This window comes from Nuphar pumila, chromosome 8 (genome assembly GCF_984573655.1).
Source record: "Nuphar pumila chromosome 8, dmNupPumi1.hap1.1, whole genome shotgun sequence".
Taxonomy (NCBI): domain Eukaryota; kingdom Viridiplantae; phylum Streptophyta; class Magnoliopsida; order Nymphaeales; family Nymphaeaceae; genus Nuphar; species Nuphar pumila.
The window spans coordinates 22,698,211-22,842,389 of NC_143256.1; the positions used below are offsets into that span (position 1 = coordinate 22,698,211).

Genomic DNA, 144,179 nt, shown 5'->3' on the forward strand with positions numbered 1-144,179 from the left:
TTGTCTACAGTTAACATTACTGAAAGAAAATATTGTAGAATAGTAGGAGCAGCCTAGACAGGAAGGGTCAAACCTGTGCCAAGAGAGCTGATGGTCATGTTGGAAGTGCTGCTTTGTGTTGCCATGGATGTTGAAGAGATGGAGCTCTATTCTGGCAAAGCAGGTTATATGTCCCCCCCCCGAACAGGGCCGGTACTGAGATCTCATATTCGGGGCTTCCAAATAGCGCCACGTATACGATCGAGACCGGCATGGTTCCCGATGACAGTCCGCATCATACTGCATCGTAATTAGTTGTCGCAACAAAGACTTAAGTACCCTTTATCTCCATTCGCTTCATCTTCCTCGAACGGACATAAATGCCCTCCTTCTAGAAAACTGAACCGTCGGTTCGTGAAAAGGACAAAACTGCCCTCCATTGTTATCGCGCCAAAACGTTCCACAGAGTTTGCGTATGTAGCAGGATTCAAATAGTTCGAAACAATCCATTCTCGCTCTAAGCACTCTACCGGAGATTCTTTTCTTTCATCTGGAGTCGTCGGAGCATCCTTTCCCTTTGTTCCAGAGCATCTGTTTTCGTCTTACCACTACTTACTCTACTGTTGGAATATCCAAATTCCCATCGTTTTGGTGAGTTTCGTGTAAGGTTTCTTTCTTCAATCTGAACTTTGCTTCTTATACAACGATTTGTTTCTTATGAACCCAAATATTCCGACGATTTCTAATCATGATGATCGTGTAATGTTTTGTGCAGGTTAGCAATGTCTGCGCCTCATCAGATTAGAGATACCCCGTCGTTCTATGGGTTGTCTATTAGAGAAGTGATCCGCCAGTCCCATCTGTCTAAGGTTTTTGAAAGATACCAAAATATACTTAAGATTGAGAACGATAAAGACAGGGAAAAAGCCTTGGAATCGTATTATGCGGAGGATTATCCATCAGATATCGAGGCTGCGGATCAAAGGAAGAACTCTGAAGAACGAAAGATGCAGAACAAGGATGACAAAGAGAAGGCAAAGGCAAAAAATATTGCTGAGAATTTGAAAAGAAGGCTGAGGATTGACGCACTGGCGAGGGAAAAGATGAAGAAGAATGAGGAGCAGTATCAAAGTTATGTTAGATATTTAGTGGATGAAACTGCGGCACAATGTAAGAGGAGAGACTTGGAGCGTAGTGCAATGAGAAACAAGGCAAGGCTACTGAAGGAGGAGGAGGAGAGGCGAAGGAAAATGAATAAGGAGGATAAAGAGAAGGAACAAAATATTTCTCAATATGAGAAAGAAAAGGAAAGGCGAATGAGGGAGAAGGAGTTTGAGGAAGCTAAGGAAATGAAAAGGCAGGAGAAGGAGAATGAGGAAAAGAAGAAAAGACAACGGAAGGAGAAGGAGGAGGAAGAAGAGAAGGAAAGAGAAAGGAAGAAGCAGGAGGAAGAATTGCAGGAAAGAAGGAAACAAGAACTGGAAGAGAAAGAAAGGTGGCGGAAGGAGAAGGAGGAGAAAGAAAAGGAAAGGGAAAGAAAGAAGCAGGAGGAGGAAGTGCAGGAAAGGTTAAGAAAAAAGAAAAAGGAAGAGGCGAAAAGGCAGAGAGAAAGGAAGTAGAAGGATGAGGAGAAAAAGCAGAGAGAAAGTAAGGAGAAGGAGGAGGAGGCGAAAAAGTGGAGAGAAAGGATGCAGGAGCAGAAAAGGGAGACAGAAAGGAAGCAGAGGAAGGAAGAGGAGAAAAGGGAGAGAGAAAAGAAGGAGAAGAAGGAGGAGGAGAATAGGGAGAGAGAAAGGAAACAGAAGAAGGAGGAGGAGAAAAGGGAGAGAGAAAGGAAGGAGAAGGAGGATGAGAAAAGGAAGGATAGAGAAAGGATGGAGAAGGAGGCCGAGAAAAGGAAGGCGAGAGAAAGGCATGCGATGGTGGAGCCGGTAGAGATGGAGATTGAAAGTCAATTGGTGGCAGTGGACCCATCAGAAAGTCCCAGGTTGGAGGGAGAATAGGAGAAAATAGCGACCAAGGTAAATATATTTGTTCTCTGTGAAGATTTAATAACATGTTTAGCGATTTTGGTATAGCGATTACTGTGTTAGGTATTAATATGTATAGCGATTACTGTGATAGTCTGTCTGCAACCAATATTATTTATAGCGGTTAGTAGAATAGTATTTATAAGTACAAATGGAACTAAATTACAATTGGTAGGAATAATATGTTATTTTGTGTTACAGGGAGTTCACAGGAGAACTAGAGCACCAGGTGAAAAGCTCGGAGGTCGGTGTCAATGGCCTGTAGTTCTGTCGTGGTATGGTCAGCTGAGTGCATATCAGAAGGACCGATTACGAAATATGCACTTCGGTGGCCTTTTGGACCAGCAATATTTTGAAACTTGCTGGAATACCATAACCCACCTGGTAAATAAATGAAATGATAAGACGAACACATTCCAGTTTGATTCTTTTGAGATCACCATGACTCTAGAAGATGTGGCGAGGATCACTGGCCTTAAGTGCGATGGCAGTGCTGTCCTGTTACGGCATTCAAACTATAACGCAAGGGAGAAATGCACGGCCCTGTTAGGAATGTCGATGGACGAATGGAGTCAATGTATTTCTGGTGGAATAAATTCCACATCAATGAAGGTCTCATTTTTTCGTAATAAATGGGAAGGCCACTCCGCTACTTGTGCATCTGAAATAGCTGACCAAGAGTTGTGCGGCTTCCTTCTATATTTTTTTGGTCTTACATTATTTCCCGATTGTTCTGGTTCGAGAATAAGTTCCATGTGGTTGCAGTACCTGGCAGACTTAGACGAAGTCGACAACTATGCCTGGGGTGCCGCTATGCTCGCACACTTGTACAATCAACTCCACCGTGCGAGTAACGGTACGAAAACAGTTGGTGGATTTCGGCCATTTGTTCAAGTATTTGTTGATTACATACTTAGTAATTCTAGAACAATCTCATTTCAGGATGTGGTGTTACTAATAATATTGTTTTTGTTAGGCCTGGGCGTTGGAACATATTATCCCATTGTGTCCTCGTTATGGCCCTCCGATTTGTGGTTTTCCAAAGATCGGTCGTTGGGCTAGAATAAACGTCGCAGTTTATAATGCTAAGTCCATTTTAGATGGGCTGCAACTAAACGAGGTAAACGTTCTAAAATTGTTTACAATCGCGTCAGCATTTACCATTGAGTATTATAAATCGTTGTAATGTTCAACATTTTTAAGTATCCATCGCTGCAGGATTGTCTTCCATAGTACATATCGTTGTTGCCATATCATGCGTAAATAAATGTTAATATATTTATCATTCGTTATTAAAAAGAATTACCAATGTACAGGTTTTGTGGAGACCTTATGGAGATGGGGAGGACGATGACAAAGACGTTGTTGCGGAGGCTGCTAGATTGTCTTATCGCGATTTGTGGCTATTCTGCAATTTTGAAGCCGAGTTGCAGCAAGGTAGTCGAGTTCTTCTACAATCTGGCTTGGGGCAGTCTATCACAAATAAGCCTTTGGAAGTGAGAAGGAAGATGAATAGTGATGGGGGCAGGAACGTGAATTGGTCCGATCGCTACAGGGACGAATTATTAAATTGTAACTCAGGTGGTTTGATCCCTTCTATTTCGAATCCACGTGAAGGACAACAATTTGATCCCTTCTATTTCGAAAGGTATTGGGAACCAATACGGCGAAATCTGAAGATTGAAAAAATTGTTAACCCATGCCTCTCAACTGCCCCTTCTCATGTTGCAGCCCAGCCTCTACAACCAAAACGTCGTCTCTCTCCAGTTACTACGACTGGTCCCTCAGTAACAAAGCGCGAGGAAGAGCGAACACTTGCACTAAAAGAGAACATTTTCTCTGCCGCAAGGTTCGAAGTTATGGAGAGGGAGAATAAGAAATTAAGGGCAGAAGTAAGCACTATGGGGATTCAATTGAACTCAGTGGTAGAGATGATGACCAGTTTTCTTAATAAAGGTCTCGCAACGAAGCTGCCACCCAGGATAGACAGTGCATAAATAAAAAGTGAGAGACAAGTCTATGATATTTCATCTGATTCGTCAAGTGCCTCGGAATAAATCGTAGTTTTTCATTTTTATCACGCTAGGTTATTATTGTAATTGTATAATGAGTTGTAGTAACGTGACATTGTTTTATTGTTTAATTCTTTATTATTACATCTTTTCGTCTGTGGATCTCGGTAATAAATAAACTTTAATAAAAAATAGATGTTTGTTCAAAAATCATGGCATTGTCTAACCTCTCTGGCATCGCTAAGATATATCATTTCTGTTTAGCAATCGCTGTATTTGTCTCCGCCTCGAAAGAATATCGCATTAAGAATTGGTGATGTAAGCCGTGAACAATAATTTAACAAGTTTTGACGGAGTAAATGATAACAGTCAATAGCGATAAGAAAAGGGTTTGTCGTTACATGAATATATCAATGTATCCATATACGATAATCAATAGAATAATCGTGAAAGATTATTCATACCTAAAAGCTTGTTATAATGCGACCGACAAACGATGGGTTTTTTATTATTTAAAATTGAATAATTAAATTTCCGGGGTGTTTCCGAAAAAGTCCGGCATGTGAGACGACGTATTTTTAATTATTTCTATCGAAAAAAGGGTGGTTTGTGGAAAGAACTATTTTTAAATTTTTCGAAAGCAATCATTTAATTTGGCTGCGGCTATCGAAAATAGGGCGGCATGCCAAAAGACATTTTTATTTATTAAAAACGCAATCATTTAATTAGCGGGCTGTTTTCCGAAAATGTCCGGCTTGTGAGACGGCGTATTTTTAATTATTTCTATCGAAAAAAGGGCGGTTTGTGGAAAGTCGTATTTTTAATTTTTTCGAAAACAATCATTTAATTTGGCGGCGGCTATCGAAAATAGGGCGGTATGCGAAAAGACGTATTTTTATTTATTTAAAATGCAATCATTTAATTAGCGGTCTGCTTTCCGAAAATGTCCGGCATGTGAGACGACGTATTTTTAATTATTTCTATCGAAAAAAGGGCGGTTTGTGGAAAGACGTATTTTTAATTTTTTTGAAAGCAAGCATTTAATTTAGCGGCGGCTATCGGAAAAAGGGCGGCATGCGAAACGACGTATTTTTATTTATTTAAAACGCAATCATTTAATTAGCGGGCTGTTTTCGAAAAATGGTTTTCGAAAAAGGGCGGGACGTTAAAGGACTTTACCTTTGTATTTGACTGAGGACGGCGTTTCCGTATCTGCGTTGCAAAGGTGCCATCGATATCTCCGTCCAGCCATGGCGCCAAAGAAGGGGACAATCGGAGCAGTACGACCAGCCATGGCGTCCAAGAAGACGACTACTGGGCCAATACGACCCGGCATGGCGCCAAAGACGATGGCAGCACTACCACCGGGCACGGGGGCAACCGAGAGGACGGTGGTAGCAAAACGACCACGCACGGCGCCAACAGAGAGGACGATGGGAGCAAAACGACCAGGCACGGCGACAACGGAGAGGACGATGGGAGCAAAACGGCTAGGCACGGCGCCAATGGAGAAGACAACCACATCCACTGTACCAGCATTAGCGTTTAAGACGTATATTTTTTGAAACGCTTGAGCGGTTTAGTCAACATTTGCCTTTTCATGTTGTATTTGGACTATTGTTGTTTACTGTAGACAATAATTTCAATGTCAAATCCTGAATATCACGCTCATGATGCACACAGTTCAACATCCACAGGCAAGGTTGGGCGGCAACGCCCTGACGAGTGCGTAGATAACATCGAGCAAATGCAAGATGAATTTGCAGTTGGGAACACTATCAGTAATTTTGTAAGTATTTAACTACTATCAATTTCTAGGTCGTTCCGGTTTGTATGTTTTGAAGTTCGTAAATTTGTGCAACCAGACAATATGTGATTTTGTCAATTACATCCAAAGCAACCCAAAGAGCAATACAGTTCGCATCATCAGCCCTTATTTCATGGTATGTCTGGTCCGTTGTTTTTTTGTTTGCTTTTATGACGTACTTACGTTTCTTGGTGGTTAAATCTTACTATTTCCTGCAACATATGTACGTCCGTCAAAAGCCATATAGCATTGGATTCAAAGATGCACTACCTTGTTGGAACAGTGATGATGAGTGCCTAGACATTTCAAAATTTGGAAAGGTAATTGAACAAACCTCTTCTCCAAGGTTTAGTCGTAACATCCCCATCACGATATGTCTGCGAAACATGAAAAATTATTTTATCGATTCGCAGATTTTACTTCCTACACTCTGGCAAAATCCCGCCCATTGGGTCCTATACGAGATGAATTTTCTGGAAAAACAACTATGGTGCTACAACTCATTGGACTGCCACATTGGCGTAGAACGCGACGCTATGCATTTGGTATGCTTGTGCCCATAGGTGAATCTTAGTTTTTCTAGGTGGACCGGACTGTAATATATTATCCCTTTATCACAGGCGGGATTCCTTAACGGGCTTGGTGTCGACATTGCCGAGTGGATGTTGCTCTGTGCTGATGATGCACCTTTACAAAGTAATGGGGTCGATTGTGGCATCTTCGTAATGAAGCATATTGAAGCAATATACAATGGAGAAGAACCTTGTTTCCACGCTGTATGAGCTTTGTATCCGATGTTATTGTTTATTCCTGTTATATATTGGTTTCACATTACATGTTTTGTTGCAGGATCATATGCCGAAAATACGCTACGAAATATGCCAACAATTGATTGAGTTTAAAAAGAACGACAGACAAAATATGTGAAGTGAAACATATCGATTGTTTTGTCTGTACAACCTAACGAGCTCCGCCATCACCATTCTCGCCCTCCTCCTCGACAGCAACCCAGTCGATGCAGTCGCGTTGGGGATTGCCAGCAGGAGCTCCACCATTGTTGTATACGCATAACCAATGCTGGTAAAAGTTGTTCTTCAGTAATGAAAAATATTGTACGACGAAATATCTTTCTGAAAATCGCATTCTGTGACCTTATCAATAAGAAAGGTTTGTTCTAAGAAATCGTTGTATTGCTGAACCTACGCAAATGTACACTTATGTACACCTAAGTCAATTTCTTATGCATAATCAAAAATAGTTTTGTGTCGTATGCGCATAACCAATGCTGGTAGGAGTTGTTCTTCAGTAATGAAAAAGACTGTACGGAGATAGATATTTCTAAAAATCGCATTCAGTGAACGTATCAATAAGAAAGGTTTGTTTTCAGAAATCGCTGTATTGCTGAACCTACGGTAAGGTACGCCTAAGACGATTTCTTGGGACGCGTGTGTACGTACTTTTAGATTTATTTGAGATTGAAAAATTTGGTCCAATCGCATTGATTAATATTTGGAATAGCCCCCACATTGTTCAATTTCATTAATGCGGAGTGCATTTTTAATGAAGATTTGCTTTTGGTTTAATGAAACTGACATATATACTTGAAAACTGATGGAGGGTGATGGGACATTTCATTAATATTTGAATGACACAACACACACTTCCACTTTGCTTCGCGAATAAGGAACCGACAAATCGATAATTTCTGCATATTTGATGCAGTTGTCGTATCCATTTATACTTTTTTCATGTCTGCAAGATCATAATTGAAGGAAACGTCATTTAAAATTCAAGAAATTTTCAAATTCTTTCACAAGTTTTCATGGTGGTAGCAGTGTAGTTGACGGTAGACCACTAAGCGTATGGCTTTGTACTATTCGTAAAATACGAAAGCTACATTATTGGCCCTTATTCACCACTTTTTTCATATGCCACCAATAAAGCGATGTTTAAGCATACAACATTTCATAGTGATGTTGAATATTATCATTTCGAACATTAGAAGTCTTCGTTCATTAAAATACATCGCAGTCTCACTCAACGACTGTCAACCACGCCGGTTGATCGCACATCTTTTATCAATTACAAGCCTTTTAGATGCTCGCGAGGCCTCTTTCACTTTCTCCTCCGCAATTAGAAAGGGCGTCAATTTTTTGCAGAGTTCTTCGCGGAATCCAGGTATATCAACCTGCAAAAACAGATTGTAAAGTAGAAGCAATAGACATGCACTTAATCCCCAATAACAGAGGCGAAGAAATGGCATACAACATCAAATGTATATTGCTTCAATGTACTTCATTACAAATACCCCGCAATCAACGCCATTATCTTGTAAAGGAGCATTGTATGTTGTGCGATAGATCCACTCGCTAGCATCGACTCCCAAAATGGCTTTGAGGAAACCGATCTGAGAATAATGCGACCGACAGTAAATTCATGACCCTAGTACACGACTTGTTCCTCACATAGATATTGAAACTTACGAGATGTGAAATGTCTAGCCGTAAACCACTGTCAACTTCCAACAAATTGTAACACCATAGTTGTTTTCCGCGTAAATCCATCACGTATAAGACCCAATGCTTTTCAGATTGCCATAGTGTAGGAATCAATATCTGCAAATAGATCGAAAAAATGATGTTAGCACTTGTTATGCTGTAATATTGCACTGTAGGTTTGTTTGCTTACCTTTTCACTTGACAAAAGGTCTCTGCAGTGATTACCGTTAACCCAATAAGGTATGTCGTCTTGAAATCCACTACAGTATGGCAAACGGTGTAAGATAGTCTGCAAACCCAAACATTGCTAACACTAACGATAACATACGAATCAATTGGACTAAATCAATAACGGAAAACAACATAAAATAAAACCGATATACCATGAAATACGGGCTTACGACGCTTACAGTCTGGCTTGGTGCGCTGCTTTTAATATAACTGACGAAATCGGATATAGTCTGTTTGCAGTTGTATTGTGCGAATTCACTCTGCATTCTGTTGATGTCCTCCAGGAGTGATTGACTAAGTATTTGCCCAACTTCGTCGGAGGATGTTCGACTGAAATGAATGCGGACATTGCAACGAACGATATTGAAATTATATTATACAGTACACAAAACACAAATCGCAAAAAATGGCATGAAACAGACGGATTTTGATGAAAATGTAGACGATGTGTAGACAATATACCCATGATTCGCCATTGTTGGTCGTGTAGCTGTCTTCGTTTGTGTAAGTTTGTATGTTGGAGGACGAATCACCTGGTTTATGAAGGAACCGTCAGTTTGATTGTTGCTGGTTCACGAAGTAGAAGACAAACACAGCTTCTAGTACTCGTGCGACTATTTATGGCCTAAAAGATGTACTGCTCAACCAACATGATCAATGAATATTGTACGACAAATCAAACATTTATTGTTATCCGTTGTAACTAAGTAATTCGACTTCATATTCGCTGCATGGCGATTTGTGGTTATCGTTGAATAGCGATTTGTGCAGCAATACTCGGCCCTTGTAATGGGTGTTAGTCAACGCCGATTTGCGGTGTTAAACGATACTAGCATAAATTGATAATGAACGTTTGTTGATAATAACCCCACAGATCTAAAAACACACATTGAGTAGCCTTTTATTTACAATATATGGATACAACATTTCACAGGATAACAATAATGATTTCAAAAGGCAATTGGAGGTGTCACAGGAATCTCGTGTGGGCTATTAATTTAGTTGTCATGCCTCTTTACATGCCCCGATCTCCACAATGCCGGATTTGTTTTTGCTTTTATAGTCGTTTGTCACAGACGACTTGCGGTCCGTGGTTGGATTTGCTTAAATCGATAGATAGCGATTTTTTGCTTTTGCAGGAAGTCGATTGATGACATCACTGTATGGCGATTTGTGGTTATCGTTGATTAGCGATATGTGGCATCGCAGCATAGCGATTTGAGGGTATTGTTCGACTGTCGATCTAAGCGCGATGACAAAGGTTGTTCAAGTAAGCTTTCTTGGGGCATTGACCAAGGTTGCGCTTCATTTTATGATCCAAGTAGGCTTTCAACTGCGCAGGTGATAGCATACTTAGATCATAAAATGAAACGCAACCTTGCTCATTGCCCGAAAAAAGCTTACTTGAACAACCTTTGTCATCCCGCTTTGATCGACATTCGAACAATACACTCAAATCACTACGCTGCGATGCCAAATATCGCTAATCAACGATAATCACAAATCGCCATACAGTGATGTCATCAATCGACTTCCTGCAAAAACAAAAAATCGCTATCTATCGACGGACCGCAAGTCGCCAGTGACAAATGACTATAAACTCAAAAACAAATCCGGCATTGTGGAGATCGGGGAATGCAAAGAGGCATAACAACTAAATTAATGGCCCACACGAGATTCATGTGTCCCATACCTATCTGTCGAATGCATCAGAGCCTGTCATGAAAGAGAAAATATTAGACACTGAATTAAGTTTCACAAGAAATGCATACCTCCTCGCAACATTGATTACATACCAAAAGACTTGTAAAACTTTAGCGATCGTTGCCGAAAATCTGGTCGTGAGGAATGTAGGTTTGAACGTTTGGTGGTACTTCGGCATGGTATTGTTGCATGATGGACATTACACGAGTTAGCTATTTGGCAAGCTTCTCGCAATGGGAAGCAATATAATGTTTTACATACCTGTTCATTGCAAGGGCCTTGTTGTTTTTTATTACAGGTAGGTTGTTTCTTAATCCTCTTCTTGCCAACCAATTCTACTGCACCCTTTACCCTCTGACGACTGCGATTAGAGGCAGGTTTTCGTTTGATACCCTTTGCTTCATGAATATGTCCATCATAATCAACAACGTTCACTACTGACTTGTTGAAGATAATGTTTACGCTTCGGTGCAACCTCTCAGGAGTGTCAAGCGAAACATGATTTTGACCTACGCTTTTCGATCCCATTATCTTCGTCTGGTATTCATTCGCTGCAACTGACTTAATGTGAATTAACTCCACATTTTCAAGTAACTCCGTTGCAGCTTTTCTCACACATGCATAGCCTTCTTTACTTCTCGATGCCAAATCAGCAACATGCATGAATGACCTACACAGTTGTTGGTAACGGGAGGCTATGTGGCACTTCTCGTCAACACCAAATTTACTCGCATTGTCCATAACAAGCATTTCAATCTTCGCGCGTCTGGTCCATCTTCGCATTACGTAAGACTCAGGTATTTCTTGTATCTTCTCTTGATTGAGTGCCTTTAATGCATGACAACATAGAATGCCTTTGAATTCATACATTTTGCACGAACATTCTACCCTTCCGTTGTCAACATTGTACGTGACATGTGCTTCTTGCCTTTCCTGATGCTTTTCGCCCTGACAAAAAATATGGTATTTGTGCATATTCTCGGTTTGCACGAGTCCTATTTTGCAATTCACGACATGCAACACCTCTTTCTTGATCCATTCAAATACAATTAGTGTATACAGAGCTGTAGGTCGCATCAATATTTTCATGCCAAAAGTTTGAGGTCGTGTATTAAAGCATTTCACGTCATGTTCAAGCTCATTTTGTCTTAGACCGTCTACAAATAATTCATATTGTTCCATGAAACGAAACATTGTTAAACATGAATACATAGTTTTCTTCAGGGTGGCATGCATAGATTCGGCTCTTTGTGTGCTTATCATACCTGCACAAAAGTATTGTCTTTCATATGCCAATGCCCACTTCTCTTTTTCTGCATATAAATTTTGTAACCACAGACAGTCAGTAAGGTCGTATGTCTTAATCATTTTGTCCCAATCTGACTTAAAAGTGACATCGTCTACGCTATGAAGTACACACCATGTAAACGATTTGTCAAACCCTGTATTCTGATTAAATATGTGTCCTATGTTCTTTGCAGCATTTTGAAAGATATCCCACAAACATAGTGATGATGTGCATCTGGCCACACATGAAACACTGCAGCCGCAATTGCGTGATCACCATCTGTAAGTACAGTTTCAGGATGCTTCCCGTTCATTGCCTGTGTAAATACTCTGAACAACCACTCAAAGCTTTGCTTGGTCTGGTCATACACAAAAGCACCGCCTAATATACAACTCTATGCGTGATGGTTCACTCCCACAAACTGCGCAAATGGCCATTGTTCAGTATTAATCTTTACTGCAGTATCAAACACACGCACATCATTGAAGCATTCATAATCTACTCTAGACTTTGAATCTGCCCAAAACATATTCACAGCATATCCATCTTCGTCCACTTGAATTGCACTAAAGAAAGCATGTTCATTGCTTGATTTATTCTGTAAGTAGCGAACCAAACAACATATTTCTCCGTTCTTCATGTTATCTGTCCTCTTCCTTCTCAAGTGGTTTCTTAGATCCAAAGGAGTGAATGACACATTTTCGCGACCACCATCTATGCGGGTAAACAAATTGTATGTCTTCCTTGGTGCAATGCCGGCGCTATCGGCTATTTCAGCCATTGCAGCATGCGCTACAGTTACTTTACGATGTGACCTTAGCATAGCAGTCATATATGATGCAGATAAATAATGATTATGATCACTGATTAAAGTACACACGACAAATTTCCCATTCAGATGTCTTCTCAAAACCAATCTCCCCTGACATCCACATCTTGATTCTGGCATGCTCCTTGTTGGATTTCCCATTGATTTCTTTCAACCTTGCTTGGAACAAACATATGTCTTTCTAACCAAGACACCCTGTGCATTTTTTGACCAAGAAAACCTTCTTACACTGAAGCTAACTTTTAAGGCATAATCATTGTAAAATTTATATGCATCTTCCTCGTTATTAAACTGCATTCCTTCTACAGGAACATAGTCACGTGTAATTCCATGTACATTCCCAGTTCCTACGGTATCAAAATCTACCTCATTATTGAATTGCATTTCTTCTCCAGGAACATTCAAGTCAAGTGTACTTCCGTGTGCATTCCCGCGGCCTACACTTTTATTATGTGCACTGTCATCAAAATCTACCTCATTATTGAATTGCATTTCTTCTCCTAGAACATTCAAGTCAAGTGTACTTCCGTGTACATTCCTGGGGCCTACACTTTTATTATGTGCACTGTCATGGTAGTCTAACTAATCATTGAATTACATTTCTTCCGCTAGAACATTCAAGTCAAGAGTGGGTCTAATGCCTGCACCCTTCTTTTCATGTGCATTGTTAGTGGAGATGTTCAATACTTCAGTTGCGTCATAAGTATAGATATTCAATTCTCTAGATCTTTCGATGGATTCAGCTACATCGTCTTTATTACAACCTGATGATAAGCTCAACAATGTTTTAAGCAATATATCAATTTGTGTTGTGCAGCAAAATAGCAAACAAATCGATATTAACTAACAAAACGGGAGTCTGTTACTAATACAGCGGTTTGAGATACAATGCATACGATGAATGAATGTAGGATACCTGATGGGGTAGAGGCCCTTCCTAGCATATGCAAACAAGCATTCTTGTCAATAGGTCCCAGCGTCTTACAAATATCAATAAGTTTCCAACCTTCGTAAGAACAAGATCTACCTGCAATAACCAAACAATGCCTTAATGGCACACAAGACGACATGCCTTCTTCATCGATCGCATGATGAGATGAAAAGCTACTCACGCTGCCTTAATGGCACTGGTTGGAATGTTTGTGCATAATTGCTTTCTTCGATAATGCCTAACAACAACGACAAATAAAATAAGACAGTGGAATGTTTTGTAAGCAATATATCAATTTCCGTTAGCAAGCGGCATAGCTTTACTACGATTTAATCAGGATGCATATAACAACGGATACCACTAGGGTTAAGCAAGTCAAAGCAACGATTTAATGCATGACAGTATCAAATCAAGTGTAGTTTGATGTTTGCTTATACTGAGCATCGACTTATCGCTTACCATGCCAATAAAATACTCATGTCGTACATGTGTGTTGACGATAACGCTCTCATAATATCCACGAGTCTCTAAAGAGAGTTCAATAGAAGTCGCTGAGAGAGCAGCGATATGCATGCGAAAATCGCCCCGCCATTCGTGTAACGATGTGTTTCTGCATCCACATGTTTTCAAAGTCTGTGTACAAATATCTTACAAATACATATTACATGAAATATAATATCTTACACAAACGATATGTATGTATAGCGATTTGTAAGATATTGAAAATCGATGCGGCAGTTCAGCATAATAAGTTACAACTCGACGATACAAAACCATACTATCTAAAAGGTCGATAAATATATCGCACAATAAATTACAAATCGATAAGGAAGAAGTTGAGCATAATAGCAAACAAATCGATATTAACTAACAAAAATGTATCTCACAAAAATGGGAGTTTGTTACTAATACAGCGGTTTGAGATACAATGCATACGATGAATGAATGTAGGATACCTGATGGGGTAGAGGCCCTTCCTAGCATCTACAAACAAGCATTCTTGTCAATAGGTCCCAGCGTCTTACAAATATCGATAAGTTTCCAACCTTCGTAAGAACAAGATCTACCTGCAATAACCAAACAATGCCTTAATGGCACATAAGACGACATGCCTTCTTCATCGATCACATGATGAGATGAAAAGCTACTCACGCTGCCTTAATGGCACTGGAAGGAATGTTTGTGAATCATTGCTTTCTACCATGATGCCTAACGACAACAAAAATGAAGAGAAGACACTGGAATGTTTTGTAACGCAAGGCAGGCACGAGAAGGCGACAATGTGTTGTACAACAGGATAAAAAACAAGGCGGAAAGCTAGACTGGAGACGAAGGCAAAGTTTTGGTTGATAATGGGAGCAACTGTTACAGCAGATGGCGCAGGAGTTTAATGAATAGGGAACGTCTCCACGTTAACATCAAACTTTCTGGATAGAGGACTTTTTTGTCTTTTTATCGACCCGTCGTTTCACAACTTTTGAATGGAGGATATTTTTGTCATTTCCTCGAACCGTCATTTCAGGGCAGGAAAAGCAAGTAAGGGTGATTAAGTCTTTGCAACAACACCAGAGTCCGATGCAAAGTTATGTCAACATAGACGGGAATACGAGCCCCATGTGCATGAATACGTGGCGCTCATTCGATCCCCCGAACACAGACGTGGGATTCAGTGAATCATCGGGGGCGAACATACACCACCCTCTCCTATTCTGGTGGCTTTGATACCATACAAAAAAAGAAAAGAAGGTACTGCAAAAACACAGAAAAGGAAGCAAAGTGCAATATAACGTGGTTCGACTGTTCTCAAAGTCTACATCCACGGAGGGAAGGTTTTTCTCTCTCTAACTCTCCTTTTCATATTGAGTTGAGATGTTCCTTTTATAATTGTTTTCTTGGTTACATTGCTTAACATAGATCTCTGATTTCTAGGAGTTACAGCTCTAACAGAATCGCCTTCCGTAAAACTTTCCTGAATGTTAGCTTGATGTTTATCTTTATCTTCAATTGCTGCACTTGGATGTTTGTCTCTTTCTTTGACTGTTGCACCTGAGGTGTCGAGGGCTTTGATATCCTTAATAATGAACAACAATCAAATGTTTCCTCTTCTCCGATGACTGAGAATATTATCAATTAGACCTCATATATTTAGTAAGAAATATGCTTTACACGAAGACTTTATGACATATCGACTTGTTTTAAGAAATGTGAAAAATCAACTACTCACAAGGCATTTAAAACTTTAGAATACAAAGTAGTGCAGGCTATTGATTTTCAGCGCTTTCGAAAATGCATCTAAACATTAAAATTTCATAATCCAAAAACTGTTGATTACTAAATGAATGATAAAAATACAACATGTAAAGTTTTATCTTTTAAGATTAGGGTTTTTTCTTTTACCCTGTAAATACCATTTATAGGGATTATTAGAAGTAGTTTATGAATGAAAACCCTTGTTTTTTTTATTGACTTTTAATTTACTATTTTTTATTATTTGGTGCATTCAATGCATTTAGGGGCACCAATTTTGTCGTGAACAATTTTCTTTTGTACCAGACCAACCAAGAATCAAACAGGGTGTCAGAACCCGGTTCCCTTTTATTTGAGCCCAAGCCCCACCCAATTCCGAGATCCATAAACCTGTTTCAGTGGGTCTGAAACTGAACCAACCCAATCATGTCCAATCTCGATCCTATTTGACCCCTTTAACTTTTGTAGGGACCATTTTTGTTCCAAAGCCCACATAAACATACTCATTTGATCCTAAATACCTTATTAACCCAACTAGGCCTATTCAAAACCCAAGTTTTTAGCCTCAAGCCCCAAATCCAAACTATAAACTCTATCCATTCTCATTTACATGGTTTGACTCGAACCCTAGACAATATTTCTTTAAACCCATCAAACCAGACCATGGACCCTTATGTGGATCTGTTTGTCCACTTAAATTCATCAACAAACTATAGAATCCACAATGAAACGCAACCTTGCTCATTGCCCGAAAAAGCTTACTTGAACAACCTTTGTCATCCCGCTTTGATAGACATTCGAACTATACACTCAAATCACTACGCTGCGGTGCCACATATCGCTAATCAACGATAATCACAAATCGCCATACAATGATGTCATCAATCTACTTCCTGCAAAAACAAAAAATCGCTATCTATCGAAGGACCGCAAGTCACCAGTGACAAATGACTATAAACTCAAAAACAAATCCGGCATTGTGGAGATCGGGGAATGCAAAGAGGCATAACAACTAAATTAATGGCCCACACGAGATTCCTGTGTCCCATACCTATCTGTCGAATGCATCAGAGCCTGTCATGAAAGAGAAAATATTAGACACTGAATTAAGTTTCACAAGAAATGCATACCTCCTCGCAACATTGATTACATACCAAAAGACTTGTAAAACTGTAGCGATCGTTGCCGAAAATCTGGTCGGGAGGAATGTAGGTTTGAACGTTTGGTGGTACTTCGGCATGGTATTGTTGCATGATGGACATTACACGAGTTAGCTATTTGGCAAGCTTCTCGCAATGGGAAGCAATATAATGTTTTACATACCTGTTCATTGCAAGGGTCTTGTTGTTTTTTATTACAGGTAGGTTGTTTCTTAATCTTCTTCTTGCCAACCAATTCTACTGCACCCTTTACCCTCTGACGACTGCGATTAGAGGCAGGTTTTCGTTTGATACCCTTTGCTTCATGAATATGTCCATCATAATCAACAACGTTCACTACTGACTTGTTGAAGATAATGTTTACGCTTTGGTGCAACTTCTCAGTAGTGTCAAGCGAAACATGATTTTGACCTATGCTTTTCGATCCCATTATCTTCGTCTGGTATTCATTCGCTGCAACTGACTTAATGTGAATTAATTCCACATTTTCAAGTAACTCCGTTGCAGCTTTTCTCACACATGCATAGCCTTCTTCACTTCTCGATGCCAAATCAGCAACATGCATGAATGACCTACACAGTTGTTGGTAACGGGAGGCTATGTGGCACTTCTCGTTAACACCAGATTTACTCGCATTGTCCATAACAAGCATTTCAATCTTCGCGCGTCTGGTCCATCTTCGCATTACGTAAGACTCAAGTATTTCTTGTATCTTCTCTTGATTGAGTGCCTTTAATGCATGACAGCATAGAATGCCTTTGAATTCATACATTTTGCACGAACATTCTACCCTTCCGTTGTCAACATTGTACGTGAGATGTGCTTCTTGCCTTTCCTGATGCTTTTCGCCCTGACAAAAAATATGGTATTTGTGCATATTCTCGGTTTGCACGAGTCCTATTTTGCAATTCATGACATGCAACACCTCTTTCTTGATCCATTCAAATACAATTAGTGTATACAGAGCTGCAGGTCGCATCAATATTTTCATGCCAAAAGTTTGAGGTCGTGTATTAAAGCATTTCACGTCATGTTCAAGCTCATTTTGTCTTAGACCGTCTACAAATAATTCATATTGTTCCATGAAACGAAACATTGTTAAACATGAATACATAGTTTTCTTCAGGGTGGCATGCATAGATTCGGCTCTTTGTGTGCTTATCATACCTGCACAAAAGTATTGTCTTCCATATGCCAATGCCCACTTCTCTTTTTCTGCATATAAATTTTGTAACCACAGACAGTCAGTAAGGTCGTATGTCTTAATCATTTTGTCCCAATCTGACTTAAAAGTGACATCGTCTACGCTATGAAGTACACACCTTGTAAAACGATTTGTCAAACCCTGTATTCTGATTAAATATGTGTCCTATGTTCTTTGCAGCATTTTGAAAGATATCCCACAAACATAGGCGATGATGTGCATCTGGCCACACATGAAGCACTGCAGCCGCAATTGCGTGATCACCATCTGTAAGTACAGTTTCAGGATGCTTCCCATTCATTGCCTGTGTAAATACTCTGAACAACCACTCAAAGCTTTGCTTGGTCTGGTCATACACAAAAGCACCGCCTAATATACAACTCTGTGCGTGATGGTTCACTCCCACAAACTGCGCAAATGGCCATTGTTCAGTATTAATCTTTACTGTAGTATCAAACACAAGCACATCATTGAAGCATTCATAATCTACTCTAGACTTTGAATCTGCCCAAAACATATTCACAGCATATCCATCTTCGTCCACTTGAATTGCACTAAAGAAATCATGTTCATTGCTTGATTTATTCTGTAAGTAGCGAACCAAACAACATATTTCTCCGTTCTTCATGTTATCTGTCCTCTTCCTTCTCAAGTGGTTTCTTAGATCCAAAGGAGTGAATGGCACATTTTCGCGACCACCATCTATGCGGGTAAACAAATTGTATGTCTTCCTTGGTGCAATGCCGGCGCTATCGGCTATTTCAGCCATTGCAGCATGCGCTACAGTTACTTTACGATGTGACCTTAGCATAGCAGTCATATATGATGCAGATAAATCATGATTATGATCACTGATTAAAGTACACACGACAAATTTCCCATTCAGATGTCTTCTCAAAACCAATCTCCCCTGACATCCACATCTTGATTCTGGCATGCTCCTTGTTGGATTTCCCATTGATTTCTTTCAACCTTGCTTGGAACAAACATATGTCTTTCTAACCAAGACACCCTGTGCATTTTTTGACCAAGAAAACCTTCTCACACTGAAGCCAACTTTTAAGGCATAATCATTGTAAAATTTATATGCATCTTCCTCGTTATTAAACTGCATTCCTTCTACAGGAACATAGTCACGTGTAATTCCATGTACATTCCCAGTTCCTACGGTATCAAAATCTACCTCATTATTGAATTGCATTTCTTCTCCAGGAACATTCAAGTCAAGTGTACTTCCGTGTGCATTCCCGCGGCCTACACTTTTATTATGTGCACTGTCATCAAAATCTACCTCATTATTGAATTGCATTTCTTCTCCTAGAACATTCAAGTCAAGTGTACTTCCGTGTACATTCCCGGGGCCTACACTTTTATTATGTGCACTGTCATGGTAGTCTAACTAATCATTGAATTACATTTCTTCCGCTGGAACATTCAAGTCAAGAGTGGGTCTAATGCCTGCACCCTTCTTTTCATGTGCATTGTTAGTGAAGATGTTCAATACTTCAGTTGCGTCATAAGTATAGATATTCAATTCTCTAGATCTTTCGATGGATTCAGCTACATCGTCTTTATTACAACCTGATGATAAGCTCAACAATGTTTTAAGCAATATATCAATTTGTGTTTTGCAGCAAAATAGCAAACAAATCGATATTAACTAACAAAACGGGAGTCTGTTACTAATACAGCGGTTTGAGATACAATGCATACGATGAATGAATGTAGGATACCTGATGGGGTAGAGGCCCTTCCTAGCATATGCAAACAAGCATTCTTGTCAATAGGTCCCAGCGTCTTACAAATATCAATAAGTTTCCAACCTTCGTAAGAACAAGATCTACCTGCAATAACCAAACAATGCCTTAATGGCACACAAGACGACATGCCTTCTTCATCGATTGCATGATGAGATGAAAAGCTACTCACGCTGCCTTAATGGCACTGGTTGGAATGTTTGTGCATAATTGCTTTCTTCGATAATGCCTAACAACAACGACAAATAAAATAAGACAGTGGAATGTTTTGTAAGCAATATATCAATTTGCGTTAGCAAGCGGCATAGCTTTACTACGATTTAATCAGGATGCATATAACAACGGATACCACTAGGGTTAAGCAAGTCAAAGCAACGATTTAATGCATGACAGTATCAAATCAAGTGTAGTTTGATGTTTGCTTATACTGAGCATCGACTTATCGCTTACCATGCCAATAAAATACTCATGTCGTACATGTGTGTTGACGATAACGCTCTCATAATATCCACGAGTCTCTAAAGCGAGTTCAATAGAAGTCGCTGAGAGAGCAGCGATATGCATGCGAAAATCGCCCCGCCATTCGTGTAACGATGTGTTTCTGCATTCACATGTTTTCAAAGTCTGTGTACAAATATCTTACAAATACATATTACATGAAATATAATATCTTACACAAACGATATGTATGTATAGCGATTTGTAAGATATTGAAAATCGATGCGGCAGTTCAGCATAATAAGTTACAACTCGACGATACAAAACCATACTATCTAAAAGGTCGATAAATATATCGCACAATAAATTACAAATCGATAAGGAAGAAGTTGAGCATAATAGCAAACAAATCGATATTAACTAACAAAAATGTATCTCACAAAAATGGGAGTTTGTTACTAATACAGCGGTTTGAGATACAATGCATACGATGAATGAATGTAGGATACTTGATGGGGTAGAGGCCCTTCCTAGCATCTGCAAACAAGCATTCTTGTCAATAGGTCCCAGCGTCTTACAAATATCGATAAGTTTCCAACATTCGTAAGAACAAGATCTACCTGCAATAACTAAACAATGCCTTAATGGCACATAAGACGACATGCCTTCTTCATCGATCACATGATGAGATGAAAAGCTACTCACGCTGCCTTAATGGCACTGGAAGGAATGTTTGTGAATCATTGCTTTCTACCATGATGCCTAACGACAACAAAAATGAAGAGAAGACACTGGAATGTTTTGTAACGCAAGGCAGGCACGAGAAGGCGACAATGTGTTGTACAACAGGATAAAAAACAAGGCGGAAAGCTAGACTGGAGACGAAGGCAAAGTTTTGGTTGATAATGGGAGCAACTGTTACAGCAGATGGCGCAGGAGTTTAATGAATAGGGAACGTCTCCACGTTAACATCAAACTTTCTGGATAGAGGACTTTTTTGTCTTTTTATCGACCCGTCGTTTCACAACTTTTGAATGGAGGATATTTTTGTCATTTCCTCGAACCGTCATTTCAGGGCAGGAAAAGCAAGTAAGGGTGATTAAGTCTTTGCAACAACACCAGAGTCCGATGCAAAGTTATGTCAACATAGACGGGAATACGAGCCCCATGTGCATGAATACGTGGCGCTCATTCGATCCCCCGAACACAGACGTGGGATTCAGTGAATCATCGGGGGCGAACATACACCACCCTCTCCTATTCTGGTGGCTTTGATACCATACAAAAAAAGAAAAGAAGGTATTGCAAAAACACAGAAAAGGAAGCAAAGTGCAATATAACGTGGTTCGACTGTTCTCAAAGTCTACATCCACGGAGGGAAGGTTTTTCTCTCTCTAACTCTCCTTTTTCATATTGAGTTGAGATGTTCCTTTTATAATTGTTTTCTTGGTTACATTGCTTAACATAGATCCCTGATTTCTAGGAGTTACAGCTCTAACATAATCGCCTTCCGTAAAACTTTCCTGAATGTTAGCTTGATGTTTATCTTTATCTTCAATTGCTGCACTTGGATGTTTGTCTCTTTCTTTGACTGTTGCACCTGAGGTGTCGAGGGCTTTGATATCCTTAATAATGAACAACAATCAAATGTTTCCTCTTCTCCGATGACTGAGAATATTATCAATTAGACCTCATATATTTAGTAAGAAATATGCTTTACACGAAGACTTTATGACATATCGACTTGTTTTAAGAAATGTGAAAAATCAACTACTCACAAGGCATTTAAAACTTTAGAATACAAAGTAGTGCAGGCCGTTGATTTTCAGCGCTTTCAAAAATGCATCTAAACATTAAAATTTCATAATCCAAAAACTGTTGATTACTAAATGAATGATAAAAATACAACATGTAAAGTTTTATCTTTTAAGATTAGGGTTTTTTCTTTTACCCTGTAAATACCATTTATAGGGATTATTAGAAGTAGTTTATGAATGAAAACCCTTGTTTTTTTTATTGACTTTTAATTTACTATTTTTTATTATTTGGTGCATTCAATGCATTTAGGGGCACCAATTTTGTCGTGAACAATTTTCTTTTGTACCAGACCAACCAAGAATCAAACAGGGTGTCAGAACCCGGTTCCCTTTTATTTGAGCCCAAGCCCCACCCAATTCCGAGATCCATAAACCTGTTTCAGTGGGTCTGAAACTGAACCAACCCAATCATGTCCAATCTCGATCCTATTTGACCCCTTTAACTTTTGTAGGGACCATTTTTGTTCCAAAGCCCACATAAACATACTCATTTGATCCTAAATACCTTATTAAACCGACTAGGCCTATTCAAAACCCAAGTTTTTAGCCTCAAGCCCCAAATCCAAACTATAAACTCTATCCATTCTCATTTACATGGTTTGACTCGAACCCTAGACAATATTTCTTTAAACCCATCAAACCAGACCATGGACCCTTATGTGGATCTGTTTGTCCACTTAAATTCATCAACAAACTATAGAATCCACAATCCTTCTACTTGAATCCCTGGATTATCCGATTTTTCCATTGCTAAAACCTCCTGATCCAGTCATATTGAGTCTCCATGTGCAAGAGGTTCATCAAGAAAAACTGGAAGAAACACAAGTGGATTCAAGCTCGAGGGTGAGCCTTCTCTAACTTGGGGAGAATTATGCAGAGCTGAAGTATCACAATGGAGCTATTAAGGGTCTATTTGGATCTTGTTTTAGTTTAAGGTTTTTTGTATTTGGGTTTTGTTTAGAATTTAATTTTTTTATATAATAGATCTATCTCATATCCAAATTAAGATTAGGATTTTCTCTTTTATGACAACCCTTGCTTGTTTCTTTGATTTTATTGAACTTTAATTTACTATTTCCCATTATTTGGTTGTCTTCCTAACATAGTTTCGTTGAAGCAACATAGAGATTTTAGGCATCTTAAGGATCGAGGGTGCTTCACTATGCCATCAATGCAAGCCTGTCTATACTACGAACCAGACCCAGGTAACGTATGCTTAAAGTGACAACTGAAAAAGATTGGATCCCAAACACCGGGTCCAGATCTGGATCTCTGTTCGGGTCTGGTTGATCCAAGTATCTCCAATGCTATGGATATCCGATCACCAAACAGATTCTTCAAATGATCCGGATCCAATCGATTCGTGATCCTTCCTTCCCGTGTTAGGAGTTACGACTACACAGTACCGAGGAAAACCGTGGAGGCTTGAGAGAACAGTCTCTGGAGAGCGGGGGCGAGGAGGGTGCCAGAGCAAGGGATCCAACCGACGCTTCTTTCTGTCTCTTCCTGTTCGACATAGAAGTCCAAAGTTGTTTGAGTTAGATGGGGAAGAAACAGAGGAAGCCTGGTAAGGGCAAGGAGAAAACAGAGAGGAAAACATCAAAAGCAGAGGAGAAGAAGGCGAGGAGGGAGAGCAAGAAGGTCTCCACAGAGGACGACATCGACGCTATCTTGGTAACACCTCTCTCTTTCTCTCTCTGTTTCTAAATTGATCTCTAAATTTGTCTCTTTGAATTCATAAACGGTGGTACAATGAGCGCGATATAAGAATTTTGAGGTTTCGTAGACACCCATCTGTAAATGAATGCGCTGTTGGTGCATGATGGTCACTGAGAGTTTGGTTTCATTGCAAGCATTCCTATTGTGAGTTTGGGGCTATTATTTTCTGTTTTTTTATTGAGGTTCAGATTCTTGGGACTCAAAGAGAAATGTTCCTTCATCACATACTTGTTTACGTTAGAAGTTTTTGGGATCGAGCGGCCATTTTATCGTTTATTTGTTAGGAATTTCAGCAGTATCACTGCCTCACTCGCTGGTTCTACAAGGTGAAATAGCTTCATATGGATGGTTTCACTAACACTAAGAATTCAATAGTGAAGCTTCGTGATTCGTAATCAGCTTATTGAGGGAGAATGTTTATAGTGCCCTTTTGATGCTTATCATTAGACTTATCTGTATCTTAACTTTGGAAGAAAGGACATTACCATTGTGATGAGTGATGTCAGGTTGAAGAAAATTAGGTGATCATTCAAACTTCAATTTGGAAGAATGAAGGGGTTGACAGAAATCTTGACCCAAGATTTCAGCTCAAAGGGTAGTTATGTGAAGAATCAAGGATATGTGCCAATTAGAAATTTTGAACTATGGGCAAATTGTTGATTGAATTAGATGGGTTTGAAACTATTAATCATCTTGAGCAGCTTAATACCAAAAGTCACTTTTTGGGGAAGTACTGTTACAGTTATTATAATGATTGTTTTAAAAACAGATTTATCAGTAAAAAGGAAAAAAAAGAATAAGAAGTTAAAAGTATACAAATATCTGGAAGAAGAGGAAACTGTAATAAAAAAAAATTGTCCATAAGTGGAAAAGAAAAAGTATAGGAAAAAAAAATTAGAGAAAACTAGATGAAAAATAATAGATTAACGATAGGAAGCATGAAAGCCACAAATTAGATATCATGGTCACCAGAAACTCGTCTCAAAGCAGCACAATTTTGAGGTGTGAAACTAAATGCTTTTGAAGCTTTAGGGTAACTGGACTTCAAATATTGGGAAGCCCATGTCTGCCAGTATAAGAATTGAGCTTCCATTATGTTGGAAGGGTGCTTCCCTTGATCGAGAAATTGTGTCCTCTTTATATAATGTGCTTCCCCTGTATAGCTTACATATATGAGGGGCATTTTTTGGTTTGAAAAGGCTGAATGCATTTAAATAAACACATGCTTTTGTTACTGCTTTCATGTCACTTCACACTAATAATTTATAAATGACAAGTCACACTAATAATTAATTCACAAGTCATATGATGGAGAAGCACAAAATATCAAGAATTCAGAACTTTCCAAGGATAATGATGTTGGTTTTCAGCAATCACAAATTGGTTGGTTGAGCTAGATTTGTTTTCTATTAAAAATTTATTCTGGCATATAGGATATGGTGGTTAAGTGAAGGAGATTTTTCAGTATTTCTATCAATAGAAAATCAAGTTACAGTTAAATTAAATGAGCAACTATTCTTGCTGCCCCCATTCATAGGCAGGTTCCTCGTCATCCAAATTTTTTTTTATTGCTGCCAAGTGTTAAATGAATGAATTTTGAGATCACAAGATTGTAATGTGTTGTGACTATCATGGCAATCACATGTGAGGATGAGTTGTCTCTTATGTCATAGGGACATAAAGATGCAAACACACAAATTGATACAGAATGCAAAATTACGATAATGTAAATTAGGAAATAAAGTCATTTATAATTTACCTATTAAATTGTTATATATATGTGTATACTTCCTATTAAATGACTCTTGATGCCCAATTGGGTGATCAAGATCATTATGAGCTATAAATATAGTGATGTAATTGATCTGTTCAAGCTTTCCTACATGATTATACATATCTTAACTTTCTGAATTGATACAACTGTCAAGCTTGTTCTTTGTTACTTGCATTCCTCATAAGCATGCAATCTTGAACTTGTAACAGGCCAGCATACAGAAGGAGGAGGCTAAAAAAAAAGAGGTTCATGTTGAAGAAAATGTACCTGCCCCTTCTCCTAGATCTAATTGTTCGGTATGATCTATTTTCTGTTTCTAAATACTATGAGAGAAATTACGCCTATACATATTGATTCATTTTAAGGTGGCCTTGTTTTTCAATCATCATGATTATGCATTTTTGTATTCTAAGCTTGAGAAAAACAAGCAACTTATTTAGTGAAAATTAAGGAAGTAAAGTATGTTAGACGATAAGAAGTATCCAAGACAGGGAAAGAAAAGGAAGAGCACAGAACCACCAATGGGTTATGAATACTACACAACTCATCTGGAATAGATCCACCTATGCTTTTACAAATTTATTTTCCCAAATGTGAGGGTTGTGTGAGGCACGAGACTTTCTGTATTACTTTTAAGAGTATGGACCACCAAGGTTTAATTGTCCAACATCTCTAGGAATTGATCCAAAAACTGAACCAATCTCTCCATTGTGGCCAAATTCAGTTGGATTCTAATTGTTTTCCACAAAGTTGCATTTGTTTTTCTAGTTCCATTCCCTGTTGTCCATGCAAAACTAGAGTGGGAAAGTTGGGAGTTGACCGAATTGGTTAAGTTACTCTTTTAAATGTCTCTCACACAAGACAGCGAGCTGCAACTATTTCTAATGCTGGTTTAAGGTTCATTCCCATTTTGTCTTTTGCTGAATGGTTCGTTTGTCTCAACAGGACGAGAGACATAATTTGATTGACTTTTTCTCCAATGCCTTTTTTTCCTATAGTGGGACCACTGTGTTGCTTTACTAAGTCACTCCTTTGAGTCATTGCCATGGATTCTTGCCAATCTTCTATAGTGGAGTCCATGTTCATTGGAGAAAATGGACTTGCACTAGTATTCTGGTTTAACACTCTTAACTATACAAGGTGAAGTGTTGATAATGGCAGGACTTATCTTAACCCTAGAATCAGTTTCACTTTCCACCTTGATGCCTCCTTTTGAAAGATAATCAGTTTCAGTTTCACTTCAGTAATGTTGGACATGTAATCACCTGTCTTTCAAAGATATAGATCCCATTTTATGCTGCTTGCGATTTGGTGCTTGGGGGCATCATCTCTCTCTCTCTCTCTGTCCCATAATAGAAGCCATTTCTCTTTTGTTGGTAAACCTTGCTAAACTAGTTGAGTGGTTTAATTTTGCCTACAAATGGTGTATAAAGTGGCTTATATTTTTCCTTACAAAAAGTGTATAGAGGGGGAAATGCTTCCTACTTCGTCAATTGGGTCTTGTATGTGCCTCCCTGGGATAAGTTTAGATTCAAATTGATTATAAAGAAGGCTCCTTCTAAATTAAGAACAAGTTGATAGAGGTTTGTGTTTGCTTACATGAGGTGGATAACTGTCTTCTGCAAAATATTTTATTTTCATGTTACAGTGTGATGTTTAAAAATATAAGATTCTAGCATTAGTTTTTTTTATATATATCCAGTTGTAATGCATATCATGTATCTTTATGCGCTCTTTTCCTCACTCTACTGTGTCAATGGTTGGTTATTCTCCTTGCATTTTACAGTGTCATATTGTGTGGAGAAGAGAGATGATATTTGTTAGTGTTTCCTAAGAACAGTTTCCATCAGATAGGATGAAAATGATCAAGGAAATTGTATGCCAGTTATGATGCACTGAATGCACCATAATCTGGCATGTGTAATAAAGTGGCCATGGTTATGCTAGGAACCATGACATTAGTTTTGGTTTTCTTGGGACTTCCATCCTATGGCACCATTGTCTAAGATCTGTTCCTGTTCTAACAAATATGTGATTGATGCAGTTGAACATCAATCCTTTAAAAGAATCGGAGTTGATATTATATGGAGGCGAATATTACAATGGGAATAAAGTGAGTATGCTTCGTTCAGCTCATCCTAGGCATTGGCGAATGATATAGACATCCATGTTCCCTTGTAGATGCATATTCATGCTGACACAGAATTCATGCTTTGCTATTGGGTCCATACATCAGACTCCATGATCAATTGCAATTTTTTTTTTCTGGCCTGGATGATGCAGACGTTTGTATATGGCGATCTTTATCAACACAATACAGAAAAATGTGAATGGAAATTGATTTCAAGTCCTAATAGTCCACCACCTCGTAGCGCTCACCAAGCAGTTGCATGGAAAGACCACCTTTACGTTTTTGGTGGGAAACCTGATCTATTCTGTTTCCACTTTTTAATATTTGTAGGCCTGTTTTAGTTTTGGGAGAAATTTGTTGCATGGGTGTTAAGTTTGCCAGGTTCTTAGTTATTTGTCTTTTTTTTTCTTCAGGCGGTGAGTTCACTTCACCAAATCAAGAACGGTTCCATCACTACAAGGTAAAGTTGCAAAACCAATACATTGTTTTCCATTTGATTTTACTCATCTTCTCTAATGCTAGTTGTCCATTTGATTTGGTGAACCTTTGCCATTATATGTTGTTAACTTTAATTCAATATTTATCTACAGTATTTTCATGTCATTTGGTATTGGAAATCAAATAAGAACCTTTTTTCTGTGTGCATGCCCTTTCCAGGGTAATGTTTGTTAAAATGTATCATTCAATCTTTGTAATCTTATATATATTTTATATATATAAAGGATGATACATATACATATATGGTATATATGCATATGTATCTTCCTAATTATATATATAAAATATATATTTCTCTATTATTAGGCATAGGGGTAGTTTAGTCATTTCCCCTTTTTACGCATATTCCATTTGGAATGTGTTTATAATTTTATTTTTATTTTTCTATTTTTTTTCTTTTTTCATTTTTGTGGTTTGCACCACCTAGGGAGGCTCCCAAAAGAGTCGTTGGGGAGCCCCCAACGGTCACAAATGTGACCGTTGGGGGCTCCCAACGACTCCTTTGGGAGCCCCCTATGTGGCTCCTCTCTTGTGTTATAAATAGGCGTCTCCTCCTTGTAATTTATTTACTCCTTTTGAGGAGCTTTTGCTCCATGTAATGGGTGTTACACCCTTCCTCTCTTCAATAATATTAACTTATGCCTTATAGGCATTTTTGCCCCTTTGTGGGTTTATGTGTTAGCACATTATGTGCTTGTGTTTTCTCCTTTAGTGGGTATATTCGCACTTCATGTGCATGTGTATTGGTTCATTATTGAACCTAATATATTCAAAGCCGTTTCCTTATATGGTATCAGAGTAAGGTTGGGATCGAGTTGCTCTTTGTTGCATTGGGAAGCGTGCTATTCAAGAAATTTTAAAGAAGAATGGTGAAGTTCTCGTTTCTCTCTTTTGCTTCTTAAAATTATTTGGTATGCATTATATTTCTTTAAGTATTATGCATTATGAAGAATTAGATATGTTTTTGCATATGTGTTTCTCTCTTTTGCTTCTTAAAATATTTGGTATGCATTATATTTCTTTAAATATTGAGCATTATAAAGAATTAGATATGTTTTTGCATATGTGTTCTCCATGTCATTATGAGTTTGGATTCTTAACAATTCCATTGAACTTTTTATATTATTCTCTTTCGTATGTCTTTTCTTGAAAAATAAGTTTTTTTAAGAAAGTTATGTTAGAAGTAAAATGTTTGTGAGAGATGTAGCATTGCTCACATACTCTCATCATAATTATTTCATATTAAAAGTATGCGTTTACCCTCTAAAATGTCCTATATGAGGTTTTTTCATAATAACATGTGTCTTTGAAAAATGATGTTTATTTTCCTACCTAATGAGTTCTTTTTCATACGAGCAATGTTTGATTAAGAAGACATTTTTATAATATCGGTTGAATTAAGTCTTAAAAATGATCTCATAAAATATGGTTATTCTCTTTTCATTCTTCAATTCAATTTCAAGAATATGTTTTATTATAAGATTTATGGTCTTCATTAATGTTGCATACTTATTACATATGTTTTAAATATTTCATGTTGTGTTTATTTAAAACATATTCATGCCATTGGTTATAATCTATTAAGTCATATAATATTATGAATTTTTGTTTATAGATTTATGCCATAACGCAATCCTAGTATTCTCTTTGAGATTTTCTCCACTTTAATAGTTTTCCCTCTTCCTTTCGTATGTACCCTCATTTGAGAATTTTGTTTGTTTGATCTCTCTTTGAGAGGCCTTTTGATCCTTGTGAATCTTCTTATGAGTATATACTCTTTGAGAATATTTCATGATTGTTATAAGCTTCTTTTTAATATTGGTTTTTTATGAGATTTTTTAAATATTACCATCTTTGTTAAAGCTTGAGAGTCTCAAGCATTTGCTCCTTTTATAAAATACATGCATTATTGCATGCTTGCTATTATTATGCTTTTTGCGTATTTTGTTCAAGTGTTGTGAGAGTGTCTTCGTACACTTCTTTTATAAAGTATTCATGCTTGTATGCGTATTGTCTATTCATAGACATTTTCACATGGTACTCTCTTTTCAATAAAGAGATGATATATATTGCCTTCCTTAGGGCTTGTTTTGTCCCTTAGTGGACTTGTGAGATTGTTTCTTTTATCATTATAAGTGCTTCCGCAATATCTTGTTACATGTTGTCTTAAATTTGCTCATTTAAGATTATTGCCATTCTACATCTTGGTATGCATATAATTGCAATTTATAAAAGCTTGATTTGATTCTTGGATTATTCCAAATCCGTCCTCACACATGACATTGCTTAAATATTTCATGTTGTGTTTATTAAGTCTTTTGATAATGATCATGATTGAACATAATTTCGTATTTATGCAAAATTATTATAAGGCATATTGTTGTGATTAATTATGTTGGACCTTTGAATTGACCCTCTTTGTAAAATCACATATTTGGAAAATGATTTCCCTAAGTGTTCATTGCCTTTTTATGACATTTATTTTTATCCATCACAAGTTATATGATGCATCAATCCTTTTTGTATGGCCTTATTGTTATATTAGAGATGATTGTTGAGATGAGTTAAGGGCACCTTGTGTTATGTCATTTTAGATTGTCCAATTACCATATTAAAGATGGTTGTTGAGGTGAGTTATGGGCACTTTGGGACTCTAGAATGATTTGTTATATGATCTCTAATTATGAGTGTGTCACTCGTTTTCTTTTGGCCATTGATCTTATGGATGCTCTTATTTATATATAAATGTGATGGATATATGGTGTCTTGGAACCTTAAATGTTTTAAGGTATATTTAATTCAAGGGTGTTGGAGATTATTGCCCAACCTTTTATTGCTTATGAATCTTATGAGTGCATTTGCACATTTGTGATTTCGTGTTTTGTGCTTTTGTGCACAAGTGTTCCAAGTGTTCTTGGTGTGTGTATGTTCTTACATTTATATCGTTCCATCGATTATAGTATCTTATTAAAGATATTTTTACATGCTTTTGTGCACAAGTGTTCCAAGTGTTCTTGTTGTGCGTATGTGCACATATTTATTTTCAAAATATTATCCAAGGTTTTATTTATATGTTTGTCATTACAAGTTTTATTGCCTCAAAAGTCTTCTCCTCTTATACCTCTTATCTAAGTGTCATCATATGTAGACAAGACATATTATTACACCATTGTGTGTTGGTAGCCCTTTGTTGGCTTTGTTCTCTTGGTCTAGTAACTGAACACACTTGTCTTGAGTGTTATTATATGTAGACAAGGCACATTGATTTACACCATGGTGTGTGATTTTAGTCCATGTTGGCATTTGTGTCCTTGTTCTAGTCGCTGAGATGTATGCCCATGGTTGACTTCTTTCACTCATTTCAAGTGCCATTTTATGTAGACAAGAGATGTATTGTGTTTTAGCCCATGGTTGGCTTGATACTCTTGTTCTAGTAGCTGAACATACTTGGTCTTGAGTGTATTTTTACGTAGACTAGAGATGCTTTTGGTCCATGTTGGCGTGTATTCTCTTGTTCTTATCGTTGATGCACTCATTTCAAGTATTATTACATATAGACAAGAGGTTCTTTTACACACCGTTGTGTGTGTCCTTGGCCTTTAATGACATTATATTTATGTTCTTGATCTAGTAGCTTATACACTTGATTTGTGGGTTTTGGAGGACTAATGAGGTAGTTGCTTGTAATAGATGAATTATTGTTGAAATTTGTGAAATTTCATTCATATTTTGTCTTTTAAAGATACATGTGAATCATATCATTAATATGCATATTTTAAAATCAAATTGATTTTTTGGTCACCTTTTATATTTGATATGCAAAATGAGTTTTTGTAATTGCAATCATTTGAGTGAGATGTTCCTAAATGTGTAAGGTTCTCTACTCAAATAACTCTCATTATTTTGCCTCTTAAGTCAACTTAAAACCTTTTGAACTCTTGTGATTTATACACTCTTTTGAGCATTTCCCTCTTGAAATCGCTTTCAAAGGACTTGCTAAAATCAATAACACTTTTCTTTCTATCTTATCGGCTCATATAATATTACTTGACTAAAGTATGATTGGAGCATGATCATTAATGACTCTTTTAGGTGTTGATTCATTTCATGATATTATATGCATATGCTCATTATGGCCTTTTGACCCTCATTCAATAAATTATGTGCAACTTATGCCTCTTCGTATGCTTCTTGTGGTGTCCCTTGTGGACCATTATGTTATTCCTCGTTATGAGGTTATGTTTGTTCAATGTTGGACTTTATGAATGCATTATGCATTCTTGTAATTTGTTTCCGCTCCCTCTTCAACATGGTATATGATTATGAAAAATTGGTTTTCTAAAATCACTTTGCATACATAAGTAATTATCTTGTTCCATCAAATCCTGTGATGAATTATGCATAGAATATCTTTTTGCACCATTACTTTTGGATGAATTATATGATATGATTTTTTGGTTAATTCATCGTATTTGGAATATTTCACTTGATTAAAGTGCAAAGATATCTTTTACTTAGACCTCTTCTTGATTTGTTCCACATGATCTTGAAGATGAGAGGAAAAGAAGTACCTTGGATAGATCATGAAAGATGCTCATCGTTAAAGACTTTGGAGGAAGACATTTGCAAATTTCAATGACATTCGAACTAAAGGCTCTTGAAGCCTTGAGAGTCTTCCTCTTGCATTCTTCAATCTTTTCGTTCCCCTACGCAAAGTTTGAGGGGGGTGTTAAAATGTATCATTCTATCTTTGTAATCTTATATATATTTTATATATATAAAGGATGATACATATACATATATGGTACATATGCATATGTATCTTCCTAATTATATATATAAAATATATATTTCTCTATTATTAGGCATAGGGGTAGTTTAGTCATTTCTCCTTTTTACGTATATTCCATTTGGAATGTGTTTGTAATTTTCTTTTTCTTTTTTTATTTTATTTTTTTTTTCTTTTTGTGGTTTGCGCCACCTAGGGAGGCTCCCCAAAGAGTCGTTGGGGAGCCCCCAACGACTCCTTTGGGAGCCCCCTATGTGGCTCCTCTCTTGTGTTATAAATAGGGGTCTCCCCCTTGTAATTTATTTACTCCTTTTGAGGAGCTTTTGCTCCATGTAATGGGTGTTACACCCTTCCTCTCTTCTATAATATTAACTTATGCCTTATAGGCATTTTTGCCCCTTTGTGGGTTTATGTGTTGGCACATTATGTGCTTGTGTTTTCTCCTTTAGTGGGTATATTCGCACTTCATGTGCATGTGTATTGGTTCATTATTGAACCTAATATATTCAAAGCCGTTTCCTTACAATGTTCTCATTTTGTATTTGTGCATGTTGTTAGAAAAGTAGATCAAAACTATGTAGACTGCGTTAAGATTGTTCTTCTAATATATATATATATATATATTCATATGTGTATATATATCTATATGTATGTATTAATATATATGTTTGTAAACCAAAATACCCATCAGGGGTATTTTGGTCATTTTACTTTATAATAGAGGTCAACCCATTAGGGGCTGACTGTACCTTTTTATTTATTTTTGATGTCATCGATTGGGACAGCTCCAACTAGTTGATAGAAATGTGACTGTTGGGAGCAACCCAACACTCCCTATCTCTTTATCTTGTTATAAATAAGGGTTCTCCCTTTGTATTTTTACTATACTTTTTCAAGCATTGTGTAATACAAAAGCTCTTATTTTTTACTGTCTTGGCCCTTGTGTGGGTGGTGTGGATGGATCCATATCCATAAGTGGTTCTTTTGTAGGTTGATTGTGTTCTTATAAGCCCATAAGAGGCTCTTGTTTGCTTTTGTTCTTATTTCATTACATGGTATCAAAGCCTTGGTGTTCTTGGGTTGTGATTCATTCGGAAAGGCCAAGAGGAGGATCATGAGATTGGTAAAACATCGGTTCTTAAAATCATTGCATTGGGAAGCGCACCATCAAAGTTTTCTTCAACAAAATTCTTGCTATATTCTTTTTTCTATATCCCTCTCTCTCTCATTATTGTAAAAAATGGAGGATGAAATAGAAGTGGTCGTCTCCATTCCCGTGAGACTCAATGATACTAACTATGTGATGTGGGTATCCATAGTAAACTATAAAATATGAGAGAAAGGTCTATGGGGTTTGCTTGATGGCATTGAAAGAGAGCCTAAACTTATTCTTACCAAGATGAAAAATGGAAAGGAAATGCCTTTTTAATGGAAAGAGATGTCTAAGGTCATCACCGAATGTGAGAAAAAATGGAAAGAATGGAGGATGGGTCTTTCCAAGATAATTGGATGGCTCATAATTAGTGTTGACATAAAAAAATGCTCTAGCTTAGCAAATTTTGATTTTGCTAGTGATGTATGAAAGTATCTTAAAGATATGTATAGTCTCAAGGATATAACTCACATATGAAATGTGCAAAATAAGGTAAGAACTATGACCTAAGGAGAGTTGAACATTATATAATATTACAATGCCCTCTCTCTTCTTTGGGATGAATTGACTCTTTTAGAGCCAAAGTAACATTGCCCTTAAAATGTTGAACTTCGTGAAAAACAAATTAGAATGGAGCATTCCTACCAATTTGTTAATGGGCTTAGACTCAAATTTGAAAGGACCAAATCAGACCTTCTTCATAGAGGAGGTGTACCTACCATAGTTGAAACTCTTGAAGAATTAACTATAGAAAAAAATAGGTTGAAAAAACCTTCATCTTTAAAAAAGGAAGAATCTGTGCTTGCTATGTCAAGGCCCGACAATCACACAAGGGCTTATAAGTCCCCCTCACTTTGGAAGAAGTAATGAGAACGAAAGAAATTTCAATGATTATAGAAGGAGCGAAAACGACAAAGGATGTGATCTTGAATACAAGAAGAGTGACAAACTAATATGCTATCATTGCTATGAGCCTAGTCATATCAAGCTTTTTTGCCCTAAAAGAAGGAAAGAAGATCAAAGAGATGATAAGGTGACTTCAATGAAACCATCTCTTGAAAGAAATGGTGTAGATGACTCTAAATTCATTGGCTCATTATCCTTGACACAACTCATGGAGACACTACAACCATTGTTCAAGAATTAAACTTCTTCCTTCTCGAACACAGCCGTATCCACATGCATTGACCCCGGTAAGACTTTTTTGTTTTTTGATTCCTTTGCTTCTTTTCATATGACCCCAAATGAGTCCACACTATCCGAATGTCATACTAACCCAAATGATTCTTATGTTTCAACCGTCGATGTAACTTCTTTAAAAATTAAAGGTTTTTGGTCTTTACAAAAACACCAAACCATTTTTGTACCAAATATTATGGTAGTATCAGCTCTGGTTATATCCAAAGAAACCATTTGAGTTGTTACATTCAGATGTATGGAGATCAACTTCGGTTATATCCAAAAGAGGAGTATCTTATTATGTTGTTTTTGTGGATGATTATAGTAGATGCTCTTGGCTATATTTTCTTAAACATAAATCCGAAGTATTTGATTGTTTTCAAAAATTTTATTATTATAAAAAAACTTAATTTAAAATCAATATTAAAATCTTTAGAACTGATTCTGGAGGAGAATTTGTATCAAAAGATTTTAAAAACTATCTTGACTTATATAGGATTATTCATAAAAAATGATGTCCTTATACTCCTCAACAAAATAGACTAGTCGAAAGGAAGCATATACATATTATTGAGACTACTAGAACACTTATATCAAGAAATGTTCCAAAATTGTTTTTTGCCGAAGTCGCTCTTACGACAGTTTATTTGATAAATAAGATCTTTTAAAAAACTATTGAAAACATTTCTCCTATTGAAAAATTATTTAAAACTCTTTCATTTACAAAAGGTTGAGAGTCTTTAGTTGTAAATGCTTTGTCCTTACTGACAAAAATGACAAACTTTTTCCAAAAGCTATTCATTGTGTTTTCCTAGGCTATGATGAAAAAAAAAGGTTATAGATGTTATGGAATTAAAAGGAACAAACTATATGTCTCAAGAAATGTCACTTTTCTTGAAAACGATGATGTGCATAAGAGTGAAAATGAGGACACTCATGATGCACATAAGAATGTGGATGAGTGTCTTGATAATATAAACCAACCTCATAGTGAAATTCAAATCTATACTCGATGTACTAAAGACCATCCTCCATGTGCTTTAGAAAGATATTCTCAAAATCAAGATATAGATTCCTTTAGTGTTAGAAGATCCATGTGAATTTCAATGGCTCGTAGTAGATTTGTATCTTATGATTCCTTTGAACCCAAATATAAAGCATGTCTAATGGCTATACACTCATATCTAGAACCATAAAAATCATCAAGAATGAATTAAGACAATGAATGATGAATTGAAAGCTTTAGAAAAAACAAAACCTTGGAAAATTCAAACTTACCTAAAGAGAAGAAAACTATAGGATGTAGATGGGTCTATAAGATTAAAACTAAAAATAATGGGACTTTAGAAATATATAAAGTTAGGCTAGTAGTCAAGGGATATAATTAAGAATATGAACTAGACTATGATGAGACATTTGCTCCAGTCATTTGAATAACTACGGTTAAGACTGTTATTTTTATAGAATCAATTAAAAAATGACCTATTTTTCAAATGGATGTGAAAAATACCAATTATAATTTCAATGAGAAAGTTTATATGGATTCCCCACCAGGATTAAGTTTAGCACATGAGAATTTTTTTTGGTTACAAAAAGCATTATATGGCCTAAAGCAAGCCCCTAAGGCTTGGTATGATTAATTCAGTAGTGTGATGATAAAATTTGGTTTTAAATCTTGTTATATTAAAACTGCATTGTTTGTTAAGTCTTCTAATGTAGGAATGATGATATTACTTCTCTACATTGAAGATATGATTATCACAAGAGGTGATAAGCAAAGTTGGTCATATCAAAGATGTGCTCAAAGCCAACTTTGATACGATAGACCTTGATTTTTTGTGGTACTTTCTTGAAATAAAAGTGGCTTACTCACCTCGTGGTTACTTGTTATCGCAGACTAAGTATGCCGCAGAAATCACAAATGTGATGTTGGGCTGCTCCATATCTCTTTATCTTGTTATAAATAGAGGTTCTCCCCTTGTATCTTTTCTATGCTTTCTCAAGCATTGTGTAATACAAAAGCTTTTACTTTTACTCTCTTGGCCTTTGTGTGGGTGGTGTGGATTGATCCATAAGTGGTTCTTTTGTGGCTTGATTGTGTTCTCGTAATCCCATAAGAGGCTCTTGTTTGCTTTTGTTCTTTTTTCATTACATAATGCTGTTTTTGATGCTTAGTGAAGTATTTCATTTTGCCTCTTCACTTCCACTACACTTCAATAAAGTTAAATTCTCATTGTCTTGTTCATCTAGTTACCTCTGACTTCATATCCTCCTATGGCCATGCAAAGCCACAAATTAAGCTTTAACCTTGTAGTTGGATGGTGGTCCCACTTACGGGGCCAAGTCTACATGTTCTGAGAATATCTTTTAAATAGTTTCTTCTGTAAGCTGTGGGTGTATTAATTTCCTAGCATAGGATATCTGGTGTGTAAACCAGTGAATAATGCAATTCCTCTATCATCAGTGTTCCATTTCTAATAATTGTTTTGGCCCGACTTAGGTGGGTTACTTCCATTAGCAGGAAAAGAAACCATTGATTGCTGTAAAGTACATTGAATGCTTTGATTAAAATGATGGCAGATATCTATTCAGGTGATGAACGAAGAAGTCTAGCTATTAAACGTTGGACTTTATCTTTCTGTTTTTGAGAGATATTGTCTTTGGTCATCTGGAATTATATGGCAACTAGTTGAAGATCAAGAGTACTACCGTATTTGAAAACATTGGTTTACATATGATTAGTTTTTTTTTTTCAGAGTTTAGTTTTTACATATCATTAGCTAGTGACTATTGATTCTTATGGATCATCAAAGGAACTGGTAATCATGAATGATGATTCGGTGAACAAGGTTTCTTAGTACTTGAACTTAAGAGTGGAAGCCAATTGAGATGTTTTCTTGGGATTCACATATTGCTGTTATCAAGTGCCAAAAGATGATTCTTTAGCACTCATACATTGATGGCGATTTGGTTGATTAATTCACTTCGTTCTTTTTTTGTCTTAGCATTCTGAAAAATATTGTTTTCCTATGAAAGCAAATTACACCCTCTTTCTGGGCATCTTAGTTGCTCCTTTTCTGAAGTTGCTGAGCTGGGCATTCTGGCTGCCACTTAAATCTATTAGCTTGTGATGCCTTTTGTACATAATCGTCTAAGTCTGTTTGCATTGCTGTGTTCTACTAAATAATTCACTACTGCATTTGACATTGGCAATGTACCATAGCATGTAAAAACTTCTTTTTTAATATATCTTGGCAGCATGCCAAAGCATTGATTGATTGGGCCATTTCACACGCTTTTATGATTCATATGCCATACTAGGTAATCTTCCTAGACACTGATTCTTTTAAAAAAATTCTTGGTTGAACTATTACTTTTTGCTGTAGGATTTCTGGATGCTAGATTTGAGGTCAAATCAATGGGAGCAACTTCTATTAAAAGGTTCTCCAAGTGCACGTTCTGGTCATCGTATGGTACAGTAAAACTGCTGTATGAAAGAATTCTTTTCAGATCCTAGACTTGGCATATTTAATTGGAATTAATGGTTTATTGTATTTTGTAACCTGTACATTGATCTTACCATATTTTCTGACCTTTTTCATTTACTGTAGTTTCAATACCTGAATTCCTTGTCAAGTTGTTTGAATTTGTTATTGCGACAAATGCATGTGCTGGTAGAATACATATAATGTCAGCATCAGAAGCCATTGCTTATAAATGCTGGAATTAAGGTTATGTACATCCTGTTTAGCTGCAGTACCAATAATTTATTGGTAATTGTGTTGTGAAGGAATTTCTATTCAACAGTCTGTTGCATTATTTATTGCCCATTAGGTGAATGGATCTTGTGCAACTTTCCATTTTTCATATTTGGTGCCTTACTAGCCATTATTGTGGTGGAAAGATTTCAGACTCTAGAATTTTTGTCATGATATTCAAGAACTTTTATAAAAGGAAAACATATTAATCTGTAGTGATCAATTTGATTCACTGATAGTGATAATGCAAACAATAATATATGCTTCAAAAAGATTTAGAATCAGCATGCTGGGACAGCAAGTTATGACACTTATACTTCTTGGCCAACTGGACTAGATTAGATTTGGAAATCTGAAAGTGGATGACTGGATCAGTCACATTTTGGAAGTTCTTCTCTCGACTGAAGATGAAAATGTGTCAATATTATTTAACGGTTTGGAGTTCAGTGGACAACCTAAGAGCATAGTCTACCATCAGCGTCCTTCTTTGTAGCTGCCCTTAAACATCTCTTTCCTCTTTTCCTCCAAAAATCAATGCTACATACCTGCTATAACTCTGGAGAGTGCCCATCTTAAGATGGAGGGTTGAAAAGTGTAAGTTGGACTTACGTGAGAGCATACCCTCCTTAAATGGAATTTAAATTGCTTAGGATCAAGCAAGAATAATGGCCTCCAGTAAAATTCCTTACATAAGATTTTTTTTCTTTCTGCCATTGAGCATATACTTGTGTTCCTTCACTCAACCTTGTTGAATACTTGGAAATCAAACTGATATGGCATAAAATGTATTTAAATAAATATGAATATGAACTTTGACTGCAGGAATTGAGCCTAGGCCCAACTTAATTGATGTTAAGGTTTGGATTCTGAGTTGTTATATTGTTGAATTCAACTGAACCCAACTTGGGCTGACAAACTAATGTACAAACCAAAAACATGCTTAGTTGGTCATGACCCATATAGACTTTAAGCAGATGAGCCATACGAATCCCATGACTGGGTATAAATATCAGTTGTTGAATCTTCTACTTTGTTGGTCGATCTGATAGAGGAACTATATATATATATATATATATATATATATAGAGAGAGAGAGAGAGAGAGAGAGAGAGAGAACAATGCTCTATCACACGACATTTATTACTTTCAAAGTATGTCACTTTAATACAAGACTAACAAATATACAAGGTACATGGGACTTCAATGAAAGGGGTTGTAGTATACATATTGTACATAAGTCTTAACACTCCCCTTCAAACTTGGGATGATGCAACAGAATCATTATGAGTTTGGGAAGAAAGGAGTTGAAATTTTGAGTTTGGGAAGAAAGGAGTTGAAATGAGAGGGAGTAAGACTTTTTGTAAACACATCTGCTAACTGATTCTTTGAGTTCATATAATCTAAAGCAATAATTCCATCTTCATAGGCCCTCCTTGTATAGTGACAATCAATTTCAATGTGTTTAGTTCGCTCATGAAATTCTAGATTCCTTGCAATATGGATAATAATTATATTGTCACAATATAGCTGAGTCTTGGCCTCACTGGAGACCCCCAATTCTTTCAGCAACCACCGTATCCAAATGATTTCAGCAGTGACTTCAGCCATAGCTTTGTACTCAGCTTCAACTGTGGAAAGGGCAACTCTCTGTTGCTTCTTGCTTTTCCATGAAATCAGAGAGCTTCCAAGAAAATTCAAAAGCCTGTAGTAGAAAGCCTATCACGAGTAAAGCCTTCAAAATCAGCATCACAAAAGGCTCTTAACACAATGTCTGATGAAGATAAAAAGAACATACCATAGAACACATATATGCAAGATTGAATCACAATGAATTTTTTGACAGCCTTAGAAAAGCTATATGCATGATTGAATCACTATGAATTTTTTTTGACTGTCTTAGAACACATATATACATGATTGAATCACTACAAAATTTTTTTGACAGCAATAGAACAAATATATGCACCATTGATCACTATAATTTTTTTTTAATAACCTTAGAACACATATCTAAAAGTTTGAATTACTATTAAATTTTTTTGACAGCCTTAGAACACATATATGCATGATTGAAAAAATATGAACTGCATAGGTGATATCTGGCCTAAATATAGTCAAGTAAATGAGGCTCCCAACCAATTGTCTCTACACAACAGGATCTTTTAACTCAACACCATCTGAGACCCTTATTTTCAAATTTGCTTCCATAGGAGAGTTAACTCTTTTGACTTCATCTACCAACCTTGCCCTCACCACCAAGTCTTGAGCATATTTATGTTGAGACAAGTACAATCCTTTTGGTGAGTATGCTATCTCAAGCCCAAGAAAATACATCAAACGCCCCAAGTCTTTCATTTCAAACATTGTAGCCAACTTCTCCTTGGTCTCCTTAACTTTTTCAATGTCATCACCTGTGAGTATCTTATAATTTACATAAATAAGTAATATGCATTTTCCATGTATGAAGGAAGATTCAAACAAAGCATGATCATAACGACTTTGCTCAAAATCAAGAGACTTCACGGCTGAACTAAACTTCTCAAACCAAGCTTGAGGTGCCTGTATGAGTTAATATAATGCTCTGCGAAGTCTGCAAACTCTTCCTTAATGTTCGAATAGTTGTTACATATGCTATAGGAGAAAATATCTCAGCAAAATTAATTCCAAATCGCTGACTGTAACCCTTAGCTACTAATCTTGCTTTGTATCTCTCAACTGATCCATCTGCCTTGTTTTTGTTTTAAAAACCCATTTGCTCCCAACAATATTCCTTCCTAGTGGAGGTTTTACCAATTCCCATGCCTACATCTTCTCAAATGCATTGATTTTCTCAGCCATAGCTCTTTGCCGCTCCTCTTTTCTCGTTGCCTCTACATAAGTCTCAAGCTTAACATAAGAATGAATTAATGCTAAGAATGCACAATGTTGAGGGGAGAATGACTCATAGGATACAAAACGATAAGGACGAATCAAGGTTCTAAAGCTTCTATGTAATTAAAGGAAAGGAGGTAGAGAAGACGATGATTCTAAAGACTGGTGGCTGGATTCAGCTGACACGAGAATAAGATCAGAATTGACCTCTTTTCTTCTTCCTGGATGTTCCTCCACTTGATCCATTAAAGGAATTTCACACATTTTCTTGTCTTCTTGAGTAAATTTGTCCATACTGACCCTCTCTAGACTGAACTTGCTCTCCTTGAATCTCCACCCTTTCATTTGCACTTTCTTTTTCATCAAATAAAAACAAGAATGCCAAGTCTAATTCATTTTTGGTCTTCCTTTCATGCTGACTGAAATATAACATGTCCTCATGAAAAATAACATGTCGAGATACCCACACCTTTTTTCCAACAGGATCATAACATTTGTATCCCTTTTGACCAGTAGCAAAACCAAGAAAGCAACACTTGACAATTTTAGGAGACAACTTATTTCTATATCTATCAAGCAACAAGATAAAACATATACACCCAAACACTTTCATCAAATCATAATTCAGAATTTTCCCATGCAACTTTTGAAATGGAGATATACCCTTTAGCACACTTGAGGGCATACGATTTATCTGATAAATACTTAGTTAAACTGCATCTGCCCAAAACACTTTGGGTACTTCACCTCCAAAAAGAAGTGCTCTTGTTGTTTCAAGGATATGCATATTCTTTCTTTCAACTACTCCATTTTGCTCAGGAGTGTAAGGACAAGATCTTTGATGCAAAACACCTTTCTCCTGCAAAAACTCTTCAAATGCACAACTTATATATTCACCACCAGAGTCTCTTCTCAATGTCTTAATCCTAGTAGCAAACTAATTTTCAATGATAGTACAAAAGTTCTTAAAGATACTAAAAAAATTACTTTTATTTTTCATAAAGTATAACCAAGTATATCTTGTATAATCATCTATGAAAGTAACAAAATATGATGATCCTCTTTTTGACAAAACAGGTGAAGGACCTCATACATCAGAATGTACTAGATCAAAAAAACTTTCTATTTCTTTAACACTGGACCCAAATGACAAAGCATGACCCTTTGCCAACCTACAACTTTCATGGTCATTGACTTGACTTGATACAACTGTGAAAGTATCTTCAACAAGATACTTTAGTCGATAACGCAATAACCTTAAGAATAAATGTGTGAACATACACACCCAAGAACACTTGTGCACAACAAGCACAACACACCGAATCACAAATGTGCACTTGCACCCATAAGTTTCATAAACACTAAAGAGGTTGGCCTATAATCCCAAATCCCTTGAGAAAATACAAGAGGAGCTGCCCATATATATAGGGCTTGAAGGAGGCCTTGGGAGGGGCTCCACATAGTCGTTGGAGCCCCTCCAACGGTCACAAATGTGACCGTTGGAGGGGTCCAATGACTAGTGGGTTGGGCCCCTCCCAATGCAAGTACAAGCATTAAATGCGAAAAATAAAAAAGAATAAAGAAAAAAAAAAGAAAAAAAATACAAAAACATATTCTCGAAAAAGAATGTGTAAAATTCCTAAACTACCCTTACTAGGAATATATATATTTTATATATATAATTGGTAAATACATATACATATATTATATATATTATATGTATTACCTTATATATATAAAATATATATGCGAAATTACAAGTTTGATTACATAATTTAACACCCCCCCTCAAACTTAGGGCAAGATGACCGAAAGTTTGCCAAGAAGGAAGTTGAACCGTGGGGCGCATAGGGCTTTAGTAAAGAAGTCTGCCAACTGATATTCGGACGTGACATAGGGAAGATCAATAACTCCTCGGAGATATGCTTCACGAACATAGTGACAGTCCATTTCAATGTGTTTAGTCCGCTCATGAAAGGTGTGATTCTTTGCAATGTAGATTTCACTCTTGTTGTCGCAGCATAGCTTGGTGGGTCTTTCAATTTTGATCCCCATGTCTTCTAGCAGTTGGTGAATCCAAACAATCTCCATGGTAGTAGTGGCCATGGCCCGGTATTCAGCTTCAGTTGAGGAGAGCGACACATTTTGTTGTTTCTTGCATCTCCACGAGATTAGTGAGTCTCCTAAGAACACACAAAAACCAGTGGTGGAGTGACGGTTATTTGGGTCACCTCCCCAATCTGAGTCAGTATAAGCAATCAATTTTAAGTCAGAAGAAGAGGACAGAAAAACTCCCTTATTTAGAGTACCCTTTATGTATCTTACGACCCGTAAGATGACACTCATGTGAACGGATGTAGGCGCATGCTGAAACTGACTTGCAGTATGGACTGCATGGGATATATCTGGTCTGGTAATACTCAGATACATCAAAGATCCTACAAGCTGTCTGTAGGGTGTCGGATCCAAAAGGGGAACCCCATCATCAATTTTCATCTTTGCTCCTACAACCGCAGGAGTTTCACAAAGCTTTTCATCTGTAATACCTGACCTGTCAATGATCTCAGAAGCAAGCTTAGTTTGAGATAAGAAATATCCTCTAAGAGAGTATGCTACTTTAATTCCCAAAAAATAAGTCAGAAAACCCAAGTCAGACATTTCAAATTTATCTTTTAAGATAGATTTTATACTCTTAACCCCGTTAGAATCACTCCCAGTGATGAGCATGTCATCAACATACAGAAGTAAAATTACAATCCCTGCATTGGATTTTCTAACAAATAGAGCAGTGTCAGTAAAGCAAAAGGAAAAACCATTTTCAATCATAACAGAGTTAAATCTATCATACCAAGCCTTGGGGGCTTGCTTTAGACCATAGAGTGCTTTCTGAAGACGAAGCACCTTTCCCTTAGGAGTCTCCATTCCAGGAGGAGCATCTATGTAAACTTCTTCGCTTAAGTCGCCATTTAAAAAGGCATTTTTCACATCCATTTGATAGATGTTCCATTTGTTGATAGAGGCAACGGTTATAAGACATCGAACGGTGACCATACGAGCTACAGGAGCAAAAGTTTCTTCATAGTCAATACCATATTCTTGACTATATCCTTTTGCAACCAAGCGAACTTTATACCTTTCAAGGGATCCATCACTTTTAGTTTTTACTTTAAAAACCCATCGGCACCCTATTGTTTTCTTGCTTTAGGAAGATTTTGAAATTCCCAGGTTTTGGCTCTTCTTAGGGCCTCAAGTTCATTGTCCATGGCATTAATCTATTCAGGGGACTTTCGTGCTTCTTCAAAATTTCTAGGTTCGGTATAAGAGTGGATGGCACTAAGGCAGACTCTATATCTTGGTGAAAAAGAGTCATAGGAAATGAACCTAGAAGGAGGCCTTCTACTTCTCTCAGTTCTACGAGGAATCACTTCATTCTGAGAGGTACTGGAACTGACATCATTATATCTTGAAATGAAATGGGGATCTTCGAAACACGAGCTTTGATTAACAAGAGCAAGTGTCAAGAATGACACTAAAGCATAACCCTTAAAAAGGGTATAACTGGAAAAAAAATAAAAATAAAAATGTATTCTTTATTGATATGAAAAACCAATTGCTTAAGAAGCATTGAAGTAAAATACAAGAGGGGCTGCACCCCTTTATATACACAGCTGAAAGAGGACTCAATAGAGCTGTTGGGCACAGTCCAACAGCTCTATTTAGAGCTGTTGGAATGTGTCAGTCCAACAGCTCTATTAAGAGCTGTTGGACTGTGTCAGTCCAACAGCTCTATTGCTAGTCAAGTCTGGACAGGACTTGACTAGCAACAGTCATTCTAGTTCAAACTGAACTAGATGACATAAAGACAAAAAATAAAAATAAAGGAAAAAAAATACAGAAAAGAAAGAAATTAAAAATGTATTTATATATATAATAATATAATATTATTATATATACATATATGTACAGTTTTACATTTTAACACTCCCCCTCAAACTTACGGTACAATGAGCGAAAGTTTGTCTAAGAGAAAGTGAAATCGGGGAGCAGCGAGAGGCTTTGTAAAAAAGTCTGCTAACTGATATTCTGAAGTGACATATGGCAGATCAATTATCCCGTGTAGATATTCCTCTCTGACGTAGTGACAATCCATTTCGATGTGTTTGGTACGTTCGTGGAATGTTCTGTTACTGGCAATGTAGATCGCACTTTTGTTGTCACAACACATTTGTGAAGCCTTTGTTGCTTCAACTCCCATGTCAGCAAGCAGTCGTCGGAGCCAAACTACTTCCATGGTCGTGGTTGCCATGGCTCTGTATTCAGCTTCGGTGGATGAGAGAGATACCTTCTGCTGCTTTTTACACCTCCACGAGATTAATGATTCCCCTAAAAAGACACAAAAGCCAGTGGTTGAGTGTCTGTTATTGGGATCACCTCCCCAATCAGCATCAGTATATGCAATTAAATCAAGAGAAGAGGAGGAATATAAGAAAAGTCCTCGTGAAAGAGAGGACTTGATGTATCTGATAATACGCATGACTGCTCCCATATGAACAGAAGTAGGAGCATGTTGAAATTGACTTGCTGTATGAACAGCATGTGCTATATCTGGTCTGGTAATGGATAGATAGGAAAGTGCCCCGACAAGCTGTCTGTAAGGAGTAGGGTCTGCAAGAAGTTCTCCATCATCAATCTTCATTTTAACATTAACAACTTCTGGAGTGTCAACTTTCTTATCATCAGTAATACCAGACCTGAAAACAATATCAAAAACAAATTTAGTCTGAGATAATAAATATCCTCTAGGAGAATAAGCAACTTCAATGCCTAAAAAATATCTCAACAAGCCCAAATCAGTCATTTCAAAATGAGATTTAAGAAGTGTTTTGATTGTTTCAACTCCCTGTTTATCGCTTCCGGTGATGATCATATCATCCACATAGAGAAGAAGCACAATGATCCCTGCATCAGAATTCTTAATAAACAAAGCAGTGTCAGTTAAACAGAATTGAAAACCAATATCAATCATAACACGACTAAACCTATCATACCAAGCTTTTGGTGCTTGTTTAAGTCCATAAAGAGCTTTTTCTAAGCGGACTTTACCCTTAGGAATACTTAGACCAGGAGGGGGTTCCATATATACTTCTTCAACTAGCTTTCCATTTAAAAAAACATTTTTGACATCCATTTAAAAAATAGACCATTTTTTGATAGAAGCTAAGGCAATTAAGGTTCGGACAGTAGTCATACGAGCCACCGGAGCAAAGGTTTCTTCATAATCAATCCCATATTCTTGGGCATAACCTTTGGCTACTAAACGGGCTTTATATCTTTCAAGAGTACCATCACTCTTGGTTTTAATTTTATAAACCCATCGACATCCTATAGTTTTCTTCCCTGGAGGAAGATCTTGAATATTCCATGTAGAAGCCTTTTCAAGTGCATCTAATTCAGCTTTCATGGCTTCTATCCATTTGATATCATTTTTTGCTTGAAAATATGTGGATGGTTCTTCATATGAGTGAATTAATGCAATAACTGCCCTATATGTGGGTGAGAAAGACTCGTATGATACAAACTTTCCTGGAGGCCTCGAGATTCGGGTTGATTGTCTAGTTGGAATGTTAGAATATTTCTCAAGTGCACATGGAGGATTAGACTCTTGTCGCCTGGAATATTGAATACTAGTATCTCTATGAACTTCTTCATTTTCAACATTAAGATCAATAATTCTTTGATCATCATCAAAGTTACAGTCAAGGTCATATTCATCAGATGTTGATGTTAGATCTAGCAAAAAAGAGTACTCAGTGACGTCTTTTAATTTTCTAAAATCAAAGAAGCTCTCCTTTTCAAGAAAGGAAACATTTCTAGACACATATAGTTTATTATTTTTGAAGTCAAAACATCTATAACCTTTCTGGTTTTCAGCATATCCTAAAAAGGCACAGGGAATCGCACGAGGGGAATGTTTATCATTTTTGTCAGTAAATGTGAAACATTTGCACCCAAATATTCTTAGTCTAGAGTAGTCTGGAGAAATGTTCATAAGTTTTTCAATGAGAGTGATATTTTGTAACGAAGAAGATGACATCCTATTAATGAGATAGGTGGCAGTTAAGGCAGCTTCTGCCCAAAAGTCTTTCGGGACTTGATTTGCTATTAATAAAGTCCTAGTGGTTTCTATAATATGGCGATGTTTTCGTTCTGCCAGTCCATTTTGTTGAGGTGTATAAGGACAAGATCTTTGATGTGTGATGCCATGCAATTTAAGATAATTTTGAAAATCTGTGGATAAAAACTCTCCCCCTGAATCTGTGCGAAAAATAGTAATATCATTTTGAAATTTGTTTTTAACCATATTATGAAAAGTTTGAAAGTATGAAAATACTTCAGACTTATGTTTGAGAAAGTACATCCACGTATGTCGGGAGAAATCATCGACAAAAATAACATAGTAAACAAATCCTCCTTTAGAAATTACTGGTGCAGGACCCCAAACATCCGAGTGTATTAATTCAAGTGGTCTTGAAGAGAAAAAGGTTCTATTCTGAAATGGTAATCTTTTCATTTTGCCGAGAATACAATCTTTACAATCAAATGATTCAGAGTTACAAAATTTCCCTAGATTTGGAAAATGTTGGATTTTGGCTATATGTGGGTGACCAAGTCTCTTATGCCACAGTTCCAACTCTATTTTTTGAATATTATAACAAAAAGCTTTCTTCGACATTTCCAAAAAATCCATGTAATAGAGTCCTCCTTCTCTATGGCCTTCCCCAATCAGCTTGCCTGACTGGCGATCCTGTACCCAACAACCATGAGAAGAAAAAGAAATATTACACCCATAATCAGAAATTTGAGATACAGATAAAAGATTTAAATTTAATTTGGGAACATGTCTAATTTCTGGAATAATTTTTTTTTTTGTTTTATAAATTTTTTCAAAATTTCCTATTCCTTCTATTTCAAGAGAAGTCCCATCAGCAGTAAAGACCTTTGACACACTTGTTTTATTTTTAACACATTTGGATAGACTTTGATTATTTGGGGTCATATGAAAAGATGCACCAGAGTCAAGAAGCCAAGAAATTTTACCTAAATCAGAAAAAGATGAGGCTGCTGCGCCGGTTGAAGCTTCAGATGAGGAAGAGGCACCTTTGATGAGAGGCTGAAGGATCTCCATTAGTTGGGCCAGGGAAACTGGTGCATCCTGATCTTTAGGCTCCGATCCAGCAATTGCAGCTCTTTTTTCTCTCAGCTCCTTAAGTTTGGGACATTGTGGCCTGTAGTGTCCCGGTTCATGACAGTGATGACAAATAACTTTCTTCTTATCATAGTCACCATTTTGTCGGTTAAAGTGAGGAGGACTATATGATCGAACATGATTCCCTGGTCTAGACACGGCTAAAACGGAATCATCTTCAATTTTTAAAGAACCTTTCCGGAGACGATTTTCTTCCATTGTTAACTCTTCAATAGTTTCAACAATAGAAGGAATTTTTCCCCGGTGAAGTAGGGCCGATTTAGTGGTTTCAAATTCCGGCCTTAATCCAGTGATAAACTGGTAAAAATGTTCAGCATCGAGTTGTTTCTGACGAAGCTCGATGTCTTCGGCACAATGCCACTTTGGTTCTAAAAGGGAAAGTTCTTCCCAAAGTTCGGACAACCCATTGTAATATTCACGAATAGTTTTGTCTCCTTGTGTCATCATTCGAACTTTTTCTTGGAGGTTGCACACGTGTGCAATATCTTTAAGGGAATACATATTCTTAAGGTATTCCCATGCCTTATCGGCATGATCAAATTTAGCAAGACTTGAGCATTTTTTAATGTCAACGCTATTGATAAGCCATGACATTATCTTCGCATGAGATATTCTCCATTCTTTCCATTTCTTCTCGTATGAGGCAATAGCCTTGATTTTCTCTTCTTCCGATAGAGGGACCTCTTTATCTCCCTCCTTTTTAGTAAGAGATAGCTTAGGTTCCGAATCGGAACCATCCACAATCCCCCATAAGCCTTTTCCCCATATATGGTGCTTCATGATTGAAGCCCATGTTACATAGTTCGTATCGCTTAGTTTCATAGGCATGATGGTGACTTTATCATTGTCATCCATCGATTACAAGGAGAGAAAGAATAGGGATAGAAGAGAAACAAGAAGGAAAATGAGAAAAAAAAGAAAAAAAAACAATACAACAAGATGTGAAATCTTCTCCAATGAAGTGATAAAACACTTCTTTTCAAGTGGCGAACACTTTTGCAAACGGGCACGGAAACCGAGGCAGCTTTTCCTCAAGATTTAGTACTTCCGCGGCTTTGATACCATGAAATGAAATGGGGATCTTCGAAACACGAGCTTTGATTAACAAGAGCAAGTGTCAAGAATGACACTAAAGCATAACCCTTAAAAAGGGTATAACTGGAAACAAAATAAAAATAAAAATGTATTCTTTATTGATATGAAAAACCAATTGCTTAAGAAGCATTGAAGTAAAATACAAGAGGGGCTGCACCCCTTTATATACACAGCTGAAAGAGGACTCAATAGAGCTGTTGGGCACAGTCCAACAGCTCTATTTAGAGCTGTTGGAATGTGTCAGTCCAACAGCTCTATTAAGAGCTGTTGGACTGTGTCAGTCCAACAGCTCTATTGCTAGTCAAGTCTGGACAGGACTTGACTAGCAACAGTCATTCTAGTTCAAACTGAACTAGATGACATAAAGACAAAAAATAAAAATAAAGGAAAAAAAATACAGAAAAGAAAGAAATTAAAAATGTATTTATATATATATATAATAATATAATATTATTATATATACATATATGTACAGTTTTACATTTTAACATATCTGTCAAGAGCACTCCTAAAGTTGTTTTGATCTTTATGAGAGTAGGTGACAGGGTCTCTAGGTAATTCAATAGGTTGATGTGACGAAGGTGGTAAGGAGATGTTTTCCTCGGTTTCAAATTCATTTGGGTTACTTTGATCTGACTCATTATCACTAGTGTCATCGTCCTTGTTTAGTAAATCAAATAAAAAAGAATAATCCATATTTTCATTATAGGGGTCACAACGTTCAAATCCACTAATATTTTCCAAGAAACTTACGTTTCTGGAAACATAAAATTTATCACTTTTGATATCATAACAACGAAACCCTTTTTGGGTTTCAGAATAGCCAAGAAAGGCACAAGGAATGGCTTTAGGAGAAAGTTTGTCATTCTTATCAGTGAGAACAAAACATTTACACCCAAAGACCCTTAACCTGCTATAATCAGGTTCCTTATCATATAATTTTTCAAAAGGGGAAATTTTGTTTAAATTTTTTTATGGGAGTCGGTTTATGAGATAGACAGAAGTAAGGGCTGCCTCAGCCCAAAGATTTTTTGGAATGTTTTGAGAAATGAGCAAAGTCCTAGTTGTTTCAATGATGTGCATGTGCTTTCGTTCGGCTAACCCATTTTGTTGAGGGGTTTTCGGACAAGATTTTTGGTGAAGAATACCAAAATTTTCAAGATAACTCTTAAATTCATTTGAGAGGTATTCTCCTCCAGAGTCAGACCTAAAGATTTTCAAACATCCATTGAATTGATTTGAAATCATCATGTGAAAATTTTTAAAGGTTGAAAAAACTTCATGTTTATGTTTAAGGAAATAGATCCAACAAAACCTAGTATAGTCATCCACAAAGATCACATAATATGAAAATCCTCCTTTTGACATTACCGGAGCCGGTCCCCATACATCGGAATGGACAATTTCAAATGGTTTTGTCGTAAACATGGATCTTTGAGGAAAAGGCAAACATTTCATTTTCCCAAGAATGCATTCATTACACAAAAAATCACTTTTACAAAGATGTTTAACAAAAGGCAAATAGGAGATTTTAACTATGTTGGGATGACCCAATCTCTTATGCCGTACATAAATATCTTTGTTTTGGACGACGTTGCAAAATTGACTCTTGGGAACTTGAAGAAAATCAACGTAGTAGAGGTCTCCTCTTCTAGAGCCTTCCCCAATCAATCTCCCGGACTGGCGATCCTGTATCCAACACTTATTAGAAGAAAATTTTATATCGCAACCATGGTCCGAGAGTTGGGAAACGAAAAGAAGATTTAGGTTAAGGTTTGGGATAAAACGAATTTTCGGAACAAAGAAGTCTTGTTTTTCAAAATTCCCTATTCCTTTAATCTCAAGAGATGTTCCGTCCGCGGTTGATACAAAGGATGGAAAAGAGTTTTTAGAAAAATTTGAAAGAGAGCAATAGCTAGGGGTCATGTGAAAGGATGCCCCGGAATCTAAAAGCCAAGATGTCTTACCAGGGGAAGGAGATGTCATAGCGGCTCCGGAAGTGCCTCCCTTGAGAAGAGGTTGTAGAGCTTCTACGATTTGTTGAAGAGAAAAAGACTCACTTGATGAGGAAGGGCGTTCTTCAACTTGAGATGCCATAGCCGTTGCAATCAATTTCTTCCATTTAGGACACAAAGGTTTGATATGTCCGGGTTCTTTACAATGATAGCAAGTCACTTTGCTATAGTCTCTTTTACCATACCGATCATTTCCTCCTTGACCTTGATTTTTGAAATGAGGAGGTCTATAGGTCCTCATGTTATTTCCCGGTCTTGACACGACATTAGCCATTTCACCATCTTCTTGAGTAGAGGAAGTAACAAGAATGCTAGGATTATTTTTGCTAATCCCCATACGGGTTTCTTCACCACTTAGCTTGGTGATAACATCTTCAAGAGAGGGGGATGTGAAGGCGGAGAGAAGAGAGGACCGAACTTGTTCAAATTCGGGTCTAAGGCCATTCAAAAAATTAAAGAACCGGTCTTCTTCAAGTTGTTTGTGCCTTAATTCGATTGCCTCACCACTCCATTTAGGTTCAAGGATTGCAAGCTCGTCCCAAATGGAGGATAATTCGGCAAAGTACTCCCGAATGGTCATGTCATTTTGTTGGAGAGTCAAAGCCCTCTTTTGGAGAAAGTACTTGTGGGATAGATCTCTTGAGGTGTACATTTTCTCAAGATATATTCAAGCTTCGGAGGCCCTTTTAACTTTGATGATATTGGCGTTTATCTTGGTCTCAACGGATGAAAACATCCAAGATAAGATCTTGAAGTTCTTCATTTCCCAATCATCATGTTTCTTAGAATACTCTTCAAGAGCCTTTTGTCTTTCATCCCCTTCAAGGATCTTAATATCCGCTCCTTCAATAATGGTAATTTTGGGTTCCGGTTCCGGTATGGATCCATGAACGTAACCCCAAAGCCCCTTTCCTTTAATATGGGCTTCCATATTACCGGCCCAAACATGATAGTTTGAGCCATTAAGCTTAAACCCAAGGGAGAAATGGGAGTCTTTTTCGCCCATTAGAGAGGAAAGAATGCAAGGGATAGTATGTACCTTGATTATTTTTCGCGTCTTTCTTGACAAGTGAGGAGCCTAAAATATTGCTCGAAGAAGGTGATCCCCTTTGATTTCAAAAAACTTGAAGGCACGCTTTTCGAGGAATGCAAGAGGAGGCGAATCGTAATTCTTCTTCTTCAACGAGGCTCTGATACCATGTGAAAGTATCTTCAACAAGATACTTTAGTCGATAATGCAATAACCTTAAGAATAAATGTGTGAACATACACACCCAAGAACACTTGTGCACAACAAGCACAACACACCGAATCACAAATGTGCACTTGCACCCAAAAGTTTCATAAACACTAAAGAGGTTGGGCTATAATCCCAAATCCCTTGAGAAAATACAAGAGGAGCTGCCCATATATATAGGGCTTGGAGGAGGCCTTGGGAGGGGCTCCACATAGTCGTTGGAGCCCCTCCAACGGTCACAAATGTGACCGTTGGAAGGGTCCAACGACTAGTGGGTTGGGCCCCTCCCAATGCAAGTACAAGCATTAAATGCGAAAAAAAAGAATAAAGAAAAAAAAAAATAAATACAAAAACATATTCTCGAAAAAGAATATGTGTAAAATTCCTAAACTACCCTTACTAGGAATATATATATTTTATATATATAATTGGTAAATACATATACATATATTATATATATGTATATGTATTACCTTATATATATAAAATATATATGCGAAATTACAAGTTTGATTACATAATTTAACAACAACTAATTCTGGCTTACAAAAATTTTCTAAGGACACCAACTTTTGCAACCTAGAGCTGAAAATATGACCTAGTCTCTAGTGCCATAAAATTGATTGATATGTAATAGTAGCTCCCACTCTGACACATGAATTACTTTGCTCAACCATATCGATCCAGTCCAGGTAGTATAAGTCTCTCTTTTTATGGCCAATCCAATCTTCTTTCCTGACAACTGATCCTACACCACACAATCAATGGGAGAGAAAGTAACATTACAATTAAGTTTAATAATTTGTCTAACAGAGATAAGATTCATGACAAGAGATGGAACATGGTAAACTTGAGAAGGATTTATCTTACTACCAAGGCAGGAATTAAAAGTAATGGAACCCAGTATGAAAAATACCATTGCAGGGCTTACAGTGGGTTAGAATAGTCTCATGGGATGTCATATGACATGAAGCCCCATAATTTATTAACCAACCAGAAGCATAACTAGAGATACCTGAAAAAACAGTATAAGAAGAAGAAGATGCAAGAGCAGAAGTGGAAGGAGTTATAGCTGACTGGGCAAGCAGTTGCAATGACTGAATCTGTTGTTGCACCTTCTCCAACAACTGAAGTTGACCACTGCCTAAGGATTTTGAGGATCTTGCAGTGAAAATCCCAACATACAAAGTACTACTGTCGATATGCTCATCCTTGGGCTTAAAGCCCTCACCATTAGAAGGTGCTGCATAGACTGCTCCTTTTTTTTTTAAGAATTGAGCATTAATTCTTCATATGACCAAAATTTTTGCAATAGTGACACTGAATAGCACTCATGTCACCTCTCCCCCCAACACTCAAATCACCTCTTCCTCCAACTCTGCCGCCACCTCTGCCACCTGATTGTCAAGAAACTGTCATAACACTGTCACCTGATGAATAAGTTCCAAGGGATTTCATCTTGGTCTCTTCTACTATCAGTTAAGCTATGATTCTGGTAAGTAAGGGAAAATGAGAACGATGCAAGATATCTCTCCTTGTTCCATCAAATTCTGGTCTGAGTGCCATAAGAAACTCAATGACCCTATCAGTTTCCTTATGCTGATCAAGGAGGCCCAAACAAGTTTGACATGAAGCACATGACTCACATTTTTCACACTTTTCACATTTTGTTTGACCCTTCATAAGAGTAAGATCATCCCATATTTTTTGCATATTAGAATAGAATTCTTTAACTGACTTGTGGCATACTCAATTCTTGAGTAAGTTGATAATGCCTTGCCCAATTTTCTTATTTGTATACTTGTTTGAGGTATGCTCAAGCTTCTTTGGCTTCTTGAAATTTAGAAAGATTATTAGTAATTCTTTGTTCCACTGAATGCAAAATCCATGCTTTGACCCTTGCATTATTTATGACCCATTCCTCTATAGCTTTATCGAAATTAGTACTGGTGGGCTTGGGTTTCATCTTTGAGCCATCCAAATATCCTCCAAGACCTTTCTCCACTATTACCATTGTCATAAAATCAGCCCAATATGCATAATTTGTCCCATCCAGTTTTACTGGAACAATCTAGATTCCTTCCTTTTTTATATTGCACACAACTCAACCACAAGTGCTAAATATGAAGGCCAAACACCACCAACACTGATCAGCTGCAACAACAACCTACTTACAACTGTCCAAGATTCAAAACAAAGTCAACAATAAAGAAAAACTGTTATAGCCACACTTAGGAATGCCAGAACTTAACAAACACTCCTCCAAATCACCACAACAGAGTATGATTCAAAGTTACAAGAATAAACTAACCAAACAGCTGCAGCTACAGTGAAAATACCAACAGTTGGTACCAAATACTTCAAGAAAACAAGGTACGCCTGTTTTAAACCTCCAAAAACACCAGAAAAGTCCTCCCACACTTCAAAACAAGAGCAATAGGCAGATCCTGAGGCTTCCAATATAAAAAACGACCCAAACCCAAACAAATAGGGTCATAAAAAACCACCAATGTTGGAGTTTTCATCAGATTTGATAAATCTGGGTACTGTTCACGCAAGAACTCAAAAATGCAAAGAAAATGACTAAAATTCTGAATCTCACCCGATCGATGCGATTTTGGTTCATAGGTCTTCTCAAATCGAGTTCTAGCTATTCCACACATCAAATGATCAAAGCCCCACAAATGGTCCTGACGTCAACCCAAGGTTGCTCCAAACACGCTATAACCGAACCCCGCAGGAATGAAGCCTTCTCCTTCAGCAGCACCCTTTAATCGACAACCTCTTACTCCCAAAAAGGTTCTGATACCATGTTGAGTCTTCTACTTTGTTGGTTGATCTGATAGAGGAACACGAGAGTGAGAGAGAGCAATACACGAGAGGGCGAGCAAAGCTCTATCGCATGACATTTATTACTTTCAAAGTATGTCACTTTAATACAAGAGTGTTGACCCCCTTTTATGAGAATGAAGTAGGGTAAAAAGAAAGTGACTAAACTACCCCTAACAAATATACATGGCGCATAGGACTTCAATGAAAGGGGTTGTAGTATACATATTGTACATAAGTCTTAACATCAGTCAGCAAAGTCAAACCTAGATCTGAGCTTGTATAATTAACTCTTACAGAATTCAACTTAATACGTCACCTTTTGGGTTCTGAGTGACTAATTGTATGAACCTAAGACATGCCTAGACATCATAACTCATTTAAATATAAAATAGATTTTGAATGAATGAACTATATGAATCCCTGGATATAAAGGAGTCAACAAATTCAAACCTGAATCCTATGGCTGGATATTAATGAGTCAATAAATTCAAACCTGGATCTGAGCTTGTGTAATTGGTGCACCATCCATATATCAGTTATATCATTTGAAATAACTGCATCCCTGTGTCAACATTTCTGATAAAGACATTGCTCTGAGGAGCTCCTTGAGTGGTTCTGTGGCAACATAGTGGAAGCACCTTTGGTGATCTCACATCCATCCAAATCTGTCAATTGATATTTCTGATGTAGCTACATGCTGAAAGTCAATTCGACTAGGCTAAAAACTATGGAGGGATGTTTGTTGTGAAGTCCTCTAGTTAGCTTCACAAAAGGGTTGTTGGCTAGAACAGCAACTCCTCTGGTGCTATTTGGTTGTTGGAGGGTTTGGTATCATGGTGGAAGGGTGTGAAAACAAAACTAACCTGCTTCCCCAATGGATGAAGATTTTTCCTGCACAAAAGGAGGTTCAGGACCGGGCTTTTGTACATAGAAATGGTTTCACACATTATCGATTTGTGGTTAGGTACACCTGATGCCAAATACTGAGAAAACCCTTTTCCTCTCTTTTTGATTGGCTTCCGAAGATATTTGCTTTCTAATTTGATACCGTGGACCTCAAAGATCACTTGACGCACCCAAGTATGATTATGGGTTTAGACGTGGAACTGGTCCCAAGCATGGATTGCTTAGGTTGCTTGCTATCTGGTCCTAGAGATCAGTATTCTGGGACTGATACTGCACATTGATGTCCCATTCTAGATAGGGGTGTAACTGGGTTGGGTCTTATCAGACCCGATTCTGAATCAGGTGTAAGGGTAAGACCCAAACCCGACCCAATCTAATTAGGGTTTGGGTACTGCTATAAACTGTGGACCCATATGCTTAACAGGTTCGGGTATGAATCAGGTCGAATATAACCGGGTTGGGTCTTTAGTAGATCTGTTTTGGTTCGGGTCAGGTTCAGGTCTGGGTATGCCTGAAAAAAGTAGACCCATATAGGTTAACGGGTTCCAGTATTAACGGTTCGGGTTTCATTTCGGATCTTGATATAATTGGTATTTTAGACCTAATTACCCGCCAATAAAAAATGTAAATTAATGGAATCAACTGTTTATTAAGAAGATTATGTTCTAACAAATTAGAGGCTTATTAACTATTCTAAATAATGTCAAATCTGAATATAAACAGAATATATCCATGCCAAGCAAACATTTTAAGTTGAAACAAAAAAACCAATGATACATCATATTCAAAATGTATCAAATTCAATGAATATGAAGCGGGTTCGGGTACAGGTTGATTCAGGTATATAGTTGGGTTAGGTATGGATAGGTTCAGGTTCGGGTACAAAGTGGATTCAGGTACATAATTGGGTCAGGTTCGTGTTGGTTTGGTTTTATAATATGGAGAACCATTTGGGTTTGGGCACATAATCCGGTCGGATCTGCTCAAGTTTGGGTCTTCGTTTACAATACCCAAGATCCAACCCGTTTAACTATGGGTCTATATTTTGGACCTGACCCAAACCCATGGGTCCACCAATAACGATTTGGATCGGGTAATTGGTTCAGGATATTGGGTTGGGTCGGGTATACCTAACACTGTTACACCCCTAATTCTAGAACCTTAAGCTATGAACTCATGGGGTTTTCTTACTAGAATGTATCATGCATGAACGAAAATGTGGTTTGGGGATTATGGGTTTTACCTACCACGACACATTTTCCGGATTTCTTTCCGATTACTATTAAGGTTCCCTATTACTGAACCTTTTCCCTATGGCATATGTTCGAGGGACTCCATTCTTTTCCCCATGTGTCAATTATAGCTGGTAGAACATAAAAGATGCAAGGCCCATGGCCTTCTTGCTTGAATATTGCTTGGACTCATGAAAGCCACTGAAGGAACCAGGTTAAAGGGCACAAATGATATTCAAGCAAAAACATGGCCCCTTGCATCTTCCATCTGAAGATATCCTTCTCCATTGATATTTGAATGTTTCCTTGAACACCTGAAGCTTGTGTGATATTATACTTTCCTTTACTATCCTGTTTTTTTTTACAGCTATGATTGTGACATGCATAATAGTTTTAACTGTTTAAGAATTGTTTAGAACTTGTGATTATGTCAGTTCTATGAAGTGCTTCATAGATTTTAGTCTCTGTGCACTCCTGAAGCATGTGCTTAGGCAATGGTGACATTAAAGGAACTGTGTCCTCTTTCCACAATCTTAAAGGTTCAAGTTTGTAATCATTAAAAACCTATCAAATTGGCAAGCATTTATCCACTAGATATTTGAATGTGATGCAAACATTTTAATGTGCACTAAATGAAAATGTCATTGGTATACATAATTCTCTTTTAATATCATGTCTCGTTTCTTTATGTTGTAGGTGTTATACAAGCACAAACTTATTGTTTTTGGTGGCTTCTATGACACTCTTCGTGAAGTTAGGTAGAACTTTTAGAAACTTGCAATATTTCAAAATCTTGTTATTTTATTTGATATTTACATAACCACTTGTCTTGTGCTACTTAGATGATAGATTTGTTATAAGTTTCGATAACAAATAAACATGCTCTGTCTTGTTTATAGACTTGTACTTTCATGTTTATGATGCTTTTGATATGTTTCTTGTTACATTGATCTCACACTTCACGCCATTATCTCTCATTCCACCTATGTCGATGTCTCTGTTACTTTTGGCAATCCAACTAATTTTTATATTTCTACTGAGTTCTTCCTTTTTTTCTCGTACTAAGTCTGTTTTCATGCCAGAACCAAGGGAAAGTACTTTCTGATCCTTTTTTACTTGATGTATTGATGCAAACACAGAAGAACTTACATTCTATCTTTGAACTTGTAGGACATTATATGCTTAAGGTTCATTTTTCAGGGTGCTGGTTAATAACATCTCGTCTGATGAATAGAAGCCAATAAAATGGTTGGTTCCTATTCAAATGGAGGACTTGTTAACATAACATTTAACTTGAGAAGTTATGTTGTGTTTATGATAGATCAAGTACAACACTCTGCTAGTACTTTTGAGTCCAATTTGATATTTTTTTCTCACAAGTACAAATCATTGGACTTATTTGATCTTGGCAGAGGAATTATTTGTAATATTTCTAAGAAACTAAAAATAAAACTTTTGGAAAAAAGTGAAGTTGTAGTTCACTCCAGCCATTGTTTTTTATTTTTTTAATGGGATAAGTTGGATTCTCCTTCATCCTTCTCTCCCCGCCCCAAACAGAAAAAAGAAAGATTCTCTATCATCTTTGGCCAAGCCAATAATCAATCTGTATTCTTTATTTTGTTTATTTCTTCTGCTCACGTCGCGTCTTTTCTTGTACCTCTTGTTACACTATCTTCCACATTCATTATTGAGGTTTGAGATTCATGGTAATATTAACCCAAACACCGCAGAAGTATGGAGTGCATTCCCTGGCCACAACTGCTTGCATAGGTTATGCTTGTGTAAAATGTTAAAATGTGCATATGTATAATGTATATATTATATATATATATATGTATTTGTATACGTATATACATATGTATATATATATTATATATATTGTAAAGTTTATTTTTATCTTTTATTATTATTATTTTTATTTAGCTTGGTCAACCCTTGTTGACTAGCTGTTGGAGTGCTCTATGGGCCTTCTATTGCTTGTATAAATATGGGTGAAATCCCCTCTTATTTGTTAATACGTCTTGCATTTTGGTTGAGCAATAAAAGATTATTTTTTATGTTTGAGAGTCTTCTTTGTGTGTGCCCATTGTGGGTTTTGTGAGTGTGCTCTTTGTAGCTCACTTTTGTGCTTGCCCATCTGGTACTTATTGGTGGACATTCTTGTTTGTATGAGAAGACTCTCATTTTGTTATATGGTATCAGAGTCGTAGTACTCTTGATTGTTGGTGATTGACTATTGCATGCTTGTATGCTTGTGTTCGTGTACCTCTCTTTAAAGATTGGCTTGACACATTGATTTGGGTGCTCATGGATAATTTCTCAAAGTGTTTGTGGTGTAGAGTTCGTTGTGCTTTGTGGTGTTCAAGTGGACGTGCTCCTCCTGTTTCTTCTATCTATCGGTCTCTCTTTCTCTCCTTCTCTCTCCTCTATTCTCATTTGTAACTATGGATGATAAGGAAAGTGTTACCGTCATGCCCATCAAACTTAACGATACCAACTATGTTATGTGGTCTTCTATTATGAAGCACCACATTTAGGGCAAGGGATTGTGGGAGTTAATAGATGGATCCAATCTAGAGCCAAAACTAACTCTCACTAAAGTAGAGAATGGAAAGGAAATGACTCTTTTAGATGGAGAAAGAACCAAAGCTATATCCAATTATAAGAAAAAGTGAAAAAACGCAGAATGAGATATGCTAAGATTATGTTTTGACTTATCAATAGCGTAGATATCAAAAAATGTTCTAGTCTCACTAAATTTAAATACGCTAATGATGCTTGGGATTATCTTAAGAAGATGTATTATCTCAAAGATATTTCACATGTATGCAATATCTTTAAGAGAGTACATCTTCTTAAGATAATCCTAAGCATCGTTAGTGTTCTCATGTGACCTACTTTGTATAATTGTGTCTAGAGTCTATTTTGCTTTGGTTGAGTCTTGATGTAAAGTGTCGAGTCACTTGTAACTTTCTGCGGGCCACCCTTGTACTTTGGTTCAGGTTGATCAATACCCTAAAGGGTTAACCCATAGATCTGAACTATAATGTGCCTGCGGGCAAAATTGTGAATGAATGCAAATGCATTGAGCTTTCTTTTGTTCACCCTCGTTGTAATTGCTTTCGAGTGATTACAATTTCTCTCCCTCTCTTCTCTCTCGCTCTCGTGCACTTTTAATGATCAAAGCTTCCGCAGCGGCAAGCAAGCGACCGGAAGGCTTGCGGCAGTAAGGAAGGACTGTCGCGCCGCACTGGCCTATAGAAAAAATAGGCTCGTGACAAGTGGTACCAGAGCCCATTCTCAAGCTGGGGGAAGGGTCTCAGGAGTCGGTGTCGAGAGACGCCTCGACAAGCTGCGATTTGTGAGCAAGACATCGTGGCACCCCGATACAACTTGCGTAGCACCAAAGGTAAGGCAGTTGCCAAAGCCGAGGAGATGGGTTCACCTCGGGGCCATGAGCAGATAGCCGAAACTGTCAACAGACTGGTGACTGATGTAACTTCGCATGAGGAAGCAATTTCATGCATAGTTAAGTAGTTCGGAGGACTGGACGACGATGTGACAAACCTGTAAAAGCAGGTAAACTTGTTGATGGGACAAGTTACTTCGCTGACTACGACAGTGACCTTCTTGTAGACTGAAGTTGGAGAGCTTTAGTTGAAGAACCGCACTCTGTAGCAGACAGTGATCCTCAATTGTAGAAATGACGATAGGCCATCAAAGATAGATGTGTCGAGGCTAGTGAAATTTAATGGTTCTAGGGATAGCAAGGCCATAAAGAACTTTCTGTTCTAGGTGGAAGACTACTTAGACATTCAGAATGTATTGGCCAAAGACTTCAGGGTGAAGGTAGCAACAACTCTACTTGACAGAGATGCTATAACCTGGTGGAGACGAAAATGTAGCGACATGGAAAGAGGACACTATATGATTGAAGCCTTCAAAATTGAGCTACGAAACTATTTTATGCCGAGGAATGTACAACACCAAGCTTATCGGATGGTGTCAGAACACAAGCATACTGGAGCCTTGATAGACTACATCAGGACGTTTCAGAAGCTCATGCTAGACATACTCAATATGCCGGATGAAGACCGACTCAACTGGTTTATTGTGGGACTACAACCTTAGGCACAGTTCGAAGTGGAAAGGAGCAATCTCGAGACTTTGGAAGATGCGTATGTGACGGCTGAGTGAATATTAGATACACAAAGCAAGTCCTTCACTACATTGACTAAGGCTAGGAAAAAGCTGGACCATAGAGGCAAAAAGGAGGATCAACGCGACAATAAAGGTGAGGCATCGACCCAACACCATTCTGACAAGAGGTAAAATTATAAAAAGCACAACAATAACGCCAACAAAGGGCCGATTGTGACTTCTTGGTTCTATGGCAATAGACATATCATTAGGTAATGTCTAAAGCACCTCGTGAAGGACTACAGACAGGACAATGCATTGCAGACAGAGAGTAGTGACACCGAGGTCGTGTAACCCAGGATAGGCGCCATGCAGACCATAAACGCAGTTAGAAGCTGTGCAAACGAAAGCATGCTGGTTAGCAAAGAACTCATGTATCTGGAAGTCATTGTGAATTGAAAGTCTACTACGATAATGATAGACTCCGGGGCCACGCATAACTTTGTTTCGCAGGAAGAGACAGAGCGGTTAGGCTTGAAGCTTGGGCCAAAACAGAGGACCATCAAGACAGTGAACTCTGAGGCCAAGCCAATCCTTGGTGAAGCAAGGGATGTGGCTATTCAAATTGGGAGTTGGGCTGACAAAGCCAACTTCTCAGTCGTGTCCCTAGACGACTTCAGGATGATTTTGGGCATGGAGTTTCTTCGCAGCCAGAATGTGCTGCTGCTGTTGAAGATCAACTCGCTAACAATCATGAGGCCAAACCTTTTACACATGGTGCACTGCCTTACTCTTGGGGGTAAGTCTTCAATGCTATCTGCCATGCAGTTGAAGAAGGGTGTAAGTGGGGAGAGAAAACATTCCTTGTCGTCGTGCGCACCAAAGGGAAGGTGAAAGCAGCAGTGCTGCCGACCCTTGCCCCACTATTGGTTGAGTTTCAAGGAGTGATGCCTCCAGAACTGCCGAAGTGTCTGCCACCGAGATGCAAGGTCGACCACAAGATAAAGTTGACCCTTGGAGCAAAGCCCTTTGCCATAGTCCCTTATCGCATGTGTCCGTCTGAATTGAAAGAGCTGCGCAGACAGTTGAACGAGATGGTTGAGGCAAGCATTATTCGTCATTCTAAAGCATCATTTGGCGGCCCAGTGCTCTTTCAAGTGAAGCATGATGGTTTCAAAAGGTTATGTGTGGATTACCGTGCGTTGAACAAGGTCATGGTGAAAAACAAGTATCCGTTGCCACTGATAGTAGACTTGTTCGATCAGCTAGGCAGTGCCCGTGTCTTTTTAAAGGTAGATCTGCGATCAGGTTACTGATAAGTGAGGATTGCTGACGGTGATGAGCACAAGACGACTTGTGTCACTTGCTATGGTGCCTATGAATTCTTAGTGATGCCATTCGGGTTGACTAATGCGTTGGCTACATTCACGACGTTGATGAACAAAATCTTCTTCCCTTAGAGAAGTTCGTGGTAGTCTTGGACAATGCACTTCCTTATACTGTCTTCGCGGGCTACCCGCTCTTAGACAATGCACTTCCTCACAGAGACTTACCGCTCTAGCCGGATTACCTGATCTGGTCATGCACACTCTCTTAGAGAATCCTTTGGAAATATTTCCTCAATGGGTACCATATCTAGTGAAAACTATTGTGATACATGCATCAATATAATTTACCACTCTCAGGGTCGATAGCCACCAACACGGGCGCAAACATGTATACAATCAATATGCATCACATGATACATCACTTCATATGACACTTAAATCATAAAATCACACATTTAACCAATAAGGTTCCATGAACCATAGTTCACTATTGAACTTAAACATTTGTCAAATGTATTCATAATTTCATATTACGTGGTATTTAAATTCTATCATATAAAAACATATTATTTTACGCATCATATCATCGCCACAAGGAATATTGCATTTCATAAATTGAACCTCGAAGCATGCGTAAAGAAAAAATGAGTTTTGTGCATGCATACGTGAACATATACATTTCATAATACGAAGCAACTAAACCTCAGCATACGTAACTCTTACGTAGTTCGAGTTATGCACACATGATTCAAGTTATATATGTATTGTTTCACCACATGAATCAATATGCAAAGCAAGCATTGCATGTATAATGTGTCTCACACACACACACACACATATATATATACATATATTAATAACATTCACACAAATCATGGTTCGTTCATGAGAGCACAAGACATATTAGTCCATGCATAACAGTATTTGCATAATTCTATCATAAACATTGATTCTATCGCTCATGCTTTCGTGCATGATTACACAATTATTATTTCACACTAGCATTCAATATGGTCATGTCAAATATATCAATTTATGCAACATTCATTCACACAAATGAATGCTCACACATGTACCTGCAACAAAAACACTCCATATTCCGCTATCTAAAATCATGTTGAGTGTAACGACCCCAACTCATACCCTTTGAAAATGCGAAATATTATTATTATTATTATTATTTTATAACAGTGTGAAAAACTTTCCAGAGACCCAAGGTCCTCACAGTTCCAATTCCAACTAGATAGCCCAGCACCACAAACGAGCTTACAACCATCACCCATACGAACCAAAACAATTTCTTTATTTATGAATAAGGGTAAATTTCAAAGACCATGTTTTATTCGATTGAAAATAAAGCAACTGAAAAAGCAAGAAGAATTGAAACAAAAGAAAGAGCCACTCTGTCCCCTGCTGAAGCTGTCAAGCCTAAGTATGACTCTCATCCATTCCCAGTAGCCAGTCCTACCTCACTGTACACCACTTCTTGTGAAAAACCAATAAAGTAGGGTGTCAGAACCGAAATTCTGAGTACAACTACCTATAAAGAAACCAGGTGAGACAAAGAACATGGATAAGATTTCATGTAATGAATTGAGTAAGTGTAGATATAAAAGTTGCAGAATTTAATTAGCCATACATGCAACCAGTTGCATATGCTAGGCAGGAAGAAGCAGTAACGCATGAGCATATACAAGAACTAAGTAACAAGATCTTTCAGCATGTTTTTTAGGAAGTAAATAACATACCACCGCCATATCATGTCATGATATAAAGAACAATTCAAATATGCATGATTTAATGCATAACAGGAAAATGCATGATACCCTTTTCAATGCATGAATTCCTTTATTATCTTACCTTTAAGTTCTATTTTCCTTTCAATATGCATGCCTTATTTAATGCATACATCTTTAAGTTCCTCTTTTTAATTTTCATCGCCCGTGGATACACCAAACGGGTAAAATCCCTGAGGTCAAGTAGGTTTTCAGGGTAACTTAGCACACAATTTGTATTTTATTACTGGGTTCTAACTTAGCCCTCGACCGAATCACCTTCGGAACATTAGACCTCCACATCTAATGTCGGGGACACAAGGGACACCCCACGCCCACAAGTGCCACTTCCTTAGTACCAAACAAACTCACAGCTGTGACCAACACACTACTCCTGGGTATAGTGACAGACTCTCCCTAAAACCGTGGTAAGGAGAAAGAACCTCAATATCGGGTTCAGGGGACAAAATTACAACACACAGAGTTTTTGTATCCTCACAGTCTTCCCAAGACCGGATCTCTAAGATCTCCATTCTCCAGATGGAAGACCCCAAAATATATGTTACACTGTTCTTTATTATATATATATAGATATATTTTTTTTAAAATTCAATTCTTTAAGTTTGCAACACCATATGCAAAAGTAAAGTAAAAAAGCTCGCATCCACCGCTGCGAGAACTATTACGGGGCTTCAGCCCGCAAAGACCACATGAACAGTGCAATAGTGTGTCATACCATCTTATATGGTATAAGTGATGCAGTCAAATCATAAGTGAAAGGAAAACAAACCTACGGCTCTCTAGGTCGATGATGGTCCATTTAGGCCATCGATGCATCACATAATAAAACCAAGTAGTGTTTACTCATTACATTATGCCAATGGTGCTAAAAGCATGTGCACTCATGCAATCCTAACCCAACTATATGCATGTCATTTATTAAACAGATGCATTTCCTCTATGTGTGTGTCACCTACATCACATACAGGTATTAAATCAAAACATGTCTTCTTTGAATGTGTGAGTGCACAGGTACCATTGCACATAATAGTTCACGGATTCTTGCCCAAGAAGAATTATCAATAACCGGATCATGCTCACATTCATGAGTACCATAACCATAACAATAACAATTGCATAACCTTCTTCTAAATAACATTCCATCCTGTTCTTTACACATATATAGGTGTATGTAGGTTCCCAGATTTTTCCTTTATTCATATCAGAATTTAAATCATACACAATATTTATAAAATCTGGAACATATTTTTATTAAACCTGATTCATATCAGTCAATTAAAATCATAAACTTCCATGGCAAACCAATACCCCAACCTTTAAATCACTCAGAATTCTAAACAAGAATATAATGTTCAGCTAGCGACAACAAGGCAAGTCAGAGTATGTATTAAATTCAGTTTTATGTATCCATTCTTCTTGAACAAGGTACGATGACCCCTTATTTTACATGACTGAAAAATTTCAAATGTGACTCAATAATCCACACTGCATATTATAAATATGTGTTTAAGCCACTCTCAAGAACCAACTTGAGATACATTAAAGCAACTCGTGTGTATAGGCATTATGTACTGAAATGACAATGGGTGCCTATGCAAGCAACAATAGTAAAGACAATTAGTAAAAATTTTCTGCTTCTTTCAGGACACACACTCAGCACACAAATTCCACACAAAATTCAAGATCATACAATCAATCCCAGAATACCCTATCCTTTCCCCAATGGAAGTAACAACTTGAACGAAAATCAGAAATCACGATTTCCACCGGAAAATACAATAATTTCCATGCAGTTACAGAACAAACTTTTGAAATCAAAATTTCAGATTGGTTGTATTCATCTTAAGCATATACCTCGATTCCCAATCAAGAAAACCCCAAATCGGGCTGATTTGGGAACTCGACAGATTAGGGTTATAAAAAAAATCAATCGAGAACCTCCAAATTTAGATTCCCCCTTTCTTTTTATCATCCTATGCATATTCATGGGTTTCACACACACGGAATCGAACCCCTGTTCGATCCCTCACCCCATTTCCAGGAAGACTCGTACCTTATCCGACGATTTTTCCGGCGATCGGAGGCTGGAGACGTGAGGACAGAGTTGCTGGTGTCACTCCTCACAGCAACCGTGGCAGGTAGACTCGTTGTGGCCGGTGATGGCTGCTGGTTACCGCAGTTTTCCGACGACTACCTCTTCTCCGGTGCACGCCCAATCGAGAGAGAGAGAGAGAGAGAGAGAGAGAGAGAGAGAGAGAGAGAGAGAGAGAGAGAGAGAGAGAGAGAGAGAGAGAGAGAGAACCAACTCGAGACCCCCCCGTTTTTGAAGGGGATAGCTCGACAAAAATCGGAGCCGATCTCACTCCGGCGGCTGCGCTTCAAGCCCCCTCCCTTTTTCCCCCATGCGATTCCGTTAGGGTTCTCTCTCAGAACCCTAACCCCTTTCTTCTTTTGCTTCAGATTTATCGGGTTGCCCCTTTTCTTTCTTTTTTCTTATGTGCTTTTGCTACACTGGGCGCGACCCGGGTCTGAACCTAGGACCCGATAATCGACCCCGAATTGGGGTGCGTCTTACATAAACGACATGGATCCACAAGTTAGATCCAAATGGATCCAACTATGGATCCTCAACTTAACTTTACAATTAAATTTATTTATTTATTATTAGTATTATTATTATTAAATCGTGGTTGATATCATTTATACATAATTACCCCTATATGGGTCCTAGATTCGAAATGTGGATCTAGGCCGAATTTGCATATTTCAAAATATTTCGTAATATAAACAAAAATTAATAGCGAAAACTTACGGTTTTTACATTGAGCATGATCTCCGAACTACGATAAGAAAATCACTTCTATTTTCCACACATTCAAATCATGCTCAGCATCATCTTCGAACTATAATTACAATAATCCTAGATATTCACAACTAAGTGGTGTGTGTGAGCAGAAAAGTGTTGCATACAATAAAACTAAATTTATTTGGTGATGCATTTGCACCGTGTATTTACCATGGGCATTTACCCGATTTGCATTTCGCATTGCATTGCATTCAATGCACATTGGCTTATAGCTGTTTTGATACTTAGCGTAAGTATCACATTTTTAGTATATCCTGCACTCAAATCAATTAAACATATATGCAACCATAGCACCCTTAGATATCCACAACTACGTGCGGTGTGTGCGCATAACTTGTATTTGCAATTCAGTGAAGTATTTAGCACAACAACATCATGCTTACACAATTAGTGCCTAAACATGCTCTCTACAAGTTTAGTTAAGGAAACATACATTAATAATGTGAAGATCAACAAATCGAAACCCAAAAGACCTAGGGGTTTCAAAATCCACGAAGACCACTCAAGCAACGATGCACCAAACACTTGGTGCACGGTCGAAAATGCCAAAAGCTCTAAAAATATAAAATTCCCAAAAATCCAGAAAGATAGGGTGAACCACCAATAAATATTAACTGTTGAGCAGAAAACGCTGCATACACTAACATCTCTATCTCACCAAATTGGTTACTGCAAAACATAGATTAAATATTTTAAATAGTACTTTTGATTAAAATGGCCAAAATGTTCCTTGATTAAAAATTAAGATTTTTAACTTGCTAAATTCATCTAGTAAATTCCAAAATTCAATGATATCACACCAATATTTTACAAAACTTTTAAAAACATGTTTTTGATCAAAAGTAATATAATTTATTGTTAAATATCTAAAATAGTTTTAAAAATACCAATTTTACCCTTGTCAGTCAGAAATGAGTAATTGAGCATTTAAACACCAATAAATGAGATTTAAACGATAGAAACGCATTTCTAACTCGAAGATAAAGATAAATTATTTATTTATTAATAATATCCAAAATTTATAGGTTTTACATATTCTGAAGCATCACAGGATCCCATTGGCAGCGACACAACTTTGAGGACCAGCCCAAGTGTGGTGGGGTGAGTTATAGAAAGTTCAAGAAAACCACTCTTTGAATCCGTAGGTGTTGGTCTGCTGGCATTTGATCCTGAGACCTGTTTTAGGTTGTTGGGAGGAGTTTGGGTTTGGCTTATGTTAAAATTTTGGGTTTGGTTTTGCGGTTGATCTTGTATTGGGTTAGGGTCTAGATATGTAGGACGAGGGATTTTGGTATGGTTTTTGTGATTTGGACAATGTTGCTTTATAGGATATCCTAAAGGTCAAAAAGATTATAAATGCTTTGATCTTGTGAACAAAAAGGTGTGGACATCAAGGCATGTGGAGTTATGGGAACATGAGCCATTTTACAGTCAGAATGATTTAAAAGAAAAGATGGAGTCCACCTTGTCTTTCTTGGTACCTTTTTCAGAGACTTCAAATAAAAGCACTAACAAGGAATGGATTGTATATAGCAGGAGACCATTGGAGGGTTCTACAAGGTCGTTTCTTGATCAATATGATCTAGAATAAGAGTCCTTGCCTGAACAAAGTCCCATTGTCCCCTAGGTCGATCCCAATGAATTAATACCTTCATCCTCCTCTGTTCCTCGGGTGCATAGAAGCTTTAGATCTTCTATTTATCCTTCTAAATTTCTCTTATGATTTCTTTTCAACTACTCATCAAGCCTTGTTAGCCATAATTGAATCTTATTATAAGCCAAAATCCTATGTTGAGGCTATTTCAGATCCTGAGTGGCAAAAGTCAACGACGGAGGAATTGGAGGCTTTGAAGAGGATGAAAGCATGGGAGTTAGTTGAACTACCAGATGAGAAATATGGTGGATGCAAGTGGGTAAATAAAATTAAAACAAGGGCAGATGGGTCTATTGAGAGATATAAGCTTGTATAATAGTAAAGGTTACAATCAGCAGTATCAGATCGATTTTGCTTAAACCTTTGCACTAGTCGCCCACATAACTACAATTAGAACCTTGTTGGCAATAGCTACAGTCAGGGGATGGGATTTATGATAGATAGATGTTAAAAATGCCTTTTAAAATGAGGATTTGGAGGAAGAAGTCGATATGGGGTTGTTGATACAAAAGGCTAGAGTATGCAGATTAAAGAGGCCTCAATATAGGTTGAAACCAAGGTTGCCAAACTAGGAAGCGGAAGCAGGAAACGATACAGAAAGTGGAAGCGAGAAGCGATGCATTTTAAAATATATAGGAAGCGGGAAGCGAGGAATAAACAAAAAAGCAATATAAGATTTGAATGGGAATCAAAATGGAACACAAATAAAAATTAAAATAAAAGTGACTATTCTTAAATTTCATGATTTTTTAGTGTAAGAATTAAATTTTTAACAAAATTTAAAAATGATGACTGCCAATTTAGAGAAAGCACATGGAAGTGAGTGAGAAGCGTGAGAGAAAACATAAAAAAATGAAAAGTAGAGTGAGAGAATACATAAGAAGAATAGATGAAGCATGTGGAACACATAGGAGAAGCGTAGGAGAATTGAGATTCTCATCAAGTTTCGGAAGCGAGGACTATCATGCTTCCAAAGCGAGTTTCCTGGAAGTGGGCTTCCTGCCTATCTAAGAAGCTTCCAATAACTTTGGTTTAAAAAAATTCAGCACAACAGTAGTGAGCTTGGGTTTTAAACAAAGTCATCATGAACTTGCTTTGTTTGTGGCATCTTTTGATAAAGGTCAATGTCTGCTGTTGTTGTATGTAGATGATATGTTTATCGTTAGATATGACAGGGCAATGATTGCCAAGGTAAAGACACAATCGGCCCAATTTGGAAAAATTGAAATATTTCCTAGGTGTTGAAGTTGTTTATTCCAAGCGTGGATATTTGTTGACACAACACAAGTATGCGACATAGCTGCATTGGTAAAGCAAGGTTGGCAGATGTCAAGAAACATGTGGACACTCCTATGGAATCCAACTACAAATTGAAGCATACTGATGGAGAATTATTCAGTGATCCCACAATTTATAGGCAATTGGTTGGGAGTTTGATTTATTTGACTATCTTAAGATCCGACGCTAACTTTGCAGTCCATGTGCTAAGTCAGTTTATAAGTACCCCCTCCCCCAGGACATCCCACTTGGCAGTTGTTATGAGGGTTGTCAGATATGTTAGGGGCACCATGCATTATGGGTTATTCTTCTTTGCCATTTTATCATTAGAGTTGAAAGCTTACTTTAATGTAGATTTTGGAGGACCTTCTCGAGATAGGCATTCCACCTCAGGATTCTCTATATTCCTAGGTGACTCTTTGATATCATGGAAAAGCAAGAAACAATAAAGGATTGCCCTATCAACTACTGGCGCAGAGTATTGTGCTATGGCTTAGGTGACTGCAGAGGTTATTTGGTTGAGATGGTTGTTGCAGGATATGGGAGTGAAAATAGCAACTGCAACAACATTGCATTGTGACAATCGAAGTGCTATCTATATTGCCAAGAATCTAGAATTTCATGAAAGGACTAAGTATATTGAGATAGATTGTCACTTTACTCGGCAAGCATATCTGGATGGAGTTATATCTTTGGCTTATATTGGGACTCAGCCAAATTGCAGTTTGTTTTACGAAAATTTTACCATTGAAGTCATTCCAATCATTTCTTTTCAAGCTTGGGTTGATTGTGTTTTCATCACCTCAAGCTTGACGGGGAGTGTTGAGGAAATGTCTTATTACTTGTTTGTGTGATACCTTCTTATTATTAGCTCTATGTACATACTTTATAGAGGGGTATCTTTGAAACATATCCATAGGTTCTAGTCAACTTTTTTTGTCCTTATGTGAAATCCTAAGGGGTTGCACCCCCCCGCCCCTCCCCCCCCCCCCCCCCCCCCCCCCCCATATGTTGTATCTCTACCTCATTTTGCAACTAATGAAGCTATTCTTATTGCTCCTCATTCTTCTCTCTTCTCCTTTTTAGCTGTTATATTTTCCTTTGTAATATTTACATTTGCAAGAAGCTAGGACATATCAAGGCCGATTGTTGGTTAAAAAATGACCCAACTATAATTCTAAAGTGAATGTTGCACAAAATAAGAATCAGAGTCAAAAGAAAGGACAACATACTTGATCTAGTTCTCAAAATTCAGGGGATAAAGAGGCTCTCATTGCTGCCCTTGCAGGATTGAATTTAAAAAAGAATGAAGAGGGCATTTGGTATAGCGATTCTTGAGCAGCTTAGTCATACTACGGGTGATGTAGGTAAGTTATTTGAAATTTGGTCCTTATTTCGGTAGTTACTGGAGACGATACTCATCACTCTATATCTCACATTGTTAATGCAATCTTTAGTTTGTCCAATTCTAATTCATTACCTTTATCTAATGTCTTGTATGTTTCTAATATAAAAAAGAATTTAATCTTTGTTTCTAAACTCGATGATACAAATTCCTTCATTGTTTTTACTCACTCTTCTATGTATGTGAAGGATCTTCTCACGAAAAAGACATATGTTGAAGATGAGAGACAAAAAAATATGTATGTCATCAAGGAAGACTCTTCATCCTTGGGCTGTTCGTTGGATCATGTTGCTGCCTTAAAGCCGATTCTTGGTGTTTCCGTTTATGATGAGTTGGAGCCAAATAAATTCAACATTTGGCATTTTCGTCTAGCTCATTGTAGTTCGGGTTTCATTAATAGACTCATGTATGATGGTCATATTCATAAATCTGGTTTTGTGTCCTCCATTAGTAGTAAGAATTTATCCCCCGTTGTTCCACGTGCAAGAGTCATGTGTTACCTTTTCATGCTTTGAATAACAGAGCTTAGGCTATTTAAACTTATTCATTATGATGTCTGGGTACCAGCTCTCGTTGACTATTTCTGGTAGCAGATATTATGTTATGATTTCTCTTGTTATTCGTGGATCTATTTCATGAAAAACAAATATGAAGTTTTTTCTTTGTTCTGTAAATTTCATGCATATGTCAAAGCCCAATTCTCCCTTCAGATGGTGTTGAGCTTGTTCCTTTGTTCCGTAAACAAATATGAACTTTTTCCTTTGTTCCGTAAATTAGTAGATGACTCAAAACATGTAAATCCCCCATGGAGGAAAATTTGAAGATGAGGATAACTAATGGTGTTGAGCTAGAGGATCTTGTAGTATACAAGTAGTTAGTTGGGAACCTACTGGTTTGACTATATCCAAACCAGATATAACTTATGCAGTTCATGTAGCCAATTAGTTTATGAGTGCACCTAGATCAGTTCACTTGGCATCTCTATGTACTATGACATGTTTTTCTCCTCATCCGGCAAAGAGTTGAGAGCTTTTTGTGATGCTGACTTTTGAGGCTCTACTAGAGATAAACTTTCCGCTACAGGGTTTTGTGTTTTCCTTGGAAGCTCCTTGATATCGTAGAAGAGCAAGAAGCAACAAAGGGTTGCTTTGTCTACTGCAAAAGCAAAATATAGAGCTATGACTCAAGTTATGGCTGAGATTATTTGGATACGATGGCTATTAGATGAATTAGGAATTTCACGTGAAAAGAGAACTCAACTATATTGTGACAATATGAGTGCTATTCACATTGCCAATAATCTATAATTTCATAAACACATCAAGCACATTGAAATAGACTGTCATTATACAAGAAGGGCTTATGAAGATGAAATTAGCTTTGGAGCATGTCAGTTTAAAGAATCAAATTGGATATGTGTTTACAAAAAGTCTTTCTTCTTTGCATTTCAGCTCTTTCCTTTCCAAACTTCGAATGATTCCTTTACATCCTTTCAAGTTTGAAGGGGAGTATTGAAAGTCTATGTAATATAATGTAGTATAGTTATGTGTAATATAACTTAATCAGGTCCTTATGTACATACCCTAGTAAGAGGGGGGTATATTAGTCATTTTAATTTCTTTTGCTGAACATTAAAGGGGGACGACCCTTTTTATGTAAGAGAGAGCCCTCTCTCTCACGATAGAGTGTATTAAATAGAACTTTCATTTTCTTCTCCACTTTAAACCTTTTGTAACCCACCCTTCTTTTCCCTCTCTTTTCTCTACTTCTAACAAATTACATATCACATACAAAAGGATATATACATTATATATACTTATATGTATATTATATTTAATACAGTCGATTGTAGGTACAATATAGTTGAAATCTCATGATGCAAGTCATTTTCACTCAATCTAACCTCGTAGATGTGTTCAACATGGTTGATTTAGTGAGAAACGACCCTTGGATCATGTTTTTTCAATGAAAAAACATGTTTTTCAGTGTCCGAAAAAGTTGATGCATTTACAACCGTTGATTTTTGCATCGCCAGAAAATCTGTACGCAGTTCGGGTTCTGGTAATTTTTATATCCATGGGGTTGTTTGAAACAAAAAAAACAAATAAAAAAAATGGAGTTTGCTAAGTATGTACAAATAGTTGTAGAAACTTTAACCCTATATATATATATACACACACATAACATTGATAAACCCTTACAGTATATCTTTAAGTCCCTATCAAAATCTTTTGTAGAGTCGCCATATCACATAGATGCCAGTGATGAAACTCCAAAACAGAGAACTAAAATGAAGAAGAGATGACTGCTTCAAGATAGGAGTTTTGCTGCTGATTGAGCCAGTGATCTTAATCATTTGTCAAAGAATCAAGTGAATGATGAACATATCTTATATAATTTGAACCAGTTATATTAATTTATCCTAGAACCTCTTGGTGTATCGAGAAATAGAAAACCACACCAAGGGTTGATTTGGAGCTTAATGCAAGGACACTGATGGTTTTTGCTGATATTTCATGGCTGGGGCAGCTTGTTTCATTCTTAAGATTAGAACATAGAGTATATGGGTCACTACAATTCCTATGCTTCATGAGTCTGCATGTTAAAATTAATTGTCATTTGTCGACAAGTATAACCCAAGGAGATTGAAACAACTCATGTTGGAAATCATCACAGAAAACAAACATTTTTAACTAAAATTTTCCGAGTAAATGATTACATTTCTTGTGGCCATCTTCTCATCTTTATGAGTTTGTAATCTGTATTGTCAAAACAAGCAAAAGCAACTTCACTTAATGAGGTTCATGAGAAGTTTTATGGTATTGCATCTATGTATTTTTTTAGAACTTTAAAATTATTCGACATTTTATATCAGTACAGGGTTCTAGAGTCTTTTTCCCATGTAACATAGATGTTTTTATGCATTTGTTAGTCAGCAGATATAAAAACTGTAGTGAGTGTAAATTTGTATTTAAGTGTGCACACTGATATTTACACTTGTTTCACAGCAAATGTAAATTATCATGTGTATTCATTGTGAATTTCTTACATATGTTATCATGGAAAACAAGCAATATTTTTTTAGGAATTCTTTCTATACGATGCTTTTACGGATAGTCATTTTGATATTCTAACGGGTAGACGAGGTTGTATGAATCAATTGGCGGTTGTATACAAGCTTTTACTTGAACTGTTGAAAATTCTTACTCTTAGTTGGTGAATGGTGTAACCTTTTTTAATGTATTTTTAAAGGTTGTTTTTATGAAAAGAGTTTACGAAAGTTAGTCACCAAATTTAAAAATCCAACTCTCATAAGTAGTGAGAACCGAGATCGAACACGAGGAACGGGTTGATACTGTTAGAAAGTGACTTGGAATACCTTGGGTTCAATAATGAACCCATACTTATGCACGTAAAGTGCAAATATACCCATTAAAGGGAAACAACACACGCACATAATGTGCCAATACATAAAACCCATAAAAAGGGAAAAATATGACTTAAAGTCATAAGTTACATATCATTGAAGAATAATGGAGAAGGGGTGAAAACCCCATTACAATGGAGCATAAGCTCCCACAAGAATGCAAAATACAAAGGGGAAATCCCCTATTTATAAGCATGAAAAGGGACCACCTTGGGGGCTCCCAAAGGGGACGTTGGAGAGCCCCCAACGGTCACATTTGTGACCGTTGGGGGCTCTCAACGTCACTTTTGGGAGGCCCCCAATGTGGTACGAAACCCAAAAATATAAAAAACAAAAAATAAAAATAAAACAAAAATTACAATGCATATTCCAATTGGAATATGCGTAAAATGCTTATTTACAAGAATACCCTTGAGGGTATTTTAGGAAGATAAAATATATATATTTATATATATATAAATAGAGATATGTATACATATATATATATATACGTATCTTTATATATATATATATAAATATATATATGTACATTTAAGGATCAACATATTTTAACACCCCCCCTCAATCTTTGCGGGGAAACAAAAAGATTGAACAAAGGGCAAGACTCCAAGAGGCTCCGGCAAGGATGCAATGAAACTTGAAAAGGCCTTCCTCCTATTGTCTTCAAATTTCCCGAACTATCCAGGGTACTTCTCTTTGTCCTATCTCCAAGATTCTGTGAAATAACAAAGAAACAAGTAAAACAAATCTTTGTACTTTTATTCAAATGGAACATTTCTAACTAGCACAGGTTAGAAGAGATGCAAATTATGCAAAAATGACCCTAAAGTTTCAAAATCATATATCATGTTTAAAACAGAATGAGCGGAAGCAAATTATGCAGAAATACATTGCAAGAATGCATAATGCATTCATAAGGTCCAACGTTGGACAAATATAACCCCATAATGGGGAATAACAAAATGGTCCACTAAGGGACACCACAATAAGCCTACAAAGAGGCATGATATACATAAACATTATTGAATGAGGGCCCAAAAAGGCCATAAAGAGCATATGCATATACTTATCATGAAATGAATTAATACTTAAAGAACTCATTAATGAACATGCTTCAAACATGTAATGAAGTGTCAAACAAGAGAAACAAAGTCTCCAAGCATACTTTAGGCAAAATAAACCCAAGAGTTCACAAGGTTTTAAAATCATTTATGAAAGACATACTTAATACACATTTTGCATATAAGGGTGGCAAAAACCATAAGCACTTAATATATAGATTAAATGCTAAGAAATCAACTTGATATGCATATCAAAAATATGATTTGCTTGAAAAACACAAGTCATGAATGAAATTTTGCAAATTTCAACAATAGTTTATCCATTACAAACATCTTCCTCATTAGTCCTCCAAAACCAATAAATCAAGTGTATAAGCTACTAGATCAAGAATATAAAGCCATTAAAGGCCAAAGACACACACAAAGGTGTGTAAAAGAACCTCTTGTCTACATATAATAATACTTGAAATAAGTGCATCTACGACAAGAACAAGAGAATACATGCCAACATGGACTAAAAAGTATCTCTTGTCTACGTAAAAAAATACACTTAAAACCAAGTATGTTCAGCTACTAGAACAAGAGTAATAAGCCAACCATGGGCTAAAACATAATATATCTCTTGTCTACATATGATAGCACTTGAAATGAGTGAAATAAGCCAACCATGGGCATACATCTTAAGCGACTAGAACAAGGACACAAACGCCAACATAGGCTAAAAATCACACACGATGGTGTGAATCAACGTGTCTTGTCTACATATAAAAACACTCAAGACAAGTGTGTTCAGCTACTAGACCAAGAGAGCAAAAGCCAACAAAGGGCTAAAAACACACGAAGGTGTAATAAAATTCTTGTCTACATATGATGACACTTAGATAATGAGCATAAAAGGAAAAGACTTTTGAGGCAATAAACTTGTAATGAAAATAAACCTCGAATGAAACAATATTCCTTTTAAAACATGAATACTCATAACAATAACATTTTGGAATAAATGCATGTAAAAGTATCTTCAACAAGATGATAAAATAATATTCTTTAAAACAAATGTGTGAACATACACACACCAAGAACACTTGTGAAAAAACACAAGAACACATGTGCACAATAAGCACAACATTCGGAATCACAAATGTGCAAATGCACTCATAAGATTCATAAATAAAAGGTTGGGCTATAATCCCAAAACACCTTGATTTTAAATATACCTTAAAGCATTTAAGGTTTCAAACACGATATGTCCATCACATTTACATAGAAGCATCCATAATATCAATGGCCACAAGAGAAAAAATGAGTGACACACTCATAATTAGAGATCAAATAACAACTCATTTTAGAGTCCCAAGGTGCCCATAACTCACCTCAACAACCATCTATAATATGGAAGGTGGACAATCTAAAATGATACAACACGAGGTGCCCATAACTCACCTCGACAAATATCTCTAATATGACAATAATAAGGCCAAATAAATGATGCATTAAATAACATGTGATGGGCAAATATAAATGCCACAAAAGGGCAATAAACACATAAGGAATCATTTTCCAAAAAGTTTTTACAAAGAGGACCGATTAACAAATTGAATCAAAGGTCCAATATAATCCATCAAAAACAATTTTGCATAAACACGAATTATGCCTAATCTTTAAAAGAAGTCTTGTATCAAAAAGACCACAACATAAAGAATTCATCAAGATAATCAAGCTTTTAATCAAAGAAATCATAAGAACCGTAATGGTTCACAAAGAAGGCTTTAACACAATACTCAAGGAAAAAGTACTTGAAAATTTATAGATTTGGGATTAAATCCCATACAACAAGTTTTAAATATTCTTTGATTGAGATGAGATATGCGGAAACGTACAAAGTGCTATAAGCACTTACAATGATTTAAAAAGGACTCAATATCTAAATTCATTATGTTTTTCACAATAAGAAATGTGCATAAAGGCTCCATAATGCAAAAATGTCTACGAAGAGACAATACACATGTAAGCACACAAGGCTTTATAAAAGATGTGCACGAAAGCATTCATACAATACTTGAACAAATACACACCAAGGTGTAAACAAACATGCACTAAGGCATGTATATCATAAAAAAAAGGGAATGCATACAAGCACAAATATTTTGAGAAGCAAATGTGCACAAAATACAAAAATACACAAAAGTGAGCAAGTATGCACTTTATAAGAAGAGCAATGCTTGAAATTCTCAAGTTTTAATTATGTAATTACATGCTTGACAAGTGCAATTGAGGACAACTAAAGCTATATTATGGCCAATGTAGGCATTTTTAAAGATATTATTAAGAGATTTCAAAACCTTATGAAAAATACAAACCAACAAGTTTATAAGGATGAAAAATGAAATCATTTATACCAAAAAAGGATGCAATAGATGAACTATGCATTCTATGTGGGAAATTCCTTTTTTTAAAAACAATCTTTCCTAATGGTTTATCATAAATAATTTTTCAAAAAAAAAAAAAATTTGAAAAACTTTTTAGGAGTTCTTATAAGTTATCATTAACAAGAACTACTTTAGGATTCAACAAAGATTTTAGATGTGGGAGATTCTCATATAATGATTATATCAAATTTTTCAAAAATGCACTAAAATCCATAATCAAGAGAGGAACTCAAATCAAATTAGGGTTCATATGAGAATTAAGAAATTTTAAGCAAAGATCATTATTTTAGTAAGAGATCATATATAATTTTAAAAGTTAACTTATAGGTCAATCATGAAATACTTATTTAAGAACTATAAATCTCATATAATTGAAGGTAATTTTTAAAAACATAAATTACTATTATATGCTATGACTAGTTCAATAAATAGACACGAATTTTATATTTGGACAACAAACAATTTCACCAAATTTAGAAGGAGATATTTTCAAAATATATAAGCAAACGAAATGTGAAAAGAAATAATTCAACTATCATGACCATCAAAACGAACAAACTATATGCAAGAAACATACTTTCAAATGCATAATACTTTTTGAGAAAAGGGATACATACCGAATAACTTCAAAAGCATAATACTTTAGGAAGAGCAATGAATACTTCACCATTTCTTGAATGACACGCTTTCCGTTGCACCAAGAGACAACCCCATCGTGACCTTGCTCTGATACCATGTTAGAAAGTGACTTGGAATACCTTGGGTTCAATAATGAACCCATACTTATGCACGTAAAGTGCAAATATACCCATTAAAGGGAAACAACACACGCACATAATGTGCCAATACATAAAACCCATAAAAAGGGAAAAATATAACTTAAAGTCATAAGTTACATATCATTGAAGAATAATGGAGAAGGGGTGAAAACCCCATTACAATGGAGCATAAGCTCCCACAAGAATGCAAAATACAAAGGGGAAATCCCCTATTTATAAGCATGAAAAGGGACCACTTGGGGGCTCCCAAAGGGGACGTTGGAGAGCCCCCAACGGTCACATTTGTGACCGTTGGGGGCTCCCAACGTCACTTTTGGGAGGCCCCCAATGTGGTACGAAACCCAAAAATATAAAAAACAAAAAATAAAAATAAAACAAAAATTACAATGCATATTCCAATTGGAATATGCGTAAAATGCTTATTTACAAGAATACCCTTGAGGGTATTTTAGGAAGATAAAATATATATATTTATATATATATATATAAATAGAGATATGTATACATATATATATATATATGTATACGTATCTTTATATATATATAAATATATATATGTACATTTAAGGATCAACATATTTTAACAGATACAACTTCGTATTCCACAAATGCTACTTTATTTATTGCCTTAAAAAAATTAACTAATTAAAAGTAATTACAAAATGAGAATTAAAGGATTATTACAGACCCCAAATCATGCTGAAATTGAAATTAATTACAAAGCTTAAATGTGGCCAAAAGGGCACTAATTAACTAGGAATTGAAAATGCTAAAAAAAACTAAAAATGAAGCTTCTTCGCCTTTGCTTCACTTCAAATCCACTTCATTTCAATCACGTGGAATTAACAAATGGTGCCACCTCCTCCAAAATCCATACAAAGACACACGAAATGCATGGATTTTGGGCTTCTACCTGAAATTACAATTCTGCCACTAGCTATTACAAACTTTTTTGTTAGAACAAGTTTTTTTAATTCGACAGAATCAGATAGCAATTGGATTCCAATCCTTCTCAAATTTTGAAGATATGTTCTCAAAACATGAATGAAGAGAATCAATTTACAGAATTGAAAAATTCAAAGTAGAACCCGATTTATTAACAAATGAACAACTTCAAAACTGTGAAAATTGCTGTCAAAACTTCTGACAGCTTCCGGAATTTAACGCATTTAGTCTAGCAAAACAGATTGAAAATGAATGAAAATTTTACAGTAGAAATTAGATTCATTCATGAATTCAATCTATTTTACGGATTCAGATTTGGATTCCGAAAACTCCAGATATAACAAAAACTAGAAATAATCTAGGAAATAAAAGTTGCAGAAAACAGAGATGCCATAATATACGGCTAAAAAAAAGCTCAGAATGACCCATCAATCGGACTCCGATCGTGCTAAATTTTTGCAGAGAGCAACTAGACTCAAGCACTAATCAGATCCAATTTACGGATCGTAATTTGAATTCCGAAATATCCAGATATACTAAAAAAAGTTACAGAAAATAAATAAAAAAAATGAAATTCCAGAATTTCGGAATTTCACGCTTTAATCTATTGCATTAGATTAAAGGATGAATGCTTAGAAATTCGTGGAAATGAGATCTAATCAATTAACTAATCTAATTATAAACTAGAAACAAAAATACAAGAATTAAAACGCGAGAATTAAGATCTAAACTACAATATGAGATGGATCTATCTAATGCTTTAATTGAATTGATATCAATTAAACATAGAATCCTATCTTGTTTTTGGATTTTCTTAAAAGCAAAAAGAAAATTACAGCAAAAGAGAAATTGCAGCAAACAAATTGTAATTAGAGAATGGGAAATTGCGGACCTAATACAATTTAACAAAGAAGAACAAAAAGAAAAAGAGAAGAGGAATTACAAGAGATCGAAGAGAAGAAAGAGATTGAAAAACTCATCAAATTTGTAGATTCAATGAGTTTGAGTGATCTTCAACCATGTAGATATGCAACTCCCATCTGGAATGAACTCCAACACTCCTCCCTTGCTTGATAATAATAAGAAGAAGAAGAAGAAGAAGAAGAAGAAGAAGAAGAAATGCGAGAGAAAGGTGAGAAAAAGGGAAAAACTAAGGAGAAACACTTGGAACCAAAGAAGAGGAAAAGAGAAGGATTGGGGCTGGCATGAATTTGGGCTGAGATCCCCTTCATGCCCCCCAATGCTATGCATTTATAGTAATTTTTAGGTTAAAAACTCTTTACTAAATAATTTCTTAAAGTTTTTCTTATTTACAAATTAATGTTAAAATATGATTGTACATATATATATATATTTATATATATAGATCATGACACATACACACACATATATATATATTATATATATATGTCTATGTGTCTATCTACATGTATAAATATATATATTTATATTTTTCCTTAAGGGTAAAATAGTCTTTTTACCATTTCACGCCATGTATATTTTTCCCTTTTTCCTTTTCTTTTCCTTTTCTTTTTCCTTTTTTCTTTTCCCTTTTTCCTTTTACCTTGGAAAAGCCCCCATTAAGGGACGTTGGAGCCTCCAACGGTCACATTTGTGACCGTTGAAAGAGCTCCAACGTCCCGTAGGAGCCCTTCCAAGGGTCTTCTTGTGCCTATAAATAAAGGGGTTCTCCCCCATTGTATGTAAGCTTCTTTGAAGCCCTCTTGAGTGGAATATATTTTTTCACTTTATTTTGTGTGTTTTTACCACTTTTGTGGTGTGTTGTATTTTTGCCCATTAGTGGCTACTTGTGTATGTGTGTGTTTTGCTCTTGAAGATTTCGCTTCACTCATTTGACACTTCATTACATGGTATCAGAGCAAGGTTAAGAAAGCTTCATCGGAATCTCACTTGACAAGTAATATCTATCCTCTCTCTTGCCTTTAAACTTCTTTTATAAATGGTCGACAAGGATGCAAAAATCGATCTCTCATTCAAATTGAATGGGACCAATTACCGAATGTGGGCGGCCGCTATGGAGAATAACCTCAAAGGTAAAAAACTTTGGGGGTATGTGTGTGGGACCATTCCGGAACCTCAATTGAAATTAACTAAGTTTGAAGGCATTGAGGAAAAAGCTTTGAATGAAAAAGAAAAAGAGAAGGTCATTCTTGACTTCTTTTAAAAAATGAAGGATTGGGAAAGTGAACATGCTAAAATTCTACCATGGTTGATGAATAATGTGGATTTAAAGATTTGCGCAAATCTTGCGAAGTTTAAGAAGGCCAATGAAGCTTGGTTCTTTATGAAAGGAATGTACACGCAAAGAGACCTTGCTAGACATTTCTTTTTACAAGAAAAGGTAAGAGAAACCAAAAAGGTGACATGAGTATTAGGGACTATTATAGTGCTCTATATTCTTTGTGGGATGAACTTGTTCTCCTTGAACCTCAATGGGAAGGAAGTGCTATTGCCATGAGGCAAGAGAAAATAGAGAAAGAAAGATTCTTTCAATTTATTCATGGGCTTCGTCCCGAATTTGAGCAACTTAGAGGATCCCTACTTCATAGGCCTTCTACTCCTCTAAGTGATATTTTGGCCGACTTATGTCAAGAAGAAACCCGTTTGGCCTTGAAAAGAGATGTTGATGAAGTTTATGCCGTATCTAGACCCGACAATAATGTTAGATCGTATAAACCACCCCATTTTTGTAAGAATAATGGTGGTGGAGGAATAAAGATTATTTGTCATAATTGTAATGAATCGGGTTATATTCGCCCGGATTGCCTTAAATTCAAAAGGAAGGTTGCTTCCGTTGGTGAAATTCCTCCCAATACAAATGAAGATTCAAAGAAGGATGGAGACATAAAGGAGTCCATTGCGCATCTTATCGAAACTCTTCAACAATTCATAAAGATGAACTCCTCTACATCATCTTCTTTGCCTTCCACTTCTGGTGCCGCCATTTCCTCTTTTCCGGGTATGACTTCTTGGATCCTTGACTCGGGTGCCTCCTTTAATATGACCCCAAATGCATCACTTTTATCAAAACCAAGTTTTAACAAATTTAAATCATATGTTTCAATCGCCGATGGAACATCCTTGGATGTTGAAGGCATTGGAAACCTTGAGAAAACTAATGACCAAAACAAAGAATTTTTTGTTCCCAAAATCCGAATTATTCCAAAACTCAATTTAAATCTTTTTTCCGTTTCTTAAATTACCGATTTTGAATGTAATGTCTCTTTTTCACCAACCCATTGCTATGTGCAAGATCTCCGGTCTGAGAAGTGGATTGGGCAAGACCATAGAATATGAGATCTTTACTATATGGATTTTTTGTTTTTGCCATCTAAATCATTTTGTAATCATGTTTAATCTAAAGATATTGAGACTTGGCATAAGAGGCTTGGACATCCTAGTATGTCCAAGTTGTATCTCTCTCCTTCTTTGAAAAAATTTTGTAATACAAATACATTTACATGTAATGATTGTATTTTTGGAAAGATTCAACGCTTTCGTATTCGCATAGTAATTTTGTGTCAAAAAGATCTTTTGAACTTGTGCATTCCGATGTATGGGGGCCGACACTCGTTATGTCCAAAGGGGGATATTCCTATTATGTTACCTTTATTGATGACTTTTCTAGATATACATGGGTATATATTATTAAAAACAAATCCGATGTCTTCAATATTTTTAAAGAATTTCATGTTCTTATTCAAAATCAATTTCAACACAATATAGTTATATTTAGATCCGATAATGGAGGGGAGTACATGTCTAGAGATTTTCAAAATTATTTTAAATCAAATAGAATTTTACATCAACGTTCTTTTCCTAAAACTCCGCAACAAAATGGCCTTGCGGAAAGAAAACATAGACACTTAATTGAAACCACAATAACACTTCTTGTCTTTAAAAATGTTCATAATTTTTTTTTGGCCGAAGCTCTTCTTACCGCAACATATCTTATCAATCGTATGCCCTCCTCTTTATTAAAGAATGTATCACCTTTTGAAAAATTGTTCAAAATTACTCCCGATTTTAATAGACTAAGGATTTTTGGATGTAAATGCTTTGTGCTTGTTCAAGGACATGACAAATTATCACCAAAGGCCCTTGAATATGCATTCATTGGCTATGGTGAAAATAAAAAAGGTTATAGATGCTATGATTTTCAAAACAATAAACTCTATGTGTCAAGAAATGTAAACTTTCTTGAGGATCAAAATGGTTTTGATATTCACACATCTAAAGAAGACATTGATTATTCATTCCTATTTGATTTAGATCCTAGAATTGAGTCCCTAGATACAACTATTTGTGATAATACTTGTGATGGGAGTTTACATCATAATGACATACCTCAACATGATGAGGTTTTTCAAAATGAAAACCCTAATTATTTAAATGTATATACCCGGCGGTTAGGAAATGAACATCAATCGACCCTTGAAAGATATTCTTAAAACTTAGAAGAATCTATTGATGACAACCAACCTAGAATGTCTTCTCGTAATAGTAGGCCACCACAAAAATTTGTATCTTATGAATTTTTTTCACCCAATTATAGAACCTGCCTCATGATGATACATTCGTATCATGAGTTTACCTCTTATAAAGAAGCTAAGGATCATCCTCATTGGATTGAAGCAATGAGAATTGAATTAGAAGCTCTTACCAAAGCCCAAACTTAGAGCATTATTCATCAACCATTAGGAAAAAAGGCTATTGGGTGTAGATGGGTATATAAAGTCAAAACCAAATGTGATGGATCCCTTTAAAGATACAAAGCTCGTTTGGTTGCAAAAGGTTACACCCAAGAATATGTGATAGATTATGAAGGGACCTTTGCTCCAGTTGCTAGAATGACTAGTGTATGAACATTAATTGACTTAGCTTCTATTAAACAATGACCAATTTATCAACTTGATGTTAAAAATGCCTTTTTAAATGGAACCTTATGTGAAGAAGTCCTTATGGATCCTCCGTCAGGTCTTGAAATTGGTAAAAGAAATATTCTAAAGTTAAACAAAACTCTCTATGGTCTCAAACAAGCATCAAAAGCTTGGTATGATCTTTTTAGCAAAGTAGTTCTTGATAGTGGTTTTTCTTCTTGTTATACCGATATTGCTTTGTTTGTTAAAACTTCTAATGAAAAGATAACAATCTTGTTGCTTTATGCTGATGACATAATTATCACAAGTAATGACAAAAAAGGTATTGATCTTATTAAGAATATTTTGAAAGAAAATTTTGATATGTCTGACCTTGGTTTTCTAAGGTATTTTTAGGTATTGAAGTTGCATATTCCCCTAAAGGGTATGTCCTCTCCCAAATGAAGCTTGCCTCCGATATCATTGCTCAGTCTGGGCTCACGGATGACAAAACAGTGGAGACTCCAGAAATGATCAACACCAAGATGAGAGTTAGTGATGACACTCCTTTAGAAGATCCCACGCCTTATCGATAGTTGATTGGGTCTCTAACATATTTATCTATCACCAGGCCGACCATTTCTCATGCGGTTCATAGTGCAAGCCAATTTCAGACTGCTCCTTCTAACATTCACATGGCTACAGTCATGAGAATTATCAGATATTTGAAGAACACCGTAACTAAAGGATTATTCTTACCCTCTTCTTCACTTCTTACTTTACTTGCTTATATTGACTCTGATTGGGGTGGTAACCCCGATGATCGTATTTCCGCCACAGGTTATTGTGTATTTCTTGGAGAGTCACTTATTTCATGGAGGTGTAAGAAGCAACAGAAAGTATCCCTCTCTTCTACAGAGGCAGAATATCGTGCGATGACCACTACCACTACTGGGATTGTATGGTTAAGAAGTCTGCTTAAAGATATGGGCGTTTCATTCTCAACTCCTTCGAAGCTGTGTTGCGGCAACAAGAGCTCTATCTACATTGCCTGCAATCACACCTTCCATGAACGAACCAAGCACATTGAGATGGACTGCCATTATGTTCGGGATGAGTTCCTCCGAGGCACTATTCACTTGCCATATGTTCCTATCGAATATCAGTTGGCAGACTTCTTCACCAAAGCTTTGCCATCGCTTCACTTTTACTTTCTTCTCAGCAAACTCTCGGTGATCTCTCCGTGTGTTTGAGGGGGGGGTGTTAAAATATGATTGTGTATATATATATATATATATATATATATATTTATATATAGATCACGACACATACACACACACACATATATATATATATATATATATATGTCTATGTGTCTATCTACATGTATAAATATATATATTTATATTTTTCTTTAAGGGTAAAATAATCTTTTTACCATTTCATGCCATGTATATTTTTCCTTCTTTTTTTCCTTTTCTTTTTCTTTTCTTTTTACTTTTACCTTGGAAAATCCCCCATTAAGAGACGTTGGAGCCTCCAACGGTCACATTTGTAACCGTTGGAAGGGCTCCAACGTCCCTTTGGAGCCCTTCCAAGGGTCCTCTTCTTGTGCCTATAAATAAAGGGGTTCTCCCCCATTGTATGTAAGCTTCTTTGAAGCCCTCTTGAGTGGAATATATTTTTTCACTTTATTTTGTGTGTTTTTACCACTTTTGTGGTGTGTTGTATTTTTGCCCATTAGTGGCTACTTGTGTATGTGCGTGTTTTGCTCTTGAAGATTTCACTTCACTCATTTGGCACTTCATTACAATTAATACCTAACTACTTGGATTTTGCAAAAAGAGGGTTTGACGCAAATTCAAGAGGAGTTTTTGAAAATTATGAAGTGGGTTTGGGCTTAAGGGGTTGCTAAACACATTAGTATCGGATCCAAGATCCAATTAATGTGTTTTGGACTGGATCAGGTCCGAAATGCTTTGGGATTCGGTCCAAAACCGTAAAACGATCCTAATTTCTTTGTTTTAACTCCGAATTCCGCAAGATTCGAACCGTGACCTCTTTAACCCTGAAACATTATAAGCATGAAATGTAAACCAATAAAATACACTTAAATGCATCATTTATGTAATAAAATGGATGCATATTCATTCATTATCAGTGAATTGTATACTTCTCTAAATTCAACATATTTGTTTTGATTGGTAATGGAGTAAGTGTCTCTTCGTAGATTTCAATTTAGTCTAGAATTAATAATTTGGTCTTTTTTTGCAGGTATTACAACGATTTACATGTTTTTGATCTTGATCAGTTCAAGGTGAAGTTCCTCTCTCTCAATTGTTATTATCTATTTTATGGTATCATTTTTCAAAATATAATAATTTGTCTTTTGTATTTGTATCTTATAGTGGCAAGAGATAAAACCAAAGCCTGGGAGCTTGTGGCCAAGTCCTCGGAGTGGCTTCCAATTTTTTGTTTACCAGGATGAGGTTAGTCAAATCTGCTGACTGCATTATATGGTCTTTTTATCACTTCAACAGTAGTTGAATTTAACTCCTTTTTCTGTAGTCATTGTTCTTTTAACTTCTACATGTTGGTCCAATTCTCTGTGTTATGATTGTCTCAAATTGCATATAGTACTAAAACATGCATTACATTGAAATACCCATGCAAGAAGTTTCCTTCATCTCTGTCATATTCGAAAAATTCTTACCTGCCGTCGATTGTGGTGGCTAAGAACGTATGCTGAATTAAATTCTGATTAATGTTATGCATTTGATTTAATTATTAGCTCCATTTTCAACAAAGAGTTAGGGATCTTTTCTATTGATGGTGCAGGTGGTACAAGAAAAACTTTTCTGGAATAGTGAAAAACAGAGCACAGATGCCTACCTTTTTTATTATGCCCAAATCCTTGTCTTGTTTATGACGATTTTGTTTTTAGGCAGGATGAGATTTTCCATGCCTTGTACTATGTGCCATACTGGCTCAATTGTTTTAAAGTTGCATTGTTTTTATTCTTCTATATATTAATTGCTTTAGTTCTTCAGATATTGCGAATTGTTTATTTTTGTTCCTATATTACATTACTTAGTATTGCTTCAAGAACTAAACTGCTTTTTTGTTTCCTCTATAAGCATCTTGATCTCCACAGTCAACATTTGAAATTTTTTAGTCTACACTGTTATTGTTGGTCAGAGTTATCTTGCATCTGAGAGCAATTGTTGCTGCTTTGATTGCTTTTACTTGGATTCACCTAATTAGATCTAAAGATAAGCTACAATCTTTTCATGAATTTATCTTTCTTGAAAGATGGAATATGAAAACAAGTATTTCTTAATCTCAAGACAGTTAATTGACTTTACATACAGATTTTTCTTTATGGTGGTTATTCAAAAGTTGTATCATCAGATAAAAATGCCTCTGAGAAGGGAGTTGTTCATTCAGACATGTGGTCGCTTGATCCAAAGACCTGGGAATGGAACAAGGTAGTGATGATTTGTATTTCTTTACCTTACATCATAGTTGACTATCATGCGGTCATGTTTTAGCAAATGCTACTTTGATACCTTCTTATCAGAACCTTTGAGGCATTCTTGCCTTTTCTACTAACATATCCGCCTCTGCTATTTGGGAGTCTTCCCTTATATGTGTGTCCACCACTGGCAGTGTCTGTCAGACCTTTATTCCTGAACCTTCTTCTCATCAACATCCCAAAACATGTTTGATAGTTCTTATTCAAAAAGCGGGCCAACACAAGGACTTCCCAGGCGGATCATTGGTCCCATTATTGCTCTCATCCACACACATTTCAATGTGATTAAAATACCAATTGAGAGTTTGGCCTCATACAAGGTTGACCAGAAGGTTAAAGGCCTTGTTCATGTTTTTTTTTTGAGGTTTTCTTTTAAGCTATCTTTGGCTATGTTATGTAGGTTATTATCATGCTCATTATTCTTAATGCTATGTTTGAGACATCTAATTTTTTTTTTGTGCTGGTTTTCATCCAAATACTTACAAAAACTGACAAATTAAGGGATGTGGAAATTGTGGTATTGATGTACGTGATCATGTTTTCTTTGATAATAGATTAAGAAGGTTGGGCTACCTCCTGGTCCCCGTGCTGGTTTTTCTATATGTGTGCATAAGAAACGAGCTGTACTTTTTGGCGGTGTAGTAGACATGGAAGTTGAAGGTGAGCAATTAGATGTCACAAAATGTGTGATTCCAGTCATTTTTATTGCCAGTTGCACTCACTTCTTGTGGTTCATTTCTTTTTGTCTTCCAGGCATGTTATTTACCTGACAAATATTGTAATTGCTAAACTTTTAAAGCTCATGTTCTGTTAGTCTTTTTCTTTGTGACATGTCACGAAATGGCACGGAATCCAAGACATAAGAAACTAAAAATAACATAGATGGATCCAAATGCATTATAAAAATGCATTTGGCTAGATACAATAGGCCATGCAAATACAAGAGAAGAAACAAGATATATATATATATATATTTATTGATGTGAAATAAACAAAAATATATAAGAAAAACCTCACTACAAACACACTCATACAAACACTTAATCTACTCATCACTCTCTCAGATTACAAGGCACACACCTACCATATATATAAGAGAGGAAGAGGGAGAAAAAGGAGGGACTAGCCCAATGGCTAGATTCAACAACAACAACAACAACAACTACGCCTTCATCCCAAAACAATTGGGGTCAGCGATATGAACCAAAAAAGAAATTCATTTTGGGTCTTCCACATGAATCCTTTTCCTCCAATCATTTCTATCCAACGCCATGTCCTCGGTGAGGTTCAAAGCATTCATATCCTTTCCTATCATCTCCATCCAAGTCTTCCTAGGCCTACCCCGACCTCTTTTAACTAATATATTTTCCCATTTCTCCAACCTTCTAACTGGAGCATCATTAGGCCTTCGCCGAATATGTCCAAACCACCGTAAACGATTCTCTCGCATCTTATTTTCAATGGGTGCAACACCTACCTTCTTACGTATCTCTTCGTTCCGAATCTTATCTTTTATTGTATTTCCACACATCCATCTAAGCATCCGCATCTCAGCTACACTCATTTTTTGAATATGATGTCTCTTGGCAGCCCAACATTCTGTACCATATAGTAAAGCGGGTCTAATAGTCGTCCTATAAAACTTTCCCTTCAACCGCAATGGCATTCTACGATCGCACAGCACTCCAGTAGCACTTTTCCATTTCATCCACCCAACCTTTATCCTATGATTTACATCTCCATCAATTTCTCCATACATTTGAATGATGGATCCCAAATATTTGAAATAATCATTCACCGGTATATCTTGCTCACCAAGCTTCACTACACTCCCATCACTACTTCGTTGCTTACTAAACCGACATTCCATATATTCAGTCTTACTCTTACTCAACTTAAAACCTCTAGCTTCCAATGTCTGTCTCCATAATTCTAACTTAGCATTAACCCCAGCTCTAGACTCATCAATCAAAACAATATCATCAGCAAACAACATACACCACGGTACACAATGGCTAGATTGGTCAACATAATTTGACCAAAAACAATAAAAAATGAGAAATACAAATAAAGAACAAAAAAGTCATTTAAGTAATGACTAGGAAATAAATAAAGTAAAATTCCTATTATACTGCTAATGGCATACCTTAAGTATACTCAACCTATATAATACCTAGGCTACACTTTATAAGTATACCAAAGATATACCTAGAATACAAAAGGAAATTTAATAAAATATACAAAGAGAAAGGATATACCAAGTGCACCTAGGTATACTTTGGTATGTAAATACATATCCAGCAATACATATATCTTAACACCCCCTCAAACTTATGGTGAGTAACTGAAAGTTTGCAAAAAAATACAAGGATAAGTATTCAAATGCCTCCATAAATAATCTTCAAGATGAGATCTTCAAGTTTGAAGGCCTCTTTAACCTTAAATCATCATGGGAATTAATCTTCAAATCTCCATGGAACTTTGGCTTAATTCACGGCTTCCCTTATCCTGTAATGAGGAAGCAACCCAAAGCAACAACTGCAACAAAGAGACTATAACACAATATATATATATATATATATATATATATATATATATATATAGAGAGAGAGAGAGAGAGAGAGAGAGAGATGTAATTTTGTAAAGACATAATAGATACTGATGATATTAGATATATATACATATGGAGAGAGAATGATCAAGCACATAAAGAAATACAATATATAGAAGATACAATAAGTAATATAAAACACAATCATGAGAAAATCTATTTAGAAAACATTTTAAAAATAATTATTGAAACCAAAATAATAGCAATAATTTAAATCATGAAAAGATAATAGAAAACTTAATCCAAAATATTTAAAAAAATAATACGATGGTGGTCGACAATCATTCAGACTTGGTAAAGGTTGTCGCAGCACCTGTAGTAGGACAGTTAATCCATCTAGAAAGAACCACAAAATATTAGGGTAATTTTGAAATCGATTTTCAAAAACAAGACAAGTATCCATATTCCCAAAATCATTTTTTCAAAAACACAATAAGTCAAATTTCCATATTCACTAGATCAATGTATCTCCAAAGGTGAAAAATAATATCAAATGACTAGAGATAAAAAACAATCACATATCAGTAGACTACCAAGAGGCAAGCATGCTCAAACAATATTTAGATGAACATTTTATACGAAGATATAAAACAATTTTAAACAACTATATCAGATTGACAATGAGTAATAATTATATAAGAGCAAGACTACAATGTCTCAAGAAGATGCAAGAGTTGAAAGGATCACAACACTATAATTTTCAATAGCAATATCAATATAAATTCATTCAATATCAATTTATGCAAATGAGGCATGTATAATGCATTTTAATGGAGTATTAAAAAATAGCCATTTCCCATGAAAAGGGTAAAAGGGCAGCGAAAAAGTTTAAAAAGTATATGAAAAGCTTGTAGAAAACCCCAATACAATACAATAGACATTATAAGAGAAGGCAATTTTTTTTTGCAAATCCCAATAATAGTTTGGTCACCATAAGCAATCACATCATAGACCTCCAACTCCACAATCTCAAAATATGAGTGCATAGGACAAGCGATACAAAACAAATGTTAGCAATAACATACCAGTGACCATGCACCAACAATACCGGTTATCTAAACTGGCGATAAACACCAGCTACAACCACAAGAGGTGCACACACCTCACCTCACAAATGATTGTAAAACTGTAAAAAACACAATCAACTACGAGTGCACATAACTCATCACACATATGGTTGTAAAACTAATAAACAAGATTCCTTGTCCAAAGAAAAAGGTCACTCAAATAAGAGGGAAGGGTGGAAAACAAGAGGAGCTAAAGATGCTGTAATAAACATAAACTATTATCAACAAAGAAAAAAAACAAGAAGATTTAAAAAATAATATTCAAATTAAGGCAAAAGCAATATTATGAGATTTAATTCATAGGAATCAATATGGTCATAAGCAGATAAAGATCAATGCAAGCATCTAACATAATAACAAGGGCCAAATAAGCAAATGAGTGATACAACACACTCACAAAACCAAAGATCGAATAACTATTAGTTAGAACCAAACTGAGTGCCAACATTACACTCATAAACCGACAATCTAAACTGACAATTTCAAGGTGCACACAACTCATCCTCAACAATCGACTATCTCTGGCTCCACAAAAAAAATGAGGTGTACACAACATACCTCAAAAGGCCAAAGGGAAAATAATGGATGCATCAAATAAAAAGTGATGGACTAAGCCAAAACCAAGAGGCAATAGGAAAACCTTAGACATCTCTTTCCAAAGGATGAAACTAGCAAAAACTGATTTGCAAATAAAAGTTTCAAATCAAATCAAATAACAAGAGTTTGGAACCTCAAAGAAGTTTAGCAAATCCATGCAATAAATTGAGTTGCAATCATATGACAAGTTACAAGCATCGCGCTTAAATGCCCATGTGAGGCAATACACAATGTAAAAACATGTAAGATGATGTTCACTAAAGGGACACAAGTCCAAGAAACAGCACAACCACAAGGCACAAAAGCCACTAAGATCTCCAAAGAGAGCCCTCACAATGCATGTTAAAAAATAATATTTTACTAATGATCATGATATACTAATCATGTAATCCCTCTAGTGCAATAAGTACACTTACAAAACTATTAAGGCCATAAACACAAGTTAATAAGTCAAAAGAGTACAAGCCACCAAGGGCAAGAGAGATCACACACAAAGTAAAAATATTAATTTTATTATTCTCACAAAATGCATAAAATATTCATTCATAAATCTCATAGAAGAGTTCAACATAAACTTCATAAAGATGAGTGCATAATTTTCATAAAAAACAAGTCATGAATGAATAAAACATGCTTAAAACCTCATGCATGAATAAACAGAATCATTCATTCATTAATGTGTATGTAAAATATAAGAGAATAACACATGCACAAAGATCATAAATCAATAAGGAAAAATCATGTATACAAACTCAAAATTCCAAGAAATAACAAAATACTCATGATCACAAAGAAACAACCACGTACAACCTTAATACTTCTCAAGTACTCAAAAAAGTATCTGGGTTTCACATAAGAGCATATCAAATAAAAGAAAATTCAAACACAAGTTAAGCAAGATATGATAAGATCACACATGTGAATAACACACAAAACCATTATACAAAATTAAAATAAACATTTTAAATCATATTTAAATATTTAACAAGATTGAAAAACAATACTAATATGAGTTTAATTAAGTCCAAGTTTAGAACAAAAACAAAATACATTTTTGAAATCTTAAAAGGAGACAAAACAAGAAACCATATGATTCCAACGAGCTAAAATATGCACTTATAATCAATCAAGAATCAAAGAATAATTCAAAATAGTTATAAAGGAACAACAAACAATTTCCAATAAATTTCTTAAAAATCCATAAAAAAGTGCTTTCATGTACATAATGCGTGAGATTGGCAACATAAGCAAAATTAAACACATATAAAGTTTTAAAAATACATGCCGGATCAAGATTCCCTTTGATCCAAGCCATGCCTCGATCAAGATTCCTCACGAAAAACATACTCCAGCAAAGGATCTCAAATCTACCCCAAAAGCCAAATACCAAGATGATTATATCTTGGCTCTGATACAATGTCACAAAATGGTACGGAACTCGAGACACAAGAAACTAAAAGTAACAACATAGATGAAAAATCCAAATGCATTATAAAAATGCATTTGGTTAGATACAATAGGCCATGCAAATACAAGAGAAGAAACACGATAAAAAAAATTAAATATTTTATTGATGTGAAGTAAACAAAAATATACAAGAAAAACCTCAACTACAAACATACTCATACACACACCTAAACTACCCATTACTCTCTCACATTACAAGTCACACACCTACCCATATATATAAGAGAGGAAGATGAAGAAATAGGAGGGACTAGCCCAACGGCTAGTTGGGAGAGGTCCAACAACTAGATTGGTCAGCATAATTTGACCAAAAACAATAAAATAAGAGAAATAAAAATAAAGAACAAAAAATAGTCATTTAAGTAACGGCTAGGAAATATATAAAGTAAAATTCCTATTCTACCCCTAATGGCATACCTTAAGTATACTCAACCTATACAATACCTAGGCTACACTTGATAGGTATACCAATGATATACTTAAAATAAAAAACGAAATTAAAAAAAATATACAAAAGGATATACCAAGTACATCTAGGTATACTTGGTGTGTAAATACATACCCAACAAGACATACATCTTAACAACATAGACATGGCCATGAATGAACTTTTACAAGATCAGTTAGATTGGACATTAATTGGATCACTAGGGCTCCTATACATACATACATACATATATATGGATAAATATTTTTTACTGTCTACAGTATATCCAATCTAGTTGGAAAACAATAGTTGTATCCACTCAGCCTGACCTTATAGATGTGTTCAACATGTTTTGTTTGCTAAGAGACACACCTTGGATCATATTTTTTTGACATCTAAATATGATTTTTTAGTTCATGAAATTTTGGCACATTATGTGCTGTTAATCTTTGATGCCCTTAAAAAACTTGCTTACATGTTGCAAACACATGGTCCAAAACCTATTCTTTTTACTAAATAAACTATGCAGATCACATCTGTAGGGTTAGATCTACAAAAAAAATTTCAAAAAGTTGAAAAATATCTTGTTTTTACTAGATTGTATGTAGAAACAACTGTAGAAAATATTTATCCTGAGTGTGCGTGTGTGTGTGTTGTATGGCCATCTCAGTCTCTTAGTTTTACAATACTCTCATGTCATACAAAGCTTGTCTGCATCATATACTATATTCATGTTCATGTCTTTGTGACATGGGAGTGTAAAAGATAAGAGTGTTGTCTATCTAGTGGTATCCTTGTAGTGTATGTTCCATGTTTGTGCACTGGTTTATGTGTGTATCTGATGGTTTGATAGGCTGATAAGTGCATGAACATTTTTAGTGATGCTAAAGAAACTTGCTTTCACAATGGCCTAACTTAAAGCGGGCATTAATATTGGGCAGGCTTGCTTAACATTTGTTGTATACAATCAACTAAATTGTACAAATGAAGAGATTGAGAAACTCAGATAGCTGCTGAAAAGATCGTTGTTTACTTGCATACTGAAGATCCCTACTAAAAAAGCAACTTATCAGGAATATGTACATGTATTGGCTAGTTCATTAAAAATTTAGTATTGCTCTTTAAATGCACAAAGAAATATTATCTTTTTCTGTTATATGCCAGTGTTATAACTTTCATGTCATTTCTGTTCAAATTTGAGTATGTTGCTTTAGCAAAAAGATGATCCTTGTGCACATTATCCTTCACACAATTAACTGGAACTTGGTTGACTGTTGCTTTTTCAGATGATGCACTTATGAGTGTCTTCCTGAATGAGCTGTACGGGTTCCAGATGGATAACCATCGATGGTCTGTTGAATTCTTATTAAATTGATGTTATGAATAGTGATTAGTATTTCATGCTAAACCTTTACTTTATTTCTGCTAGTGAAGCTAAGCTTGTATAGTGAACTGGTCTTTTGGATGTTTAAGCAAAATTCTGAAGTCTTTTATGAATGAAAAACCGTGTTCCATTATCTATGCTACAATTCTTACTATTGGATTCCTTTTATTGCAATTCCATTATTCTTTTTTTTTTCCCTTTACCCATATATTTTTTAGTACAAATATCCAACCTGGATATATAATAATGGTTACCATTCTTTTCTGCTTAATTAATTCTTTGTATTCCAAACTGGGTTAAGTTTCATATTTTCACTTCCAAAGAAGTAAATTGCTATGTCAGATAGCTCTTTATTTCTCAAGCTTCAATAAGCTACTGAAGAATGTTGTGTATGATCCAGGTTCACTAATGTTTTGCTCTAATGGTCTGCGAATTTTTACAAAAACCTGCAACTGATGAAATGGAATCCTTGAACATCTGTGCTTCATGTTTCATCTCAAGGCATTTCTTCTCAAAATATCTATTTGCAGGTACCCTTTGGAGCTTCGGAAGGACAAATCAACCAAAGATAAGGTAGTACTACTATATTATAATGTCATCAAAGACCCTTTATATATCTTTCCTACAATACCATATTCTATGGCTCATGTCGCCATTACCTACAATTGAGTTTTCTTTTTCATTTTTTTATTTTTATTTTTTGTTTTTCATGAAACTAACCTTAGAGATATGATCTACATGTTTAGGTTAGTGGAAATCGTTTCTTAGATCGTCCCATTACGATATGTAGGCACGATTTTATGAGCCGTGAAAAATCAATGGCCTACAATGGGCAATATTTTCTCAGCTGATAAAATCATGTTTTTTGCCAAAAACACATGATCCAAAAGCCGGTTCCTAGCATTTGGACCATACTGAATCCATCCATGAGGTCTGGTTGGGTCAACACGACCCGCACATTTGATTTCCAGATCATTTGGACGTTCAGGTCAACATTAGCAAATGTTACCCTATATGTGTGTGTGTGTGTGTGTGTGTGTGTGTGTGTGTGACCGCATACCCCATCTTTTTAGAAATTTTCACATCATACCTTTGTATCCGTGTCATATCCAATACCTGCACCCCATGCCTATGACTGAGATGGCAGCCAAAGAAGTCTATCTGATACAGTATTACCATAGCTACACATGGTGGTGTTTTTTGTGTTTTCTTTCTAGTTTTTGGACATGAAAAATAAGTAGCTCATTTTAGAGTAATTTTCTGTTGCTGATACAATATGACCATTTTTTTAGATGAAGGGTGGTAGGAGGATTGAACAGCAATCCAATTGTGACTCTCATGGCAATAAAAGTGGCTATGATGACATTGGACGCTCTGAACCCAATGAAAGCACCTCAGATTTCAATGAATATAACAATGGGCATGAAACTGAAGAGCATATTCAGGAAATATCTCATCTTCTGTCTCATAATAGTTTGGTTGAAAAGGATTCCTGCTTCAGTATGAGTGAAGAGTGTGATGAGAAGCAGAACATGGTTTCTGATCTGGAGACCCCAATCGCAACAGAGGTTGTTAGTTTTCCTTAACAAAGCCTTTCTGCATTATGTGATTTAATTTTCAACTTATCTAATAGAACCCATCTGGATTACAGAAACTAAAGCCATGCGGACGTATCAATGCTTGCATGGCTGTTGGAAGAGATACACTGTATGTCTATGGTGGCATGATGGAGGTCAGAGATCAAGAGATTACTTTGAATGATCTTTATGCACTTGACCTCACCAAACTTGATGAGTGGAAATGCATAATACCAGTATGTGAAAGTACTTCCTAATTTGCTCTTGTTTGTAAATTTTGTTTGATTTTTTTCTTTGTAGGAACAGAAATTGGAAACCACTTAATTATGTTTGTCTGAAAGTCTGTGAGCTGTTTTAGAAGGGGGTGATTATTTCATTCATCACTTTTCCCATTTTATTTGAAACCTCTGTGTGTTCTTTGTACAGTCACCAATATCACCGAGCATTTGAAAATCTTGCGCTATATTCATAAGCCTTTATAATCTCGATAATATCATGAGATTTTAAAAATCACTTGTTTTATATATATTTTAATATTAGCGGGAATTTATCCTGACTTTCATATCCTAATGACAGTGATAAAGTACTTTTAGGGAAATTTTGTCCCTTTATCCTTCTTTTAAAACTAAAAAAATGACCTTAACATTCAAAGGGTACCGTTCACATGTCAACCCCACGTGAGAAATATCACAAGAATATGAAAATAGAGATGGGAGGGGACCTTCCCTCCCATCCTCATTAGCTTTTGCTTATATCTTTTATAACATAACCATTACTCTCTCTCTCTCACTATATATATATATATATAATCATAGTCACAAATATCGGTATCGGCAATATCTTGGTGAGGTATAATATTGGGATATTATCGGTTTTCTAATAAATCTTAGCAAAATCTTGGAATTTAAAAAATAAAATGAAAAAAATAAATAAAAAAAAATGAAAAATAAATGTAAAGCCCCCTTTCCCTCTTCCTTCCTCCTTTTTTTCCTTCTTTCCCTTTTCTTTCTTTCTTTTTTTCCTTCCTTCCTTCCCTTCCTCTTTCTCTTTCTCTTCTTTCTTTCTTTCTTTCTTTCTCTGTTTACGTTGACTGGATCTCGAGGAGGCTGGAACTGGAGGAGACAAAGCAGGCTCTAGGAGGCTGGAACTCGAGGAGACGAAGCAACTTCTTTTTCTTTCTTTCTCTTTCTTTCTTAAAAGGTGACACGAAACCCTAAAAAAAGTAAAAAAGGTATAAACTTTATACCCAAACTAACCTATTAAAAAATTAGTAAAGACATACGTATCTCCTTTTTTAAAAAAAATCCTAAAATACCCTTACACCAAGTGTTTTGAAAAAACACCATTGCTGTGCTGCATTCACAATAATATCGTGATAATATTGCAATATATATATATATATATATATATATATATATATATAAATTTCCAATATTTTGAAAATATCATGATATTTTACCTTTAATATCGTTTTTCCAATTTTCAGCATTAATGTCGTGATATTTTCAAAATATCGGTGGTATCTGTGACTGATTATATATATATATATATTCTTATTTTTTTCGTTTCATACAATTGAGGTTTTCCCATTTTTCTGAGAAAATCACTTTTTTTTCAAAGTATTACCAGAAAACATAGTTTTTTGGCAGTATCGGTACCATAAAATACACCCTTGTTGTGGTGTTCATACAATGTGTGTCATATGATACATATATAATGATACACCTTTATCATGCCAGTTCTTGCCTTGAAAAGTGTTGTGTCATAGCGTATCATATGATATCATATGATATGTTACAACCTCTATGGCACTGTTTTTTCACTCTTATTATAGAACCCTGTCTCTTCAAAGAATTATAGATTCATATAAATGTTTTAGTCAATTAGGCATGTCATGTTTATAATTCTGTTTTGCTTACTATTTGAACTATGCATGTTATTCGATGGTTTCCTTTTAATTAGAAGTGCCATCAGCCATAACAGGTTCACTAGTTCAGTTAATGTACTTTCTACCTATGTATGTGTGCTTTGACATGTTCTCCACCATCGCCGTTGCATTTGTTCAAATTGTGACTTGTTTGTGCTATCAGAGTCCACCCAAACTACTTGGATACTTTACCTCATTTTTATTCTATCAGGCATCGGAGTCTGAGTGGCTTGATATCAGTGAGGATGAAGATATAGAGGATACAGACAGCGAAGAAAGTGAAAGTGGGAGTGATTCTGATGAGTCTGAAAGTAACGAGCAGGTAAATTTGTTCAGCTTTAACTCTGCACTTATATCTGGTAATGTGTTTGTTACATACATGGTTTAGTACAATAGCTTGTCCCGGTAAGGAAATCTTACATACAAACATGTTGCGTACTTGTGTTGCATATGAATTTTGATGGTCATTGAAAGACCATCACCTTACAAAATGTGATTGGTGCCCTTACTCAAGGGATAAGCCACTTGTAGGCCCAAACTGCAAAGTAATCATTCAAGGTAAACCACAGGTAGGGGTCAAATGAAATAGCTGTGGCTAGGTTATACTATCATAAATGAGGTCTTTCAGATTCGAATCTGGCAGCTTGCCATAAAAAAAAAGGTAAACTATAGGCGGTTTTGCAATGTGTGGGCCTGTCCAGTGTTCAGGTTGAATTATATTAAACTTCCAACCTTTTCTGTCAATGCCTTACTCTCCCTTGCTGTTAAAACGGCTAATACATCATGACAAATGTTACAGAACATTGTGGGGACTAGGACTGAAAACTTTAACCAAACATTTCATTGTTGTCTCTTGCTGAAGCGCACAAATAATAGTGCATAGAAGGAAACAAATGAAGCATTTCACTAAATCAATAAGGGCATGTTTGATAGCACCGAACGGAAAAACTTCATGGAGAAAAACTCCCTGCTTGATAGCGCCCTTGGAGCCCACACCAAAATGGGGTAAATTAACCCCATGGAGTTTCTTAACGTGCTATCAATTGCGTCCTAAATATTATGATGTAAACATGAAATAACAAAAATGTAGAATAGCATGCAAAAGGTGCCCATGCTTACCTTGCCACCACCTAGTAGCTCCCCGCCCAAAAAGCAAATGAAGACACATCTTAATCTGTTTTCCTTTCTGGTTGCTTTGTGGGTCCGTCTCTTTTGTTTAGGGTTTTGTATGGAAGCTGTATCTTAGATGTGGAAATGCTGCCAAATCAATGACGCCGTCGATCAATGTCTAGAGGCCTCATTCGTGTGATACACATCATTTATATCCATATTGATGCATCATATTTATTCTTTCTTATAATTGTGATAATTTGTTTCATATGCAAAGCTGGAGGATGGTGCAAATTTAGGAGTGGATGCTGCTGTTGCCATTCTGACTGGAAAGGCTGTCAATCTTCGTCGGAAGGAAAGGCGTGCAAGAATAGATCAAATAAGGGCCAACCTTGGCCTTTCAGAGTCACAGAGAACACCAATAGTGAGTTTTTTTTTTAAAACTGTGTTAATGTTCCTTTTTCCCGTGTCAGTTTTACTTCTTTTTCTCTTAAATGTTGTAATTTTCACTCCAAATTGTTGTATATTTTTACATTCTAATGGATGAATATGTGCTTAACATCATAGCATATGGCCTATGGTGGAATCTTTATTTGAATCTTCTGTAAATAAACTAAATCATGCTACAAAACCAATTATTTGCAAATTCCTTCTAATTTTTGTAAACTAGCAACAATTAAGTTATATTAATTGCATTAATGCTACTTGAAAATTAATCGTGGTTGGACCAGAGTTACTGGAAGCTTCATAGATAGGTGGGAAGCGCGCTTCCTCGAAATTCGCTTCAGTAGCGTGAAACTCCTCACTTTTGAAACTTGATAGGAATCTCATTCTTCCACACTTCTCTTATGCTTCCCATATGTTTCTTCCATGATTTCTATATGCTTCCCTTACGCTTCTTTTTATGTTTTCCATGTGCTTCCTTTCATGCTTCCCACTCACTTCTCATGTACTTTCTTTAAATTGGCAACCATCATTTTTAGATTTTGAGAAGAACTTAATTATTACACTATGAAATCACAAAATTTAAGAACAATCATTTTTATTTTTATTTTTATTTATTTCTCCTTTCATTTGTATTTTGCTTGCCATTTGATCCCATATCACTTTCTCTTTTATTTCTATTTTGCTTTTAAATTGATTTATCACTTCCCGCTTCTTATAAATTTTAAAATATCTTGCTTCTCACTCTGCTTCTCATTCGTTTCCCACTTCCGATTCTTAGTCTGGTAACCTTGGATTAGACTCAATTGTAATAATTTTTTTCTTAACCTCATGAAAATCTACCATTATTTTTCTGATTGGATGAAGTAGAACCTTGTAGATCATCCATAGTTTGGAACAAAGTTCCTTATGTTGTGCATGTTTGATGAAATGCATGTATACTAAAAAATATTGGGCTTGGTGAATGTTATATATATATATATATATATAAAATCTTTTTCTGTTTCATCCAAAATACCCGATAGGGGTATTTTGGTCTTTTCACATGTAATATAAGTTGTTATTTATAAACAACTTATTTCTTAAGTTTTCTACTTTTTTATTTTTTTGTTTTCTTTTTTTCATTTTTTTGGGACCCTTGGGGACCCCACAATAATAGACGTTGGGGGTCACCAACGGTTATAAATATGACCCCAACGTCTATTTGTGGAGAGCCCCAATGTCAGAAATATCCTGCAGATGTTAGAGATATCAGCCTGCAGATGTTAGAGAAATATCAGAAATAAAGAACGAGAAGAGAGAGAGAGGAATAGTCGGCGCAATAGGGTTTTCCCTTTTTACTTGATATTTATAAGTGGTACAATACACTTTACACAGGTAATAAGATCTAATTACAAACATGCCACCGCTGGATCTCGAGGTGGATCGTGGGTCGGGTCGGATCCACGATACAAACTAACAGCCTCCCTCAAGTTGAGTATGGTCTTTGATCATGTTCAACTTGTCTTTGAGTGCCCAAAACTGATGAGTGGATAATCTGTTGGTAAACATGTCAGCAACTTGCATATCTGACCTAACATATGCGGGTTCAATTTCTTTTTCTTCCACCTTTTGTCTAACAAAGTGTTGATCGATTTCGATATACTTCGTGCGACAATGAAGAATGGGATTGAAGGCAATATTAATAGCACTCTGATTATCACAAAGAAGCATAGAGGACGAGATTGGTTCTTGTAATTCTTGCAGTAGGTGTCTCACCCACGTAACATCAGCTGTTCCTGCTGCCATTGCCCGATACTCGGCTTCAGTACTAGATCGCGCCACTGCCTTTTGCTTCTTGCTACTCCATGTTACAACATTATTGCCGATAAGGATGCAATACCCTGAAACTGATCTGCGCTCATCAGGATCACCAGCCCAGTCCGCATCTGTGTAGGTGAATAGTCGATGTCCTGACGTATAATCTGTGTCTTTGTTATACATCAAACCATCTCCAATCGTACCCTTTAAATACCGAAGGATTCTTTTTACCGCTTCCATATGTGCATCTGTAGGAGCATGCATAAACTGAGAAGCCTGATTGACAGAGTATGCTATGTCAGGCCTAGTGAATGTTAAGTATTGTAACATCCCTACAACTCGACGATACAAAGTAGGATCATGATAAGTGGTGCCTTCTTTAGCACTTAACTTATGATTTAGAAGACAAGGTGTGCTAATTGGTTTACAATTCTCCATCCCCGTAGCGAGGAGAATATCAATAGTGTACTTATGTTGGCTTAATAGTCTCATGTCGACTATCAACTTCCACACCCAAAAAATATCGCAAGGAACCCAAGTCTTTCATCTTGAATTTAGCCATCAACATAGACTTAACCCAAGATATGTGATCCTCATCACTCCCGGTAATAATGATATCATCAACATATATAAGCACCCAAACAATAGCTGAACCACTTTTGAAGATGAACAATGAATGGTCTAGAACACTTTTATTAAAACCATGACGCTGGATCTTTGTGGAAAAACTCTCAAACCAAGATCGAGAAGCTTGTTTTAATCCGTAAAGAGAGCGTCGAAGTTTACATACCCAATTTGATGAATCATGCATGCTATATCCAGGTGGCTGCTCCATGTAAACTTCTTCCTTTAGTTCACCATGCAGAAAAGCATTTTTAACATCAAGTTGACTGAGTGACCATCCATGTTGTAATGCCAACGCAATGACAATCCTGACTGTGCCCAGTTTTACTACTGGGCTGAATGTTTCATCGTAATCCTGCCCATATTGCTGTGTGAAGCCTCGTGCAACCAGGCGAGCCTTATAGCGCTCAACACTGCCATCCGATTTGTACTTGATCTTGTACACCCATTTGGATCCTACAACATTCTTGTTGTATGGCCTTGGCACAATTTCCCATGTGTTGCATTCATGCAATGCCTCCATTTCCTCATTCATCGCCTCTACCCAGGCACGAGAATTTACAGCATCATGAAAGGAGGAAGGTTCTGTTTCTTTGGACACTCTGGTTAGAAATGTTTGAAAATCCAAAGAGAAATTGTTATAACTTACCCAGCGATCTATAGGATGTCTAACCCGAGTGTAATGTCGTAGGGGAGTCTCAGCATTGACTGGGTGAGTTCTACGAGAATAAACAAGACCAGAAAAACGTGAGGATGTTGTTGTAGGAGGAATGTCTTCCATATGTGGTTCCACATCAAAAGTATAGGGTTCATTGTCTGTCAATAAAGATGAATCCTCATGAGGCAACGAGTCATATAAAAGTGAGTCACTGAGCCAAGGATCATAACTGTCCTGTGTATCTGTGGAAGATGAACCCAGAGTGTCAAAATTTTCATCATGAAAAACAACATTTCTGGATATCCGAATTTTGCCTGTATGAGGATCATAACACCTGTATCCCTTATAGTCATCTGCATACCCAAGGAACTTGCACTGTATAGCTTTGTCTTGAAACTTATTTCTCAATGAATGATCAATATGAACATAACATACGCAACCAAAAGGATGTAGTTCTTCATATGATGGATGACAATTATAAAGAACAAAATACGGAGAATTATCTTTAAGGATGGTCATGGGCAACCTGTTGATAACGTAAACAGCTGTGTGGAAAGCCTCGGTCCAAAGGGAAAAAGGGATGCCCACAGTATGCATCATGCTCAAGGCTGTTTCAACAATATGCCTGTGCTTTCTCTCAGCAACTCCATTTTGTTGAGGGGTATGAGGGCAAGAAATGTTACGTGTAATGCCATGCTCCTTCAAATATTCACTAAAATCATGGGATATGTATTCTCCCCCCCCATCACACTGGAAATATACAACATTGGTATTGAATTGGTTTTGGACTAGTGCATGAAACTGTTTGAACAACTTGAAAACTTCATGTTTGTTTTTCATGAAGTAAATCCAACTAAAACGAGTGTAAGAATCAAGAAAGAGTACATAGTATCGAGATCCAGAAAGAGAAGCAGTGGGTGCAGGACCCCAAACATCTGAGCATATAATTTCAAAAGGCTTTGATGCTCTTTTATTGATACTATGAAAAGGAAGTACATGACTTTTGCATGAATGACAACTTGGACATTTTGACTCTAAACTGACTGTGGGTATTAGACCTTTAGCAGACAACTTGTCAAGAAAGACTTGACTACAATGACCCAAACGAAGATGCCATAAGTTTGGCTTATTAAGTTTCAAGACTCTAGATGAAGAACTATGATCTGTGGATCGACTCAAAAATGTTGGAAAAGAAGGAGCTGAAGAAGCCACGGTTACGGAAGACGACGTCTTCAAAGGCACATGAGATTCTTCAAAGACGTACATGTTCCCGCGCCGTTCACCTTTAGCGAGCGTCTTCTTGGTGTGAAGATCCTTAAGATAAACAGAAGAAGGAGTAAATTCAATGGAAGAATTTGTTTCATCAACTAATTTAGACACAGATAGAATATTCTTTTGAATAGCAGGTGTGAGTAAGACATTTGACAAGGGTAATTGAGATTCAGGCAAAGAAATGGAGACATTTCCAGTGTAAGAGATGGGGTGGTGAGATCCATCTCCTATGACTATAGTGCCATTTCCAGTGTAAGGAGTCAAGTGGGTAAATTTACCTGCATCAGAAGTAACGTGTGCTGCTGCCCCTGAATCAATATACCATATACCTTCCTCATTTTGGCGTAAGTTCATCTGATTGAAAGTAGTCATAAGGATATTCTGTATGTCCTGTGGAAGAACCTGTCCCTGAGGAGTATGGGCAAACTGATGAGTGACCTTCTGCCCTGGCCTACTATCTGGCCTCCCTGATTTGTTCCGGTTCTGAGGATTATACCAGCAGTTTGCTTTAACATGTCCCCGTTTGTTACATAGAAAACAAGTAGGAACACGTCCTCCTCGTGGTACACTGCTTGAACCAATACCTCCTCCTCCTGGTGTAGGCAGTAATCCTCCTCTGTTCATAGATGTTCCATTGGGGCGAGGGGGAGTAAATGAAACTCCTGTTTGAATAGGCGTATGTGTCATCATCACAGGATGAGCATCCTCTGACGCGTGTTCCTGATTTAAACTGACCTCATATTGCAAAAGCTTAGATTGAAGATCATCAAAACATGGAAGGACTGAGACAACCTGGAGTGTTGTGCAGAACATGCGATATTCAGGTCCAAGACTACCTAATACTTGTTGTACCATATCCTTATCTGATACAGGACTTCCAATGGCAGCTAATTGATCTGTAATCACTCTGACATCCCCCATAAACTCTGTAATGGATTTGTTTTCTTTTCGCATGGATTGGAACTTCCACTTGAGTTGCAAAACCCGAGATTCGGAAACCTGAGAAAAAGAATGAGCTAGTCCATTCCACAACTCGGCAGCGGATTGGTCATCAGAGATAGTTTGTAAAACACGATCAGAAAGTGTGGAGGTTATGTAAGCGACTAATGTCTGATCCCGTTGTACCCATATGTCATAAGCTGGATTGGTGCTTCGAAGTTGACTCACCTTCCCGTCTTCACCTGTTATTTCCTGCATGATATGTGTAGGTGGGGCGGGCGATCGTCCATCTAGATGCCCATAAAGACCATGACTGCGAATAAAAGGCACAATTTGGCGTTTCCAAAGCAAATAGTTATCATGTGATAACTTGTGGGTCATGAGATAAGTAAGAAAACTAGGGTTCAATTTGGAATCCATAGATTTTATGAAGAATGAGAGAACAAACTGTATTTAACAATGTATTAATAGAAGTAGAACAACAATACTGTGTGTGCTGAAAATGATATCAGCAACACATTGCACAGAAATATAATGACGTGTAATCCAGAAATTAATCTTCACACACACACGTTAAAAAAAAAATTTTTAATGCTGCATAACGTGTGAACCAGGCCAGGAATAGCAATGCTGTGTACACAGAGAAACAACAATGCTGTGTGCACAGAAAAACAACAATGCTTTGTAACGTGTGAGCCAGAAAAAGGATTTGAAAAGAGAAGAAATCGAAATAGAAATAAGGATGCGCAAATTGAAGAAAGAGAAGAAATAACGTGTGAAATCAGATTAGGGAAAAAAGGAGAAACTGAAGAAATCTGATTAGGGAAAAAGGAGAAAAGAAATAACGTGTGAAATCAGACTAGGGAAAAAGGAGAAACTGAAGAAATAGGGATACATGATTTTGAGAAACAGAGAAAAGAACTTAAGAAATAGGGATACATGATTTTGAGAAATAGAGAAAAGATCAGAAAAGGGATAGAGAAAGCCTATGTCCTTTCACGCACTGGTCCTTATAGGCCTTCCAGATGATCGATTTCCGTGCCTGTGCTCTGATACCATGTCAGAAATATCCTGCAGATGTTAGAGATATCAGCCTGTAGATGTTAGAGAAATATCAGAAATAAAGAACGAGAAGAGAGAGAGAGGAATAGTCGGCGCAATAGGGTTTTCCCTTTTTACTTGATATTTATAAGTGGTACAATACACTTTACACAGGTAATAAGATCTAATTACAAACATGCCACCGCTGGATCTCGAGGTGGATCGTGGGTCGGGTCGGATCCATGATCCAAACTAACACCCAAGGCCCCCTTCTCATTGTGTATAAATAGGGGGTGTTCCCCCCTTTCCTATGTATCTTTTCTCTCATTCTCTCTCAATAATATTCATTTTATGTATGCCTTTTGGCATTCCCCCTTTGTGGGTTTACGTGTGTGCACATTAATTGCTTGTGAAATCTTTTGGTTCTTGTTCATTATTATGATCTACAAGTGTTCTCCACTTATTGTATTTTCGCTCATTTCATTACATGGTATGAAAGCCATTTGGGTTTCTTTGATCTTGGAAGGTTTTTTATTTTTTCTTGTGAAGAGTGTGTTCTAGGTTCTTTCTCTCTACCTTCTACTTTAATATGGAGCACGAGTCAAGGGTGGAGATCTTCAAACTCAATAGTTCAAATTACTTAATGTGAGCTTCTGCAATGGAGAATCAACTTCGCGGGAAGAAGCTTTGGGGCTTCGTGATGGTGACTTCTCTTGAACTAACATTGAAGCTCACAAAAATCCTAGGTATTGAAAAAGCTCTTGATGGGGAAGATCGTCTTAAAGCTATACATGATCATAAATTAAAGGTATAAGATTGAAAAAGTAACCAATTGGCTTGGTTCATGAACAATGTTGACATTAAAATTTGTGCCAACATTGCTAAGTTTAGAAGTGCCAATAAAGCTTGGTTCTTCCTTAAGGGTATGTATACCCAAAAGGATCTAGCTAGACAATTTTTTTGTCAAAAAAAAAATTAGATCCACTAAACAAGGGGACACGGGTGTCCGCGATTATTTTAGTGTCTTATCTCCTCTTTGGGACAAACTTGCCCTTCTTGAGCCTAAATGGGTGGCTCTAGAAGACATTGAAATGAGAAGAAAACAAATTGAAAAAGAACACTTTTTTCAATTTCTTCATGGTCTTAGACCGGAATTCGAACAAGGGCATCTCTTCTTCATAGGAGCAAGGCATTGCCTATCGAAGATACCCTTGCTGAAGTATGTCAAGAGGAAGCTCGTCTTGGCATGACTCATAAAAGTGATGATGTTTTGGCCGTTACTAGGCCAAGATCAAATGTAAAAACCTATAGACCTCTTCACTTTGCCAAAAATAATGGGAATGAATCCAATTATAATAGTGGATATAAAAAGGGAGTTACTTGTCACTATTGCAATGAACCGGGATATATTACCTGTTTGCCCAAAGCTTAAAGGTAAAGTGACTTCCGTTGGTGAAAAAGTACCAAAGAAAGAAGAAGTAAACAAAAACGGAGGAGATATTAAAGAAACTCTTAACCAAATTTCGGAGGCACTCCAACATTTTCCCAAGACTTCCTCTACTTTGGGTGCCGCCATTGCTTCATCATCATCTCCTCCAGGTATGTGGATTCTTGACTCCGGTGCTTCTTTTTATATGACACCACATGAGAATGTTCTTTCTAAAGTATATTCCAACCCCTCCTCATCTTATATTGCAACGACCGATGGGACTTCTTTAAAAATCGAAAGCATTGGAACACTTGATTCAAAATATTCCCAAGATTTTCTTGTTCCTAAATAAGGGTGGTTCCAAAAATAAATTTAAATATTTTTTCTATCTCTCAAATTTCTGATCATGGTTGCAAAGTCTCTTTGTCATCCAAAAATTACACCGTGCAGGATATCCGGCCAGGGAAGCTGATTGGGCAAGGCCATAGGAGAGGCGATGTATACTTTATGGATTTTTTGACTCTTTCACCAAGTCTTTTTGTAATTTTGCAAATATAAAAAACATTGATATTTGGCATAAGAGACTTGGTTACCTTAGCTTTTCAAAGATATCTTTTTTCTCCCTTTTAGGAAATACATGTAATGAGAAAGACATTACTTGTAAAGATTGTATTTTTGGAAAAATGAAAGCAATTTCATTTTCTTAAAGAAACTTTGTCTTCTAGGTCGTTTGAACTAGTCCATTTCGATGTATGGGGTCCATCTCCTATCATATCTAAAGAAGGTTTCTCGTATTATGTGATTTTTGTTGATGACTTCACTAGATTCACATAGGTCTATTTTCTAAACCGCAAATCGGATGTATTCTTTTTCTTTAAAGAATTTCATACAATGGTTAAGAATCAATTCTTAAGTAATCTCTCTATTCTAAGATCGGATTCGGGACGAGAATATATGTCAAATGATTTTCAAAATTATTTAAGACTAAATGGAATTTGTCACCAAAGGTCTTGTCCTAAAACTCCACAACAAAAATGGCCTTGCGGAAACAAAACATAGACACATAATAGAAACTATTAGGACTCTTTTAATCTCCAAAAATATTCCAAAGATCTTTTGGGCCGAAGCCGTTCTAACCTCAACTTGATTAATAGAACTCCTTCAACATCATTGAACAATGTTTCTCCTTTTGAAAAAAATTATAAAATGATCCCAGATTTTAAAAGATTGAGAATCTTCGGTTGTAAGTGTTGTCCTTACCCATAAAAATGATAAGCTTTCTCCAAAAGTTATTGAGTGTGTCTTCTTAGGATATGGAGAAAATAAAAAAGGATACCGATGTTTTGATCCCATAGATGGCAAGCTTTATATTTCAAAGGATGTTACTTTTCTTGAAAATGAAGATGGTTTTGAAAATAAAGAATCAAAAGAAAATATTGATTGCTCCTTTTTATTTGATTTATTACCCTAAAATGATGAATCTAAACCTAGTGAGATTCTTGATTCCCTTAACAATGATGTTAATCATAATGAACAATTTGTTAATAATAATAATGGTCAACATGAAGAATTAAATGAACATATATCAAGTAATATACAAGTTTATGCTAGAAGGGAAGAAGGTACTCATCCCTGTGCTCTCGACAAATACTCTCAAAACTCATCTTTAGATGACTCTTCACATAGAAGATTAAATCGTGTTTCTAAAGCACCAAATAGATTTGTATCTTATGACCTTTTCTCCGAATTTTAGAGCATGCTTAATAGCCCTTCATTCCTTTTATGAACCATCTCATTATAATGACGCCAAACAATCTCCCTATTGGAATGAAGCCATGGAATTTGAACTTAATACACTTAAGAAAGCTCAAACATGGGAAGTAGTCTATCTTTCCCAAGGAAAGAAACCTATAGGATGTAGATGGGTTTTTAAATTAAAAACTAAAAGTGATGGGTCATTAGACAGATAAAAGGCTAGATTAGTGGTCAAAGGATATGCTCAAGAGTATGGGGTAGACTATGATGAGACATTTGCCTCGGTTGCTTGAATGACAAGTATTCGAGTTCTCATTGCCATTGCATCTATTAAAAAGTGACCTATTTATCAATTAAACGTTAAAATGCATTTTTAAATGAAGATCTTGGTGAAGAGGTTTATATGGATTCTCCTCCTGACATGAATTTAAATGGCAAAGTTTTAAAATTAAAAAAGGCATTGTATGGTCTTAAACAAGCTCCTAAAGCTTGATATGATAAATTCAGTAATGTTCTAATTAATTTGGGTTTTGTTTCTTGCTATACTGGCACTGCTCTTTTTGTCAAGAAAACAGGTGACTCTATTGTGATCCTTCTCTTATATGTTGATGATATGATCGTTACGGGAAATGACAAAGAAAGAGTGAATGAAACTAAAACCATTTTAAACAAAACTTTTGTCATGTCTGACCTGGGTTTCTTGAGATATTTTTTAGGTATTGAAGTGGCCTATTCACATAGATATATACTCGCTCAAATAAAATTAGTTGTTGATATTTGTACTAAGTCTGAGATTTCTGCTGAAAAAAAAGTGGATTCCAGAAGTTATAAATGCAAAATTAAGACTGGAAGATGGTGTTTCTCTCAATGATCATACTCCCTATAGGCAATTAATCAGATCTCTTACTTATCTTTTCATCACCCGACTAGATATTTCTCATGCGGTTCATGCGGCAAGCCAGTTTCAGCATGCACCTACGACAGTTCACATGGCAACCGTGATGAGAATTGTACGATATATCGAGAACACTATTTCAAAAGGGCCTTTGTTATCTTCTTCCTCTTCTCTTGACTTAACTGCTTATACTGATGTTGATTGGAACAAAGTTTGGAACAATTTTTCTGACTGGATGGAGTAGATGTAATGAAACTAGCGGAAGCACCAACAATGCAAAACACTCTTTAGACAAGGAGCCAAGAACACAAGCACTTAAAGTGCATACGTAACCCACTAAAGGGTAAAGTGCCTAAACGACAAAAGCAAATATTATTGAAGAAGAAGAGAAGTGGGTTGAAAAACCCATAACATTAAAAGAGGGAAAGCCCTCTATTTATAGAGGATCAAATGCAAGAGAGAAGGACCACAAGGGGGCTCCCTTCTAGTCGTTGGGGCCCCAACGACTAGATGGGTGGGGCCCCTTGTGGTCCTACATTAATGAAAAATAAAAAGAAAAAAAGAAAAAAGGAAAAGATAAAAGAAAGAAAAATGAAAATCCTAAAAAGTAAAAAGTACATGAATTTTACCAAAATACCCCTATCGGGTTTTTGGGTGTACAGAAAAAAGAAAAAAGAAAATACGTATATATATACATATACTTATATATATATACATATGTATATATATAAGTATATGTATAGATATATATTTATATGTACATATTTTAACAGTAGAACCTTGTAGATCATCCATAGTTTGGAACAAAGTTCCTTATGTTGTGCATGTTTGATGAAATGCATGTATACTAAAAAATATTGGGTTTGGTGAATCCCTTCCCTTACGGCTTCCCCTTAAAGATTCTACTGCAGGAATTTTTTTTCAAAATGCAAAATCCTGTAACAAATGTAAGGTATCACCTAATTTTGTGTGATAAATGTCTGGTTTTTGATAGATTTGTAATATAATATAAGACCATCTTATAGGGACTTAATTTTTTAGATCAAATTTTATATGAGAAATACATATCTCGCAGTTTCTGTTTCTTGTTGAACTTGTCTGAAATCAAATTTTTGGATCTTGCGAAACATGTCAACAAGCACTGAGTGTACTCTGTTCTTTCATTCTTCCTTCTTCCATGTTTCTTTTCAATAATATTCTTCAAATAACTGTAAGAGTGTTTTTATCTGTTGCAGTAATCTGATTCTGAGTCTAGGTGTTTGTCAGTCTCTTTTTAACAAAATACCTTTTATTTCCTGTATACATGGTTTTGAAAGGCATGATATAAAATGGGTGTATCAAATGTTTAGGTAATTTAGTAGTTTTGCGTTCATTTTGTGTGAATTTGCTTTCTATTCTTCGGTTTATATCTGATTTTGTAATATGTTGTCTTTTCTCTTTTTTCTCCCATCATCTTTGTAAAATTCTGTAGTGACTCATCTATTATCATGTCCTTTTGTTATGAAGCCGGGAGAATCTCTCAGGGATTTTTACAGGAGAACAAGCTTGTACTGGCAAATGGCTGCACATGAACACACCCAACATACCGGAAAGGTTAGTCTTCACTCCATAACATAATCACACATTTTCCTCTAACCTGGAGTAACATATTCTACGTTCCTCTAGTAATTTAATAAGCATGATATCACTTTTGATAGGAACTACTTTTCTACACCATATAAGGCCAGTGAATTTTGTTTGCGATCACTTAGTCATGGCATGCTGATGTTTGCAGACACTACTACAAGTATCAGAAGATGGTTTTTAATGGCCATGGAATGAATTAGATGCTTTTTATGTCTTCACTCATTTTGTGAAATAGTTGGTGTTCTCCATTGTATGCATTGAGTTGAGTCTTTATAGTGCAAAAGATAAGGCGATCTCCATCCATATGCATATCGAGGTATATCAAAGACAAGCTTCAGTATCTTTTGATTCACTTTGTTCATGTGTACATGAAGTTTCCTGACAAAGTAAACCCCTTTTATTATGATTGTCCACTTGAAGATTTTTATATCAACTTCATGTAATCTAGTTTTTTGCTTCTGTCACATAGCCTACCATAATTAAGTGCGTGCTAACCTATATCAACTTCATCTAATCTAATTTTTTGCTTGTCACATAGTCTACCATAATTAACTGCATGCTAAACTAGTTCCCACAAAGTGTGTTGATCAATTACGTACATATGTACATACCTATAGTTTGTGTATGTGTAGGCTTAATCACAAATATAATTAAGTGAATGCTATGCCAGAAAAATGGGTTTCCAGCATGCATGCATGTAGGCTGTCACAGAACATAATTAATTAAATGCTTATATGCCAGAAAAATGGGTTTCCATATCATAGGTACACCCATAATCATGTGTATTGTACAATATACATCCTATTGTACAATATACAAGGTGCATCCTACATTTCAAATGATACACCTACCGTCGTTTCATGTGTTTATCATATGGGATTTGTAAAAATAGGTTGAGCTATACATTATGACTTCTATAAAGTAGTTCCCTGTGAAGTTTGTTTATCTTAATGTATCTACAGAAGGCAGTATCTTCATATGATATCAATCTAACAAAATTTCCTTAGTTCCTAATAATTTCAATTTTAGCATATGGCCTTATTTATTACAGGAAAATGTGTCAGTGCAAGCCTTATCATTTTGACAGGCATGTGTACTGACACAAATTATTAGATCCAGTGAAGAAACCCTTTAACATGGCCATGCGAAATCCATTTTTTCAGACAGGTATGGACAGATGATGCATGTTTGACTCACATGGCTGGGATTTGTACAGGACCAATAGCCCACAACAACAACAACAACAACAACTACGCCTTCATCCCAAAACAATTGGGGTCGGCGATATGAACCAAAAAGGAAAATCATTCTGGGTCTTCCACATGAATCCTTCTTCTCCAATCATTTCTATCCAATGCCATGTTCTCGATGAGGTTCAAAGCATTCATATCATTTCCTATCATCTCCATCCATGTCTTCCTAGGCCTACCCCAACCTCTTTTAACTAATATATTTTCCCATTTCTCCATCTTTCTAACTGGAGCATCATTAGGCCTTCGCCGAATATGTCCAAATCACCGTAAACGATTCTCTCATCTTATTTTCAATGGGTGCAACGCCTACCTTCTTACGTATCTCCTCGTTCCGAATCTTATCTTTTATTGTATTTCCACACATCCATCTAAGCATACACATCTCAGCTACACATTTTTTGAATATGATGTCTCTTGGCAGCCCAACATTCCGTACCATATAGTAAAGCGGGCTTAATAGTCGTCCTATAAAACTTTCCCTTCAACCGCAATGGCATTCTACGATCGCACAACACTCCAATTGCACTTTTCCATTTCATCCACCAACCTTTATCCTATGATTTACATCTGCATCAATTTCTCCATACTTTTGAATGATAGATCCCAAATATTTGAAACAATCATCCACCGGTATTTCTTGCTCACTAAGCTTCACTATACTCCCATCACTACTTCGTTACTTACTAAACTGACATTCCATATATTCTGTCTTACTCTTACTCAACTTAAAACCTTTTGCTTCCAATGTCTGTCTCCATAATTCTAACTTAGCATTAACCCCAGCTCTAGACTCATCAATCAAAACAATATCATCGGCAAACAACATACACCACGACACATTTTCTTGAATTGATCTCGTAAGCTCATCCATCACTATAGCAAATAGGAAAGGGCTTAAAGCAGATCCTTGATGTAACCCAACCGTTATAGGAAAATTGGCTGTCACCTCTCCACAAGTGTGGACATTGGTTACTACTCCTTCATACATATCTTTAATTATACTAATGTACTTGAGAGAAACACCTTTCTTCATCATTGTCCACCAGAGAACGTCCCTAGGTACTCTATCGTATGCCTTCTCCAAATCAATAAAAACCCTATGCAAATCTTTGTTCCTCTCTCTATTTCTCTCAATAAGTTGTCTAAGAAGATGTATAGCTTCCATAGCTGATCTTCCAGGCATAAAACCAAATTGATTCTCCGATATCATGACAACCTTCCTCAACCTAGACTCAATCACCCTCTCCCAAAGTTTCATAGTATGACTCATGAGTTTTATACGACGATAGTTTGTGCAATCTTGTATATCACCCTTATTCTTATATAGAGGCACCAAAGTACTCTTCCTCCACTCATTAGGCATCTTATTTGTCCGTCAAATCTTGTTAAAAAGATTTGTCAACCATTCTAAACCTTTTTCTCCCAAGCATTTTCAAGCCTCGATAGGTATACCATCTGGGCCAACTGCCCTTCTTGATTTCATTTTCTTCAAAGCCTCTGCAATTTCTTTCTTTTGAATCTTGCGCATGAAGTCACGATTCATCTCATGAAAAGGAATGGAGAGGTCTCCAAGATCCTGAGCATGACTTCCATTAAATAGCTTATCAAAATAATATTTTCATCTCTCCTTAATCTCCTCGTCTTTGACTAAAACCCTTTGCGTTTCATCTTTGATACATGTAACCATACCCAGATCCCTCGATTTCCTATCTCTCATCTTTGCAAGCCTATAAATATCCTTCTCGCCCTCTTTGGTATTCAACTTGTCATAAACCTCCTTATATACCTTATCCTTCGCGTTTTGAACTACTTTTTTAGCTTCCTTCTTTGCTATCATATACTTCTCTAAATTCTCATTATCATGACTCTTACTTAGATTTTTATAACACTCTCTTTTAACCTTAATAGCTAATTTGACATCCTCGTTCCACCATGATGTATCCTTACCTAGCGTTGCACCGCCTTTAGACTCACCCAATACCTCCTTAGCCACCTTTCTCATGCCACCCACTATCTTATTCCACATTGATTCTGAATCCTCCTCGAGACACCAATCAGCTTCCTTAACTACCTGCTCTACAAACATACCTTGTTTAGCTCCTTTCAGTGCCCTCCACTTAATTCTAGGATCTATCCTATGTCTATCCCTTTTGCGGCATTGTCTAATTCTAAGATCTAAAATTAAGACTCTATGTTGTGTATCTACACTTTCTCCCGGTATAACCTTACAATCGATGCTACAACCCCTATCTCTCTTTCTAAGTAGGAAAAAATCTATCTGACTCGTATTAACCTCACTTTTAAATGTTACTAGGTGAGACTCTCTCTTCCTAAACCAAATGTTACAAGACCAATAGCCCATTTATTACATATATCCTGATCATGTCGCATATGGATAATGTATATATCCCTGTTGTAGTCATTGATGGTGTGGTTCCTTTGCAACAAAGATTCTAATCTGATTTCTATATTACGTACACATCCTGACTCTTTGAAACATACTCACAAATATCACTGATAGATTGAAAAATATTGGCTTTATAAATCTTTTTTTGGAAAAAAATTTAGAAGACAAACTATGTAATATTTTCAAAAACAATTTTATAGCAATATTATCGCGATAATATCATGATATTTTCAGTTATATTTACTTTTTTACTTCTTTTTGCCATCTTAAATATATTTTTTCTTATTTTATATTTTCTACTTATTTCTTTTACTATATTTTATAAGTGTATTCTATTATCTAAACATATTATTTTGTTACTTATTTCTGCTATTCTTTTAAATTTTCTAAGTTCCGTGATTTTCCTGAGATTTATCAAATAAATGTTTATTATCACAAGATTTGCCTTGCTGAGATATAGCCGACTGATAATTGTGACTGTTGTGAACATTATGTGAAGATCCTGAATCATTCTTTGTTTACTGATTTCTTTTTTCATTTTTCATTTTTTATTAACTTGTGCCGGAACTGAGCAGGAGTTGCGCAAGGATGGATTTGATCTTGCAGAGGTTCGTTATAGAGAACTCCAACCAATACTTGTTGAGGCAAGTCCTACATACAAATATGCAACACTTCATACTTGGAAAATCTCACTGCAAAGCTTATCTTTGGTAGCAGTCACTGAAAATTAATTTTTGGTGTGATGCTATGTGATACAGTTAGCCAAACTGGAGGCTGAGCAGAAGGCAGAAGAAGAGGAGGATGCAGGAGCTTCATTGAGAAAGAAAGGCAAAGCAAAATCCAAGAGCCAAGCCTCACAAAAGTGACTACAACTAATTTTGCATATGACAATATGCTTACACCTGGAAGAGCAGGTTTTTAGTTATTTAATGTAAAATACGAGTGTTTATGCCTGCGCCTGTCCTGTCTTTCCCACTTATCTTTATGGAAGGCTATCTCTTGCTCTGTGCAATAAAACAGCATATTTTGAAGCGTTCTGTAGCAATGATATAATTTGATTCTGCTCGCAAATCCTGTTCGGTATGTTCATGGAAGGCCGCCTTTTTGTATGCAACAAACTACATTATTTCTGTTTTGTAGCCTTGGTATTATGTAATTTCGGTTTTTGTATGGATAATAATTGATTATTCAAGTGGTATGTATTTTCAATTAATTTTCACACACACACACAGGATGAACGTTTTCTGCCATGTCTTGACTGTAGGCTGGGCTAGTTCATCTACTCTGAGATAGGGATGTAAATGGGTAGGAGTCGGTTCAGACACGACTATTACCGAATCCAGCTAATTAGATGTGCACTAATCAGTGCCGGATTTGGATTCGGACTCTAAGATGAAAAATGGAAATTGAATGAATCCAATTGAGAATGAAATAACTGAATCTGACACAAGGTCTGATTAAATCGATTTGGTTCGGACCTGCTGTTAGAGTTTACCAGTAATATCTTTCCACCGGTTAACACAAGGTTTGGTAGCGGTCAGGTGGTTGGTTGCCAATATTTATTGACATTGACTGCCTGTTATGTCTTGTAGTCGAGTCTTGAAATTGTATGAGAATTTGTGAGAATCCGATTGGATCCTGGTAGGAAACTGAGTTTGAACTTGAATCCAATCAGATTTTGCCATGCAAAACCAAATCCAGCTCGATTTGTTGGGATTGGGTCTGGCCAGTCAGATATCCAATCAAAAGCCGAACAATTGCCATCCCCACTCAGAGACATGGTTTGACTAAACCAAGATTGAGCCCGCTAGGTTACAAGGTTGGGCTCAAGCCCACTGGAATTGAGCTTTGTGATGTCGTTTCGGACCTTAGCAATTGAGTTATCCTATGCAGTGTTGTTAGAGGCGAACACTTTAGTACCTGAAGCGTATGCCTCAGAGGCGAAGCGCAAGCTCAAGGAACTGAGGCGTTGTAGGGAGGCGTTTGCAGGCTTGAAGCGCACACTTCACATGGGTGAAGCGCATGCCTTGCATCGAGGCGCGCTTTGCTTTTAAGGCGTACGCATAATGTAAATCATCCTGATTCGTTAGAAGTTTCGGTTGGCAGTGCTCGGCTAGGCGACCATCGGTTGGAGGTATGCCCAAGCGGCCTGCTTCACCAACCGTTTGCGGATGGAGATCTCTGGGCTGTCGTCGTTGGCGGCTTCGTTGTGGGGGCACCGGTCTCTGGCCTTCGAGGATTGGGTCCCTGCCGGCGTCGGATGGAGGAGGTCCTTGAGGCTTGTGTAGGACAATAGGTGGATGGAGATGAGGCTCCAATCGACAAGTTCCGTGGGCAAGGCTTTGCGGCCATTGCCGACAGAGAAGCTCGAGCTCTGCGGCCGGATCAATATGTTGATGTCACCAAAATCCATTGCAAAGATGGTGTTTCGACGCTGGAGGGGTGCTAGAGGCCTGAGTTTCATCTCCATCATCGTCGAAATTGAGAGGTTGAGAAAGGGTGGGGTTTTCTGTGTTTGGTAGGGAATTTTTTTTTGGTATTATCAATGGGTCGGAGATGGCCAAAATCCGGTGACGGGTGGATTCTTTTGAAGAAGCTTAGGTGTGAATTGGGGGAATTTGTTGGATTCTTCTTCTTCTCTTTATCCCCTCCCCCCCCGTGTTCTCTCTGCTAGCGTCGACACCCTCCTGTCAGGCACCCTAACCCCCCTTGTTGGGTATTCCTACTGTCACCAACCACCCTCGATCTCCCTTTCCCCTTCTCTACTTCCGTTGGTGATCGATGATAGAAGCTGCCTTCGACAGCATCACCAGCTTTCTTCTTCTTCTCTGTGCTCTCCGACCATCCAGAGTTGCTCTCTTTGTCTTTAGATGGCACTACCTCACCAGAATCCTTCTCGGCACTCCTCGTTCGATGCAACACCTCACCTGAACCCTGACCCCGGTGGTTCCCAGGTATATCTCTTCCCTGTGCTCTCACTTCTCTTCTTGTTTTTCTCGCTGGAGACGCCGACAGGAGATCGCCAACCTCCTGCCTCCCTTTCCTTCTTTTTTGTTTGTTGGCAGTGGACCAGAGCCACCATCGTGGGTGGCTCTGGATTTTCCAGAAGGGAGGTGTTGAGCACCCCTCCTCACTGTCTTCTTCTCTCTTCTTCGTCTGCCTCGACCCTCCTGTTCTCGGGTCGGTGCACCAGAGCCACCATCATGGTGGCTCTCGGTCTGCCAGGGAGGGAGGTGCTGAGCACCTCCCCTCGTTCTTTCCCCCTCTCCTTTTCGGCCAACCCCTGCTGCCTACATGCATTCTGGTTGGCGGGGAGTGGTCGAGCTCTCCCTATTCCCCTCTTCCCTCTCTCTGTTTTTGTCGGGCAGATAAGGGCTTGACCTCTGTCTCTCTGCTCCCTTCCCCCAAGGGAGGCAGAACTCCTGCCTCTGTTTCATTATTTTATTAATATTATATATTTTATTATTTTGATCATGAAGCTTACAATTCAACGCCTCGAGGCTTACACCTTGCTTCATAACAGGCTCAATGCCTTGCTTCGCCTTATCACATTTAACAACCTTGACCCTATGTTCCTGAATAGCTGTGAGAGGGCTTTGTACTTGCAGTACAGTTGCTCTCTCTCTCTCTCTATATATATATATATATAAATAAAATCAATGGCTATGAAAGTACCATATTTTCCTGGTTCATAAAATCATGTTTTTTCATAAAAAAACATGATCCAAGAATCGATCTCCACTAAATCAATCATGCAAAACACATCTAACGGTTCAGATCTATCATAAAACACTTAAAACCTATAGAGCAGAATGGGTCATATGTGTGTGTGAAGGGAGTATCAGTCTCTCTCTCTCTCTCTCTCACTGGATCACCTCACTACCGGTGAACAAGGGAGAAGGGCAATGCCACCAGCATGGCTGCCAAGCCGTTCCCCTTCCGTACGCCGACCCACCCCGGCGGTAGGGCCACCACCAGCTCCTCTGTCTCCTCTGATGCCCCACTGGGAGCAGTGATAGTTCTGACGGCAATGGTGGTGGAGGCAGAGGTTGGACTCGCTTGCCTGCCACCCGTCCCCCATTTTGTACCTATGATTGCTCCGATTTTAAAATCGGATGGTTGAGAGGGGTTCAACAGCGATCAATGATATATATATATATATATATATATATATATATATATATATATATATATATATATATATATATATATATATATATATATATATATATATATATATATATATATATTAATGGGTTTGTGCTATACCATATTCGTGCTAAATCCGTGTCCATCGTGCACCACTAAAAGGTCTTGGACCTTTATTGGTGCTTTTAGTGCGTCACTAAAAGCCGAGCACATTTTTTAAAAAGGTCTTTATTAGCGCACTAAAAGCACCAATAAAGGGTTTTTGACACGATTTGTTTTGCGTGCTAACACGATGAACTGTCAGCGTGCTTCAGCTCTGATTTAACACCAAATGGGTTTAGCACAAACCCATATATATATATATATATATATATATATATATATATATATATATATATATATATATATATATATATATATATATATATATATATATATATATACATGATGACAAGGAATCCTTACGAAAGTAAGCAAAACCTCACGTGGATGACAACATTGGATCATGTTACTACAAGTGCAGTCTTAATTTCACATTTTACGAAACTTGGATTAATTTTTAAACCTAAATTCATCTATCTGTGGCCTGATCATCTTTCCCTACCCAACTTAGGCTGTTTGGGCCAGAAATATTTGGATATGTTATAGTGATGCGCCTTTTCCCCCCTCTTTTTGATGATGAGGAATCCTTGCCGAGGACCAGGTTGCATAATGGGCCTGGGCCTGCTCCCTGCCAGGTAAATCCTGGGTAGGATCACCAACACCTAAGCCATTGCAGAGCCAACTAATTAAAGGCACCTGCACATCAGGTGGGAGTTAAACTTGAGATGAAGGGGGAAAAAACCTTCTCCCCATGCCTGCTACCATTTGGGTAACCCAGGCAGGTGTGTGTCATTTAAGAGTGAAAAATGATGGTATGACTAAATTTGATGCATTTTCTTAAAAACCTTAAAAAAAATTATATTCTCTTCATGCCTAAAATCACAAATATCTAGATTTAAAAAGACCTTTCTATTCACACATACGAACTTCCTCCAAAAAATATAACTTTTTCAAAGAGAAGTCTCTATTTTCAGAAACTTGTGTTTTTATAGTCGAAAAACTGGGACACATGCCCCTCTAGGGTTTCTGTTTTTGAGTTCCAAAACCAGAATAAAAACATGCTATGCAGACTAGAACAATTGAATAATTTATATTTCAGAGGATGTTTCGACCTAGAAAATGAATAATTCTGAAAAACCATTAAAAAGAACAAAGAAACAAAACAAAAATACCTTTTCGATTCACTAAAAAATAACGAAGAGACACTGAGATACAATCCCGACTACATTCCTAAATAAGAGATAAATAAGAGTAGTTGTACCTTTTCTATCAGTTTTATGCTATTTTCTAGCCATATGCATCAAAAATCCAAAAAAATAGAAAAAAAGAAAGAGACAAATCGAGAGGATAAATTTTCATTTCTACCAAGATCACCTTGAACGGTTAGAGAGAAATGTTCTCTAAAAGATAGATTGTTTCTCCTAAATATACGAATAATGAACATAGGCGAGAATGAGGAAGTCCACATAAAATATATAAACACTTAAAGTTCACATAAAATATATGAAAAATGACCGTACTGTATGGGTAATCTGACGTTTGTTTCCTAAAAACCTTATAAAGTTCGTGCGATATATCATTCTGCTCCTCGAGTGCCACATATGCCCACTTAAAATGGGGTTCACACATTTTTTTTTAGACTTCACAAAGTTTCCATAAAATTCTATGCGAACTTCTTGTTAAACTTGAATGAAATGTGGAAGTATGCATATATTTTGTGTGATCTTCCTCAACTCCACATATATTATGTGAACTTCATGAAATCCGCATAAAATATGTGTAGACTTCCTCAAGTCCACACAAAATGTATGCGGACTTCCTCATTTTGTTCAAGTTTAATAGGAAGTTCGCATATAATTTTATGCAAACTTCGTGAAGTCCGCATAAAATATGTGCGAACTTCCTCATTTTTTTCATGTTTAACAGGAAGTTCACATATAATTTTATGCAAACTTTGTGAAGTCTGCAAAAAAAAATGTGTGGAACTCATTTTAAATGGGCGTATGTGGCACCCGATAAGCGAAGCGATATATGGCACGAACTTCATCAGTTCCACGCATGCGAAGGGTAGAAAGGACATTTCAATGCTGGCTATTTAAGATTTTCGATATGAGAAAAATATAAAAAATTATAGGGTTTTTAGGGAAACATCAAATTATCTGTATAGTACAGTAATTTTTCGTAAAATATAAGCAAACTTGAGAAAGTCCATGTAAAATATGTGTAGACTTCCTCAAGTCTGCATAAAATATGTGTGGACTTCTTAAAGTCTGCATAAAATATTTGTGGACTTGAGGAAGTTTACATAAAATATGTGCAGACTTTCTTAAGTTCGCATAAAATATATGTGGACTTGAGAAAGTCCTCATAAATTATATGCAAACTTTCTCATTTTGTTCGAGTTTGACAGGATGTTCTCAAATATTATTATGTGAACTTCGTGAAGTTCACAAAAAAGTGTGCGAACCTTATTTTAAGTCGGAGTATGGGGCACACGATAAACGAAGTGACATTTCACGCAAAATTTGTGAGTTTCACACATGCAAAGGGTAAAAGGACATTCCAAAGCAGACTATTTGCGATTTTGAACATGGGGAGAATATAAAAATTTGTAGGGTATTTTGAGAAATGTGTCAAATTACTTATACATTACGATCATTCTTCGATTTAAGAGTGTGTCATTGGTGATACGGGTCATACATGATATGATGTGACTTTAACATATATGGATATTAAGTTTGAAACCTACAGGTGTGCATTTTCCTAAAAGAAAACATATATGGATATTATTTTGATATTTTAGTAGTTTTGAATACTTTTTAATAATACATCACTAAAAAATAAATTTTTATATATTGAAATATCAAAAACCAATTTTTTTTATTAAGAAAAAGATCCTGTCTCATGTCTCAAGTTAAGAAGCAAGCTAAGCCGCTCATGGCTCCACTCATGTGGAGCTAGTTTGAACTTGTAAAATAGGCTAGGCAAGCCGAACTTGAACAATAGGTGTTCAACTTAGGTGGTCAAGTAATAAAAAATATGTTTTGGTCCTGAGTAGGGTTGGTAAACAAGCTGAAAGAACTGAGCTTCAAGTGTTCATGCTTGGGTCATTCTATTGTGAGTCAAGCTGAGTTCGAGTTCATAATGAGTCTAAGTTAAACAAGCTGAGATCAAGCCGGCTTGTTAATAGAAAAAAAATACATTGTTTTATAGATGGCATAAATAAGATTACAAAAAATACATGTAAAAAATATCTAAAATATATCTCTTGCTACCTAAGAAGCTTATAGCCAAGCCGTATTTTCATATTTAGCTTGTATGTTAAGAATTCGAATGTGGTCTTTACAAGCCGAACATGGGTTGAGCCACGAGTGACTCAACTTGCTTCACAACCCCAGTGGCGAGAATACCTATGCTGCAAACTTTACAAACTAGATATTTCTGGGATATTTTTTATACTTTTTTTGCAAATCCAACCCATAGATGTGTTCGGCAAAGTCCATTTGCTAGATTCGGCACTTGCATTACAATTTTTTGATATGAAAGTACGATATTTTGAGGAATGAATACTTATGAAAAAATTGAGTTGTTGATTTTTAAACTTATAAAAACCTGCCCATGTGTTAGAATCAAACGATCCAAGAAATCAGGCATGTAGAGTACATTTGTAGTCATCTTAGAAAAGAAAAAAAGTCCTTGAAAACCTCGATTCATACAAAAAAATTTAGTATTTTTAAAAATACATGTTTTTTTAGGAGGTATATTGTTGGCTTTAATTTTTTCCATCCTTGAAAAATCCAGTATGGATCTTGCCAATGGTCAGTTTCTAGTAAAACACATAGATGACCGTTGAGCTTTAGTTAGTTTCATCACACAATGATATACTATATTTTGCAGTAATTCTGATTAGAGTATCTTTTGCTTTTGGCTGTGACCCTCAAACATTCATATAAAGGAAATTTTCTAATCAGCTCCACTAAGAGTCATATGCAATATTAAATCATCTCCCAAAAGTAGATGGCTAATTGGCAAACTTAGTCATTGGTTTGTCCAAACTCGCGACTATTCCTCTATGATAAATTTGCAAGCAGTTAAATCATCTACGTAATTGTTATAAATAAACTTTATTATCCGATTTAAACCAAAAAAGGAATTTTGGAAGGTGCGTACAAATTTTTGTTCATTTTATTTAAAATAAAAAAAGAAATTCATAAAGTACATGGGAATTTTAGTGACTTTTTTTTTTAAATCAACCACATAATTGATACAAACAAACTTTATCATCCTATTTAAACCAAAAGAGAAATTTTGCATGGTATATGCAAATATTTTTTTTTAAATCATAAAAGAATTTCGCAAGTGCAAATTTATGTTCATTCATTCCTTTTGATTTAAACAAGTATGAACGAAAATTCATACATACCTTGTTAATTTACCTTCTGATTTAAAAAAATGAACAAAAATTTGCGCATACTTTGCAAAATTCTTTTTTGGTGCAAAAATTCACTAATTATTTCGTGTTTTTGTACACATTATAAACAAATAATTCTTATAAACAAATCAATTACCTGTTACAAAAACAATACATCCAACAACTTTTAAGATTAAAACAACTCCATTCCCTATTATATACACAATTGATTCTCCTTAAACAATAAAAAACAAATAACTTCGTTTCCTGTTATATACATAATTTATTCATAAACAATTTTGATTACCTCAATTAATTAATTTACAAAATAAATTTTAAACAACTTTAATAATATACAAAGTTCAATTAATCAATTAATATACATAAAAAATTTAATATTATAAAAGTTTTAATTAATGTACACTACAAAATTCATTGCTTTAGTAGCGCCTTGATGTAATTTTGCAAATTAGCGATAAGCGCACCTTGAGACTTAAGCATCTCTCTCAAAAAAAAAAAATTTACATCCACCCTAGTAGCAATTGTTGTAACCCCAACTTCCTCCTTATTATGGACCTTATCTTCCTCTTCATCTCTATGTACATAAATCATGGATTCTCTGTTGATGTCTTTCCTACTTTATCAATCTTCTAGTTCGTATTCAAACATAGTGGGCTAATCCTTCTTCTTATCTTTTATTATGACATGGATTGTTTTGCTAACTACTCTAGGGCGACAGGATGTTTGCTGAACAAAGCCAAACAATCATACCACTCAGCTGGCTATTTGCCACTCAATTGCGTTCATGTTGTGCAACCAAATGTTACTCCTTGAGAGGTCTCACACGTGCACAACTACATTCTCATGGTCCTCATTTACCAAGTCTATGTAGTTGCATCATATTATCTAAAATGTAACAAACATCATGAATGACTCCAATAAAAGAATAAACACCTCTAACAATAGAATAAATACTTTCAAAAAATTATTTAAAGAAAACTTACATGTGTTTTGGTGATGTTTTATAATTGTGCTATGCAAGACACCCTATTGATATTAAAACTCAATCCTCTTCATTCATTTCTATCCTCATTGCCACGTGTCAATCTCCACATTGTAGTACATGAAAATTCAGGAAAAGGGTTATGTCTTAAGGACCTTCCAATGAATATGTGCTTTCATTTCCAAACTTGTAAGGATGGATTAATACAAGGATTAATACTACATCAATAATTTATAGATAATGAATGCAAAGAAATATCAAATAGGAAACATGAAAGAATGAATACCTCTAACAAAACCAAAATGCTTATAATATTTTTTATGCCAGTCTTGTACTCAGACAAACCTGCATACATGTGCAAGAACGGTAGCTCCCCAAGCATATTCATCGATCAAAGTCAATGATTGCAACGATTTCAAGTATGATATATGGGTCATCTTTTCACTTGGGTCGATGAATAATCATGCACCAAAAAAGTAAAGCAAAAATGCTCTGATATCATTCTGCGATTTTTTTTCTCCCTTCCATCCAAAAGTCGGCACCAACTTTCCACAAGAACTCTTTGTCAATGTGGAATCATAGTGATTTTTCAACCATGATAACTTGACCCTAGCATCGTCCCATGCCTCATCATCTGCATCTATGAGGACATGACCCAAATCCTTGAATGACCCCTAGCGACGTCCAGTCATTAGCTTCCCATGGCACTTTAATCAAGTAATTTGTGTCATGTCCTCTAATGTAGTTGTCATCTTAATGTCTCTAAAGATGTTTGTGTCTGAAGACGGACTCTAAAACTGTACAATAGAATCTACATGACTATGGTCGATGTTCCATGGAGTGATATCTAAGAATTTTCAGAAATGCATCTGATTCAACAAATCCTTATGGGACTTCATTAGTGTTAGAAATTACGAGTGTGCTTTGTTCCAAAAGAATCAGTGCACGCTGGTTGGTGGAGGTTGATGTGGCTGCAAGTACACATGCACATATTCAGGAGTTATAACATTTTTACTGATTAAAATGCATGTACACAAACATACAAATAAACATATGGATTCATATATATATATATATATATATATATATATATATATATATATATATATATATATATATATATATATATAAACACAAATAGTTTTTAGTTTTTTATTTTTGAAAGACGACTCAAAGATGTTGTTTTAAACCTTATATTTATAAATTAATCTTACACACACACAAACATCAAGTGACAATTATATACAAAATAAATGTCGAAAAGTATTTGTTCCTTGGCACCAGACTTGTTTGCTCCTACTCGAAGCATGGACTTTCGCCGAAGGAGGGGGAGGAGGAATCTCCTGTGCACCATGTGGCATTGCATTGCTCTCCTCTAGCTCAAAGCTCTCACACTAATCTACCTCTGGGCCCATAAACACATCGTCTGCCTGAGGACCTCCCATAATTGTCCCAACCCCAACCTCACTCTCCTCCACATCTAGGCAACTACTCTTTTAATTTAGAGACATCCCGAAGAATTGCCTCCATCTCCATCTCACCACTACCACTAAAAGTGGCCATGTCTCTATCTTGTTCAAGCTAGGTAACAGGATTGGCTTAAACCGCTTCACCAATGATTTTCTCTCCTCCTCCTTCGATGCTTCCAAGATAGGAGACAAATATTGCGCCGTAATAACTTTAACTTTTTTTTGTAGATTCTACAACATTTGTGGGCCAGTCTAAAAATTTTAGCAGCTCATTAGTTGAAATTGCATACAATTGCTTGGATGAGCACATATTTCTATGTTGTAAATCGTTGAGGCTGTAATTTTTTATGGAGAAGATCTGACAACCAAATTTTTAGTGTTGGAGAAGGATACCTCTCTATCAGAGTGACAAGCCTATTGTATGCATCAAGATATGTCTTATGAAACACCATGTAACTATCAGATGCTACAAGTCCTTCATGCTCATTATGCCAGTTAGGGTGATTCTGCTCAATGTTATTTATCTTCTTTGTGTTGGCAGGTGTGATTTGTGTATTTTTTCTCTTCTTTGGTTCCATCTCGTAATAAAAAACTTAATTCCTATGATAACAACAATAAACTGGATAATATACATGCAAAAACCAATAATACCTATACATGCAAAAACAAAAAAACTTGGTTGGCCTTACCGATAATAACTGAATAATATAAATGCAACAAACTTTGGTGTCATCTTGTAATAAAAAATGATAATAATAAGAAAATATATTTTTACTAAAAAAACAACAATAACTATTTCACCGAAAAACCTAGATGTCGGTAAAAAAATTCGGTTGAGGGACATCGATGAAGTCACTGTTGATGGTTTTACTGAAATATTCACAAGAGATTTGCCAGAGAAGTGCCAAAATTTGAGGTTTTCCACTGCCAATGAACCGCTACGAATGAGAGATTTTTGCAAAGTCGTCGCCCACCAATATTCGCATGAATGTGTTGGAATGCCACCAAAATGTCATCAAAAGATCACTAAAAGGATTGAGAACCACAAGAATGCTATGTGTTGCAAAAATAGGGCATTTGGATGAAGAGAAAGGGGTTGAGAAACGGACCATCATTTATATAAGATGAAATTTTGCAAGAAAAGGTAATTTGGCAATACATGTGCTATTCAAATAAGAAATTTTGCAATACTTCATGCGATACTCGCCTGCAATTTTGCAATTATTGAACTTTCGCAAATTTTATGATTTTTGTTGGTGAACCCATGAAACTCCTCATCATGAGTTTCGGAAATTGTTTGCAATTTCACAGTCTTTTTTGTAATATCACAATCTTTTTTGTAATTTTGTGATTTTATTGATGAGTTCCGTCGGTGTATTGTTTTAGCATCATGATGTGCGGAAATTGGAAATTCGTACTTATGAGGGGTAAAATTGGTGAAGAAAATTGAGAGCCTGCAATATTGTCCATTCGAGGAATTTGGTAAATTATAGGGCATTTTTAAAACATTTCATTTTTTCCATACAGTATGGTCATTTTCGGTGTTGGCTACTAATGAAGGTAAGAAACTAATGAGTAGAAATCACCTTTTTCTTTAAAAAAATCCAAATTTTTGTAGATCAAATGTTATGGATGTGATCTACATAGTTTTCTTAGTAGGAAACTTGTTTTGAATCATGTGATTATGATAAGTAATTAGGATTTTAAAGGGGTCCCAAAATCATTGGCCGATAATATCCAAAATTTTATAACTCAAAGGATCATATTTTTACATCAGAAAAGCACGATTCAAGGCTTGATCCTTAGTAAACAAACCATGTTGAACACATTTGTGTGGTTAGATTGAGTGGATACAACTTTCACCTCACTTCTAACTCGTTAGTTCCTTACCTTCATTAATAACAAATATTTTTCCTACATATAAAGCCCGTAATAATAGACAAGCAAATTGTCCATTATTATCGGACAAATGTCTGCCACTGATCGTGTAGATCAGCTCTTGACATTTTTTTTAAATGAAAAAAATGACTTAATGGAGGTTGTAACTACCACTAATTCTCATTTTTCTTCCCAGACAACTAGCGATAGCCATGACCGCCGCTAATTGTTGTAGATTAACGTTGTACACATGAGCACACATCCAACGTTAAAGTTGTCCACTCTTATGGGTTATATATATATATATATATATATATATATATATATATATATATATATATATATATATATATATTCATAACTGGAATATGTTTACCAGCAAATATGTTACTAGTATGAATCAAGATTTTCATATTTTTTTTTCTAAAATTTCACAATACAAATGTGATCTAGATGCTTGGTTTTATAGAAACAGACTCTTGGGTCATCCAGTTATGATGTATAAGATGAATCTTTTAAGGCTTCAAAATCAAAGGCTATATTTTTTTATAAATAATTAATCATAAAAAATCTTATTTTTTGATCCAACAATCGATTCCTAACAAATGGACCACGCCAAATTCATTTGGAGAGTTTGCAAAAAAATTGAAAAAATGCCTAGTTCATACAAGCAAACATGTTTTTCCGGTAACCATATTTTGGTTTCCCTATATATAAAGTATAAATGCCTCTTTTTTTTTTACCTTTTTGGTTGTTTTTCAAGAAACTAACCTTACATATGTGATTTATATGTTTTTCTTAAAGCAAATCGGTTGTTAGATTGTCATGATTATGACATGTAGGTAGATTTTTATAAGGCTTAAAAAATCAATAGCATATAATGTGTGATACTTTCTCAGGTCAAATTGTGTTCTTTTCATTGAAAAAACTTGATCCAAAAGCCAGATCCTACTATTAAGAACATGTTGAATTCATTCATGCAGTCAAAGTTTGACATTACGTCAGATGCACATGCATCGTTGATCGCGCACACGATCAACAACACACACACATTATTAAGAAAATTAGATTTAGCAATGTTCTTGATCGCAACTAATTTTTTTTCTTCTCCAGACCCTTTAGCGCCAATTAGAAATTGAATCGCTGCTAAAGGGTCATTTTTATACAAAAAATGACCATAATGTACATAAAAAATGATGCATTTATTGAAATGTCCTATAGTTTTTTAAATCCACCTGATGTCCAAATTTACAAATATCCAACTTTAAAAGACCAATTTAACCTTCACATGAGAATTTTTTCTTAAGTTTGTGCAATATATCAGTACACTCTTTGTGTATCGCAAACTCTCACTAAAATATAGATTCATATGATTTTTTTTTGCAGACCTCAAGAAGCTTGCATAACCATATCTGCAAACTTTCTATAACTGAAACTTGTCAAAACTTCACAAACAATTCACTAAATTTATATATATAGTATGAAGTTTGTATTAAAAATTTCTATGAATTTCCTGCAAATAAATCTATCAAAACTTTATAAATAATCCACTAAATTCACACATATGCAGATATTGTGCCTCATTTGCGGACTTTCCGAACATTCGCACATTGGACATGAGATTCATAAATTTTTTGAAGACTTAAATGCGAACCTCGCCATTTTTTTGTGAATGTCCGTTCTAGCATTAAATGTGATGCTTTGATATTTATTTAAAAAATGACGGTTCAAATTTTAGGGCTTTGTTTGTAGTCCCAAACCCCTTTTTCCCCACCGTGTTTCCTCTGACGATTTTTTTCGATGACTATTTTTCAGCGACTATTTTTCGATGAGTATTTTTTACAACACTTTATCTGCGACTTTTTGTCCATTCGAGACATCATCGACGACTAGATATTTCGGTAAGCACATTGTTAATGACTAAAATAATTATTTTTAAAATTTTTGGCATTATGTTGTTTTAACTAAACATTAGCATGAATTAGTTATTTTGGCATCCTCTTTTCCTATTAAATTAATAGATAAATGCACAACTCTAAGAATTTATTTATATTTTACATGTTTATGTTGTTGGCTGCACACGGTCTTGGTGTCACACATATCCTGTGTTCTTCTTATGCTCGCAAGGAAGGCTAATAATGTGGATTCTGATCTATGGATTCATGCAAGACGTTTGGGAAGTCAGAGTTCTATCAAATTCTCTGGGTGGGATAGGAAAACAATGAATGGTCAACTATCCCCTTTCTCTAGTGATACGATGACGAAGGTCAATAGAACAAGAGAACACAAAAACTGAAGGTCCAAATGGTGGATTCCCTATTCAACCTTATTGTAGATAGGAAAACACACATGCTAGTTATGACAGTGAGTCAATCATTTGTCACATTTATTTGGAGGAAATGATAGATTAATGATGAATACATAGCTTTGTCAAGAATTACACTGAAGTAAGTGAATTGTATTAACATAAGTTGTTTGTTAGCAATTGCAGTTGATCAACATTAAAAGTGACACTTAAATATTTATTTAAAAAGCAATAGTTCACATTTTAGGGTTTGTTTTCACATTTTAGGGCTTTGCTTATGGTCCTTAACCCCTGTTTCCCCACCGTGTTTCCCCTTTTTTTGACCTTTTTCATAAGACTATTTTTCGGTGATTATTTTTTTGGCGAAACTTCATCGACTATGAGATATTTTAGCAATCATATTGTTAACGGCTGAAATAGCTAATGAAGGATGCCATGACTGAGGTGAAGAAAATTTTGGAGAAGATAGAAGGTGGTGAACGATGTTGATGGTCTGCATTCGAAAGAGAAGGCTATGGTTATAGAGAGTGCCTAGGAGGATGATGAGGAGTCTGAAGAGGTGGAAGATAAGACCTTGAAGGAGCAAGTGCATGCTTTGAATCTGGTTGTAGGATTTATCGGCTCAAGAGTCGAATTGCAAAGGTGACGGTTTTTCCTTAATCACATGCTTCAGAGAAGAGAGGGTGAAAAAAAATTAGTAATTCGACTGGAATTAAGAAGCCAAAGATCGAACTCCCTGATGTTGAGCCTTTCCCTATTTTATCAATTAATGACCTTGTGCAACGTAGTCTTTCGAACCCAAGTAGAGCACTTCAGAATTCATGATGCACATCTTTCAATTGTATAAAGAGTCCATGCAAAAACAAATGTATCAAATTGAACAAAGAATACTTTATATGCAAATTTAGTAAATTTTTTGTGAAGTTGTAACAAATTTCAGTTACAGTAAGTTCACAAATATCTGTAAAAATGAACATGCTCATACATTACATTAAATCATTTATAAAAAATGAACTTGCTTTATACAATCATTCATTTATTCATTCACAAAAAAATGAATATGCTCATAACTTTTTATTTAATCATTCATAAAATACAAACTTACTTATACATTGCATTCATTAAAAAGTGAACCTGCATATACATTGCATTCATTAAAAAATAAACCTGCTCATACATTGCATTCAACTTATTCATCAAAAAATAAACATGCTCATACAATATATCTATTCCATTCATTCAAAAATAAAACTACTCATACATTCACAATATATACATTTTTGTTACAAAAAATCATGGTATATACATTCCTATTACAAACAATATATATAAAAAAAGCAAATATGTATGCAAATTATATATGTATAACCAAAAAAAATAGAGGCACCACGTTATGGAGGCTGCAACTACTGCCCTTGTGCTCCTAGCTTCCCATGCCCCCTATCCTTGCACGAGATAATGAGGTCCTTGCTAAAGAGCTGCACTGCCTGAGTTTGCAAAATCTCTTGTAGGCCCAACAAAATGAGATCCTTGGATTCAAGCAAACCCTATAGCCTATAGATTTAAACTCTTGCAAGGAGTAAGTTTGCACTCTTTTCACTTGAAGTCCTTTGTAGCTTATGTCTCCTTGCCCCTAGTTGCTCTTTCTCCTTTCATTTGTAATTAAAGTAAATGTATATATAAGTGTACGACTATCAACATCATTCACCACCTCAGCATATCTTCCTCCTATCTTATCCACCTCAGACATGACATGCTCACTAATGCTACTACAGGTGACCATGTCTCATGTTTTCTCTAGCCATACATTGAGGTTAGCAACAACCTCAGACTCAATCAATGACTCCTTCAACTTCTTCAATACTAACCACACACATGAATCTCCTTCCTTAGACGCTTCTTGGATGGGAGACATGGTTTTGGCCACTGAAGGTGTTGGCTGCTTATTTGAGCTCAACTCTTTAGGCCTCCTCTTACTCATGTTGCATTTATCATGGTATATGTTAGTCACCCATATTTTTATCCATAGAGCATGTTCCTTCTCTATCCATGTGTCAAGCCTCAATTGTACTTCATAATAGGATGGACCAGTAAGTGGGTAAGGTATCTGTTGCACTCTTTGCTCTGTACCATCAGTCAATGTTGGTGTAGGTATTGTTGCCTCTATGACAATCTCTTCAATCAGCATTTTATAATCAGTGTTACATAAAAAATGCATTAGATTTATGATCAAGAGTAGAATAAAGTAGCATAAAAAAATAAAATGCAAGGCATGAGATAAAAAAACACGCCTAAAAGTAAATCAATATTTAGAAAGAGAGAATGCCAAAAATATGTGTTTACCACAAAATAGTGCCAAAATAACATAAACATGTAAAATATGAAGCAATTTTTAGATTTGTAGATTTGTTCATTTAACAGGAAAAGAGAATGCCAAAACAACTTATTCATGCCAACGTTCAGTTAAAAATGGATTCATGCCAGAAATTTCAAAAATTGTAACAAACTATTTAATAAACTAACTATGAAACAACTGGAAGCAAACTAACTAACTACCATAAAAAAATGTTTAACTAAACAAAAGATTCTAATCTAACTAATTAAACCTAAAATTAATGTAATCAAATAAACTAATGCTAACTTATTACATTAACTACGTAAACAAAAAAAAAAGACAATAATTGAAATTGTGAACTAAACTAAGAACTACTTAATGGAAAAAAATCTAACATAAACTAAGTAAAGGCGAACATTGAACCACGACCTAGCTAAACTATGTTAAAAATTTTAAAACATGACAACTAACTAATGCAACTACTATTGAATTAACTGGGCACTATAAAAATGTAATAGCAACCTAACTGATTTCAAAGAAAACTTAAAACAAACCTAATCAAACTGACTCTAATAAGAACTATTGCCTAACGAAACTAAAAACTGTTGCTTACAAGAAAAAAATCTCAGAACATTACTATCTACCAAGTCAAATACTCATTAGCAAACATGATGTTAAAACCATTAAAAAAAAACTATGTTGAACTATTTAATCAGTGCACACGTGTTGCACAAAGAACACATACTTTTATTAACATCAACTACCCTATGCGTGATTGACGTCAATAATCGTGGACCGTTCACGTGCAACCTGCGTGTATTGCATGATCAGATAACACATGCCAAAAATCTATATGTATCCAACATAAAAACAATTAATAAAAAAAACTGAATTGGGCCGAGTCTTGAAAACTGGAATCTACAACACTGATCGAAATCTTTAGATCAAGACTTGATCTGGTCCTTTACTCACAAACTACAGCAAATCACACCCAGATGCGTGATTTGCAGAACATGATACCAAAGAGTAAAGAAAAGAAAAATGTGGTACACCAAGAATCACATTATTCCTTGTTATTCATTGATATGTAAAACTCGCACCATTTGACGTGAATGGACTACTGGACTGTGTAAAAAAAATGAACAACGAACTAAAAGCATTTTCAACTAACTATATTACACAAAAATAAATTCTAAGTTATCCTACATGCAACAAAAAAGCATAAAATCGAGTATGTTGTATGCAATGATATGATGCACTTGATGAAACTAAAAAAAATAAACTAAACTAAATATATAATAAGAGGATGGAGAAGAAACGTACCTCACGGTTCGCTTTCGACAGAGGGGTTGAGAAGAAGTGGTTGTTTTCCGTGGTTGAACGCACGCTCCAACAACAGGGTAAGAAACACCAGCGATAGCATAGATTAGAGGAACGACGAAAGAAGAGAGGGAGAATTGGTGATTGAACGAAGCTCAAGAGGGAAGAACGAAGAGGAGAGGGAAAGAAAAGCACCTGTATTTTTTCCAAAAGGGAGGACACCCCCCTCTTTCTCAAAAATTGTATTTATACTAAAACTCTAGGTCAAAATCCAAATTTTTCTAAAAACCCAATTAATTTTCAAAAATTCTAAAAACTATCTTGCTAAAAACTAAATTTTAGGAAGAATCAATCCTAAACTAATTAAAATATGAATCAAAGACTCCTAAACTAATTAAAACACTCTAAAAAACACAAGGAAGGTTGAAATTGGTATTTTTTATCATTTTCGATTTTAAAGCAGTTTCTCGAAAAACATTGACAAGAATGGGTTCTTAATTTATTTTTTCGACGAATCATGCATAAAAATGATCTAAAATGTAGAAATTGTGCATGATCAATACTCTTGCCTATATATATACACACGAGGGACTATCCAACCGAAGAAAGGTCTAAAATCTACAACCAACAACGATATGACTCCCTTACTCCAAAGCTTAAGCATCTCATGGATCATACCTTATTTAGTAAGAAATATGCTTTACATGATGACTTTACGACATATAGTCATGTTTTTCGAAACATGAAAAATAGATGGTTCATAATGCATTTAAAAATTTACAATACAAAGTATTGTGGGCCGTTGAGTTTTAGCACTTTCAAAAACACATCTAATTAAACATCAAAAAATCATAATCCAAAACATGTCTCTCACTAAATGAGTGATAAAAATCCAATATTTAAAGTCTGATCAGTGAAAAACTTGATCGTTAGAAAAGGAACACCATTGATTTTCATCAGTTATAGATTTTGGGCCTTCCTTTGGTTGGACGGTTCCCCTTCTCCACACACACACATATGTATATATATGAGCCAATATTTGGTGCTTTTGAAGGGATAAAACTATTTAGTAGAAATTACCTTTTCTTTATATTTTTTGGCTTCATTTTATAGATCAAAACTTATTAATATCAAATAAGCATGTTTGTTTAGTAGAAAATGAGTTTTAAATCACGTGATTAAGTAAGCATGTTTTTTAAAGGCTTGAAAAATCAACAACCTATGTTGCACTAAAACTTCATGACTCAAAAAAACCATATTTTTACATGAAAATAACATGATCTAAGTTTTGATCCTTAGTAAACAAACCATGTTAAACAGATCTATGCAGTCATATTGAGTCGATAAAGCTTGAACCCATGATTTTTAGGTCAATAGTTTCATGCCTTCAATAACATGCATATATATAGGAATAAAAACCTCCCCATTGGAAAACCCTCCCAAACCTACCAAATGTTTCTTTTATTGAATTTTTGTTGTTTTTTTCAAAATTTTGATTATACATATGTGGTCTATATGCTTGTTTTTATAGGAATCAGTTCTTGGAGAATTTGATTCTGATGCATGGATAGGTTTTTATAAGTTTCAAAAATCAATGACGTACAATTTTCATAAAATTTTGAGGCTCCAAATACCATTTTTTCTATCTAGAATTCATGATCCAAGTGTCAATTTGTAGTAAATCAATCATGTTGAATACATCTCTATGGTCAAAATTTTGAAAAAAACATCAATTTTTTTTTTCCATTTGGTAGGTTTCAGATCGTTTTCATTAGGGAGGTTTTATTGAGATTGTGAGAGAGAGAGAGAGTCTCCTACTAAAAAGTTAGGTCAATTGTTCGGACATTCAAAAATTATATTAGAAGGTTCTTTTTGGATATACTAATGTGATCTTCAACAACAACAACTACGCCTTCATCCCAAAACAATTAGGGTCGGCGATATTAACCAAAAAAAAATCATTCTGGGTTTTTTACATGAATCCTTCTCCTTCATTTGGCAAAAAAGCTATGAACTGGATCTTGAATCAATTTTGTTTATGTATAAATAGTGTTTTTTAAGAATCTAAAAGTCTGTGGTTCTAAAATTTTGAAGCTAATAGCAATCCCAATGAGGTTTATTATCTGGATTTTTAGTTACAATTTTTTTGTTGAATATCTAGTTTAAATATATGATTCGTTACATTTGCTCCTGATACCATAACTTCTATTAGCAATTTCTTGTAATATTGAAAGGTCATATTTTGATGGAAAATCAACAATCAAAATGAAATGTCAAGACAGATTATTGGATATGGTTGGAAGTTAACTTTCTTAAGGATGGTTTTGTCGACTAAACCTATTCTACTTTAGTTATAATATTTTAATCTCATTACTTGCATAGATTTTTTTAGGAGGATCAATTATATAGATTATTGATTATTTTTTGTGTGATTTTGTTGAGAGATCAATTGCTTTAATCAGGTTTGGCCCAAACATGAGGCTGCAATCAACATTTGAATATTATCACATAGTCTTTCTTTACATGCAAGTGTAGACCATGTTGGCATGTAGAACACGTGAATTGAATAAGAAACCATTATACCTCTTTCTCCAACCATGGCTAAGTAGTTATCAACACTTTTTTATGATTTGTTTTATAAGAAAGAAAAACAACTTAGGTAATAGAAGATAAGGTATTCATCAAACAAGTGGTCTTCAAGTTTAAAACTTTGATGTTTAGCATGAGTACTGGGAAGGCATTCCCCATACTCAACCCCCACTTGGAAGCCTTCCAACCACACATGCATGTATATGGTGTCCACTGTTGGATCTTTTAGATCCCTATCATAGAGATGGTGAAGGGTTACTGAATAATGGGGCACATGCTAGAAGAAGGGATACTTGAACCTCCAGCCTCATGAAAACATACGCTCTACCAACCTGAGTTATTCACAATCCTCCAAAAGAGCTCAAGAATGGCTCAGTTGTCTAATTTGCCATAGCCATAGTCTTTTTATATAGGTAACCATAGAGTATTGGATTAACACCTTCACTATTTAGAGATAGTGCCTCATAAAATCCAATGACCCCCTCCATAACCATTCTATAGGTTGCATGTAGCTCATAAATTAATGAGCCCACCAGTCTTGTGGCTTTAGGGGTCCCTCTTGTGAGACCCTATGGCCATATTCAAATCTGGTAGCAAGATCCAACATCTCCCACTTGGCCATATGGGGTGAACATTAAAATTATAAGGATTTCTCATACATCACATAGATTATTCCCTCATGTTCATTTATACTCACTTGAGTCATATTTGACTCACATATTTTGCAAAGATATCTTTTGAAACTACCTTCATTAATGGATCAAATTTCATATCCGGCGAGGGTAAATAATCAATTAAGTGTGTCTTTCTTTAACATACATTGCTAAAGATCAACCAAATAAACTTACATTTTTAAGAGTTGTCATATTTTTTTAATCATGAGATTTTTCACACATGTTATGGATTATTTATCACATAATCATATAGACTATTCTATTATTACCAGAACCCATCATTTCATACATGAAACAAAATGATCATAACATCTTGATAATATATTAATCAAGATTTATGAATTTATCTAGTTATTATGCATATATGATGTGACCATGAGATTTATTCACATATATTATGCTTTATTCATAACATCATGAAGGCATGTCACAAAATTATCTTGCACAACTATATAAAGTATTCATCATGTCAAGATTTCAATGATAACCCTTAATGTGTAATTTTAATTCATATTTACTGTAACAATAATTATGAGTCTATAGCTCTAGAAAAAACAAATGCATATCACCATGGTGAATTATTTTGCACATGTATAGATTATGTTGCCTTACTTAAAACTCATTACAATATATAGGTCTCTCACCTTCTTAGTTAATCACGGGGTCTCTTATGACTCTTTCATGATCACAGGATATCATATGCCAATTATCTTGCACATAGTCCATATGCATACTAATGAGGTACTATGATTTTTCATTAACTCATGTATTCATAATTAATTTTGATTTGTCAAACTTGACAAATACTCTCACTTTCAAGTTTTCACCATAGATTGTACTCCCACTATTCATATGCATTATATTCAATATCTCATGCAACATGCTTTAATTTCATCAGGTTAACTACCATATGATCATTTTTTAATCGATATTATCCAAATCCAAACAATCATAAAAACTGAACACAATCATTGCATACCATCATAAAGCTTACAAAGCATGAAAATATCTCTTCATGAATTCATACAAACAAGTCATAGGGAGCATGATTTATGATGATTTATTTATCATCATATGCAAATAAATATTCACTTGCATATACAAATAATTCATCTCACTTTTCTAACACGTTGCAATTAAGCAATATATGCTTATTTTTAAGACATTAGAATCAATATGTATTAGGACTAAAGCTTAAGTCTTTATATCCATATTAAATTTGCATATGCACTAGATCTATAAAAAATGAAAGTTGTTTATTTCTTTTCCACTACCATTAAGATATGCCAAACATTATGAGCCTATTTATTTTTCAAGGCTTTTAATCTTATCAACATGATAATGAGCAACCAAACCACAAGCATGTAAAAAATATAAGTGTGGATTTATTAATAGATCCGAAAGAAAGACATATATCCAAGTCCATTGGATTCTTATGGGTCAATACCAAAACGGACTCGTCAAGCCCAAACATGACCCATATCAAACTCATGCATGTTTAGGTAGCTCAAACAAAAACTATGGGTCATATAGAATTTGACTATAGTCCAAATCCATTAGATCCATATAATGTTTAGAGTGGACACTTAACCCATAACATTAACCATCCACAAAGCATATCCAACAAGCTATTCTAGGATATCATTGTGTTGTTATTAATTAAAATAACCAAATCAAGACAATCAAAATAATGTCCAATTCAAAGCACAACTTTTATGCAGATTCATATAATGGGTCTATTACTTATTTGGATTTATACAATATTATGGGTTTGAACTGATTATTTATCAAGTTCATTCTCATGTCTAATAGGATTTGACTATAGTCCAAATCTATGTCATAGGATCCAAATTCGAATGAATCCATACAATGTACATAATTAAATCCAAAGATATCTAGCATTATATTATCCGGATCCATCATAAAACTAGACAAATACTAAGTCCAAGCCATAAAGGCATCCAATGAAAACATACATCAAGATGTCTATAGTTGCTCAAACTAAATGATCTTAGATCCACATAATGCCAGTTTGGATCCAAACACACCTATAACAGGTAGCAATCAAATCTAACCATAATTGGATCTAAAGTATACTTTGAGTTTAGTGTCAACAATTATAAAGTTGGATCTCAATATGCTCACAAACTCATAAGTATGACCCAACCACATATGATAATCAACATAAATCTAAATCATGTAAATAGTTGAGAACTAATTACCTTGATATCATGCAAGCAATAGTCCATTATACCTATCCATGGATTCCACATTGATAATTTGTCTAGCCTTGGTCTTAATCCCACTGGTTCAAACCGGTTAATTTCAAACAAGTCCATTGGATCCAATCCAGTTCAAGTGTATCTTTGATCCCATCGTGCTTGATCACAAGTACTTGAATCCAATCTGATTTGATTCATATCCATGGATCTAATCCATTGCAATTATCTAACCCATATTGGGTCATCAGATCTAGTCTAAGGAGGCTCGCTCCAATTTTGATGTAATTAACTTGACAGATCTGATATCTTCTAAAGATCTTGTCAGATCCAAATACGTTTAGTAGATCTCACAAGGTTTTATGAGATCCATCTAATACCAGCTTGATTTGGACCCAAACTAAATAGAGTTTTTGTGCATACATGGTCCACTTCGAATAGGTTTGATTCTAATCGGTCAGTAAAAACCACAGTTTGTACCCTGATCATGAACTTCAATTGTTTTCAACCACCATAAATATGAGTAGATCCCATCGTGTCAATCTAGTGCAAGACCTCTATAAGTTTGATCCAATATTCTTGGTCCAACCGAAAACTTGTTTTGATGCAGTTAATGCTCAACTAGATCCAAATATGATTATTGATAATCAAGTCACTGAATCCACTTAGACCCAAATAGATCCAATCTGGTTTGACCCACTTGGATTCAATCATATCTAAATGTGATTATGGACCACTAAGTCACTGGAAACCATCTTGATTCAATTTGGATTCAAATGTGATTATGGTGGATCCATACTTACCCAATTCATTTAACAACATACCCAAATGAGTTATTTTAGGTCAGTTCATTTTTATTTTTTCCTTTTATTTTTTTTTTCTTTCTTTCTCTTTTATTTTTTTTTTCTTTCTTTCACGGTTCACCCGTAAAGTTTTCCCGCTTTTACTGAAAGGGGAAAAACTAAAAGACAGGAAGGGAGTGGCTCGCCGGCAATCAACGAGCCTGCACCCCCTCTGCACTGCCTCTAGCTGAACGGAGAAGAGGAGCAGCCGTAGGAGCTTGGCTCGCCGACAATCGGTGAGCCCGCACCCCCTCTGCACTGCCTCCATCTGCGAAGCCGGAGTGCTTCTCGACTGTGAATGGCGAGCTACTAACTCATGCAGCTGAGCCCATGCGTTAGTAGCTCTGCCACCTTCTGTAGTTCTGCCGCCCTTCATCCGAGCACCACTACCATCAACGTGTGCTTATTGTACAGGCCGCCATTTACGATGGTGGATTTCAGAACGACGACGCCAACGGTGGCCTCCAGAGATCTGGGTGTCTAGCGGCTATGGGGGGCATGGTGGTTCTGTCGAGACCCAGAAGCCTAGTTTCCCCTTGCTAGAAGGGTCCACAGCGACCGCTCGAGCATCATTGGTTGCAGGATCTTCCGAGACGTCCACGCCGACCTTCTCACCATCTCGTTGTTGTCGTTTGGCCCTCCTGTTGATGGTTGAGCTCGCAATG

At 36.1% G+C, this 144,179-nt stretch overlaps 1 protein-coding gene across 1 annotated transcript; it reads left to right on the plus strand.

The window, feature by feature from the left end:
* The first annotated feature begins 23,367 nt into the window (after nt 1-23,367).
* LOC149829786 (Galactose oxidase/kelch repeat superfamily protein) lies at nt 23,368-119,084 on the plus strand. Its single transcript, XM_090015293.1, has 20 exons — nt 23,368-23,606; nt 25,635-25,721; nt 27,470-27,538; nt 27,709-27,841; nt 27,970-28,016; nt 38,562-38,648; nt 59,085-59,146; nt 88,648-88,690; nt 88,782-88,862; nt 89,745-89,861; nt 90,463-90,568; nt 97,364-97,427; nt 97,992-98,034; nt 98,754-99,029; nt 99,113-99,274; nt 101,177-101,287; nt 102,353-102,499; nt 114,439-114,525; nt 118,794-118,862; nt 118,977-119,084. Exons 1-20 carry the CDS (start codon nt 23,475-23,477, stop codon nt 119,082-119,084), a joined length of 2,031 nt encoding a protein of 676 aa, XP_089871419.1. The 5' UTR covers nt 23,368-23,474.
* Nucleotides 119,085-144,179: the final 25,095 nt, after the last annotated feature.

Coding starts and splice junctions, on each gene's coding strand:
- LOC149829786 (XM_090015293.1), top strand. CDS start 23,475: ATGGGGAAGAAACAGAGGAAGCCTGGTAAGGGCAAGGAGAAAACAGAG. Junction 27,842..27,969: donor AGACCACCTTTACGTTTTTG/GTGGGAAACCTG, acceptor TTTTTTCTTCAG/GCGGTGAGTTCACTTCACCA. Junction 90,569..97,363: donor AGTAGACATGGAAGTTGAAG/GTGAGCAATTAG, acceptor TTGCTTTTTCAG/ATGATGCACTTATGAGTGTC.